The sequence below is a fragment of the Bubalus kerabau genome, chromosome 13 (assembly GCF_029407905.1).
Source record: "Bubalus kerabau isolate K-KA32 ecotype Philippines breed swamp buffalo chromosome 13, PCC_UOA_SB_1v2, whole genome shotgun sequence".
In the NCBI taxonomy this organism is placed as follows: Eukaryota; Metazoa; Chordata; class Mammalia; order Artiodactyla; family Bovidae; genus Bubalus; species Bubalus kerabau.
In genome coordinates, this window is record NC_073636.1 from 73,118,036 (window position 1) to 73,243,062 (window position 125,027).

The following is a 125,027-nucleotide window of genomic DNA, read 5'->3' on the forward strand; positions in this document are numbered from 1 at the left end:
ATTTAAACTGCCATGAGGGTGCAACTCTGCAACTGAGTCTACCTGTGTGTCTATCCACACATACAGTGCTCTTTTTTTCCTTCTAATAAATACTTCACTTGTTTCACCATCTCCCCCCTCCACTCTCCACACCCCGCCCCCTCCCCACTGTAGAGCCCGAGGCAAGGCCGGGGCTCAGACCACAGGGTCTCCCCGCTTCAGCCCCCTCTGAAACAGTTCCTCCCATGTCAGCCTTGCTTCTCTTCCCATATCCTGTTCATACCTATTACAAGGTCCTGGGCTCGTTTTCTGGCAAACAGAAGCCCTTTCCAACTGGAAAACGAGGGAGAGGAGCCTCCACTTGCTCCCTGGGCATGCTGTCCCACTGCCAAGTGGAGAACTAAGAATAGGGTAACAGCTCATATTGATGAAGCGACCTTGAAGGAAGTAATCTGCTCGCTTTCAGAGGAGGGGCCGTATGGCCAAGAAGCATTAATGAGGGAGAAGTTTCACCTCTAGAGACAGTCTTTTGGACAAAAGAAAAATGAGCTACCTGAATTTCAGCATACATTCAAGTTTTGTGTTTTACAGTTTGAAATTGTGTTTATTTTGAGCTACACATTTGAGGGTGCACCACAGAACTTTTTCAGGCTTGAGGCCGCCAAAAGTCATCATCTGGGCCTTCATCTCTCCCAGCACAGTCAGATCCTTTGTTGGTTCATCAGAAATTATGAAAAATTTCATCTTGCCACAAATCCCTCATCTGGATCCCACAGCTCCCAGGCCCACCACCCCACCCCCCCCATCTTTTTTCTGCCCTGGAAGAGTCCTGCCAAGACTCCAAGGCAGTGGTAGTAATCACAGGCCCTGGTTAACATCCACGAGGTGGTTTTAAATTCCTCTATGGCACAAGACGCCTTCAAAGGACCTTGGACCTGGCAGCGGAGGACAAACTTCTAGAGGTGTCAGTGGCCAAGGCTGAAAGGGGACCAGCCAGGCTGCGTGCTGCGCTTCAGCCCCCGGGGGGGCGCCGGACTCCAACCGACCTTACCTGACTCCGACGTTCCAGCCGGCTCTGGAATAAGCTTTTCCCCCCCAAACCATTCAAGGGGATTCGAAGGCTGTCATCTGCCTGCCCCCTCACCTCACACTCCCACTTTACACACACACACATACACACAGGGCCAGTCTGCAAATCCCCCCAACTGGGCTGGCTGCCCACTCCCCCCTTCTCTTGGTGCACTTTATTCAAACCTCTGCAAAGTACAACTCCTCCCTCCTCACCCCCATCCCCTCCATCGCCCCTGCGGTCCTTCCAAGCCCATCCTTCTTCTTTGGGACCCCTGGATTATTCCAGGGTTTTGCCAACCTCTTTACCACTCATGAGCTACCTCATCAGATGCTCACAACCATGATACCTGTAAAGAAGGCAATGGGGCAGGGATGACGGTCTCCTTGGCAAAAGAGGAAACTGAGGCCTACAAAGAGGGGGTGTCTGGCATGCAGTAAGTCAGTGATGACGCTGAGCAGACAGCCAGGACTCCTGAGCACCAAAGAACTCTGGAACCTGCCTGAACTCAAGCCTACTGGTGAGGGACCCTCCCCTCCAACTATCTCATGGGGGCTGTTGGCTTGACTTAGCCACTAAAAAAAGTCAAGATAATTGCTTTCCCACCCCTGGCTTGTTGTGTGACCTTGGGCAAGTCTCTTCTCCCGTCCAAGCCTCTGGAAGCTATGATGATGGCCTCTAGATTCTTCCTTTGACTGAGACGCTCTGTGACTTTCTGACAGGAGCCCGAATCATCTTCACCCACTCGAGGTTTCTGGGGCTTCAATTAAAATGCAAGCGGCTTGTGAGAGGGCTAATGACTGTACTTCAGGTCAACAGCAATAATGACCCCAAAATGGGAAGTCTGCACTTACTGCTCTCAATTGCTGGGCTTTATATGAGCTTTAACATTTAAAGTTGTCCTCATTACAACCCCAGGAGGTAGTAGTATTTTCTCTGTTTTATAGATGAGAAATTGAGGCTCGGAGAAGTGAAATAAGTATCCTAAGCAGGACTAGAGCCCAGGGAAGCCAATCTCAAAAGGCTGGCTCTTTTGGGACTTCCCTGGAGGTCCAGTGGTTAAGACTCTCAAAGCAGGGGGCACAGGTTCCATCCCTGACTGGGGAACTAAGATCCTGCGGGGTGGGTGGCCAAAGATTTTTTTCCAAAAGGCAGGCTCTTTCTTTTGCTATATGCTGCTCAGGGAATCTTTTAGAAGTTGGCTTTACAAACCCAAGGTCTTCCCTAGAAGGTCTGTGGCCTTTGGGGAGCCCCTGTCAGGACTGAAGCCTTTCCGCCACCCCTCAGGAGGTATTCCCAGGTGGTGCAATGGTAAAGAATCTGCCTGTCAATGCAGGAGCTGCAGGAGACTTGGGTTCGATCCCTGGGTTGCGAAGATCCCCTGGAGGAGGAAATGGCAAACCACTCCAGTATTCCTGCCGAGCTGATCCCATGGACAGAGGAGGTTGGTGGGCTACAGTCCACGGGGTTGCAGAGAGTCAGACACGACTGAGCAGGTGCACACACAGGAGGTATTATGGAAACTGTAAGAGAGGCAGGGCCTGACCCAGCATGACCCAGGGTCCTCAGCTTCCCTCCTCCTCCTCAGACCAGTCCCCCATCCTGAGGCCACAAGCAGACCCCGCAGCCCAGGCACAGCCTGTGAGCAGATGCAAGTTTATTATTGCATAGACAGCAGCTTCCTGAACCTTCACCCCAAATACCAACCCCCAAACAAGACCCCACCCAGGAGCCCTGGTAGCCAGAGGCTTATCCCCAACCCTGAGCCAGACCAAAAACCCCAGACAGTGACCTCAGAGCCCAGGCCTGGAGCCTGTCTCCCCTAAGAAGCATGCCCGGCCCACCCTCCTCTTGCCCTACTTGTCCAGAAAAGCCCACACACGATGGCGGAGGCCCTGGAGGACGGCAGAACCCACAGGCTCCCCAGCAGTGCTTGAAACAGTAAGTGTGGAGTTGGAAGGAAGGTTCCCAAGTATTGAGGGAGGAAGGGAAAGCTGACGCCATCAGAAACAAACTTTAGGTCAAAGAGCAAGCCGGGGGGGGAGGCCAGACTACCCCCGCCCCAGCCCCCAAGGAGCAGAGAAACAAAGACAGAAAAGCAGCTGCTCCCCTCCAACTCAGTTTAAATGTCCTGGTCACGTCCTTCCCCCTGCTCAAAGGGGCCTGGACCACTGGCCCTCCATCCTTCCCAGTGCCGAGGCCACAGCCCTCAGCCCCCACCCACCCCCAGCCAGCACCAGGGACAGGAGAAACCAGCATGGTACACAGCACATCGGAAAGGGGCTACATGCAAAGACTGGCTCCTGCCAAGCAAGCCGAGGAGCTTATCACAGACGGCAGGAACCCCATACCTGCTCCCCTCTCCCTGGGACACGCTGGCTGACAAGCAGCCTTCTTCAGCATCGGCCTGAGAGTCTGCCCCAGCGAAAGCTGCCTGGGCTTCCATGCTCAGCACCCCCCACCAATCAAGCCTGTGGTGGCCCCTGGGAGCGGAAGCGGACAAACCAGTTCATGGGCATCCCTGAGGCTTTATCTCACCAGCCCCACGGCTCCTGCAGGGTGACCTCTCCTCACCCTCAGCATCCTCGAAGCCCCCATGTGTAATGCCAGCCCCAGGCTCAGGCGCCCTCAGAAACAGGGCCATCCTAACTGCCCCTCAGCCCTTCTCCCCACACACCCTCCCCCACCCCCTGGCCACCTGGTCAGCGGCTTCCCAGCCAAAGGTCCCAAACCCTCACGTCGTCTCCCCCTCGCCTGCTGGTCCAGAGGGAAGCTAACTGGACCGGTGGGAGGATACAGAAGCCCTGTATTCTGGGATATTCAAACAGCAGATGTCCACTTCCTCTATTGTCATCCTGAGCATCTGGAAGCAACGGACAGAGTGTGGGAGGGGTCGGGACTGAGACAAGAAGGGCTGGTGGGCTGAGAGCATCACCCGCCATGGCCCACCACAGGGATCTCGTTACTTCCTCCGCTTGCCTGGGAGGCCTCAGAAGTTTAAAATAAAGCCAGGGAGGGTAGGAAGGAGGGGGCTGGGATTTAACATCCTGGTTTGGTGACTTCTCCCAAAACACAAAAAGCCTGGGGAGGGAGTGACCTAGGGTAGGGGTGGAGGCGAGGGAGTGGATGGGGATGGGGGATGGAGCAGATTGGGAAGTTCAAGACCAGGGCTCTTCTTTCAGGGCTTTCCCTGCCACTGGGCAGAGAGCTCCCGGACAGTGCCCAGCACTTTTCTCTTCCTCTGGGCACTGCCTGCGTCTGGGCACAGATGCCACAGGAAGCCTCCTTAAATGTTTGTGGTGTGGATGCGAGTGGACCCCCAGCAAGCAGGTCCAGTCCTCCTCAGCCGCCCTGCCTGGCTCTGCAAAAGATGGGTCCATGCATCCTCAGCAGGAACTCCTGGCTCTGCAAAGAGAAGAAAAGAGGTCCAGGTGCGGGAAGGATGGAGGAGGGATGAAAGCAGGGGTGGGGGGTAGGGCGAGGCTGAGCCAGGCTCTGGGCAGGGTTCAAGGAGTAGGTCTGATCCTCTCTGGGGCAAGATCTCTATCACCAGCACCATCCCCGCCTCTGCAAGCCCTCAAGCCTTGGCCTTGGGCTCTGACTCAGTGGGACCAGAGACAAGCCCCAGAGGCCCCTCCTTGGCCCATGCAAGGCCCTGCTGGAGGCTGCCTCTGCCTGCTCCCTTTGCCTGGTACATGCTGCCCTCCTCTCCTCCCCTCCCTCACTGCCATCTGGCTCGCCCCTCACCATCCTTCAGGTCAGGAAGTCGGCAGTCCCCCGCTGCAACCACTCCCAGATTCCCTAGGAAACACGGACCCCGCTGGGGCCAGCATCCACTCCCAGGGCAGCACCTACCAGGTTAATATTGTCACTGGCTATTTACCCTTCTCCTTCTCCGCTGGGACTGAGTAGGAACCTCCAGCCCATACTAAGCTAGAGTCGAGGGAGGGGATCTTTGAGGGGAGCAAGGCAAGAGGCAGCAACTCTTGTTAGCAGCACCAAACACAGGATTTACAGTGTAACGGCTGGTCCTAGTATGAGAAAGATTTGATTTGCCTTGTGGCTACTTTGGGCTTCCCAGGTGGTGATGGTGGTAAAGAACCCACCTGCCAATGCAGGAGACCTAAGAGACTATGGGTTGGATCCCTGGGTCGGGAAGATCCCCTGGAGGAGGGCATGGTAACCCACTCCAGTATTCTTGCCTGGAGAATCCCATGGACAGAGGAGGCTGGCAGGCTTTGGTCCACAGGATCACAAAGAGTCGGACACAACTGAAGTGACTTAGCACGCATGCATGTGGCTACTTCATCCTGAGACCAGCGAGGGCCATTTTCCTTCACCCCAGCCCTGTCCACTTCTTTTTCACCGGACCTTACCCAGCTCCTGAGCTCCATCACTGGGAGAAAACCAACTGATGGAACCAACTGACTGACAGCAGGGTTCAGGAAGAGGACTGAGGGAGGTGGGTGGAGAGTGCAAGCAAGGGAGAACCGGAGGACAGGGAGAGAGGATTCGGCCATCCCCGCAACCTCAGTCTAGACTTTCGGAGCTCTGTGGGGAGGAGGTCAGGAACTATTCTGCTTAATGTTTAAACTGCAAGACTTTTACATAATGAGCCATAAGTTAAAGGTTTACTCTCACATTCGCCTCATTTCTTAGGGCAGGAATGTGTCCCTGCTCTGTCCCTATTCCCAGCAGAGCAGGCGCTCAGTAAAGAGTGGTTAAATGGGCTTCCCTGGTGGTTCAGGGGTAAAGAATCCACCTGCCAATGCAGGAGACACGGGTTCGATCCCTGGGTGGGGAAGAACCCCTGGAGAAGGAAATGGCAACCCACTTCAGTATTCTTGCCTGGAAAATCCCATGGACAGAGGAGCTTGGAGGGCTACAGTCTGTGGTGTTGCAAAAGAGTTGGACACAACTTAGGAACTAAACAACAACCACAACAAATGAATGGTGAGTTCGTGAATGAATGAATGAAGCCCCCAGTGTTCACCTGACAGACAGCCAGTGTTCTGTGCATGTTGGGCCAACGAGGGTGTGTGTGTGTGTGTTTGTGTGTGTGCGCGCGCGCGCATTGGGGAGAGATGATCTCTCAAATCCACACTCTAGGTCCCTGCCCCTGCTGGGGGATGGGCCTCAATTAACCACAAGACAGTGGCCCAGCAGGCCCTTCCTCTCCTCCCCAGAGACTGCCATGCTCTCCTCCAGGCCTCACCTGGGGGACGAGGTCAGGTCAGCAGGTGAACGAACAGGATGGCCAGGCCGATGTTCAGCAGGATCACCATGCAGATGAGGACGGTGTTGGGGACCTGGGAACAGCAGAGACAGGCTGCCTGAGTCCCCAGGAGAGCACACTCCCCCACCCTGACCCTCCTCAGTGTCCAGCAGCTGGACAGACCATCCGAGCTGGAAGGATTCTTGGAAGAAATAATCAACCAAACTGCTCAGGGTCCAGAGAGGGTCGAGAACATATCCCAGGACACACAGCGGGCAGAGCTGGGACTGGAATCCAAGTACATGGCCGTACCCACTGCTAATTCCTCTGGGGCTGCATCTCTCAGGCCCTTTGAGCCCAGCTTCAGTCTTTGGCACCATAGCTTCCTGCTCCCCTAACAAGGCCAGAGGGCCAGGACCCACCCCCCTAATGAACCCCTCCTCCATCCCCCCAAAGCCCTCCCTGCTACACCTTGTAGTAGAGGCTATTGGAGCCCAGCCTAGATCCTTCATAAACATGAGCAGCCCACAGCCTAGCTGCTTGGGACTCCTAGTCGCCTCCTCCAAAGAAGCGCCCAGACAACTGTACACAGGCCAGCCCCTGCCCAAGGTGGGGGCACTCTGCCTGTAACCCTGGGTCAGGCTGCACCTAACTAAGCCCACATCCCGGCAGGGGTTCCCCCCCTGCCCTGTCCTGTGCCATCACCCTGGTCCCCCGGTCATCTGCCCCCCGAATCCCACTTCCAGCTCCCCGCTCCCCCCACTTCCAGTTCCCCGCCCCTCCCCCCCTTCCACCAGCAGCCTCACCTCCTCCACCTCGACCTCTGCCGCCGCCGCGGCCTCCTTCCGAGCCTTCTTCTTGGCCCCAGCCTTGGTCAGCCCTCGGGCCTCCGTCTTGCGGGCCTTGACCTTGGGTTCGGCTTTGGGCACGATGGGCTTGGGTTCCAGCTTGGCGGGGCTCTCGGGCGCCGGCGCGGGGCTTCGGGGCGGGGACGCCGTCCCGGGCGCGGCGGCGGCGGCCGGGGAGGGGGGCACGGAGTCGGCGGCGGGGGCCTCGGGCTCGTCCTCGAAGGGCGGCGGCGCGGGCGGCGCGGTGCGCACGGCGTAGCTGTGGTAGCCCTGGTACAGCGCCACCTCCGGCTCCTCCGACCGCGCGGGCGGCGCCTGCAGCGCCTCGATGGCCATGCGTTCGCTGGCCGGCCGGGCGGGGCTGCGGCGACCCGCGCCGTCGGACGGCGTGACCGGCCGGCTGCCCTCGCCGCCGCCGCCGCCGCCGCCGGGTTCACCGTTCCAGGCGCCCGGGCTCAGCAGGCCGTCTTTGGACGCCGCGGCCGGACGGGGCCGCTTGGGCTGCGGGGGCGTCCCGGCCGGCGACGGGGGGCCACCCTCGGGCGCCGGGGTCTCCCGCTCGTGCAGCTCCGGGCTCTCGCGGAGCCGCTCCGGGAGGCCCGCGGCGCCGGGGCCCCGGTCAGGGGAATCCAGCAGGCTCTCCGAGTTCTCCAGGATCTCCTGGAGCAGCCGGCGCTTTTGATACTCCGGACCTGCGAGGGGACCACAAGGGGAGGTGGGATTCGAAGCCGGGTCCCCGCACCGGCTGACCTTGGGCAAGCCGCTCCAACCCCGCTGAGTCTCGTCAACTTACTCAGCCAGCACTGACCTGCAGCCACCAGGTGCCAAGAACACTGTTTTTAAGCCATTCCCCAATACTAAACTCATTTACTCCTTTGACTAACCCTATGCTGCTGCGTTGCTTCAGTCGTGTCCGACTCTGTGCAGCCCCATAGACGGCAGCTCACCAGGCTCCCCCGTCCCTGAGATTCTCCAGGCAAGAACACTGGAATGGGTTGCCATTTCCTTCTCCAATGCATGAAAGTGAAAAGTGAAAGTGAAGTCTCTCAGTCGTGTCCGACTCTTAGCTACCCCAAGGACTGCAGCCTACCAGGCTCCTCCGTCCACGGGATTTTCCAGGCAAGAGTACTGGAGTGGGGTGCCATTGCCTTCTGCGGAATAACCCTATGAGGTGGATGCTATTATTTAGCCTCCACTGCACATAAGAACTCAGAGAAGGCAATGGCAACCCACTCCAATGTTCTTGCCTGGAGAATCCCAGGGACGGGGGAGCCTGGTGGGCTGTCATCTATGGGGTCGCACAGAGTCGGACATGACTGAAGCGACTTAGCAGCACATAAGAAGAAAAGGAGGCTCATAAAGGTAAAATGCCTTGCCCAAAGTCACCCAGTTGACCAAGAGCGGAGCCGGGGCTGGCACACAGGCTAAGTCTGGCTCCAGAGTTTATGCTCTTTATGGTCACACCGGCCTCTTTCCATTCTCTTATCTGAAAAACAGGCCTAATGATATCTATTTCATAAATACTAACTGTAAGATTAATCGAGTGGGAAAAAAAAAAATGCCTGTGAAATGCTGAGCGCAGAACCTGGCGCGTAGTGACAGCTGTTGCTATGACTACCCAAGCAGAGGCTGCCAGCCAGCGTCGCTCTTTCTGGGACCAGCAGGGGGCGCACTGTGATGGGACGCTAGACTCCTCCTGCCGGGCTGAGATCTGCACTCAGGTCTTGCATCTAGCCTCCCTTGCTGCTGCTGCTGCTAAGTCGCTTCAGTCGTGTCCGACTCTGTGCGACCCCATAGACGGCAACCCACCAGGCTCCCCCGTCCCTGGGATTCTCCAGGCAAGAATAGTGGAGTGGGTTGCCATTTCCTTCTCCAATGCATGAAAATGAAAAGTGAAAGGGAAGTCGCTCAGTCCTCTCCGACTCTTCGTGACCCCATGGACTGCAGCCTACCAGGCTCCTCCGTCCATGAGATTTTCCAGGCAAAAATACTGGAATGGATTGCCATTTCCTTCTGCCTTGCTGCTGCTGCTGCTAAGTCACTTCAGTTGTGCCCAACTCTGTGTGACCCCATAGACGGCAGCCCACTAGGCTCCCCTGTCCCTGGGATTCTCCAGGCAAGAACACTGGAGTGGGTTGCCATTTCCTTCTCCAATGCATTGAAAAGTAAAAGTGAAGTCACTCAGTCGTGCCCAACTCTTAGCGACCCCAAAACCCTTCAACATGGAGAGCACCAGTCGCCCATCCTGATGGACTCCCACCACTGTATTGAAGGGCAAAGTCTGCATCAGAGCCAGGAGGTCTTCCTCACTCTGCAGCCTCATTTACCAGAGAGAGGAGACAGGCTCCAGTTGGGGAAACCTCTGTTATTACCACCCCAATCTCAGCCTGAGTCCCCTTGACTCATCCCATCCCATGCCTGCACCACGCCCCACAGATGCTCACAGGCATGTGTGACCCAGTGGAGCATCTCAGCTTTCCACCAAGCAAAGAAAAAGGTGTCCACCTCCCCATCCCCACCCCACAGACTTCCCCCACCCCATCCCGGCCAGTCCCCTCCCTGGCTGGCCCTACCTGGCTGGTAGAAGTCTGGAGCCAGCTCCCTGGCCAAAGTGCGGGCAATGTTGGACTCTTGGTTAGCAGCCAGGGCAGCCTGTTCTGCTGCCTCAGCTTTGGCCTTGGCGTGGCTTGTCCTAAGGAGACGACACGGTGGAGTCTCAGGATCCCTCAGGAGAACCAACACTCTCTGCCCTTCCTCCCCCCACCCACAAAGAGACACCCTAGACAACACTTTTGTTCACTTGGGCTGTCAATGAATATTTATTAAGCCCTGTGGTCCAGGCTGTTGTGCATTCCCCAGACCATTTCCTCTTCTCTCAGAGCACACAGACGGACTTCATTTTCCAGCCTCCCTGGGGTTAGGTGTGGTCAGGTGACTGGCTAAAGCATTGTGGGAAGACAGGATGATGCCATTTCCAGGCATGGTCCACAAAAACCTGTCCTGTAATCCACAGTGCCCTCTCTCTTCTCCGCTGTTGCTGGTAAAATGCAGGAGCCAAGCCCCCAGAACAAGGGACTTAACCTCATTTGTGTCACAGCTCTTTTCAACCTGGTGACACCTCTGGACCCTTTCTCGGTGTACTGTTTTAAAATGCATAAACTACACAGGATTACAAAGACATGCAATTACACTGACACATTGTTACCAGAATATTTAAAGGGACAAATCTGTAATATAATAATGTATATTCTTCTTTATTAACACATGAGACAAAATATTCGGCAGGCCTATTGACCACCATAATTTAAAAGTATAGATTGGCATAAAGGATATTTTAAGGATACATGCAACAACAGGAATGTGGCATGAAAATATATGTGATTTCTATGAGTGACAAAGTCAGAGATACTGCTAATACTACTGTGATTTATTGCCGACTTCTGTAATTGAAGAAAATACTAAATTTCAGTTACACGTCAGTAAAAATAGAGATGTGCGTGGTTTTCCTCGTCCGGATCCCTTCACTGGGCAAATGCACCCGCCCTTGGCTGCTAAACTGATGGCTGATGACTCACTGCTGTCTCAGAACTGGAACCAATAAGAAGCCACCTTGTTCCAAAGGTCCATACCCCTCCCCAACCCAAGGAGCCTATAACCAATGACTGCTGACACCAGCCAGCCCCTTTTTGCCCCAAGAGGAACCAACTCTTGAGGTACTGCTCAGGCTCCAGAGCCCCACCGTGGGATGAGGTTGAAGGACTCCAGAACACATTCCTGCTTAGCTACTTCTATGTCCCAGCCTGCCTCTCTCACTTCCCCTTGCTTCTGAGAGCACTTGCTCCATTAATTGCCCATGCAAGAATCCTCATCTCAGACTCAGCTTCTAGGGAATCTAACCTAAGGCAGCATCCAGATTCACAGACTCGCTGAATTCTATCCACAGAATCCCCTGTGGCCCCCAGGGTCAAGAAACACAGTGGAAGGAACTTGGGTCCACAAATGATTATTGCATAGAACAAAGCCCACCTCCCCAACAGTTTCATATTAAACATGCAACATTTGAGCATTAAATTTAAACATTAAACTCAGCAAGCCTTAAATGTCTACTGCATTAAGCGCCTAAGATTTGGGGGATGTTTATTTCAGCTGTTAATCTAACCTAACTAGGAAAAGCACCTACAAAAATATTAACAGCCCTACTAACCAATGGACTTCAAGGTAAAGAAATTAAAGATTATCTCATGTAATCATCATGATGCCTTAGGAAGCTGGTGCTCTTATTATTGTCCCTATTTTACAGAAAAGGAAACTGAGGCACAGGCAGGGTAAGTAACTTGCCCAAGGTCACAGAGTCCCTAAGTGCAGGAACTGGGATTTTGAACCCAGGCAAGATGATTCCAGACCCTGTGCTGCTCTGAAGAGTGTGCTGTGGTTGGTCAGGAGCCAAGATTCCAGGGGCAAGACAAGCGCCTTTCAAAAGAAGGAGATGGGCTGGATGCAAGCAACCAAAATTATTTAGTATAATGTAATCAAATAAAAGGGATTCCCTGGTAGTTCAGCTGGTAAAGAATCTGCATGCAATGCAAGAGATCCCTGTTCACTTCCTGGGTCATGAAGTTCCCCTGGAGAAAGGATGGGCCACCCACGGCAGTATTCTTGGACTTCTGTAGTGGCTCAGACAGTAAAGAATCTGCCTGCAATGCTAGAGACCTAGGTTTGATCCCTGGGTTGGAAAGATGCCCTGAAAGAGGGCATGGCAACCCATTCCAATATTCTTGCCTAGAGAATCCCACCGACAGAGGAGCCTGCAGGGCTACAGTCCGTGGGGTCGCAAAGTCGGACATGACTGAGCGATTAAGCACAGCACAATTAAGTGCCATTGTGAGAAGTGCCGTAAAGGAAGCATATAGAATGTGATGAAAATGTCCAACAGGAAGGCTTGAAGTAGATGGGTGGTGGAGGGGGGATCAGGCAAGGTTTCCTCGAGGATGTGACAGTTGAGACCTGAAACTGACACATCCACTGATTGGCTCATCAGCACTGAGGCAGGAACAGTGAGCCAGGCAGAGGGAAGGGCATGTGCAAAGGTCCTGAAAGGGTCTACAAGCGTCATGTCTTTGGGGAACTGAAAGGTCCAATCAGTGTCCCCATGAGCAGACGAGTCACTTCCTTGGGGATTTGATCTGCGTGTATCTCCAGCACGAATTGAGCCCCATCTAGAGATGAAGTTTACTAAGCTCCCTCCAGGTGCCAAGCCTTTTGCCTACATTACACCTTACAATCCTCAAAACTGCCTGGGAGGTAGGTTTTACTGACTCTACTCCACAGGTGGGGAAACTGAGTCTCAGAGCAATACCTTGCTCAAGGATGCCAAGTAACAACTGACATTTACCAAGCATTTACAACATGCCAAGAGCTTTACAGAAATTAATCCATTTCATTTCCCCAGGTACTCTTTGTGGCCCATGTTATCACCATCATCCCTCTTTCCAGAGGAGAAATCCAAGGCACAAGAAGGTTTAAGGAGCCCACCTACAACTTATCCAACCAGCAAGTGAAAGCAAGGTTTCAAACAAAGACTTTCTTGGGCCTAGAGTCTGTGCCTTTTGTCACAGGTTTGTCCATCCACTCAACAGTAAGTAGTGGGGGACTTCCCTGGTGGTCCAGTGATTAAGAATCTGCCTTCCAATGCAGGGGACATGGGTTCTATCCCTGGTCAGGGAACTAAGATTCCAGTGCTGCTGGGCAACTAAGCCCACACACAGGAACTACTGAGCCCTGCAGGCTCCAGAGCCTGTGGTCTACAAGAGAAGCCCCACTCACCTCAAGGTGAAGCCCGGACACCACAGCTAGAGGCCCAGCACAGACAAAGTAATAATAAGTAGTGGAGCTCAAACCCGGAACTGTCTGGTTTCTAAGCCCCTCCACTGCCACAGAAATGTTTACTGAAGAAAATAAGATTATACTGAATGAAAGAATCCGTAAAAGAATGCACGCATACATACATGTACATCTGCATGGGCAAGGGGGCAGCATAGAGAATAAAGAGCATGCTTTTGGAATCAGCAGCCCTGGATTCTAATTTTGGCTCGGCCATGGCTGGGGCTAGGGTACAAATGAAGCATTCACCTCAGGCTCAAAATTTAGGGGGCTGACCAAAAAAAATAAAAAACCTCAGTAATCCAGAAAAACAGTACTTGAATGCAGTATTTTTTAACGTCAAAATTAATGCAGCAATAATCCTTGATGAACAAGTTATGAAAAAAACGTCAATAAAGTCCAGATCCAGACCCTGCACTTGTATGACTCACCTCACTCACCTCCCCCTAGTCCCAACCCTACAAGGACTCTAGGACCTTGGGTGAATGGCTTTGCCTCTCCATGCCTCAGTTTCTATGTCTGTAGGGTGATAATTCTCCCCTCTTGGAGTTGATGTGAATGGCTGAGAAGCAACATAGGAAGGTGTTTAGCCCAGGATGGGGCTGAGGGATGGTGATGGTGGTGGTGATGGTGTTGATGAGGGTGTTGGCAGCGGTAGAGAAGGAGGAGGAGGAGAAAGATAACATTTGTTACACCGAAACCAACTGTGGAACCAACAAGGGCCTACTGTATAGCACAGGAAACTATAGTCAATATTATGTAATAACCTATAAGGGGAAAGAATCTGAAAGAGTATACACACACACATATGTATAATCAAATCACTGGGCTGCACGTCTGAAACTTGCATGATATTGCAAATCAACTATACAATTAAAAACTAAGAAAAAGAAAAAATGTAGTGCATGCACAACCCCAGACACACATTTGCCTGTACATGGGTATGTGTGATTCAAAGATCTAAATTTTCAGAGACACTTCCCTGGAAACCTGAAACCCCAGGTTGGGTGGGGGAGGAGGGGAAAGACTGGGCAAACCTTCAAACTGAGAAAATGTCCTTTTTTGGTGGTGTGAGCTGGATGAGGCTTGTTTCCTGGGAAGCTGTGTTGCAGAACGGACTCCTCAGGCCAGAATGGCAGTCTTCACACTGAGCCCTGGAAGGTTCTAGAGAATCAACAATGGACCCTCCAGGGCAACCAGAACAGGGGTCAGAGGGGAATGGCCACACAGCCCAAGGTAATAAAGGCTGCTGGGTTTGAAGGAGGCACTCTTGACTGATTGAATACCTTACCAGCCCCTGCTCCAATGCCTCTGATCTCAGGAACGGCCCCTCAGCTCCCTAGCCCTCAAGCCAGGAATCCCAGTGTCTCCCACACCCTCCTTCCTCATCTTTCAATATTCACAAACAAGCACCACCAACTCCTGTCTCTCCTGCTCCCCCCGAGGCTCTTGATCTGCCTATTCTCCATCTTTCCATGGCTCCTCCTGCCAGGATTCCCCCTGCCCTCTGTAACCTCCCTGCTTCCAGACTCACTCCCTACAACCGACCACACGCAGCTTGCTTGCCTCACCTCTTGCTGACAGTCTCTGCAAGGCTTCCTATCTTGCAGAAAGTAAAGTCCAAAGTGCTTAGCACGGCCTTCAAGGCTACCCAGATTCTCAGCCTGAAGCGGCCCTGATAGGGGGTATCTGGCAGCTTACCAGGTAAACGGCAGGCTGAAGTGCTGCGGTCCAGAGGCTATCTTCTAGTCCAATGGCACTCACAGTGTGGTCCATGCAGACCCCAGCCCCTCATCATCTGGGCACTTGTTGCAAATGCAGATTGGGGGGGCTCCACCCCAGATCCACTGAATCAGAATTTCTCAGGAGGAGCCCAGGAATCTGTGTTTTATAAGCCTTCCAGCTGCTTCCACTGCTCATTAAAATTTGAGAAGCCTGTGCTGGACAGATAGAAACATCCAGCTCTCTCTTGGGCAGTTCCCAGCCTGCTCCACCATCCAGGAGCCTTGAGGGTCTCCCTTCAAGCACCAGGCTCCCTCCCTGAATCCAGGGCCTGCTAGGGAAATGCAGGCACCATTTCTTTTCCTATGACCACTTGGGGAAGGGCTTTTGGGGCGGGTCTCCCAGGAGGGCTCTGCCCCTTCTGTAGAGAAGGGAAGGAGCAGTAACTGGGGCAGGGGGTGGGGCAAGGATCAGTCACCCTTCTTGATTTCATCAGATTTTCTTTCGTCAGCAGGTTAAAAATAAGGCTGGTGGTGGCTCAGGGATGGGGCAGGGCCATAACCCGGTCGGAGCACTCCCAGAGTGTCGACCCTCACTCCTGTCTCCCTTCCCCACCCTGGACCCCTCACCACCCCGGAATAGCTGGCCTCGTTGCCCAGGTGTCTCCATCAAGCTCTGATGGCTTTACTGGGCCAAAGCAGGGGCACCCACAGGAGGTACCCCTGACTCCTCTGCTCTGGTTGTTCCCCCATCTGGAATGTTCCTTTCCCTCCTTCCACCTCCCAGCCTTAAAGGGCCAGCTTCAGACCCACTTTGACTTCCAGATTTATTCAGTTAATGCAACTTTATGGAATGCCTGCTATATGTTAGCAATTTTCTGGGTGCTGTGGCTACGATAGCAAGCCAAGTATCTAAAAAATCCCTTGTAGGGGGACTTCCCTGGTAGTCCAGGGACTAAAACTCCATGCTCCCAATACAGGGGGCCCGGGTTTGATCCCTGGTCCGGGAACTAAGATCCTGCCTGCCACAACTAAGACCCGGCATAGCCAAAGAACATAAGTAATTAAGTGAAAGTCACTCAGTCGTGTCTGACTCTTTTCGACCCCATGGACTATACAGTCCATGGAATTCTCCAGGCCAGAATACTGGAATGGGTAGCCTTTCCCTTCTCCAGGGGATCTTCCCAACCCAGGGATTGAACCCAGGTCTCCCGCATTGCAGGCGGATTCTTTACCAACTGAGCCATAAGGGAAGTCCAAAGAACATAAATAAAGATTTTTTTTAAATCCCTTGTAGAACTCACATTCTGTTGCAGGGGTCAGCAAATTAGGGCAACAGGCCATATCCAGCCTGTTTCTCTATCACCTGTGAGCTAAGAATGTTTTTTATACTTTTTAAAGCTGTGAAAAAAAAAACCCAAATAGTATTTTATCACACATGAAAACTATACAGAATTTAAATGTGTGTCCATATAAATAAAGTTTTATTGGAACAGAGTCACATGTATTTGTTTACTATTGTCTAGAGCTAAGCGGTTGCCACAGGACTGGAAAAGGTCAGTTTTCATTCAAATCCCAAAGAAAGGCATAATCAAAGAATGTTCAAACTACCACACAATTTCACTCATCTCACATGCTAGTAAAGTAATGCTCAAAATTCTCCAAGCCAGGCTTCAGCAATACGTGAACCGTGAACTTCCAGATGTTCAAGCTGGTTTTAGAAAAGGCAGAGGAACCAGAGATCAAATTGCCAACATCTGCTGGATCATGGAAAAAGCAAGAGAGTTCCAGAAAAACATCTATTTCTGCTTTATTGACTATGCCAAAGCCTTTGACTGTGTGGAGCACAATAAACTGTGGAAAATTCTTCAAGAAATGGGAATACCAGACCACCTGACCTGCCTCTTGAGAAACCTGTATGCAGGTCAGGAAGCAACAGTTAGAACTGGACATGGAACAACAGACTGGTTCCAAATGGGAAAAGGAGTACGTCAAAGCTGTATATTGTCACCCTGCTTATTTAACTTCTATGCAGAGTACATCATGAGAAACACTGGGCCGGAAGAAGCACAAGCTGGAATCAAGATTGCTGGGAGAAATATCAATAACCTCAGATATGCAGATGACACCACCCTTATGGCAGAAAGTGAAGAGGAACTCAAAAGCCTCTTGATGAAAGTGAAAGAGGAGAGTAAAAAGGTTGGCTTAAAGCTCAACATTCAGAAAACGAAGATCATGGCATCTGGTCCCATCACTTCATGGGAAATAGATGGGGAACAGTGGAAACAGTGTCAGACTTTATTTTGGGGGGCTCCAAAATCACTGCAGATGGTGACTGTGGCCATGAAATTAAAAGACGCTTACTCCTTGGAAGGAAAGTTATGACCAACCTAGATAGCATATTCAAAAGCAGAGACATTACTTTGCCAACAAAGGTCCATCTACTCAAGGCTGTGGTTTTTCCAGTGGTCATGTATGGATGTGAGAGTTGGACTGTGAAGAAAGCTGAGAGCCAAAGAATTGATGCTTTTGAACTGTGATGCTGGAGAAGACTCTTGAGAGTCCCTTGGACTGCAAGGAGATCCAACCAGTCCATTCTAAAGGAGATCAGCCCTGGGATTTCTTTGGAAGGAATGATGCTAAAGCTGAAACTCCAATACTTTGGCCACCTCATGCGAAGAGTTGACTCATTGGAAAAGACTCTGCTGCTGGGAGGGATTGGGGGCAGGAGGAGAAGGGGACGACAGAGGATGAGCTGGCTGGATGGCATCACTGACTCGATGGACATGAGTTTGAGTGAACTCCGGGAGTTGATGTTGGACAGGGAGGCCTGGCATGATTCAATTCATGGGGTTGCAAAGACTCGAACATGACTGAGCAACTGAACTGAACTGAACTGAACTGAAACGGTTGCCATAGCAGTCCATGACCTGCAAGGCCAAAAACATTTACCATCTGGTGCTTTACAGGAAAAGTTTGCCCACCTCTGTTCTAATGCATCCACTCAACAATTGTCTCTCCTAATATTCTAATTAATAATATTAGTCTACTATTGGTTGAGCTCTTTGTGCCCAGTTCTGTGCTGTGATCACCTTTACACATGTGACTTCAGAGAGGTGAAGTCACTTTCTCAAGGTCACACAGCTAGAAAGTGTATCTGCCCAAGCTCTTCCCCATTACACTGAGCTGGCGCTTTCCTGGTACTAACTGGACCAGGTCCTCAACATGCTGGTACTAGGGATGGGGATAAATTAGATCCAGCAGGCATCTGAAGAGCTCCCAGCCTAATGCAGCCCCTCCAAGTCAACTGTGCAGCATCTCTGAAAACCAGCGGATGATGGGGCGGGGGCAGACCAAAGTCGGTAAGCCACAGGGCAGTGCAGCTAAAAAGGGACAGCTCTGGTAGGTCTTGGGTCTGCTCCTTATACTCTCAGGCAAGCCTGAGCCCCCTGAGCCCCAGTCTCCTCATCTGTACAATGGGGATAATAACAGCACCTAGCCTGGAGAAATGGTATAAGGAGTATAAATGAATAAACACTCATCAGAAGGGTGAAGGGTACAAGCTTCAGTCCATCACATTCTGACTTTTGCTCGCTGGTCTGTTTCCTCAACTGTGAAATGGGGTTAATAACATTTACCTCACAAAATTACTGGGAGTCTGAAATGAAATCGCACAAGAGTGCTTAGCATAAACTGAGCACTTAACAAATATTAGCTATTATTATTGTTACAGTTTTGGTTATTATTATAACAATGTTTGGGGATCCCCAGGTGGCTCAGTGGTAAAGAATTTGCCTGCCAATGCAGGATACACAGGAGACTCAGGTTTGATCCCTGGATTGGGAAGATCTGCTGGAGGAGGGCATGGCAACCCACTCCAATATTCTCGCCTGGAGAATCCCCATGGACAGAGGAGCCTGGTGGGCTACAGTCCACAAAGAGTGGGACATGACTGAAGTGACTGGGCACATAAGATAGTTTACCAGCAACTCCCTTCCAAAAGTCTAAGGACTGCCAACAAATTGGTATTTAAATAGGTATTTTTGTAGCAGGATATGTCATGTAAACTTTGTTTCAAAGTTTATCCAGTTTGTAGCATAGTATAGTACTTCATCCCTTTCCATTGCCAATAATGGTCCACTGTGTGTGTGGATAAACCAGATTTAGTTTATCTGTTCCTCAGCTGAAGGACATTTGGAATGTTTCCACTGTCTGGTTACTATGTATAATGCTACTATGGATATTCCTGTGCAAGTTTGGGGATGGATGTAGGTTTTCATTTCTCCTGGGTGTACACCTTAAGGCATGGAATTGCTGGGTCATGTTGTAACTCTTTTTAAACTTCTGAGGAACTTCCAGACTGGTTCTGAATTGAGTGCACCATTGTACTTTCTTCTAGTAACATGAGGGTTCCAATATCTTTACACCCTTGTCTACACTTATTATTATCCACTTTTGAATTTTAGTCACATAATGGTTTGTGAGGCTCATTTCATTGTAGTTTTGATCTGCACTTCCCTGGTGGCTAATGATGTTGAGCGTGTTTTTAAATGTTTAATGACCATTTCTGTTATCTTCTTAGGAAAAAAAAATGTTTATTTAGATTCTTTGCCTGTTTTCAATTTTTTTAAGTTGTAAAAGTTCTCAATATATTCTAGATACAAGTACCTTATCAAATACAGGGTTTGCAAATATTTTTCCCATTCTATTGTCTTTTCAATTCCTTGATGGTGTCCTTTGAAGCACAGAAGTTCTTAAGCTTAATGATTTCCAATTTATCTATTTTTCCTTTTGTTGCCTATACTGATGCTGTCACATCTAAGAAGCTTTTGTCTAACTCAAGGTCACAAAAACTTACTACCATATTTTCTTCTCAGAGTTTTATAGTTCAGTTTTTACATTTACATCTAGGAAGACTACTTCTAATAAGGAAAAATGGGAAATAAACTAAGGGTTCATACTGCCCTAGGAGACAGGCACTACAACCATTTTACAGATGAAGAGACTGAGGCACAGTGAGGTTAAGTCACTTGGCCATTATTTTTATTGTGAACATTACGCCAGAAGTGGCCCCTGCTCTGGAAGGATCTAGAGTTTGGTAGGAATGATAAGACAAGGTGAAAAGTTTTGAGAACAAACATACACAGAAGGCTACAGGGCAGGAGGAAGCCCATGTGGTGAGCTACATGTTCATAATCTGCATTTTCTTATTTTCATACCATATATTATAAATATATAAAAGATGTAGTAGAGGACTTCCCTGGTGGTCCAGTAGCTAAAACTCTGTGCTCACAATCCAGGGGGTCTGGGCTTCGATCTCCAGTCAGGGAACTGGATCCCACATGCCCCAATGAAGACCTGGTGCAGCCAAATAAATTTTTAAAAAGATGTAGTATAATATGGCTTCATCAGCACAAAAGAATATGAAAAATAAACAGATTTTTTTTAATATTTTGGTATTTGAGGTGGATAAGAGCAGTTTTTTCACAGTGGGTGACATAAATTCTCTGTACTTTGATTTTTTTTTTCCATCTGTAAAGTGGGGATATGAATAGCCCCTGCCTCACAGAGTTGTAGAATTACTGTACATAAAGTATTTAGAATAGAACCTGGCACATAGAAAGCTCTATGCAAGTGTTTTAACATTTTAAAAAGTTGATTTGTTTTAGTTGAAGTGGAGGGGCATGGGTTTTGAGTCTGGGGGGCTGTGCCACCCCCCCAAGAGCTTAAGCAGAACCTCCCCACCTTGGAAGCCCAGACTGAAATCCCCAGGCCGTGGAGGTGAACACTTCAAGATTATGTTTTACAAAGACCTTTCTCCTCTTCTTGAAAAAGAATCACCAGTCCAGCTGGGAAATCTTCACCATGTGTGAGTGGGTATGGGACACCCCTTCCCATCCTCCAGTCTCTATGCAGGAGGCAGAGTGACAAGCTGCTGTTTACTGAGTGCTAACTATGTGCCAGACACTTGACCTATGTGGTCAGCTGAATAATGGCCCCAGGGATATCCAGGTCCTAAATCCCTGGAACCAGTGAATGTTACCTTATACGGCAAAAGAAGCTTTGCAGATGTGATTAGATTGAAGATCCTGAGATGCAAGAATTATCCTGGGTTAGACAAGCAGGCTCTAGATGTAACCACACATGTCCTTATAAGAGGGAGGCAGGAGCAGATGTGACCACAGGAGAGGAGAAGACGATGTGATGATGGAAACTGAGATGAGAGTGATGCCCTTTGAAGATGCAGGATGGGGCCACAAGCCAAGGAATGGCAGCGGCCACTAAGAAGCTAAAAAATCAAGGAATTGGATTCTCCTCCCAGAACCCTCAAAAGGAACCAGCCCTGTCATCACCTTGGCTTTAGCCCACTGAGACCGATCTCAGACTTCTGACCTCCAGAACAGTAAGAGAGTAAGTCTGTGCTGTTTTAAGCCCCCACGTTGGTGGTAATTTGATACAGAAGCAACAGGAAACTACAGCAACCTGTGTGATCTCGTGCCATCCTCAAGGCAACTCACTGTGCAGAAGAAAGGAAAGCTCAGGAAATTATTTGCCCATGGCTCATTGCCAGGTGACATTCAGTTCAGTTCAGTTCAGTTCAGTCACTCAGTCATGCCCGACCCTTTGTGACCCCATGAATCGCAGCACGCCAGGCCTCCCTGTCCATCACCATCTCCCAGAGTTCACTCAGACTCACATACATCGAGTCAGTGATGCTATCCAGCCATCTCATCCTCTGTCATCCTCTTTTCCTCCTGCCCCCAATCCCTCCCAGCATCAGAGTCTTTCCCAATAAGTCAACTCTTTGCATGAGGTGGCCAAAGTATTGGAGTTTCAGCTTTAGCATCATTCCTTCCAAAGAAATCCCAGGGCTGATCTCCTTCAGAATGGACTGGTTGGATCTCCTTGCAGGCCAAGGGACTCTCAAGAGTCTTCTCCAACACCACAGTTCAAAAGCATCAATTCTTCGGCGCTCAGCTTTCTTCACAGTCCAACTCTCACATCCATACATGACCACTGGAAAAACTATAGCCTTGAGTAGACGGACCTTTCTTGGCAAAGTAATGTCTCTGCTTTTGAATATGCTATCTAGGTTGGTCATAACTTTTCTTCCAAGGAGTAAGCGTCTTTTAATTTCATGGCTGCAATCACCATCTGCAGTGATTTTGGAGCCCCAAAAAATAAAGTCTGACACTGTTTCCACTGTTTCCCCATCTATTTTCCATGAAGTGATGGGACCAGATGCCATGATCTTCGTTTTCTGAATGCTGAGCTTTAAGCCAACTTTTTCACTCTCCACTTTCACTTTCATCAAGAGGCTTTTTAATTCCTCTTCACTTTCTGCCATAAGGGTGGTGTCATCTGCATATCTGAAGTTATTGATATTTCTCCCGGCAATCTTGATTCCAGCTTGTGCTACTTCCAGCCCAGCATTTTGCATGATATACTCTGCATAGAAGTTAAATAAGCAGGGTGACAATATACAGCCTTGACTTACTCCTTTTCCTATTTGGAACCAGTCTGTTGTTCCATGTCCAGTTCTAACTGTTGCTTCCTGACCTGCATACAGGTTTCTCAAGAGGCAGGTCAGGTGGTCCGGTATTCCCATCTCTTGAAGAATTTTCCACAGTTTATTGTGATCCACACAGTTAAAGGCTTTGGCATAGTCAATAAAGCAGAAATAGATGATTTCCTGGAATTCTCTTGCTTTTTCAATGATTCAGTGGATGTTGGTGATTTGATCTCTGGTTTCTCTGCCTTTTCTAAAACCAGCTTGAACATCTGGAAGTTCACGGTTCACATATTGCTGAAGCCTGGCTTGGAGAATTTTGAGCATTACTTTACTAGCGTGTGAGATGAGTGCAATTGTGCGGTAGTTTGAACATTCTTTGACATTGCCTTTCTTTGGGATTGGAATGAAAACTGGCCTTTTCCAGTCCTGTGGCCACTGCTGAGTTTTCCAAATTTGCTGGCATATTGAGTGCAGCACATATTGAGGTGGCACTAGTGGTGAAGAACTGGCCTGCCAATGCAGATGTAAGAGACGTGGGTTTGATCCTTGGGTCAGGAAGATCCCCTGGAAGAGGGCATGGCAACCCACTCCAGTATTCTTGCCTGGAGAATCCCATGGACAGAGGAGCCTAGTGGGCTACAGTCCACAGGGTCCATAAGAGTCAGACATGACTGAAGCAACCTAGCACAACCACTCACACATAGCTGTGAGATCCGGAGCTGGGTGGAACACGACTCCAGGTCTGTCTGGCACCAGACCCTTTGCTGTCCCATGCATCTGCTACACACTGCAGTTAAGCCAGAAGAGCCCAGCAGCTGGAACTGGCCACAACTATGCTGCTTCCCCCAGGGGCCTGGGCATCCCTAGCATGCATCCTGCCTGCCTGAGAGTCCAGAACTAGTGGTTACCAGCAGGGACACCGTCAACTTCCCCAGTGAAAGGCTAGTCCATTGGAAACTGGGATCGCCTGGTTGACTACATATGACTGAGGTCTGGCTATACTATGGCAGCCAGTGAACGGACAGAGAGGGGACATGAGGCCTTGCTCCCCCTCCCAACATGGGACTGGGCTCTACAGTCCAATCTGAAGCCCAGCTCTCAGCAGTGAGGCCTTTTCTGCATGAGTTGGCTGTACAGAGAAGCTTCCTTTTCAAAAAATCTGTGCCAGGGACTTCCCTGGTGGTTCAGTGGCTAAGACCCTGCACTCCCAATGCAGGGGGCCCAGGTTAAATCCCTGGTCAGGGAACTAGACCCCACATGCCGCAACTAAGTTCACACGCCACAACAAAGATCGAAAATCCCACGGGCCACGACTACGATCGTGGGCAGCCAAATAAATAAACAAATATTTTTAAAAATGAAAAGCCTATGCCAGATTTTAAAATCACATTTTGTGAATTATGAGAACAGTAATATCGAAGCAACACCACTGTGAACCCACTGTGCTAAAACAACGGCTATGTTAGCTTTTGAGCCTTCTTTTGAGCCTTTTATGAACAACTGTTAATTGTAAAGCCCACAGTTTTAGAGCATGGAATCTGAAATCACACTACCCAAGTCTGAATCCCTGAGTTAGATATTAGCTGTGTGGCCTGAGCAAATCACTTAACCTCTCTGTGCATCCATTTCTTCTTCTGAAAAGTGAGCATGGCAAGATTTTTCAGATGGCTCCTGGTATTCACATCTTTATGGGATTCAGCCCCCACCCCCGCCACCACGGAGTAGGGGCTGAACTCAGTGATGGGCTTCTAACTAAAAGACCATGACAACGGTGATATCACTTCCATGACTAGTTTACAAAAGACGGCAACTTTGCTTTTGATAACAGACTCTTGCTGGCCTTGATGAAGCAAGCTGCCATGCTGGGGAAGCTTTCATAACAAGGAACTGAAGACAGCCTCCCACCAACATCAGTGAGAAGCCAAGGGCCTCAGTTCAAACACCCACAAGAAACTGCATCCTCCTACAAACAAGTGCATGAGGGTGGAGTGGATCCATCCCCAGTGGGGCCTTCAGATGGGACTACAGCCCCGACCAACAGCAGCCTCGTGGGAGACCCTGAGCCAAAGGGCCCAGCTGAGCTGTGTCCTGATACCAAATGGACAGAAACTGTGAGATAAGAAATGTGTGCTGTTTCATGCTGCTATGTTTGAGCATAAGTTATTATCCAGTGATAGACAACTAATACAAATGGGATCATAATACCTACTTTATAGGGTTGTTATGAAAATTAAAGGAATTAATATACAGAAAGGGCTTAGAACAGTGCCTTGCATGCAGTGTATATATAGTAGTGTTATCCTATAGTAGTATGAAAGCGTTAGCTTTCACTATTATACGTTTCTTACTTACATAATTTTTCGTGTTTCCACATATTCATGTTTATCATTTCAGACCCCTCAACCTTTCTTCTTTTGAAATTTAACATCTACCTATTTTTAAAATATGTATTTACTTATGCATTTGGCTGCACCGGGTCTTACTTGCAGCATGCAGGATCTAGTTGACCAGGTGTTGAACCTGATACCAATCTGCACTGGCAGCACAGAGCCTTAGCCACTGGACCACCAGGGAAGTCCCAGCATCCATGTATTTTTGTGCCAGTGATTCCTCTTCTGGGAATCCGACCAACTGACATACTCAAACTGTGCAAAATGACACCCATACAAGGGTATTTACTACAATCCTGTTTGTAAGAGCAAAACACTGGAAGTGAAGCCAAAGCAAGAAGAGGGGACTAGTTGATCACCTTATGGTATAATCAATACTTGTTGAGTACCTACTATGTCTCTACACTGTGCTTAGACGTTTGCATGTATTATTTCATTGTATCCTCACAATATTCTCTAAAGTAGACATCGCTATCAATCCCCATTTTACAAGAAAACTAAGGCTGACAGGGTTAGGTAACCTGTCCCACTCACACAGTCAATAAAGGAGGAAAGCTGAGAATTCCAATGTGTTTAACACCAAAATAAGACAAAGCATGTGTTAGTGTTGGAGTCAGACAAGCTGGTTTCAAACCCCAGCTCCTTCACATCCAAATTGTATGACTTTTGCCAAGTCATGGAACCTCTCCAAGTCTCAGTTTCGCCATCTGTAACTCAGGTTAATCACTTTGCCGACAAAAGTCTGTATAGTCAAAGCTATGGTTTTCCCAGTAATCATGTACAGATATGAGATGTGGACCATAAAGAAGGCTGAGTGCCAAAGAATTGATGCTTTCGAACTGTGCTGCTAGAGAAGACTCGTGAGAGTCCCTTGGACTGTAAGGAGATAAATCAATCAATCCTAAAGGAAAACAACCCTGAATATTCATCGGAAGGACTGATGCTGAAGCTGAAGTTCCAATACTCTGGCCACCTGATGAGAAGAGCCAACTCACTGGAAAAGACCCCTGGAAAAGACTGAGGGCCAGAGGAGAAGGGGGAGACAGAGGATGAGATGGAAAGATAGCATCGCCAACTCAGTGGACAAGAAGCTGAGCAAACTCTAGGAGATAGTGAAGGACAGGGAGCCCCGTGTGCTGCATGCAGTCCATGGGGTGGCAAAGAGTCAGACACAACTTAACAAGTGAACAACTCAGTAATTGCACTTAGCTGTCACTAGATCTGTACCGTGAGGATCAAGTGAACTGTGCCATGAGAAGTGTACATTCATTTGATCATGATAAGCATTTACTAAGCGCCTACTGTGTGCCATGTCCTGGGCTAGATCTAGGGGCACAACAATGAACAGAAGAAATCTACCTCCTAGAACTTACAGACCAGCCCAGCATGCGCATAGTGGAACCCCATAAATGGTAGCTGCTACTATTAGAGAGTGATTCTTCTTCCCCAGGGTTGGTCTTCCCACCTGGGTCTACTGGTGACCTGCGTCTGGGTGTGTTCTGCTTCCCTCACTTGCTCCCCCCGCCTCGGCTCACCCCCACCACCCCCACCACCACCCCCAGCCCCGGTAAGCCAGCCAGCAATGGCATCCCAGAAGACTCGAGTCAGCAGACATCTCCTGCCTAAATAAGGACAAGGCGTCCAGGAGAGCTCTCTGCCTGCCGGAGGAATGTGACAGCTGAGCCCGCCCGCCCGGCACTCTCCCCCGCCTCCGGCCCCTCCCCAGGTGTGGCATTCCAGCTTTTCCCAGAGCAGCCCCCAAAGTCCCCAACACCCCCTCCCCCAGCCCAGGCCGCTCTGATAACTAACTGCTAAGGAGCCTTCCGGAGGAATTCCAGGCAGCTCCATCTGCTCCTGGGGGCTGGCATCCCGGCTGCCACATGGAGAGGAAGAAACTGCAGGGAGGGGCCAACCCAGCCCCAACCCTGGAAAATTGCATCCCTTGGTTCAAAAAGCATTTCCAGAGATATTCTTTGGCCTCGGGCACTGCGTCAGGTGTGAGGGCCCCAGCAGAGATTCTGACCATGCTGCTGTCTCCCCGTCCCCACACCAGGCCCCAGCACTCACACCTGCTCCTGGTGGGGTGGGGGAAGGCAGACACAGCTAGTCCAGAGCATGGGGCCAGGGAAGACGTCTTCGAGAAGTTCTTGCTGAGGCAAGGGTTGACAGGGGAACTCTGGCACCAGATGACCAGAGTTCCCGTTCTAGCCCTGCTTCTTCCTAGCTGTGTGACCTTGAACGAGTTACCTAACCACTCTGGGCTTTCATTTCCCCATCTGTGAAATGGGAGAATAACAGCACCCACCTCAGAGTTGGGAGGACTAAGTACACTGGTTTTGCAAAGTGCTCAGAGCAGCAAGGAGGAGGTCGTGTCCTCAGGATTTGTTCAGGGTGACGGACCGGAGAGCCTACCATTTAAACCAGGGTGCCTGAGGGTGAAAGTGGGAGCTGTTTATAAGTATACCGTGCATGATCCAAGGCAATCTCGGGCACACGAGGCCGCGTGGTCGTCCCAGACTTGACCACAACTAAGGTGCCAACTGTCACCGACAGCGACTATATGTCATCTTTGTAAGCCAGCCCTGTAAGAGGTGAACAGCACACCCAGCACACTGATCTGACCTTCAGATTTCCCAGGAGGAAGACACGTAAAACTGAAATTCAAGCTAGACTCAAAAAAAAACATAAAGGATTGCAATGCATTAGTTAACAGATATCTATTGAGCTTTTTATGTGGGTCCATGCCTGGGCCCTGGGGTGAAGGGAGAGGAGAAAGAAGCATCAGAAGAAGCAAAATAAAGAAGTAAAGGATTTCATTCCCAGTGACCAGCCATAGTTGGTCAGATAATAAGAGAGGATTTGGGGACAGGATTCAAGACAGAAAAGACACCATCAGGGAGGGGTCAGGTCAAGGGTGGGCCCTTGGGTTGTAATCATGGGAACAGATCAAATGCAGAGCAAAGGCAGAGAGGTGGGCAGGAAGGGGACCTCAGGAACCAGGTTTTGGACCAGAATTGAGGGTCCAAGTTTCATCTCCACCCCTAACGCGCTGGCTGACCCCTGGCAACTCACACAATCTGCGTCGCCTCACTTTCCACAGCAATAAAATGGAGCAAACAATACCTTTGCCCTTCAGGGTTGCCCGAATACCAAATGCGATGATGCCTGTGAAATTCCGTTCAGTTCACAGGCAGGTCGCAAATGGAGAACACGTGCTCTGTAAGGAAGGGGTTTTGTCTGTTTTGTTCACTGATGAATCCCCAGCACCAAAAACAGGACCTGGCCCACAGTGGGTGCTTAATAAAAATTTGTTGAATGAATAAACAGCAGCCATTATAAATATTATTATCATAAGTATTATGCAGTAATAGGCCTGGCTGAGCTGGAGCAGAGGAAAACAAAGGAGCTTTTTTACAGATGAGGAAACAGGCTGAGACAGGTGAAAGGATCTGCCTGAGGTTACACTCCTAGTAAGTCACAGAGCAGGATCTGGGTTCCCGGCCAGCGTCTTCAACCCCAACTCCAATGTCCTCCTGGCCTGCCTATTTTTCGCCTGTCTTCTATAAGCATTCCCTAGGTTCCTACTAAGTGCAGGTATCTGACAACATAACGGGGATAAAAAGAAACTTAAAACCAGAATTCTGGCCTTAAGGATCTTATAGACCTGTAAAGAAAATCTACAGGAAGATAATCTAGTTGAGAAAATTCAGGGTTTTTTTTTTTCTTTAAGTTTTTTTTTACAAATATAGACTGTGTTAAGTCTTTATTGAATTGTTACATTATGGCTTTTGTTTCATGTTTGGTTTTCTGGCTGCCAGGCATGTAGGATCTTTAGCTCCCCAGCCAGGGATGGAACCTGCACTCCCTGTATTGAAAGGCAAAGTCTTAAACACTGGCCCACCAGGGAAGTCCCAAGTTCAGGCTTTTGAAAACAGGGAGCCCAGAAGAGGAAGAGACATGGTAAACTTGCCTGCAGATGAGAGCTCTGAGCTACAGCCTGAAACAGAGAAGAGATGGAGAAATCAAGCCTGGTACTAAGCATGTACTGGAGGTGACCTAGGCAAGCTCTTGACAGGACACTGGTAGCTTGAGATCAGCCATAGCCATCTTTACACCATGGAAACTGGCAAACTCCAGGAAGCAGAGTTCTCCAACTCCGTCCCCAACCCGCCAGCCCCTCCAAGAGCTACTTAATCAGCACACTACTTCTCAAAACAGACATGAACTAGAAAAAAGTTAACAGTCTCAGCAGACTCAAATTATGTCTTACCTCCTACCTAGACAATCCCCCGCCCCCCCCCATCTCTTTGAAAAACACGTTATTAGCTCTCTTGACAAAAAGCACTTAAATTTGCCATCTCCAAGCACAAAATCTCCCCTCCCTATTTATCACAGGACAATTTCTGAGTGGGTTTCAGGCGTCGTTAACGTATAAAACCTGCAATTTGCTCTGTGACTGAGCTGGGGAAGCGAAGGGGATCCCTCCAGGCTGTGTATAGGCATCCTTTCTTCTCCCTGCATGTAGTCCTGGGAAAATGACAAAGTCTTATTTTCAATTCTGAGTCTTATTTCCATGTTCATGTGAGCTGGTCAGATGGAAAAGAAAGAAGGGAAGAAAGGGTGGTCTAAATAGAGGGAAGTGCAGGAGTCAAGGCAAAGAAAGGTGTGTTTAAAACACACACATAGTTTTCATGAAACTGAGAAAAGTAACCTGACAACGTCAAGAGTGACAGCACTTCACCAAACTGCTTTCCTCTGCTTTGTGCACACAAGCCTGGGCTATTTCCCAGCCTCCCTTGCAGGGAAGTGTGGCCACGGACCAGATGCTGGCCAATGGAATGTGAGAAGACATGATGCGCCCTATTTCCCGGCCAATAAGAACCTTCCACTGCCTCTTTCAATGCGTTTTTCCTTTTCATTGGCTTGACGCAGAAGAGCGTGATGATCTTGGAAGCCACATGTGGAAGACAGCAGAGCCACAAGATGGGAGAAGACCGGGTATTTGAATCATTGCATGGAACGGAGCTGCCCACTGATAAGAGAACCCATTTTGGATTTTACAAGAGTGAAAAATAAACTTGTGCTGGATGTGTTCTGTGTCTGTGTGTTTGCTGGTTTCCTACAAACGGAGGGATAGAAGCAGATGAGGAAAGACGACAGAGGGACTCCTGTGCATCTTCTCTCCAGCCTGGGGGAGAGGCGGCTTCTGTTTCAGGGCTCCCGCAGCGAGTCTCAGCCAGGAGGTCAACCGTGCGCCACTGGAGGCCAGAGTGAAAGCAGGACACCTCCTCTTCTTGGACAAGATTCAGAAAGGCACCGTTAGTCTGAATGCCCATCCCTCTTTCAAAAGAGCCCCACAGGCTCATAAATGAGTCGGTCACTGCCGAGCATTTAATGAACATCTACTGTGTATGATGCCTAAGCTTGGGCTCCTCCCATCCACAACTCCAGAGTCCAGTTGCCCTTCTAAAGACTGGCTTTCCCTCCCTTTCAGGCTCTGGAGAGAGGGAGAGGAGAAATCTTTCAGGCCAGTGACTCAAAAGCTTACTACTGACAGGACCAAAAATGATAGGTGGTACCAGGACATTCATCGGATAATACTGGCCCTTTAAAATTCAAAGTCAACCATTCTGATTTCTTCAATAAGAAAGTCTCATTTCATGCTTATATATCTTTTTTATCCCCCTTGGTAAATATTTATTTATTTGGCAGCTCCAGATCTTATTTGCTGAATCTTCGATCTTTAGTTGTAGCATGCAGGATCTTTTTTTTAGTTACAGCATGTGGGATCAAGTTCCCTTACCAGGGATCAAATCCAGGTCCCCTGCATTGGGGGCATGGATTCTTAGCCACTGGACCACCAGGGAAGTCCCTTATATATTCTTAATGAGTCTTATATTCCATTTTTTAACAGTGAGAGACCAGAGCAGCAAGTAGCCTTGATCTGAGCTTTTAGTAGGCAACCCTAGTGGGGACAGTTGAATGATGTTTTGCTTCACTGTATTTTTTTATTTTTCTTGTGTTGTGTGTTCTAGTGTTCTTGTGGTATTATTTGTTTTTGTTTTTTCCCACTAACTCCACTTTATGTAACACTGGATTTCGATCTATGGTAATGATCTAAAGATCCTTTATAAAAATAAGTTTCGGACTTCCCTGGTGGTGCAGTGGATGAGAATCCGCCTGGCCATGCAGGGAGCACAAGTTCAGTGCCTGGTCCGGAAAGATTGCACATGCCACCAAGCAACTGAGCCCGTGCTCTAGAGCCTGCGGGCCCCAACTACTGAGCCACATGATGCAATTACTGAAACCACATGCTCTAGGGTCCACGAGCCACGACTAACAAGCCCCTGCGCCGCAACTACTGAAGCCCATTCACCTAGAGCCTTGCTCCACAGCAAGAGAAGCCACCGAAACGAGAAGCCCACACACGACAGTGAAGAACAGTCCCCAATCGTCACAACTAGAGAAAGCCCACGTGAGGCTGAGAAGATCCGGTGCAACCAAAGATAGATAAATAAAGAAGTGTGTTCATGTCCAAAAAAATTAAAAATAAATAAATTTAGGCTTAGGAAGGTTGTGTGTGTGTTTTTTTTTTTAAATAGTAAAGAAATAGCAACCCAAAGGGTATATATGGCCATGGTTCGGCTTGGGAAGGTACATCAGTGAACGACATTTGGGAAACTCCGGCTTACCCCCCAGGGTCACACCTCTGGGCCTTTGCTCATGCTGGTCCCGCTGCCTGCTCTTCCATGCAGACCTCACTAGGCTCCCATGGCCTTAGTCCGGGCTGAAGTCATCTCCCAAAGAAGCCATGGTAACAATGTGCACGTGGTCGGGCATGGGAAAGGCCAAGACAAACAGGCAAATCTGGGCCGCTGTTTTTCCCCAAAACAAGGAAAGGACAGTTCAGCAACCTAGGACACGGAGACCAGTGGGGAGCAGGGACTTGCCCAGGGTCATTCAGCAGGTTGGGGCAGAGGCCGTCTCACCCTCACACCATATGGATGGGATGACAGAACACTACCACCACTATTGAGACTTTGGCCGGTAACTGTACTTGGCGAAATTTATTCTAGACATATACTGATCCACGGGTGAAATGATGAATGTACAGCTTTATCTCGCAGAGCAAAATTCTGGAAGTTACCTAAACAATCCCTGCAACAACAGGGCCTTGATTCAACAAACGATGATTCAGCTATACAATGAAATACTATGCGGGAGTTCAAGCGGAAAAGTTCTTTATTTAGAAAGATCAGGAAAGCTCTCTGATATATAAACATAGCAAAGAGAAAAAAGCAAGGTTCAGGGCTTCCCTGGTGGCTCAGTGGTAAAGACTCTACCTGCCAATGCAGGAGACACAGGTTTGACTCCCGATCCAGGAAGATCCCACGTGCCACGGAGCACAGGCCTATGACCTGCAACCAACAAGCCTGTGCTCTAGAGCCCTGGGAACTGCAACTACTGAGTTCATGAGCTGCAGCTGCTGAAGCCCCACAGCCTAGAGCCTGTGCTCCGCAACGGAGAAGCCACCTCGATGAGGAGCCTGCACCCTGCAACCAGAGAGTAGCCTCCACTTGCCACAACTAGAGAAAAACCCGAGCGACATCGAGGACCGAACATAACCAAAAATAAATAAATGAATAAGTAAATAAAATTAAACAGAAAAAAAGGTTCAGACAAGTATGTATAATATGCTGCCTTTGGGGGCAGAGAGAGCAAAACAGAAACCTACAGGTTTGCTTGTATTAGATGGCACGACAGGACACTGCCATTTTGCAGGTCAAATGAAGTTCCACCTTAACAGAGTAACTCTGGAAGGAAAAGAAAAAACGGCAAATAACAGTTGACCAGGGAGTGTGGAGCAAGCAACCAGAGGACAACAAGGGAAGAAGAGAGACTTTACATTTTTGTCTAAAAGTGGGGTTTTGAACCACATGAATGTACAACCAATTAAAAATATAAAAGAATGAATAATTAGGGGCCAACTTTTCTGGCACGGAGTGCTTGTGTCTATAACCACGCCAGTTGGGGTGCTCAGGGAAGAACTATGTACATCTGACACCCGGTGGGGGTGGGGGCTGTCCCAGGGGGGCCTCTGACAAATTCCCACCTACAGGACTTGCTCGGTGACATTTCTGAGCCTACCTGCTGGAGCCTACTTGCTGGGTCAGAGCTCAGGGGCCCCCAGCCTTGGCCAGGCTTCTGGCAAGGCTGCCGCCAGTCCTGTGGGGTCACGGGGTTGGCAGCAGGTTTCTGTGACCTTGGGGTGATACCCCTTCCCAGATAGGGTTGCATGGAGTGGGGACTGATGGGAAAAGCGCTGGGGCAGTCATGCAATCGCCCTTACCAGGGATGCAGCTTGGCCAAAGGTGGCTTTAGAGAGATGGATCCCCAACGCAGCCCCTCCCCAGATTGTGGTCCCACTCCACACCCCTCCTGGAGACGGAAGGAGAACGGCTGTCCCCAGTCTGGGCTGCTCTCTGGTTCCTCATTCAACAACACCCAAAGGAATCACTGAAGAAAAGCATGGTTATAATAATAATGACAAATGCCGCTACTGAGTGACACCTGTGTGCCAGGCGCTGGGGCTAGGCTGCATGCATGCTCAGTCGCTTCAGTCGGGTCCAGCTCTTTGCGACCCCATGGACTGTAGCCCGCCAGGCTCCTCCTCTGTCCATGGGGATTCCCCAGGTAAGAATACTGGAGTGGGTTGCCGTGCCCTCCTCCAGGGGACCTTCCCGATTCAGGGATCCAACCTGCATCTCTTATGTCTCCTGCACTGGCAGGCAGGTTCTTTACCACTATCACCATTTGGGAAACCTGTGGCTAGTACTTGACATAAACCATCTCATTTTAGCCTCACAACTCCCTCATTGGGAAGTTGCCACCATACTACAAGGCCGGAGAAACTGAAGCTCAAGAAGAGTGACCTGTTGAATGAAGCAGTGTCATCTGACCCCAAAATCCATGCTCCTGATCACTAAAGGATGTCTTGTGCCTCTGTTTCTCCACCTGGGAAAGTGGAAAAAGCAACAAGGCTTATAAACAGGGGCTGAGGAAAGGGGCTGGAGATGTTTAGACCAGAGAAGACTCTCGAAGGTGTTAAGATCACAATCTTTGCATCTCCCCAGGGACGTCCGGGGCAGGCACTGTTAATGGCTCACCAAATATCCATTCTTCCCTTTCTTGCCTCCTAACAGAAGTGTAACCTTGCTCAGGGAAGCAATGTGTCCGCCTAAAAATATTCACCTTCCCAGATCCCTTGCATGCAGGGAAGGCCACGTGACCCACTCTGCAGAAGAAGAATTGAGTCCCCGGTGGGCTTCTTTCTCTATCAAGAGACGCCGGTGCATTCTGCCCCCAGATATAAAGGTGGAGCTAGGGGTGCCGTGGCCACCTCTGAGTACAAGGCCAGAAACCACCTTCTAAGGAGAGCAGAAAGGAAAGACAGAGGGAGGTAGGCCCCCAGGGCATCTTGGAGCTGCCACGTCAGCCTTGCACTGTCTTTCTGGTCTGGGAGAAGATAAGTCGAGTGCTTAAAACAAGTACTGCTACCCGCAGCTGAACACGTTTCTAACCCACACAGTCCCCAAGGGCAGGTCTGGGACCAATGAACTGAAGTGACAGAGAAGCAGAGCATTCTCCTGGTCTGAGCCAATCTTAAAGCCAAGGCTGTCCAAAGTTGGTCTGGACCGGCTCAAGAGGAGTGAGTTTCCTCCACCTGGAGACACAGAGGCAGTGACCGAAGGGCCGTTTGGCAAGGATGATGGGCAAGGCATTCTGACATTGCCTGGGGCTGGACCAAATGGCCTTGCATGCTTTAATCATGCCCACTTTGAGAGGTGAGGAAAGGACCCCAGGATGTGTGCCCAGCTATGTGTGGGCCAGGTTGCTTCCCTGCGATGACCTGAAAGGCCCCACCCAGGCTGTGTCTACACTTTCAACAATAAGGGCAACAGTCTACATCTGTGCTGTCCTACCCGATAGCCAGGGGGCCCTTGACATGTGGCTACTGAGACTGAAGAATGGCACTTTCATTTCAATGTATTGCCATTTGAATTGCCACACGTGCAAGAACAGAGACACAGACATAGAGAACGGGCTTGTGGACACAGCAGGGGGAGGAGGCGGAGGACAAACTGGGAGAGCAGCAGTGACATATGCACACTGCCATGCTGGGTCGCGTCTGACTCTCTGCGACCACGGTCTGCAGCCCGCCAGGCTCCTCTGTCCATGGGGTTCTCCAAGCAGGAATACTGGAGTGGGTTGCCATTTCTTTCTCCAGGGGATCTTCCCAATCCAGGGACCGAACCCAGGTCTCCTGCATTGCAGTCAGATTCTTTACCCTCTGAGCCACCAGGGAAGCCCATATACTGCTGCCGCTGCTGCTGCTAAGTCGCTTCAGTCGTGTCTGACTCTGTGTGACCCCATAGACAGCAGCCCACCAGGCTCCCCCGTTTCTGGGATTCTCCAGGCAAGAACACTGGAGTGGGTTGCCATTTCCTTCTCCAATGCATGAAACTGAAAAGTGAAAGTGAAGTCGCTCAGTCCTGTCTGACTTTTAGTGACCCCATGGACTGCAGCCTACCAGGCTCCTCCATCCATGGGATTTTCCAGGCAAGAGTACTGGAGTGGGGTGCCATCGCCTTCTCCGATAGCATGTGTAAAATAGAGAGCTAGTGGGAAGTTGCTGTATAACACAAGGAGCTCAGCTTCGTGCTCTGTGATGACTTAGAGGGATGGGATGGGGGTGGTGGTGGAAGAGAGGCTCAAGAGGGAGCAGATGTGTATGTGTGTTGTATGAGGGAGGGCACACATGTATACATGATCAGCATGCATGTATAGCTGATCCCTGGTAGCTCAGCTGGTAAAGAATCCGCCTGCATTGCAGGAGACCCTGGTTCAATTCCTGGGTTGGGAAGATTCCCCTGGTGAAGGGATAGGCTACCCACTCCAGTATTCTTGGGCTTCCCTGGTGGCTCAGAGAGTAAAGAATTTGCCTGCAATGCGGGAGACCTGGGTTGGATCCCTGGTTTGGGAAGATCTCCTGAAGGACAGCATGACAATCCACTCCAGTATTCTTGCCTGGAGAATCCCCGTGGACAGAGGAGCCTGGCGGGCTGCAGTCCATGGGGTCACAAAGAGTCAGACAGGACTGAGCGACTAAGCACAGCACTGCATAGCTGATCCAAGGCTTCCCAGATGGGGCAAGTGGTAAAGAACCTGCCTGCCAATACAGGAGACATAAGAAACATGGGTTCGATCCCTGGGTCAAGAGGATCCCCTGGAGAAGGGCATGTCTACGCACTCCAGTATTCTTGCCTGGAGAATCCCATGGACAGAGGAGACTGGTGGGTCCATAGGGTCACAGAGTCAGACACAACTGATGTGACTTAACGCACAGCTGATTCATGCTGTTGCACAGCAGAAACTAACACAACACTGTAAAGCAATTATCCTTAAGTTAAAAATAAATGAATAAATTGCCACATGTGGCTAGCGGCCCCCACACTGGCAGAGTGACCTGTCCCCACCTCACCCCTGCACTCTCCCCAGCCTCTTATACTATGGTTTTCTCTCACTCCACATCAGTCGTGCTGGTCTCCTTGCTGCTTTTAGAACATTCCAGGCACGTCCTAGCTCTGTCCTCTGCTGGGATGCTCTCCCCACAGGTACTCCATTGGCTAATTGGTTCAACTCCTTCACGTCACATATTTAGAAAGGCAACTTGCCCCCTCCCACACGCTCTAAAATTTATTTATTGTCTGCTGTTCTGTCTCCCCAGCTAGAATGCAACTCCATGCAGGCCAGGATCTTGAGGTTTTCCTCCCTAAGTATCTACATCACTCCCTAGCACACAGTAGGTTGTTGTTGTTCAGTCACTAAGTCATATCCGACTCTTTGAGACCCCATGAACTGCAGCACTCCAGGCTTCCCTGTCCTTCACCAACTCCCTGAGTTTGCTCAAACTCATATCCATTGAGTCAGTGATGCCATCCAACCATCTCATCCTCTGTCACCCCTCAGTCTTTCCTAGCATCACGGTCTCTTCCAATGAGTCAGATCTTTGCATCAGGTGGCCAAAGTACTGGAGCTTCAGCTTCAGCATCAGTCCTTCCAATGAATATTCAGAACTGATTTCCTTTAGGATGGACTGGCTTGATCTCCTTGAAGTCCAAGGGACTCTCAAGAGTCTTCCCCAGCACCACAGTTCAAAAGCATCCATTCTTCAGTGCTCAGTCTTTTTTAAGGTCCTACTCTCACATCTGTACATGACTACTTGAAAAACCATATATAGCTTTGACTATACAGACCTTTGTTCGCAAAATGATGTCTCTGCTTTTCAATACATATTCAATTTGATTGAAAGCTTAACTGAGTCAAATGGAGGGTGCCTTCCCTTACGAGCTGTTGGAGACCTACCTATCAGTCAGTCAAAAAGGCTTCCTGAGCCTCACTAAGTGCTGGGTGTTGTGCCGTTTGCTGGGACCTGGCAGTGAACACAGCCAATGAGGGTCCCCGTGCTCTGGAAATGGACAAAGCAGCAGGGAAGACAGAATGAGTCAGGACAATGGTGGGGGTGGCAGCTGAGGCCGGGGCACACAGGAAACATGTAACAGGGAACCCAGACTAGGAAAGAGCTCAGGGCTCCCCTGAGGAAGAAACAATTGAGCTGGGTGAGGTCTGATACATGAGAAGGTGTTAGCAAGACCAAGAGTAAGGGAAAAGCATTTTAGGTACATGGAACAGAATGTACAAAGGACCAAGGGCAGGAAAGAGCATGGCCCTTTGGAGGAACTGAGGCTGGAGGTGAGTAATGGGGAGAGTGGTGTGAGATGGGGCTGGTGGGGGTGAGTTTGAGCCAGACAGGAAGGGTCTTGGGGGCCAAAGCAAGGAGTCTGAAATTTCTCCAAAGGGCAGACACCCATGATGCCCACATCACACCCCCCCAGTCTAACTCCCAGTTTCATCCATAGCTTTTCGGGACAGCTCCATGCACAGGAAGATGCCTCCGGCATGGCCAGGGTCCCATCCAGGCTTTCTGCCCAGAGCCTGCTTTTGATGCTGCAGGAGGGAGGCCCATTCAACCCACCCCAAATGCAAGCGCACCCGAAAGGACAGGGGATTTATGCCCCCAGAGAAATCTGCCGCGAGTGGAGACTGGAGCCAGAGGATATGGCTTTGCCCACTTACCCTCCCCGCCATTCTCCAGGGGCACAGTCTCAGGAGTGTTCTGTACTGAAGTCCCCATCCAATCCAGTTCCTATGGCTGCCACCATGCCTCCATGGCACACATTTATATTTGCTTTTCCTTCTTCTCTGTCTCTCTCTACCCACACCCACTTCCTCTCACCTCTTCCTTCCTAGCATCACTTCCCAAATCCACTTCCTGCACCCAGATCCTCGTTTCAGGCTCTGCTTTCAGGGGAAACCAAACTGAAGACTCCACGAAAGTTTTGCTCATGAGAGTGATACTTATGGTCAGGCTTACATTTTATTTATTTTTTTAATTTTTGGCTGCACCACAGTGCATACCAGATCTTAGTTCCCCAAACAGGGATCGAACCTGTATCCCTTGCAGTAGCAGCCTGGAGTTTTTAACCACTGGACCACCAGGGAAGTCCCCAGGTCTACATTTTAAAATATCACTCCAGCTACTGAGCAGAGTCTAGGGCAGGAAGAAAACTGAAGAGCTGATGAGGGGCCCTTACAGTGGCGCAGTGAGAGGCGCTGGTGGCCAGTTTGAGGCTGTAGAATCCAAGGGGCCCTTGGCTGCCCCTCAGGCCGAGAAGCTCAGCAGCAAGGCAGGGTGATGGACACTTGGCCCCAGCCTGCCTGTCTGTGAGAACCAGGCTCGCCAATTTCCATCCTGCAAGCCCGCCCTGGCTCTGGAGACCTGTGGCAAAAAGATGCTATTTTTAGAAAGCTGGGTGTTTACTTGACGGATTTGAAGACTGGGCTTTATTTTTAACTGCTCTCCCAATGGCAGGGACCCACTGGTGTGGACTTAGGAAGTCAAGTGGAAGTTGGACTGGGCTTTGGAAACCCAGGGGAGTGAAACAGCCTGCGCTTGGGGAAGGATGAAGCTTGGAGGAAATGCCAGCCTGCCTCTCTGAGTTCCACGTGCCTGACTCTCTGGTTAAGAAGAATGATGATAAAGCTGGCCAGGGCCTCTCCTTACCGAACACCGAGACTGCATAAAATCCTCTACACACATCATCTCATTTAGTCCTCATCACAACGTGGGAGGCCAGGCTGTTAACTGTTCGCATTCTGCAGATGAGGAAAGTTAGGCTCAGGAAGGACAAAGGACATAATGTCTGCAAGAAACAGAGTGGGGGACTTCCCTGGTGGTCCAGTGGTTAAGAATCTGCCTCGCAATGCAGGGGACGCTGGTTCGATCCTTGGTGGGGGAACTAAGATCCCACATCGGGGAATTAAGAACCCACATGCTGCGGGGCAACTAAACCCTTGTGCCACAGTGAAGACCCAGCACAGCCAAAAAAAAGAGAGAGAGAGAGAAAGAAACAGAGCGGGATTTGAACCTCAATTTCTTCACCTCCCCAGGCTTTCAACTGCTCTGCCATACAAAAGGATGGCTGGCCAGGCACCAAGGTCAAGGCACGGAATATCAGACTGGCAGGATAGTAACCTGAAATGTTAGCACTCAAAGACTTTTTCTTCCAACAGTGCTTAGGAGGGTAGAGTCTGGATCAGAAAATCTAAGCCTTGTTATATCAGTTACCTGGGGACTTTGGGCTAGTTTCCTCACCTGTGAAATGGGTTACTATAATAAATAGCACTTCCCTCATGAGGATGTGGCTCCATCCCGGTGGCTCAGACAGTAAAGAATCTGCCTGCAATGCAGGAGACCCAGGTTCAATCCCTGGGTCGGGAAGATCTCCGGAGGAAGGAAATGGCAACCTACTTCAGTTATTCTTGCCTAGAGAATTCCATGGGCAGAGGAGCCTGGGGGGGCTACAGTCCATGGGGCCACAAAGAGTCAGACACAACTGAGTGACTAACACTTTCATGAGGATTAAATGAAATGATGCGTATAAAAGGGAATTAGCACAGAGTCTGGTACCCAGTGGTCAGAACGTGGCCCTGACCTGTGCCTGGCCCCATCCTAAGGGCTCGATCCTCTCATATGCCCAAGGCTGGTCCTCTCATGAGCCCCATCTTAGAGATGAGGAAATGGAGGGACAGAGGGACTTCCCTGGTGGTCCAGTGGCTAAAACTCCACACTCCCAATGCAGGGGGCCTGGGCTCAATCCTTGGTCAGGGAACTAGATCCCACGTGCTGCAACTAAGATCTGCTGTGGCCAAATGAATAAAATAAACTATAATGGTAAAAATTAAAAAAAAAAAAAACAGAAATGGAGAGACAAACTTTAGAGGGACGTTACTTGCCCGTAAGGCCATCTAGTGTCCAGGACTAGAACCCAGGCAGCCTGGCCCTGAGGCTGAGCCCTCAAGCACTTGGTCATATGGCCACCACTATTATTCTCATCGTTACTGTTATCCCAACACCCTGTGTCCAGGCCCTTCCAGTGATGCCCCCGAGTCCCTGGAGCTGCTGCACTGAGGCCCAGCTCAGGTGCCACGGTCAGGGCCAAGCACTGGCTTCGCAGGGTTGGACCTTCTACTGGGACATGGGGAAACCCTGGCATTGGAACAAAAAGGTGATCTTTCTCCCCAAAGTGCAGGCTGTTGGCCTGTCTGTTCTCTGACTGCTATTTAGGCTGAAATATCAAGCTGGAAAGGTTCCAGAGCCAGAATGAACCACAGTTTATAGGGCCAGGCCGGGGGGAGATAAAATGCTCTTTTCCACCTCCCAGAAACCAAGTGAGGTTTTGCAAGAGCCCCCCCCCAACTCTGTCCTCTGGCCATGCTCCTCTCTCTGGGTCACTGCCCCTTTTGAGGCCTCAGTTTCTCCATCTGCTAAATGAACACGTTGGGTGGCATCCTCTGACTAGCTTTGTCTGAGGACTGATAGGAGTGATGCTGAGTGTTTTCTCTGCACCTCCACTCTCAGAGCTCCGAAGGCCTGGCTCCCCCAAACACTCTGCCCTACAGTCTGAACATCGCCATGCTGCCAGGGACCCAGGCAATCTCTTCTCTCTCCCTAGACCACTGGGCTCAGAGGCCTTAGAGTCACAGCTGCCTCGTGTATATCATGAGAAGCCAGCTCTGACAACTCAGGAAATTCCATTCATCCTGGGCTTCGGTCTCTGGGAGCAAGGGGATTTTGTCCATCTGGCACTTCTCAGAAGAGGGATAGGATGGGGGGGGCAGGAATCCGGGGTTTGGGGCCCTTCCAACATGTTGAGGCCACCCCCTGGGCGTTTAATCCTCCCTGATGGAACCCCATATCCAGGAATCTCTGGAGGTCAGCTGGAAATAGAACAAGGGAGAATTTCTGCTTCTGTGGGCCTGGGCAAGTTAACAGGGACCACTGGGTTCATGGAACACCCGACTGTCCTCAAACAATTTGGCAAAGATGCAAAAGACTGATAATCATGGTGTTGATGATGGTGTGAGGAAAATACCCTCTTATACATTGTTGGGGTGGGTTATAAATTTGGTGCAACCATTTTTGGAGATGAACTGGGATTCTGATAATAATTAAAACACACATTCTTTTTGACTCAGCAATTCCACTTCTAGGAATTTAACCCATAAAAGTACATCTGTGCAAGCAAGGATGACAGGCAGACAGAGACATGGGAGCATCCCAGCAGGCTAACAACTTAGCATGCCTTGCAATGATTACTCTTAAATATCTATTGAACATATATGGGGAGGGAGCAGTGGGACCTTAGATAGGGGTGTTTGTTTGTGTTAATCCACTCAAGGGTACCATAAATCTTTTCAGGGGAGAGACCACTGAACTTACATTTTTACCATGAATGTCAAGAGTCAATCTCTTGCAAAGACCTGGGCTAATGGCCTTATATTTCCAATGCATTCAAATGATGCCTGAGTAGCCCTCAGAGGATAGGGTACCTGGCTGAGCCATCCCTTTAACCAGATCCATGAGCAAGAACATGGGTCCAAGGATGTTCAATGCAGCCTTGTTTGTAACTGTGACAACATGAAATGCTTTCAATCTCCATCAAGAGAGATCTGGTTAAATAAACCATGCTGCATCCAAACTGTGGAATATTATGCAATTGTTAAAAAGACAAAGGCAGTATGTACTAAGATGAAGAGATCTCAAAACATATTAAGTTTAAAAGCAAAATGAAGAACATTATGCAGATAGTCCAGTTGTGGAAAATAAAAACAAAAAATCACAAACCAGAATAGGTAAACGGAATGATGCTATGAGTGAAGTGTTAACAGTAGCTACTTTAAAGGTACGATCAAAATGGAAGTAGAAAAGATGTTTTATTAGTTTTTATCTTCTATCATTCTGAATTTCCTTACATTTCAGCAAGTATGCTTTTCTGAACAATGTAAAAAAAAAAAAGAAAAGAAAAAGAGCAAAGAGAGAAATTACCTATCTGAAGTGGCAGAAACTGTCCCAGGTAAGATCACAGACTCTGGGGCCAGAATTATAGATCTATCACTTAGTCTACCTATGTGACCAGGAGTATGTTCTAACAGTCTCTACGTACCACAGTTAGAATTAGATGAGTGGATTTAGCTAAGCATTTAGAACAGTGCCTGCTGCATAGTAAGTTCCAAACTCCTTAACCCGGCATTCAAAGCCATCCTCACCTGGCCCTCAGCTGCCTTCCCAGCCTCATCTCTAATCGCTTTCCCCACCCATGGCACCCCTGCCAATGACTCATGGCTCCCAAAATAAACCACACACATTCCTACCTCCGTAGCTTTACCTGGAATAACCTTTCTCTCCCACTTCTCCACCTGGCAAACTCCTAAGCAGACTTAACCACAACCTGCAGGGAATCTCCCAGACCACCTCTGGGGCAAGTAGTTACTCTTTGTTCCTCTAACACACCACTGATCATGTCAGATTCCAGCCTGTCTTGTCCACTAGGCTGTGAGTCCCCAGAGGATGCTAGCCATGCTGATCCTTTGGGTGCCCAGTGTCCCAGTACAAGCTTGGCCCAGAGTAAGTGCTAATCAACAGTTCTGAAAGAAAACCAGCTAAAGGTTAGGTCATGGTTAAGGGCATTCTAGAACCAGATCTCTTGGCTCTGGGGTCTCAACTCCCAGCTCTGCCATTACTCAGAGGAATGACCTTGTTTGAGATACTCAATCTGTCTGTGCCTCAGTTTCCTCATCCATAAAATGGGGATAATAGTACCTTCTTCATAGGGTTGTTCTGAGGATTGAGTTAATATAACTAAGATACTTAGAATCCTTCTGGCTCCTAAAAATAAGAACTACATAGATCCTTGTTAAATAAAAATTAAATAATCAGGCACAAACATGGGAAAACTTGCCCTAGTCCAAGGCCAGCCCCTCTTCCCACGGTGGTCTGCAAAACCGGGAGGTGCTGGAAATGGGTGCTGGCAGATGTGAAATCACAGCCTGAAACAGCACCAGGACTTCCCTGGGGGTCCAGTGGTTAGGAACCCACCGGCCAAAGCAGGGAACATGGATTTGATCCCTGGTCTGGGAAGACCCTACATGCCACCAAACAAGTAGGCCCGTTAGCTACAACTACCAAGCCCACACCCTGCAACAAGAGAAACCACCACATCAAGCCCACTCACTGCAACTAGAGAAAGCCTGTGAGCAGCAACGATGACCCAGTGCAGCCAAAACTAAATCAATAAATAAAAACTCTTCATAAAAAAAAAAGGGAAGAAATAGCACCAGACCCATTCTTTTTGTTAGTCAAGGACCAACCCTGGTCATGTGCCTACAGGTCTCTCACATCTGTCAATCCCTAGCCAATGTCTCTTATCAGCAAAAAGGGACCAGACTTCAGCCTTAAGGTTGACCTCAGGTTGACTTCAGACTTGAATAGCATTCTGTTTTCAGAACCTCCCGTGATATGGGTCTCTCATTTTTAACAGTGTTCCAAAGTCTTCCTTTTCAGTAAATGTACATATTTTAAGTGAAGTTGTGAAGTTGCTCAGTCGTGTCCGACCCTTTGCGAACCCATGGAGTGTAGCCTACCAGGCTTCTCTGTCCATGGGATTTTCCAGGCAAGAGTACTGGAGTGGGTTGCCATTTCCTTCTCCAGGGGATCTTCCCAACCCAGGGATCGAACCCAGGTCTCCCACGTTGCAGGCAGACGCTTTACCCTCTGAGCCACCAGGGAAGCCTCTACATATTTTAAAGTAAGTTGATTTAAAGATAGAGATTAAATTGGAAAGGTCCATACAGTCACAGCATGGTTTTTCCAATAGTCATGTATGGATATGAGAGTTGGACCATAAAGAAAGCTGAGAGTCGAAGAATTGATGCTTTTGAACTGTGGTGTTGGAGGAAACTCTTGAGAGTCCCTCGGGCTGTAAGGAGATCAAACCAGTCAATCCTAAAGGAAATCAATTCTGAATATTCATTGGAAGGACTGACGCTGACACAGAAGCTCAATACCTTGACCACCTGATACGAAGAACTGACTCATTAGAAAAGACCCTGATGCTGGGAAAGATTAAAGACGGGAGGAGAAGGGGACGACAGAGGGTGAGATGGGTTGGATGGCATCACCGACTCGATGGACATGGGTTTGAGTGGACTCCAGGAGTTGGTGATGGACAGGGAGGCCTGGCATGCTGCGGTTCATGGGGTCGCAAAGAGTCAGACACGACTGAGTGACTGAAATGACTGAGATTGGAAAACAGAGGTGATATGTGGATATATTAAAAATTGGGACTGTGGCCTGCAGAAGATAAAAGCCTGGGAAATTGTTTTTGGGACTGTGAGAGATGACAGGCGTCCCTCCATCTGATATTAATATCATTCTCAAGGGAGACTCAGATCAGTACAGAATGACTCATTATAAGACAATTCATTGTTAACAGTGTCCACCTCCTTGCACGCCTTCAAAGCAAAGGCCCTTTACATGGGCTATCTCTTTTATCCTCTGCAACAATACTTTGAAAGAGAATTAATGTGATTCCCAGTTGACTGAAATGGAAAGTGAGGCATAGAGAAGTGAGGTAACTTGCTTAAGGTCGCACGGTTTGTAAGAAGCTGAACGCAGATTCAAACCTGGATCTGTCCAATGTCATAGCCAAGCTCTTGGCTCTAAGCTTGCCAAGCTCTTAGCTTCTGCTCATCTGAGAAATTCACCTCTCAGCAACTCACAACGCCAACTCTAACCCTGCATTCAACCTGGGAACTTCCAGGGTCAGTCAGGGAGTGGGTGAGAATCGGGGTGGGGACGTGGAGGAGCAGAGAACACATGTGTTCAGGGGACCCTATCTTCAGGGTCACACCGATGCCACCATGGTCCAGAACCTGAGATGTTGCGAACGTTACACCCCGGGGAGGCTGAGAACTCCCGCAGGCCAGCCGCTGCCTCTGCTGCCGTGGCACAATGACAACAATAACAACAAGAATCCTGCACAACAACAACAGCAGCTAATATTTATTGAGTGCTTCCCACTTCTGGCCCTTGTCCTGAATGCTGCGTATATAGTATCTGGTTTAACTTTTGTGAAAACGTTTCCAGGTAAACATTCATTTCCTTTTAGACATAAGAGAATTGCAATCTGGAGAGAAGACAAGATATGGCCAGCAGCAGCAGAGGGCAAGCTCCACTCAGAACCTCTCCCTGTGCTCCTTCCAGAAGGGAGCCATTTATCAGGGTGTCGGCATGACAACCAGAAGGGTTTAGATGCCTCCTCAAACATCCCAGCTTCCCTCCATGGCCCAGCATCCATGACCTTAAAAGGCATTACAAAAAGCGAGAGTAGCCACAAAATCAGAAACCCTGAAGCTAATTCCCCCTTGATCACCTAGTGGCTATGAGCCTTTCTTTGTCCCTTTCTGTACCTCAGTTTCCTTATCTGGTCAGTGAAGGAGCTGGACCATCTCCTTAGGGCCCTGAATGGGTCTAGGAGCAACACTGCCCAAGAAAAGTATAACATGAGACACACGTGCAATTTTTTTTTTTTTTTTACTTTTCTAGTTGCCACATTCAAAAATGTTAAAAGAAACAAGTGAAATTTATTACAATAATATGTTTTCTCTAACGCATTATATCTAACATATAATCATTTCAGGACTTCGGCAGTCCAGAGGTTAAGACATCGCCTTCTAACACAGGTGATTGCAGGTTCAACCCCTGGTTGGGGAGTTAAGATCCCACATGCCTCATAGCGAAAAAAAACCCAGAACATAAACAACAGAAGCAATACTGTAGTGGATTCAACAAAGCCTTTAAAAATGGTCCACATCGCACGCCCCCCCCGCCGCAAAAAATATAAACATTTCAACCTGTAATCAATACAAAAATTTATTACTAGGTTCCTTTACATATTTTTCTTATGAAGTCTTTGAAAGCCAGGGTCTGCTTCACACTTATAGTGCATCTCAATTTGTATCAGCCACACTTTAAGACCTCGACAGACGCACAAGGCCAGGGGCTACCATATTGGACAGCACAGAGCTAGAGTCGCCTTCAATCTAGAGCACATTTTAGGGAATGAGACATCTCAGCTCTCTCCCTTCCCCCTGGGAAAGCGGTCCTGGTCCTAGACTTTGAGCTGAGAAGTTCCTTTCAAGCCCAGAGCAGACAATCTGAGGCCACAATGGAGAAAAAACCCCAGGCTGCCTGGGCCAAGGAGGTTGGGAGGAAGGCTCTCTGTTCTCTGCAGCCTGATTACTCAACAAAGCCCCCGGGAGCGAGGCTCCTCCTAACCCAAAGATTCCCTTAATTGGAAATTCAATCTGAGCTTAAAACCGAGTCAAGCAGCTCCCCACGCTCCCCACCCCCACCCCAGTGCCACCAGCTCTGTGGGCATCCAGGATAAGGAATCCTAACCTCCCGTCCCGGTGGCACCACATGGAGGAAGCTGGCACCACCTTCTCACTCCTGAGACTCAGTGCCCAGCCGTGGGTCTGGCAGCCTTCTTGGAGGGAGCTCAGTGTCTTCATGTTCAAGGGCACAGCCTTGGCAGAAAGGACAGGGAGGGTAGGGAAAGCAAGGGGGCGGAGAGGGGCAAGCTTTTGTCCCCAGCCGGGGAAGACCTTGGGGAAATCCCTCCTTCTCTGCAAGCTCCCATTTCATCACCTTTAAAACTGAACATGTTAAATGAGGGTAAAGACTGCTTTGCTGTTGGCTGCTCTGTGCCAGGCATTTTTCAGGCATTATCTCATCTACTCCCCCAAACAAACCCAGGAAAGAAAGAAGAGCCAGGGTTCAGAGTGGTGAGGCGACTTGGGCAAGGTCACACAGCAATTCAATACAAGAGCCAGAATTCCAACTCATGGACTTCCAAATCAAGAGTTTAAGCTCTTACCTCATTTAAGCTCTTTGGAGCCCCAGGCTGGCACAGGACAGCCTTGGCTTATGCCTGTCGTAACTATATACACTTGGCATAATAACTTTAAATGTTCCTTTGGAAAGAAGAGACAAATCTTCCATACAGAAGAATTTCTAGTTACGTATATGGATACTTTCCCCTCCAAAAGGCAGAGGTTTAATTCCAGACCCTTCTGAGTGTGGACTGAACTGAGTGTCTGGGATCCAAAGATTAAATTAGGGGAAGGATAAAATGGTAATTTGACAGCAGAGAAACCCAGCAGACACCACCTGAAAGTCTGAAGTTCAGTTAACAGTAAGGTATGAATGTTGGCTTTGATGAATGTGTCGCTGTAACGAAAGAAGTTGACATTAGAGGAATCTGGGTTAAGAGTATATGGGAACTCTCTGTACTACCTTTGCAGCTCTTCAGTAATCCTACAATGATTCCAACATCAAAGTACTATTTTTAAAAAGTGACCCCTTGGGACATCACTGGTGATCCACTGGGTAAGACTCAGAGCTCCCAAGGCAAGGGGCCTGGGTTCAATTCCCAGTGAGGGAACTACATCCCACATGCTGTAAAGATTGAAGATCCCGTGTGCTGCAAACTAAGACTCTGTGCAGCCAAATAAATATTATAAAGTGCTCCTAAAAGCATCCAATAAATCATATGACTATCTGGCTCTGCCCCTGACCAAGAAATCTTAAGAAAATCACCCATACCTTCTTTCTGCCTTAATGACAGTAACTATTCACACATTCCTAGCAACTGAAAGTTTACAATGTTTAGAGTGGGCAAATGTGCTGGTTAAAGCTTTGGAACCAGAAATCCAGGAGCTGAAGCCCTGGTTCTCTCATTTGCTTGCCGGGTGGCCTGAAGCGCACTGTCTTCCTTCTCTGGGTCTCAGCTTCCACATCTGTAAAACAGATTCACAGAAGGACACGATGCATCTGTGGAGCCCTTGGCTAGGTGTCCAGCACAGCGGTGGGTACTCTGATGTGGCACCCAGTTTCCCCTTCAGAACCTCCTGCCCTCAAGCTGCTCAGAGTGCAGCCTACTGTCAGTCCTGTCCAGGGATGGCCACTAGCTAGAGAGAGCTGACCAGCCCCAGGTCATGTGCCTTCTGGAGGTCAGCTTGGATTCAATGCAGAGGCTCCAAAGATCCAGCTCCCTCACTTCAACTTGGGAGAACTTTGAAGGTCCTCTCCACTGCAGGGCGCCCCTTGGGGTCTGCCAAGGCATCATGGAGACTGCATTGCAGCCCAGCATGACCCTCTGCCCAATCCTGCCTCCTTCCCTTCCCCAGATATTGGTCCTCAGAATGTGCCTGTAAACTCCTGCATATTCATCTCCATCTCAAAGTTGGCTTCTGAGAGAACTCGTCCCATGACAGAACTGTGAACCACTGGACGTGGACTATGTTTCTTAACCCTCAGAGCCACCCCATTTTTATAGATGAGACAACTGAGGTTGATTTAGCCAAGAACATACAACTAAGAAACAGTGGCATCGCAGACCGGGAACAGAAGTTCAGATGGGCAAACTGAGTTGCCCAGGTCTGAGCTGAAAGATGAAAGAGCTAAGATTTGGCCCTTTGCCTGCTTAACACTGAAGGCTACAGTGTGAAAGCCTCCATCCCAGGCCATGTCCAGCCACCAGCAGGAGGGTTCTCGGCACGAGGACAGGCTGGTACCTCTCACCCCTGTCTTGCCACACCCTCTGTTGCCCCTGCAGTTCGTCAACACCTGAAAAATGGGATTAACAGCAGTGCCTACCTCCTCATGACCTTGTAAAAATTAAATGAGTTACTATACATCCCTGGAAGGAAAGTTATGACCAACCTAGATAGCATATTCAAAAGAAGAGACACTACTTCGCCAACAAAGGTTCGTCTAGTCAAGGCTATGGTTTTTCTTGTGGTCATGTATGGATGTGAGAGTTGGACTGTGAAGAAGGCTGAGTGCCGAAGAATTGATGCTTTTGAACTGTGGTGTTGGAGAAGACTCATGAGAGTCCCTTGGCTTGCAAGGAGATCCAACCAGTCCATTCTGAAGGAGATCAGCCCTGGGATTTCTTTGGAAGGAATGATGCTAAAGCTGAAACTCCAGTACTTTGGCCACCTCATGTGAAGAGTTGACTCATTGGAAAAGACTCTGATGCTGGGAGGGATTGGGGGCAGGAGGAGAAGGGGACGACAGATGATGAGATGGCTGGATGGCATCACTGACTCGATGGACGTGAGTCTGAGTGAACTCCAGGAGTTGGTGATGGACAGGGAGGCCTGGCGTGCTGCAATTCATGGGGTCGCAAAGAGTCGGACATGACTGAGCGACTGATCTGATCTGATCTGATCTGATCCATCCCTGATGGCTTCCCTGGTGGCTCAGATGGTAAACAATCTGCCTGCAGCAGGAGACCTGGGTCTGATCCCTGGGTCGGGAAGATCTCTTGGAGAAGGGACTGGCAACCCACTCCAGTATTCTTGCCTGGAGAATCCCATGGACAGAGGAGCCTGGAGAGCTACAGTCCATTGGGTCACAAAGAGTCAGACACGACTCAGCAACTACCACACATACGTGAAGACATCAGAATGGTGACTGGCTCACAGGAAGCCCATTATAAGAGTTAGAATATAAACAAATCATATAAGCAGCATAAAGTTGCAACTGTGAATGTTGTAAGAAGACATCTATTCAGCTGAGTGAGAGTCAAGCTGTGACAGGGGGTAAGGCTTCATCAGCTCTATATGGGGGGTCAGACTTGACCCAATCTCTGAAGGAGGAATAGAAATTAAGGGGCAGCAAGAGGAAGGAAGAATAGTCCAGGCAGAGGAATCAGCAGGAACAAAAGCCTTCAGATAGGAAGAACTAGAGAAGGATGATGAAAGGCCAGTATGACTAGTACAGAGCCAAAAATCCACATCCTAGGACACGATGGTAGAAAATGAGGCTGGATAGGAGGGTAGGAACCACTTACTACCTGGCCACTCACTACCTGGGTGATTTGCAACTTTATCTTTCAGAGCCTCATTTATATCATCTGTAAAATGGGGATAAAAATAGTACAAAGTCATTAAGGAGACTGAATGAGTAGATATTTGTAAACCACTTAAAATAATGCCATGCACACAGCAGGTATTATAAACATTTGAAGGTAATATTGGAACTTTTTCTGAAGTACAGTGAGAAGACATAGAGGGGCTTGAATATGGATGAAAGCGTAGGTACTAAATGGATGGAGAGTGGATGGACGAAGGGCTGGGGGATGGGTCAGTGGAGGTGGCTGAGAGAATGGACGGGCGGATGGGTTGCTGGGTCTGTTTGGGTGATGAAGGTGGTTGGATGGATGGATAATGAGTGGATGGCTGGATGACTGGGCAGGTGGTAGAAGTGGATGTTGTTTCAGTAGACAGAAGCATGATTGGGTAAAGGGGTGACTGAATAAATGGAGGAAATGAGATGAATGAAGGTGGTGGGGTAAATGGATGCATGGTTGGATGTTAGGATGGCTGGTGGTTCAGCAGACGGGAGAAGTTGAGTGAATGTGGGTGCTGGGGATGAACGGATGGATGGGTGGTTGAACGGGTGTCTGGGTGGTTGGAAGAATGGTTGTGGATGGATGAGGGGGGTGAGTGCTTGGTTGAGTGGGTGTAAAGGTGGAAAGCTGAATGGATAGATGAAGAAATGGTTGGGTGGATAAGGTGGATGTTATACAGGGGCTGAGTGGATGGATGGATAGAGGAGTTGGGTGAATGGAGGGATTGCTAGGATGAGTAGTAGAGAAGTTAGGTGAGCGAAGTGGGTGGACGAATGGATGAATGACAGGGTGGTTGGATGGGCGACTAGGTGGTTGAATAGGTTGTTGGGTGGTTGGATGGGTAACTGGGTGGTAGAACGAGCAAACAGAAAATTAAGTGGCTGGCTGGGTGGGAAGGACAGTTGGGTAGAGAGATGGTTGTTTAGGTCAATATTATAAAAGTTGGGTGAACGTAAGGTTTAAGTGAAGGGAGGGATTGGTGAAGTGTGTGAAGCTGTGGGTGGGAAGAATCAAGTGTATAAATGGATGGATGATGGATGGACAATGAATGGATGGGTGAACAGGTGACATGAGATCCCGAAGCACCGCCAATAAACCCGCTATATAAAGTCTTGGGGGGAAACCACTGATGGTGAAAGAAGCAGGAACAGGGCCTCTGAGGTTGCGCTGGCCCGGGACACTTCCCGGAGTGGGACGCTGCCCATCCGCGCCCCGCCCGAGGGTCCTACCTGGAGGCGGCGATCTCGGCCTTCTGCCGCGCGATGGCGGCGGCGCGCTGGGCGCCCTCCACGCTGTGGTCCACCTTCTGGCGGACCTTGCTGCTCTTGAGCGGCAGCACGCGGCGCTTGGTGCCCTTGACCAGCACGTTGTGGCGGTACTTGCCCTCCTCGCGGCGGCCGTCGGGCAGCGTGGTGCAGCCGTAGCCGTGGCGCAGGTTGTCCAGCCACTCGCCCTCGTAGCGGAGGCCGCTGGAGCGCTCGCTCACGCCGAAGCCCGAGCGCTTGTCGTTCTTCCACTCGCCCATGTAGGTCTCTGTGGTGGTGGCGTCGATGTCGGCCTCGAAGGGCGCGGCCTCGTCGGCGCCCTCGCCCAGGCTGCCGGTGGACGCGGCGTCGCTGGCGCCCGAGCTCAGGTCGCTCTTGAGGAAGCTGACGCGGCTGCGCTGGCTGCCCAGGGACGTGCGCGACTCGGCGCGGCGCAGCTTCCCCAGCAGCGCGCCCCGCTGGAACAGGCCGCCGCCCTTGGCCGCCCGCGCCACTGCCTCGGCGTTGGCCAGGAGGCTGAGCGCGAAGCCGCCGCGCGGGATGGCCGGCCCGGGCAGCGCGGGGCCGTCGGCGGCCGGCGAGGCGGGCGAGTCCGGGGCCAGCGTGCCGTTGCTGTGCTCGCTGCGCAGGGACGAGAGCGACGTGCGCAGCGGCGAGCGCACCACCACGGCCATCCCGTAGGGCACGCTCTGGCGCACGCCGTAGCCGTGGCGCATGCCGTTGGTGAACTGGCCTTGGTACGTCCCTGCGGGCGAGGAGAGGACTGTCAGTGGGGCCCCCAGGGCTGCCAGGGAGCCCGGCCGTGCAACGGCCAGGCCGTCGAGGGGCAGGGGATGTGGAGTGACCGGAGCCAGCGGGCCTCCGAGGGTTGAGATTGCCTAAGTGTATGAGAACACATGCCTGAAAGCCAGGCGTTGATGCAGTGGTGTGAGTAGTCCCATTGGTGGGAACGTGTCAAGGTCACGAGCATGCCAGATGGAGTGAGGTGGAATGGCGCAGGGCATCAGTGTGTGAAGCTGTGCCAGCAGGCGAGGTCCCTCGAGTGCATGGAGTTACATGAGTATGCCAGGACATGAGCAGACAGTGTGTATATTTCTGCTGGTGGGAACACACTAGGGTCTTTAGTGTGCCAAACAGAGTGAGGTTGAGAGAGCCTTTTTAAGTGAAGAGTGAGCAGGTGAGGCTCTGTGAGTGTGAAGTTAACTGAGCGTGCATAGAAATGGAATCACTCAAGAGAAATGAAAAGTGCCAGAGCAAGAGTGGGTAAGACAGTGAGTTTGTGAGGTAGTGTGAAAATTGCATTTGTGTGAGTGTGCAAGGTAGGGGAGCATGTGGAAGCATGAGTGTGCAAGGCAGTGTGTGCACAGAGGGTGACCGAGCACACCAACAGGTCATCATGAGATGTATGTAAGGTTATGAGAACATTTGCGGTCTTCAGTGTGCAAGGACAGGTAAAGTTGAGTGAAGGTGCAAGACTGTTAGAGGATCAAAAAGTGCAAACTTGTGAGCAGGCAGGGCTCTGTATGTGAGGTTAAATGTTTGTGCATGGTTATCCTGGTGTTCAAGGTGAAGTGAAGGTCCAAGGTCATGAATGGCTAAGGCGGTGTTTTCATGGTGGTATGAATGTTGGAGGGCATGGACAAGTGTGTACTTGTGCATAGGCCATGTGTAGAGAAGACGGTTGGGGGCATGAATATCAGTGTCTTTTGACTGTATAGGCTCATGTGTGTCTGATGCCGTGTGTACACATGGCGTGAGTGCCTAGCGGAGGTGACATTACGGGTATGCATGAGGTCTGAGTACGCAAGGCCATCTGAGTGCTGAAGTGCAACGTAATCTGAGATTGAGACACCCGATGCTGATGTGAGGTTGGGCGCATTAATGAAACTGAGACCATGTGACACTACATGTATGCAGGATAGTGGCGTGTACAAGGAGCTATTAGCAAGAAGGCCTTGCGTGTCCATGAGTGTGAACACGTGAGCTCCTGGGAACTAGAATCTGTGCATGTGACTGTGACGTGCATAGAGGGGCAGAAGAGAGTAGTGGTTAGAAGCACAGACTCCGGAGCCAGACTGCTGGGTCTGAATCCTGCCTTGGCCCTTGCTAGCTGTGTAACCTTGGGCAAGTGACTTAACCTCTCTGTGTCTCAGCTGTCTCATCCATTAGAACAGATTAACAGTTGCCTCTTATCTCATAGGGTTGTTGAAGGTTTAAATGAGTTGATATTGCTGATGAAGTATGAAGGAAAAGATGTGTGTGATTTTGTGATTCTGCAAAGTTGTGCTAGTGTGTGTGGTCACCTAGCTGCATGAACAAGCTGATACAAAGCTACAAAATAGCTTCATGTGAATTCCACCCCCATCCTAACAGGCTGTGCTTCCTGGGGCTTCATCCAAGACCTTCCCTCCTCCCCTGTCCTCCCTGGGGGATTGCATCATCTGGTGCTTTTGTAACTGCCACCTATCTCCTGCTGGTTATCCTGACTATATCCCCAACCTCTTCCCCTCTGCAGCTCCACCCTTAAGGCAGGTGCCCCCAGATGTGACACAGCATCTCCAACTCGTCACCTCCCCTCCCAGCTCCCCAAGACCTGTTCTGCCTTCTTGATCTTCCTCCCCGCAGCAGCATCCCTGAAAGCCATTTCTCTGCCTCCATCTTTGTGCCTGTCGTATACAGAACAGTGCCTAACACATCATGTTAGCTGAAGTGAGGGGGCAATTCAGAGCCTTTGTTTTAAACACAAGCTGATATGCAGCCCCGGTTAACCAACCAACCAAATGGCTTCCCAACAAATACCCAGGATGGCTGCTAAGGGACCCCTAAGGTCAACCCAACAGGCATGCTCCCATTCAGACCTTTGCACTGGCTGTTCCCTCTGCTTGGAACTCTTTTCCCTCCCAATGTCCTTGAAGTCTTTGCTCACTGAGGCTTACCTGACCACCCTATTTAAAATTACAATCTGCCTGGGACTTCTCTGGTGATCCAGTGGTTAACAATCCACCTTGCAATGCAGGGGACACAGGTTCGAGTCCTGGTCGGGGAACTAAAATCCCACATGCCACAGAGCAACAAAGCCTGCCACAACTAGAGAGTCCCTGTGCCAAAACAAAAGATCCTGTGTGATGCAACAAAGATCCATGTGCTGCAATCAAGACCCAATGCAACTAACTAACTAAATAATGTTTGTAAAAATAAGTAAAATGCTAACACCCACCCAAATTTCTTTCCCCTTCCTTCTTTGCTTTTTGTTCCTTCACAACATATCTAATATTACATATATTTTGCTTTTTCTTTTGTTTTTTGACTATCTTCCCTGGGTTTCCTTGGTGGCTCAGTGGTAAAGATCCACCTACTGACACAGGAGATGCGAGTTTGATTCCTGAGTCGGGAATATTCCCTGGAGAAGGAAATGGCAACCCACTCCAGTATTCTTGCCTGAAAAATCCCATGGACAGGAGTCTGGCAGGCTACATGGGGTTGCAGAGAGTTGGACATGACTGAGCACACACATACATGGCACATCTCCCTGGTAGAATGAATGTAAGTTCCATAAATGCAGGATTTCCATTCTTTTTTGTTCACTGTTGTATCCTTAGTACCTAAAATAATAACATTATTCAATAAATATTGTTGAATAACAATATTCAATAGATATTTGTTGAAGGAATGAGTGAGTGAATAGCATGCATTTTATAACTATTTTCTCTTCTTTCTGCTCTAGCCAGCTGAAAATGGATCTGCAAAAATGACCAGAGAGATGTTTAATGGCTCCTATAAGACTCACCCAACATGACACAGTTAATAAATGCAGAGTGTCACAACTCACATCCATATCTGACTGTGCTCCTTCCAAAAGTCTCAGAAGAAAAAAGAAAAAAAATGAGACAGAGAAGTGGACAAGAGACAGGACATTGTGGACAGACAATGAGACAAGAACAGGACAGAGAAGATAGTAAACCGGAGGAAAGAAAAAAGCTAATATCTGGATTGAATAGCTTGTGAAATCAAATCAACCAATCTACCTTTAGCTTAAATTTGGCATGAGATGGGCTGACGTGGCCCTTTTAAGCCTAAGAAAAACTGAGATTGCAACAGGAGAGTGTCTCTTGGCCTCCAGTTGGGGAGGAAACGGCCAGGCTATATTAGGAAACTTACAAGCAAGTGACAAGAAGCGCAGACACCCAGGGGAGGTTGGGAGTGACTGGGCCCTGGGAAGGGGAAGAGCCAAGTGCTGGGGTCATTCCCTGCCTGACTCTCTCTAAGACAGGACAGTTCTCTTTGGGGACAGGAAGAATGCATCCAAAGAGGGAGAGGGGAACCCACCCATAGCCATCTGGCTGAGAAGGGCCCTCTGTGTAAGGAAGTGCTTCCTCATACCCTTTGGGATGGCCCCTCACTTGAACTTGTAGACATTACAGGGCTTGCCTGCAGGGTAAGGATCAAGATTCTCAGCAGCCTGCAAGGCCTGATGTGGGCTGCCCCTGCCCACCTCTCCGGATTCATCCTGAATGGCTCTCCAGGAATACTTGCCTTCCTACCTCAGGGCCTTGGCACATGCCTCCCCTCTTTTTCTTGGTGTGCTCGTCTCCTCTTTCCTCCCCTAGTCAACTTCTAGTGGCATTTCAAGCTTCAGCTTAAATTTGACTTCACCTAGGATGATTTCTTGAGCCCTCCCCCACCCCCCACCAGATGCTGCCATGTGATGTCAGTCCTTCTGGGCATTGTCTGCAGTCACAGCCAACAATGTTTATGATCATTTATTCACCTTAAGCCTTTCCTACCAGACTGTGGCTTCCAAGAAAGATGGGATCCTATCTAGCTTATTTGCCATGATCTCAGCATCTACCCTGGAGAAGGCAATGGCACCCCACTCCAGTACTCTTGCCTGGAAAATCCCATGGACGGAGGAGCCTGGTAGGCTGCAGTCCATGGGGTTGCTAAGAGTTGGACATGACTGAGCAACTTTACTTTCACTTTTCACTTTCATGCATTGGAGAAGGAAATGGCAACCCACTCCAGTGTTCTTGCCTGGAGAATCCCAGGGATGGGGGAGCCTGGTGGGCTGCCGTCTATGGGGTCACACAGAGTCAGACACGACTGAAGCGACTTAGCAGCAGCAGCAGCATCTACACAATACCCAGGCAAAAGGAAGCCCTGAGTGAACACCTGGGGAACCTGGGAGCATCTCCTGAATGAACCTTACTCTTCTTTCATGGTCAGGAACTGTATCTTGTCTTTTCCCTCACAACTCAGCGCATAGTAAGTGCTCAGTTGGGACCGGCAGTGGCTGCCGAGAATAGTCACGACTAACTCTGGGAGTTACTGGGATATTTGTAAAAAACTGATGAAGGCTGTAACCACAGTAAATGCCATCCTAATATACAGACCAGACTCCTCAGTTTAATAAAACCGAAATAGTGCCTTTTCCTTGCAATTCTTGTTCAGGCTTAGTATAGAATAACCTGGGTTGGGAAAGACTCTGCCTACCAGTGCAGGAGACACGGGTTCGATCCCTGATCAAGGAAGATCCCACAGGCCATGGGGCAACTAAGCCCATGTGCCACAACTATTGAGCCTGTGCTCTAGAGCCTGCTCACCACAACTACTGAAGCCCACGTGACCCAGAGCCCGTGCTCCGCAACAAGAGAAGCCACTGCAACGAGAAGCCTGAGAACTGCAGCTAGAGAGTAGCCCCTACTCTCTAAAACTAGAGAAAAGCCTGCACAGCAACGAAGACCCAGCCCAGCCAAAACTAAATAAATACATAAAATTATAGTAAAAAGAATAACCTAAGTTTTAATCATAACTCTTGACACTGGGTAGTTCTAAAACATGCATAAGTTATTGAAGCCAGTTAAGTCTCAGTTATGTCTATAACTATAACACGGAGGTCATGACACCTCCTCCCTGTGGCTTTTCACTCATTCCTTTGAATCAAGTGTTGGCAACGAACTGGCCTAGGTGCTGGGGATGCAGTGCAAATAAGTAGATGTGGTCTCTGCCCTCAAGGGGCTTGGAGTCTACTGCCAGTGATAGACTGGATTTAATGGCACCCCACTCCAGTACTCTTGCCTGGAAAGTCTCATGGACGGAGGAGCCTGGTAGGCTGCAGTTCATGGGGTCGCTAAGAGTCAAACACGACTGAGCGACTTCACTTTCACTTTTCACTTTTATGCATTGGAGAAGGAAATGGCAACCCACTCCAGTGTTCTTGCCTGGAGAATCCCAGGGACGGGGGAGCCTGGTGGGCTGCCATCTATGGGGTCGCACAGAGTCGCACGACTGAAGCGACTTAGCAGCAGCAGCAGCAGCACAGGAATAAATGTTAGGCTGCCCCAGCAGTGTGATCCAGAGAGATGACCATCCAGTTCTTGGTTGGCAGTGGAATGGGGAGGGTTGGTTGACCAAAGATTAAGTGAACTCTATGTGAGGCAGCTAGCACACAGCAAGTGCTCAATAAAGGCTAGCTTTTTGGCAGGTCAAAGTCTTTGCTCAGAAAAGCTGGCCCAGAAAGGATTAACTGGGAAGATGAAGAGGAGCCAGGAAGGGCAGAGAGAACTTAGAGGGAGAGAATGAGACCAGCTCTGGTTTTCTCCCTAGGTCTGCGTGCTTGTAAGAAAGCGGGCTGGGATGCCCAGTTTTTGCTGGTTTGGGGACACTCCTGAATCAGGGAGGCCTCAGAGCTTCTGTCCTTGGGAGGAAGAACATTTGGGGGATCTGTTCATCAGTGAGACTTGGCCCCCTACACACAGAATGGAGGAATTTCTGGAAACCACATCTATAATATAAGATCCACCCCCCACCCCACCGGGGCCAGAGTTTATGGCTTAATTGACCTGGATACTAGAAAGCATATCAGATGATTGTAATATGCATTCTGTCAACATTCTCCACTGACCTCCAATCAGCCAGCATGCTCTGTCCCTCTGTTGTAAAGCCTGCTAACTGAGGCCCTTAGCACCTTGATGCACCCATTTGGCAGCCTGTGCTCTAGCAGATCCATGCCCCTGTTCCCACATGTGGAGTTGTCTGTCTATTTAACTGTTTCTAAATCTATTCACTTCTATTGTACACATTATTTATTTGTTTGCTTTAATTATCTTTGGCTACGCTGGGTCTTTGTTGTTGTGTACAGGCTTTCTCTAGCTGTGGTGAGCAAGGGCTACTCTTTAGCTGTAGAGGGTGGGCTTCTCACTGAGGTGGCTTCTTTTATTGCAGAACACAGGCTCTGGGTGTGCAGGCTTCAGTAGTTGCGGTCCCCGGGCTTAGCTGCCCCAAGGCATGTGGAATCGTCCCAGTGCAGGGATCGAAACCACATCCCCTGCATTGCAAAGTAGCTTCTTAACCACCAAAAGGGAAGCCCCGGACTCATTATTGAAATATTGTTACTTGTTAACATTTGTTCTCTAAACCAGTGTACTATGAGTGTACAGAGAGAGAGTCTAACTTCTCCAAAAACAAGATGAATGTTTTTGGATGTTCATAGAGAGAGTTCCTTAAAAATCGCTCTCAAACTTGCCATGAATGGGCTAACTATAAAAGACTGGGAAAAAATATATAAATTTTTAATTTATAAATTAAATTTAATTTCTTGCTCCATTTTAAAGAAACCGACAGAAACCGGAAATTGTAAATGATATATTACAGGAACAGAAGGCAGACAATGAGAAACTCCACTGAATATCTACACGTTGTACATAACGTGACAGGGCACCCCGGTAGCTCAGCTGGTGCAGAATCTGCCTACAGTGCAGGAGACCCTGGTTCAAGTCCTGGGTCAGGAAGATCCCTGCAGAAGGAATAGGCTACCTACTCCAGGATTCTCGGGCTTCCCTCGTGGCTCAGATGGTGAAGAATCTGCCTGCAATGTGGGAGACCTGGGTTGGATCCCTGGGTTGTCAAGATCCCCTGCAGAGGGATCACAGTCCATGGGGTCACAGAATCGACACAGCACATAACTAAATGTGATATAAATTAAATATCACAAGAGACTTCCCCTGGCAGTGCAATTGTTAAGACTTTGAGCTTCCAATGTAGGGTATATGGGTTCGATCCCTGGTCGGAGAACTAAAATCCGATGGCCACACAGTGCAGTGAGAAAATAAATAAAAAATGAATATCTTAAGGTTTATGCTGCTAAGTCACTTCAGTCGTGTCCGACTCTGTGCGACCCCATAGACAGCAGCCCACCAGGCTCCCCCGTCCCTGGGATTCTCCAGGCAAGAACACTGGAGTGGGTTGCCATTTCCTTCTCCAATGTATGCAAGTGAAAAGTGAAAGTGAAGTCGCTCAGTCGTATCCGACTCTTAGCAACCCCATGGACTGCAGCCTACCAGGCTCCTCCGTCCATGGGATTTTACAGGCAAGAGTACTGGAGTGGGGTGCCATTGCCTTCTCCACTTAAGGTTTATAAATCATTTAAAAATCTTTCTCTGCTCTCACTAACATTCAGTTAACCAAGTTGCATTTGGCATCAATGGCATCAGATTAGAGGGCTTCTACTTCGATTTTAAACATCAGTGTGAATACATCTGCTGTGACCAAGAGATGGGTCCATCTCAGGAAAGAAGATAGCAGATGGGTAATTGAAACTAAGACAAGGAGAATAAAAGCCTGTGTATGCCAGTACCCTGATGTGTGACTTTCCCATAGGGTGTGAATCCAAGGTTTGGATGAGTTTATTTAGGGCAACACTGCACTTTTGTTTTTCTTTCTCAAGTAAAGGATGCTTCTGACCTGAGTCACTGGGGACTCGGTCTTCTACCTGGTCCATTGGAATTTTCCCAATGTGGTAGGTGCAGGTCATTCTGTTCAGACCACAAGAGGCCAAACTAGAGATATAGCCTAGAAGATTCTCCCAACTATACAACCTAATGATCTATTAAGGCAGGCTCTCAAAAAATGTGTTTCTCAAAACTGGTGTTAATAGTTTATCATGAAAAAAAATTCTGAAGTCAAGAAAATTTGAGGAGGTTAAATGAAATGAGTTTTTCTGACTGTGAGACTATGCCAGAAGAATTATTTTCTATATTATTTTATATATTTTATATAAACTATTTTATATATTTATAAAATATATTTTATATATATGTATATGGCAGTGCTTGGGTCTCTGGGTCTTAACTGGGACATGTGGGATCTAGTGCCCTGACCAGGGATCAAACTGGGCCCCCTGCATTGGGAACGCAGAGTCTTAGCAACTGGACCACCAGGGAAGTCCCCAGAAGAATTATTCTTCAAGAATTTTTCTTAATTCTTCACTATTTCTCCCATGTGACTCTGAGAAAGATTCTCAATTCAGGGGTAAATCCTGATTTACACTTCAAGTGCTCCTGGGGACCATGAGTCTCCAAGTGGTATTGCTATTTATTCAGAAGGCCATCCTGAAGAATATCTATCAGGATTCGTGTTCCATGGAACCCACTTTGGGAAATGACATTACAATTGCTGACGCAACAGCAATTGTCCACTTTGCTTGACAGAGCCTCAATTTTTACCCAAGTGTCCAGTACTCCTCCCATGTGACTCTGAGAAAGATTCTCAATCCAGGGGCAAATCCTGATTGCTCTAAGTCAAGCATTAAAGTCTATCCAGCTTGCCAGTGATTGGATTAGACGTGAGCATGTGATGAAATCTGACCTTGAGACTTGAGGATAAGTTGGCTAGTGGGGTGGGGCAAGGGAGACAAGAGAGGTTTCATAGCTCTTATAAAGAGATACATGTGGAGAAACACACCCTCTTTTTCTGCTGGATGTTGTTGAATGTGGACATGACTCCTGGAGCAGTGGCAGCCATATTGGGACCATGAGGGTAACTAGCTGAGAGCAAAACCCACACTCTGGCAGAGCAAAAAGATAGCAGGAGTCTGGGTTCTTGCTGGTGCTGTTGTACCTTCAAATTAACTGATCCTGAGACTTCCCTACCTCTGGAGTGTTGTTATGTGCAATTAGAAATATTCTTATTAAAAAAGATCTATGCTGCCCAATAATGGTAGCTACTAGCTGCATGTGGTTATTGAGCACTGGATTGAAAATATTTAGTACAGAAAAAAATGTAAAATATCTCACTAATAACTATATATTGATTACATGTAGAAATGATACTTTTTGGGATAACAAGTTAAACAGAAGATGTGACATTGTAAAGCAATTTTCCACCAATTTTTTAAAAATATGTGATTAAAATTGATTTCATATTTTAAAATGTGGCTACTAGAAAATTTTAAATTACATTTGGAGCCCACATTATATTTCGATTGGGAAGTGTTAGTTTTAGGTCATTTGGAAGCTAGAGCTTCCTGTTACTTACAGACAGAAAAAAAATATCCTAAGAGATACAGGTCTAATCATTCTAATTTTACAGCTGGGAAAATTGAAATAAAAAATGTAAATGACTTGCTCATGATCATACCAGTGTGGCAGTTGTTGGAGATCACAGCTGAGTAACCAGACCAGTGACTCCTCAGCACCCCTAAGAACCTGAGAACACCCTTTACAAGTTAAAGGTTCAGAAGCCTTCACCCAAATCTCAGCCCTAAAGAAGTGCAACTATTCAGAAACCCACAGGGATGTAAAGCAATTATCCTTCAATAAAAAATAAAAAATTTTTAAGTATATAAAGGAAATAAAAGTGTGATTTAAAAAAAGAGAGAGAGAGAAACCCTCAGGGAGTCTAGAAGACACAGAGTCCACTTTGAGACAGAGAAGAGATATGTGGATCAGACCATGAATTCTGCCTCCAAATAGACTGCTGCTGCTGCTAAGTCGCTTCAGTCGTGTCCGACTCTGTGCGACCCCATAGACGGCAGCCCACCAGGTTCCCCCATCCCTGGGATTCTCCAGGCAAGAATACTGGAGTGGGTTGCCATTTCCTTCTCCAATGCAGGAAAGTGAAAAGTGAAAGTGAAGTCGCTCAGTTGTGTCCGACTCCTAGCGACCCCATGGACTGCAGCCCACCAAGCTCCTCTGTCCATGGGATTTTCCAGGCAAGAGTACTGGAGTGGGGTGCCATTGCCTTCTCTGCCAAATACAGACTAGACACTGAGAAAACCATTCCCTCTGGCCAGTGACACCTGCCTATTTCTAGGAAACTGTCTGAGATCCAAATGTCAGTGTCCCTAACGGACTGACGAGAGATGGAGAGGAAGGAATCAGGACAGGCTCCTCTCCGGGGGTCCCCACTGTCCATGGAAGTCCTCAACTGACAGTCCAGTGTCTGCATGACCTGGTCCCAGCTCACTTTCTCAGTTTTGTCTTCTCAAATCCACTAAAGCCCACTTTCAAAGCCACCTGCTTCAGAAAACTACCCAGGCCACCTCCTTCCTCCAAACACTCATCACTTCATACCACTAAGAGCTGCTATCTTGTCAATATCTTGTCTAAACAGACAACAAGGCTGTCCAACAGCCTTCCCTGATCCTTTTCCCCAGGTCCTCTATTTATGAATTAGCTCAAGATCTTTGGGCAGGACGGTGGAAGCCTCATCAACAGATTCAGATGGATCAGACACAACTGAAGCAACTTGGCACACACACACCAAGTTCTTCTCAAGGCCCAAAGGAAGACAACTCTAGGGGCTTCCCAGGCGGCGTGAGTGGTAAAGAACCTGCCTGCCAACGCAGGAGACATAAGAGATGTGGGTTCAATCCCTGGGTCATGAAGATCCCCTGGAGTAAGAAATGGCAACCCACTCCAGTATTTTTGCCTGGGAAATCCCATGGACAGAGGAGCCTGGGGGTCTACAGCCCCTAGGGTTGCAAAGAGTTGGACACGACTAAAGCAACTTGGCATGCATGTACATGACAGGTAGGGGAGTGAGGACCAGGGAGTCCAATGGTCATAGCTCTTGTCTAAACACCCCCAAATCACACCAGGCAAACCAGGTATGCACATTATGGTGAACACACATGCCCACACCATGGACACCCACATAGATGCTCTTGAGTAGAGGGGACCCATCCCAGCTTAGCTCTAACCCACCTTGGTAATGACCATGGACCCTGTGTCCCAGCGAGAGCAAGTCAATCAAGCCTGAGGCATCTCTAGGGGCAGCAAAGAATAATGGAAATTGCTTGGGCTTCAGAAACAAACCTGACTCTGAATCTCTCTTTAATACCCCAAAACACCCTTCTCTTCATCTCCACCCCATCCACCTAGTCCAACTGCACCAGTTCTCCAGGAGAGACAATAGCATCTTCCCTAGTCTCTGCCTCCCGGGATACCCACTTCAATCCACCCTTCGCTGCCGCCAGAGTCCTCTCCCTTCTAAGATGCAGATCTGATAACATAAAACCTGTTTTTTGATGGCTTCCCAGTGCCTTGAGGAAGGATTGTCCCCTCGGAAACAGATTCTGAGGCTGAGACTGCATGTGGGTGATTTTGGCGGGAGGGGGACTCTCAGGACAAACACCTGTAAGGGAGGAAGCAGGTTTCCATAAGTGGAAGAAGCTGAACAGATCCCATGGGGTCACTGGAGCTGGAATGACCTTCAGAGTGGTTTGAAATTGAAACAAGGAGGCTTTGTACTCGAGCATCAACTCATTAACTATGGGTTACCCCCAGAGGGCGTCACCTCCTTTTGACAGAAGGCAGTGCCCAGCTATGAGCCATCAGCAGCCCACACTCCCGGCAAATAGAGGAATGAAGACCCTGGTTCCTGAGGGATGTCTGATGGTGTCCCACAGCCTCCCCTGTAAGAATGAAATTCAAACTCCTCGTTGTGACCCAGGAAACCCTCATGACCTGGGTCCTGCCAACCCTTGTCTCATATATGCCATTCTTCCTCTGAGTCTCTGTGCTCCCACTTTGCTCGAACACAAATGCTCTGCTCCCACCTCCAAGACTTTACACTCAATATTCCTCTTATTATAAAAACAGTATTTACTTTTGGCTGAGCTGGGTCTTTGCTGTTGTGTGGCCTTTCTCTAGTTGTGACCATGGCCGCTACTCTCTAGTTGCGGTGCACAGGCTTCTCATTGCAGTCGCTTCTCTTGTGGTGGAGCAGGGGCTCTAGGCACATGGGCTTTAGCAGTTGTAGCATGCAGGCTCTAGAGTGTGGGCCCTGGTAGTTTTGGCTCTTGGGCTTAGCTGTCCCAGGGCATGTGGAATCTTCTCAGACCAGGAGTCAAACCCGTGTCCCCTGCATTGCCAGGAGGATTCTTAACCGCTGGACCACCAGGGAAGTCCTCAATATTCCTTTTGCCTGGCACAGAAGTGTGGTCCTCCAGTCACCCATCCTTCAGATCTTAGCATCAAGGCTGATATCACTTCCTCCAGGAAGCCTTCTCTGATTACCCAACCAGATTAGGTTCACTCATCATCAGCTCATAAACCCTTCTACTTACCCTTCAAATTATAAATACCATGTTCCAATTAAATAACTGTCTGATGCTGATCTCTGCTGTTAGAATGTATGCTCTGAGGGCAGGGACCAAGACTGCCTTGCTCATCACAGCATCTCCAACCCTCAGTGTGATGACTGGCCCATAGAAGGCATTCAGCTGCTGCTGCTGCTGCTAAGTCATGTCAGTTGTGTCGGACTCTGTGTGACCCCATAGACGGCAGCCCACCAGGCTCCCCTGTCCCTGGGATTCTCCAGGCAAGAATACTGGAGTGGGTTGCCATTTCCTTCTCCAATGCATCAAAGTGAAAAGTGAAAGTGAAATCGCTCAGTCGTGTCCGACTCCTAGCGACCCCATGGACTGCAGCACACCAGGCTCCTCCGTCCATGGGATTTTCCAAGCAAGAGTACTGGGGTGGGGTGCCATTGCCTTCTCCCCTAGGCACTCAGCAGATACTGTCAATTGAGTGCATGAGTACTTGGCCTTGGACAAGTTCTCTTTGAATGTATCTCCACCCAGCAAGGGCAGAGCCAGCTTCTTTTCAGGGTTGCTGTGAGTAAAGTATGAGTTATCTAGCAGAGACCTCAGACTCTCAACAAATGTTGGCTCCCTTCACTTCTTAGGAAAAGATTGCAGGGTGACCAGTCTTCCCCATTTGCCCGAGATTGAGGAGTTTCCCAAGAAACTTTATTACTTTCAGTACTAAAGCCAGGACAGGACAGTTCCCAGGCAGATCAGGAGGGTTGGTCACCTAAATCTGGGTGAGAAGGAGACAAGGGCATTTCATATTAATTAGTGCAGTGTTCATGGCATGCTGGTAAAACAGCTCCTTGGAAAAACAACTTGGATTCATGTGTGTGCAGGCATGCTAAGTCACCTTAGTCATGTCCAACTCTTTGCAACCCTATGGACTGTAGCCCACCAGGCTCCATCTTCCCAACCCAGGGATCGAACCTGCATCTTTTACATCTCCTGCACAGGCAGGCAGTTTCTTTACCGCTAACGCCACCTGGGAAGCCCTACCCTCATTCACAGTGTTAACCAATTTCTATCATCTAAATATTCCTCCCATGGCCAATCAAGCTACCAACAGTTGAACAGCCAGTTTGCAACATTCCTGAAAACTTAACAATGGGCTGTCATGCATCAGTAGGAGCCAGTGGCAGCCCTGTAGCCAATACTAACTGTCGTATTCCTGCTATCAGCACATGCACAATGAGGTCATAGATGACCTCAGTGCAGGGGTAAGTGATGTTATTTCAGTTCCAAGAAGGGCACAGCTTGAGTGGACCTTGAAGAGCATCTAGTCCAAGGCAACAAGTCACCTATCATGTGGGCTACCTATTTCCCATCCATCCTGTGTCCACAGCAGACACTGCTAATCGATCATGACGCTGACTCCTAACATGGCCATGCTGTCTCCCTTCACCGCGTCTCTGAGCAGCCACAGTCAAGTAGCTGATGTTGCACATAAGAGAAATTGACTTACCTCTAGGAGTAAGTGTGGTTCAGCCCCTCATTATGCAGGAGAGGAAATTCAGGCACAGAGAGGTAGAGGGACCTGCCCAAGGTCACACAGCCAGGCAGTGGCTCAGCTGGGACTAAAGAACAGATCACCTGCCTGGCTTGCCCTTTCACTCCTGCTTTGCCTTGAAGAGCAGCCTACCCCAGAGTGGGGTGGAACAAAGGGAAACTATCTAGGATCTGAGCCTAGATTCTGGGGGGCTCTGCTTAGAGCTCCCAAAGTCTTTTCATACCTGAAGGCTTCTTAGCATAAGTGTTGTTCATCTGTTGAAGGGAAGGCACTTCTGAAAATATCACAAAGTTGCATAGGTTCACTGCATAAAATTCAAACAATCGAGGAGTATTTAAACTAAAAAATCTTGTACTGGGACTTTCCCGGTGGTCCAGTGGCTAAGACTCTGCACTCCCAATGTAGAGGGCCCAGGTTCGATCCCTGGTCAGGGAACTAGATCTCAAATGCTGCAACTAAGACTTGGCACAGCCAAATAGATAAATATATATTCTTTAATTATTAAAAAAAATCTCTGTACTGTCTCCCCAGGAGTAATCACTGTTAACAATTTTGGTCCTTCCAGGATTTCTTCTGCTTATTTACAAGCCTATGCATAGCACAAGTGGACTAAAAGATTAGCTGTTCCCCACGCTACCACTCTCCCTCTCAATGAGAACACTGCCCCCCACACAGTAGGCACTCAATAAATATTCGTCCAGTTGCTCGTTTGATTAAAATGCTTTAGATTCCTTTCTGTATGAATATAGGTGAATCTGTCTCTTTTTTCCTCCCCTCTCTCTCTTAAAAAAAAAAAGTTTTTATTGAAGTATAGTTTCACTTCTATTTTTTTCAGAGGGTTATACCACTTGGCATGCGGGATTATGTTCCCTGGACCAGGGATCCAACCCCCACCCCTTGCAGTGGAAGCATGGAGTCTTAACCACTGGAACTCTGTCTTTTTAATGGTTTTAGTCCTTCCTGGCATGGTCTCATGGATTCACTGAACAGTCCCTTTGGGTGACTGTATAGACAACATTCCGTTTTTGCTGTAACCATCCCAAGGCCTTGCTCTCTGGCTCGCCTGCAAGGTGGCACCAACGTCTCTTCCCATGGCCCCCAAATGCTCCCTCCCATCAAAGCTCCGCTGTCTTCCACTTTCCAAGATTACCACCAGGGGACCCAAAGTGGAGGGGCTGACAGCATGGGCGACCAGCTCCTGGGATCAGGATTGGTTTGCAGTGGGTGTATAACAGGTCCCGGTAGCCTGCAGGGTTCCACCACCCCCACACATAGAGGCTGCTCTCCTAGCTTGCACAGGAGGCAGGGGATTAATCGAGTGACACTGCCTGGATGCTGACAGTCCTGGAGCCTGGAGGAAAGCAACTTTGCCAGGTCTTGGGTCAGTTCGGCCATGCTGAAGGCCTAGGAAGCCAGGAATAATTGAGGGTGGGGGAAGCAAAGGGATCAAGGGGAGAGGGTCTGGGTTCAGACGCCCCACTGGTCACTCCAAGGCACCTGTCTGTATGCAGGCCTGTGCACAACCCTTACGTCCACATGGCTTGTGTAACAGGCATCCCTCACCCTCAGTATCCAACACTGAGCTCCTGACCTTACCTCTTTGAATCCTCATCCCATCTCAGCTCAGGGCAACGCCATCCTTTGCAGCTCAGGCCTTGAAACCTTCCCTGACTCCCCTTTCTCTCCACACGCCCTCCCTGCAACTCATGAGGCCAATCTATTGGCTCCACCTTCAAAATGGACACAGAGTTCAACCACTTTTCCCCACCTCTGCTGCCCCAGGAGGCTGGCCCAAAGCATCGTGGCATCTGAGCTGTATCATTGCAATAAATGATTCTAATCGATCTCCATTCTTCTACCTTTCTGTGCCATCTCCTCCCCCAGTCTCCCAACACAAAGCAACCCCTTAAAACAAAATCAGAGCGAGTCATTTTTTTTTTTTTTTTTGTCATGAGGCATGCAGGAATCTTAGTTCCCTGATCAGAGATGGAACCAGTGCCCCCTGCAGTGGAATCGCAGAGTCCTAACCTTTAGACCACCAGGAAATTCCCTCATATTACTTAAAAAAAATTTTTTAACTTTTTATATTATATTGGAGTATAGCCAATTAACCATGTTCTGATAGTTTTCGGTGGACAGCAGAAGGACTTGGTCATACATGTACATGTGTCCCTTCTACCCCAAACTCTTCTCCCATCCAGGCTGCCATATAACATTAAGCAGAGTTCTCTCTGCTATACAGTAAGACCTTACTGGTTATCCATTTTAAATATAGCAGTGTGTACCTGTCCATCCCAAACCATGTCACTTTTATAGCCACCATTGTTCTCAGGATCAAAGCCAGATTCTTACCACAGCCTCCTAGGCTCTGCATGAACAGCCCTCTCTCTGCACTTGTCCCACAGGAATATTACACAGGAGAAGTGACAGCCTTCTCTGTACATCCCACCAAGTGCCCCTGTTGCCAGGCTGTCCTGTCATCGGCAATGTGAAATTTGATCACTTTGTTAAGATGATATACATAAAGGATTCAAGTTGTATTATAAATAAGAGGAAGAGAAACATGGTGCATGAAACCCAGAGCTCTGGGCCACCTTCAGGCCTTGGGGTGTGGCCCCCATTCTGCACAGTTCAAACAGTGGTCAGCAGGACATCACATGCTTGAATGCTTCCAGGCGCGAGGTGCTCGCTCCTTGCCAAGGGGGAGGGGCTTCTGGAGTTCCTACTGTCCCTGGGTCGCCCTATGGATTCTGCCAGGCAGGTCTGGGCCATTCAACTCCCAGCTATGCAGGAGTAAGTAGGGGAATCAGTCGTGACCAGACCTAACACCCACCTACTCTGTGGCTCCAGCTTGGGAAGGGATAGGAGAGAACTAGGTCTAGGGCAGAAAGCAAGCCTGTCTCCCTCACCCCACACTCTGCCCTCAACCAGGGCCCTTAGAAAATGAGACTGGACATTCCTCACAAAGGTGTGGCAGCCAGGGCTGGTCCAGGGAACAGCTGCTGGGGACACAGAATTAGCAGGCGCTGGAAACATGCCAGCTCGATGAATGCCAAGGGCCTGGCCTTGGACAGGGGCACGTCTGGGGAGATTTGGCCAGCTGGACACATGCACCCCAGAGAACAAAGCTGCAGAGAGGAGGACTAATGACGTCCACTTCCCTGTGTTACTCAGGATCTGCTCTGCTCCCCTGGGGGCCCAGATAAATGCCAAGAAGCTGCCAGCACAGCAGCCCAGCTGCCTGTCACGCTGACCCCTGGCTGTGAACTGGGATGTGCGATTTTCAAGATGAGGTTCAATTATGCTGATTCTACATCCGCAGTGGAATCCACCTGACGCGGCTTCCACCTGCACTGGCAGGGCCCAACGCAGAGCTAAGCAAGTCAAAGGCTTGGCTGCTTAAGCGCTCCAAAATCAAAAGCTAGGTTTCGATATTTTCCCCAGAGGCAGCTGTGGTTCAGACCATCCTGAATTAGTTTGCCCTTTGGTCTGCGAAAGAAACACGGAAAAGAAGGTGTACGTTTCAGCCGTTCCTCTGAGTCAGGCATCACGCTAAGCCCTTTTCATGGATTATCTCGTTTCATTGTTTCAGTCATATTCTGAGGGAGATTTTGACAGCCTTAGTGGAAAAAAAGGAAATAGAAGATAAAAGAGGCCACATGATATGCCCATGTGTGTAAAATGAAGAGGTGGCTCCACCTGGACTTGGACTCAGATCTGGCCACTTGAAGCCCCAAGTGCTTAAGTAACACATGCCTTTAGTCCCATCGGATTCTCTTAGGCCTTCTACACTTAAGCTTTAATAGCGATCAAGAATTTTTAAACTAAAAGACGTTCCTTTTAAATCTGAAGGAAAAAAAACCCCAAAAAATCCCACCAAAACTAAGAAATTAATTTGGTAATGTAAAAGGACTGAAGGCTAATGTACAAAAATAATTGTATGTCTATAACCTAGCATGAACAATAGGAAAATGGAAATTTTAAATGCCATTTATAATATCGTAAGAAATAAAATACTTGTTAATTTTACTTTTTAAAAAAGTGCAAGACACTGAAAACACTAAAACATTGCTGAGTGAAATTAAAGAAGACATAAGTAAGAAAGGATATATACCATGTCCATGGATTGGAAGGCTCACTGCTGTTTAGATGTCCATTCCCTCAAAATTGATGTAAAAATCAAATGCATTTTTCTTTAACTATTTTACTCATAATCACTCTTGAGAGTCCCTTGGACTGCAAGTAGATCCAACCAGTCCATCCTAAAAGAGATCAGTCCTGGGTGTTCATTGGAAGGACTGATGTTGAAGCTGAAACTCCAATACTTTGGCCACCTGATGCGAAGAGCTGACTCATTGGAAAAGTCCCTGATGCTGGGAAAGATTGAAGGTGGGAGGAGAAGGGGACGACAGAGGATGAGATGGTTGGATGGCATCACTGACTCAATGGACATGAGTTTGAGTAAACTCCAGGAGTTGGTGATGGACAAGGAGGCCTGGTGTGCTGCAGTCCATGGGGTTGCAAAGACTCAGACATGACTGAGGGAATAAACTGAACTGAACTGACAGAATAAAAGGAATGTAATGAATGCATCAGTACGAACAATGCATCCAATTGTTAGAAAACTAACTAGGATCCAAAAAATAGAAAAAAAGAATTTAAAAGCAACAAAAGACTTCCCTGGTGATCCAGTGGTTATGAGTCTGCCTGCCAATGCAGGGAACACAGGTTTGATCCCTGGTCCAGGAAGATCCCAGCTGCCTTGGCGTAACTAAGCCCGGGTGCCACAACGACTGAGCCAATGCTTTAGAGCTCACGAGCTGCAACTACTGAAGCCCGCACGTCTAGAGCCCGTGCTTCGCAATGAGAGAAGCCACCACAATGAGAAGCCCTGAGAATCCAGGCACTGCAACAAAGAGTGGCCCCCACTCGCCACAACTCGAGAAAGCCTATGCACAGCAACGAAGACCCAGCATAGCCAAAAATAATAATTAAATAATTTTTTAAAAAAAGCAACAAGATCAACAGTTTGCCCAGATCTGTATGGATGAGTCTCTCAAATTCTCTAGTGAAGAGTTAACATAATCACTTCTTTCCAAATTGCCTTTGGTTCTTGTGAAGTTGTGCTGAATATACTTCCTCATGACCCATCAAATGTGTTTTTAATCAAATTTCCATCAGGCCTTTTTGGTAGAAATTGACAAGCTGATTTTATAATGTATGCAGAAATGGAAATAATCTAGAATAACCCGAAAAGTCTTGAACAAGAGAAGTTGGAGGATTTACTCTGATTGAAAAACTTATTTTATGGGAGATGGGGATTGACACATACACACTACTGTATATAAAACAGATAACTACGAGAGACCTACTGCATCGCACAGGGAACTCTGCTCAATACTCTGTAATGCCTGTGTGGGAAAAGAATCTAGAAGAGAGTGGGTGTATAACAGATTCACTTTGCTGTACGCCTGAAACTAACACAACTTTGTAAATCAACTATACCCCAATAAAAATTTACAACAAAAATAAATAAAAACTTATTTTAAAGTTCCAGTAACCATGACATCATGATATCGGCACAAAGACAGACACCTAGATCAACGGAAATGATATTCCTTTGGGGAGCGAATATAGAAAGAAATATGAAGGTTAAGTTTCTTCAAGGAACACACGTCACAGACCCAGATCATGTGACAGCAGATATTACTCAGGGCTCTGTGCTGTGCTTAGTCACTCGGCCATGTCTGACTCTTTGCGACCCCATGGACTGTAACCCACCAGGCTCCTCTGTCCATGGGGATTCTCCAGGCAGGAATACTGGAGTGGGTTACCATGCCCTCCTCCAGGGGATCTTCTCCACCCAGGGATCGAAGCCAGGTCTCCCGCATTGCAGGCGGATTCTTTACCAGCTGAGCTACTTAGGACTCTAGCTTGGCAAATTCATTTAGCTCCCATGTTCAGAGACAGTTAGGCTAAAATGAGCTGAAGCCATCAGCTTTGGGAAGGACAAAGAAATCTGTACCCAGAGCATAGAAGATTCCATTTCTGACCCAGTTGTCATACTTAAACATAAAAGTATCATCATTTCAGCATGTAATAATAATAATAATAATCAAAGCACTAACCACAGGCCTAATTCTAAGTATTTAATGTATAACAATGCATCATTTAATTCTCTCAAAAAGAGAAAATAACAATTCTATCAATTGAAAGTCACCCAGTCGTGTCGCCGCTTTGTGATCTCATGGACTATACAGTCCATGGAATTCTCTAGGCCAGAATACTGAAGTGGGTACCCTTTCCCTTCTCCAGGGAATCTTCCCAACCCAGAGATCGAATGCAGGTCACCCGCACTGCAGGCAGATTCTTTACCAGCTGAGCCACCAGAGAAGCCCAATTCTATCAACGAGATCACATAAAAGAAAACAGCAAGTATAGCATACAGGGAGAGAAATATTACTTCATGATGACTTGTTTCAGTTTTACGTTTTTATATGTATGCATAGAATTATAATAGAAAATACATATGTTAAAGTGAGTTATAATTATAAAAATTTGAAAGCCACCAGTATAGTAGAAGAGAGAATTAAGAAGCCTCAATAATATAACACATGTATGATTCTTAGCACAGAGCCTGATAAAGACTAGTGAAGACTCCATAAATGGTAGAGATGGTTATTACTACTGTCACGGAGTCTGGTAAAAACTAATAGACATTCGGGACTTCCCTGGTTGTCCAGGTTACGAATCCACCTCCCAATGCAGGAGACACAGGTTCTATCCCTGGCTGGGGAACTAAGAACCCACAAGCCTTGGGGCAACTAAGCCCGAGTGCCACAACTAAGACCCAATGGAGCCAAAAAATAAAAACTGGTAAAGATTCAACAAATGGTGGAGAAGACAGTTGTTGCTACTTGGTCTTGATAAAGCCAACTTCATGGGCATTCAACCTGTACAGTCACACAAGACTCTGAGCTCAGAAGGGCCCTGACCTTGGTTTAAGGCTCTGATGTCACCATCTTGAAATTCTTAATTTTGAAAAAGAGGCCCCACATTTTTGTTGTGCACCGTGTCCCTAAAGTATGTAGCCAGTCTTGATTATTTTGTGTAGTTGTTTATCATTTGTTAAAATGCTGATATACAGTATAAAATATTTAATTGTCACTTAGGATGATCAAATTCCATCTGGGCCTCTTATCAATTAGAGGACTGTCGATCTCAGTGTCCTCGTCTATAAAATAGGGGTAATAATAGTACTTCCCTGTAAAGGTTATAGTGAAGTTTAAGTAACACAATGCTTGCCATGTGCCCAGATCAGGACCAAGCACATCGTTCATATTCCAAAAATGTTAACTATTATTAGCTTCAGGGGAAAAAAAGGTCAAACTTGGGCTTGGTTTTTCCTGCTGCACATTTTGGGGAGGGGATTATTGAATTAGATTCATGGTCCTGGAATTTATTTGAGCACCAGATTACTTGTAGAATCTGATGGCTGTTGCAGGAAATATCTCCCAGAAAAACACAGAGAGTCCACGCACAGAGTCCTGCAGTTTCAGGCCATTCGTGGGCCTTGGAATCCTAAGCTCAGGCCCAGGTCAAGATCGGAGGAAAACCAAGATCACTAGTGGCCCTTCAAGTCCTGGAGTCTGTGGGTCTCGGGTGGGAACCGCCAGGCAGCCATGCAGCTGTGGATTACTACTTAAGGGCTGGGTGTGCTGGCTTTGGGCTTTAAGTCAACAGCTATTTTTAGCTTTGCTATATATGGCCAGGGGAGGAATGTGGGGCTATAGATGGGGGAGGGGTGCCAGGAGGCTTAGGGCAGGGTTTGGAAGACTCCTCTGCCTGGACTACCTTCCCCTTCGACCAGAGAATTGGAACTTCCAGCCAAAGCAACAAGCAGAGGGGGAGAGGGAAGGTCTGTGCCTTCAGGAATGACTGGGGCAGCCATGAAGATGTCAGGTCAAGTCACTTTACAAAAGTAATATTCCTATTTTTTGACCATGATCTGCAACAAAAAATACATTTGAATCATGATATACACATAAACAGATGTTTCGATACACAAAATATAGATATATAATCTCCAACTGAACAAACATTTCAGGAATCAATACTTTAATCTCATTCTCTATGAAACACTCTGATATTTTCTATTCTGTTCTGTTCTATTCTTTCCTTTCTTTTAAAATGCAGGTCATGACCCACTAAGTTGATTTGGCCAGTGGGTGGACAGCTCCAGTTTGGAAAGCTACTCTTTGGTTTGGAGCAGGCAGACACCTGTAACACCAGACTGCAAGGTAAGCCAGGGAATGGAGGAAAGCAGACGTGTTATCGCTTGGATCAATGCTTCTCAAAACTGAGAATGAGACGCAAATCTCAGCTTGATCTCTGATGGACAGCAAGCTTTGGACTTCGGTCTTTGTACAGTGTTCTCACCACCCGGAGCAAGAGGCCTTCACCGTTGTCACCTGGCTCACTTTGTACTTCAGAGCCCCACTTGTCACTTCCTCCAGAAAGCCCCCCTGATTGCCTCAGTCTCCTTAGCCACCCGCTTCTTGCTCGCTTAGCCCCCAGCATGTCCCTGCTTGGCACCCAACACAATTTTTTGTTACATTCCCTGGAAGGCGGGGTGACCTCTCCCATCCTGTTCAGTTCTACACTCTCCCCATCCCCCCCACTGCCCACCCAGTGCTGGCTTCCTAATAATCACTCAATAAACATTTACTGGATGAATTAGTGATAGTTAATAGTAATAATGGCAACTGCACATTCATCCCATGAGAAAGCTTAGGAGAGGTTAGTATAAATCCATCTTAGGGATGAGGAAACTGAAGCTCCAAGAGACAAGAGAATACGATAGGGGCAGGGTGGTGATCCAAGGCTGCCCGGCTCCCAGCCGTCCCTAATCCCAGGATCTTATTTGTCCACATTCCCCTCAGTGCTACCCAGGATGGGGCAAAGGGCAGGTCCTTAACAACCCCTGGGAAAACTGATGACAGGTTGATTAAAGAGATTTTCCGAAGCAGCGGCCACATCTAATTTTGGAGGGTTGCGCTTGGGGGAGAGGATCTCTGAGGTTTCCAGACCCCCTGGATGTGGGGCTGTCTCATCCGACAGGAGAATCTGGGCTTCTGACAAACCAGAGGGGCAGACCTCCCGATGACCTGGCCTGGAGGGCTCCTGGACACACCTAGGCTAAAACCCAGGGCCCTGCAAACCTTCGTGCCCTGGCCCGCCCACATCTCCAGCAGCAGCCCCGGCAGCCCAGCCTGTGCCCCTCATTCACGCCTCTCCCACCGCCCCGGCATTCTTGCTGTTCCTCGTACGTGCCAAGCCCAGTCCCGCCTCAGAGCCTCTTCAATCCCATTCCCTCTGCCTGGGGTTTTCCTTCCTTCTCCCGTCCTCCCTACCTTAGTACTCAGACACCCGACCTCCAAAAAAGAAAATCATCCTCTTCCCTCTCTGCTAGTTTTTCCGTAACACAGGTAACTTTTGGAAATTGCATCTGTGTTTGTTTTCCTGTTTATTTCTGTTTTCTTCACTAGACAGGGATCTTCCTGAGGACTTTGCTTGCTCACTGCCTCGGACCCTGGGACTTGCTGCGGGAGGGCGCCTGACACATCATTGGTACTCTATGAAGGAATGAATGGGTTTTCCCCATTTTAGACATATTGGGACATCAGCCTGTAGTTTCCCAGAAATATTGCTTGCCCCTGTGACTCACATCCATGCTCCCAACACACACACACACACACACACACACAGTGTGGGGAGGAGGAATAGGGTAGGGAAGGGAAGGAACTTTCTGCACATGCGTATTTGCACCACTTTGCCTGGTTCACTGATGTCCAGCAAGCCTGCGGGGACTATCTCCACTTGGTAACTGGAACATGTGAGGTTTGCTCTCTGCTCATCCCCAGTGCTCTGTGCAGTGACCAGTATAAACACCTGAATTGCACTGAATTGCAGAGGTTCTGCAAACAGCTCAAGGTCACCAAATTAGGAAATGTGGAGCCAGATTTAGTCCAATTCCAGCCAGCCATTGTGCCACGAAAACTCTGTTAACAACCTGTTAACATCCAGGTGCATTGGAGGTTGAGCCCTCACCAGATAGCCAGCAGCAGGTAACCCAGTCAGGAGCCTGTCCTATACCTGAGACCACTGTCTACAAGCCTCACAAACACAATCTTCCCATCAAGATGCAGTTCCGATGTCACCTCCTCTAAAGCCTCCAATGACCTCCTCAGACCTAACTTCCCTTTACTGCCACAGCACACTGAGTACTTGCAAGCATATCTTTGAACCCATGGACTCTACCCTACTTCTCTCTACCTCTAACCCTTTTTACAATGCCTGGTGAATGTGGTACTACAGAAATATTCACTGAACAAGAGTATGCTTGGGTGGATAGATGGATGGATGGATGAGTGGATGGATGGATAGATGGATGAATGGATGAGTGGATGGATGGATGGATGAGTGGATGGATGGCTGAGTGGGTGGATGGATGGATGGGTAAACTGATGAGTGGGTGCAGGGGTGGATTGATGAATGAATGAATGAACACTTCATGATCTGCTGGCTGAAAATAATTTTCATGGCAAAATTGACATTAGACACCAGTTCTTCTGGAGCATATTCCAGAGCTCTTTGTACACCTAGCCTGCCACAGTTGCAGCGGTGTCTTATTGAATGTGTCTTGAATGTGTGTTTCTATGGCAGGCCTTGTACCAAGCATGTCTGCCAATTCTCTCGACAGCTCCGTTATTGGCCTCACTTTTCCTGTCAATGAAATGGATGCAGAGAGAGGTGGAGCTGCTTGCCCGATGCCACACAGCAAATCATATCCTGGCCCCTCCTGCCCCACCCTCCGCCACCTTCCTCACCCCTCCTGGCCCCTCCCCAGGTCTGCAGGCTGCAGACCGGGCTCACCTCCATCCGCGTAGGTCTCCGTGCCATAGCCGTCCTGCAGGCCGTTGTTCCAAGTGCCCTCATACTTGGCACCGCTGCTGCTGCTCTGCCGGGTCCCGTAGCGGCCCTTGAAGCCATGTGTCCACTCGCCCTTGTAGAGCCAGCGTCCCTTGGTCTCTATGCCCAGCCCGTGCCGTTTGCCCTGGCTCCAGTATCCCTCGAAGGTGTTTCCGCTGGGCCAGGTGTAGACACCCGCCACTTCAAAGCCAAAGTTCCAGGAGCCCGAGTATTCCCCCTGGCCCTTGGGGCCGGTGCACAGGCCGTGCCCATGGGCCTTGCCCCCCTCCCAGCCCCCGCAGTATGCCCCGCCATCATCAAAGTCAAAGCGACCCCCGCTCATCTCATCGTAGCCCCCGACCTCCTCACCGTTCTCCAGCTTTGGGGGAGAAGGTGATGGGGAGAGGGGGTGCCAGCAACTCTCTCCAAGCAGCTCAGGGCTGGGCGCCCCCCTGACTCACCGCGCCCCGCGAGGAGGGAAGCGAGATGCCACCCGAGGCTGCAGGAACCCAGGAGCCAAGTCAGCACTGGGTCGGGCGGTCAGTGCCATGCCTGGGAGGCCCCCACTCAGTCGGCCAGAGGAAGGCTGCCAGCCGAGGAGGAAGTGGGAAGGAAAGGTTTGAAGTCTCCACGGAGTGTCCCCAACCTGGCTTCCATGGAGTCAAAGGAAAAAGTGCTGTGATCCCTTTAAGAAGTGCAATGGGAAGGGTGGGGTGGAGGGGTCCCCAGTCTGTCTTCAAAAAGGAGAACTTTTCTTCTATGACAGCCCCCAGCCCAGAGGCTGAATTCCCGGCAGCCGGCTGGCCCCCTTCTCCTCCACCCCCCTGGGTGTGCCGGGCTGTGATTCCGCGCCCTGCCCCACCCCCCTCCAATCCTACCCTCCTCCTGGGATGGAAAGGTCAGTGTTGCCCTAACAAGGCCATTGGATCTCAGAGGCTGCTCCCAAAATAACCCCCCGGCCGGCCCAGCCTCCTTCAAAGCGGGAGGGGTGTTTCAAACTGGGCTGGCGCTTCAGACTCGGGGAGTGGCTGGAGGGATGAGGAAGGGAAGCTGAAAGCAAGTGTGGGTAGCGGGGCAGGCGGATCGGGCGGCTTTTCTTCTCTTGGGTAAAGAAGAGCTCCCTTCCACCTTCCCGGTCCCTTGAGTGTCCGGCAGGGAGGGGAGAGGAAGTCTCAGTCCTGAAACACATTCAAATCCCCCTGAGTGTAGAAGCTGGGGAACCTCAGCCCCAGCGCCACTCACATGCCCCGACAGGACCCGGGGCTATCAGAGCATCGCTGCCAACCCCATAAAGGAATCTGGTGACCTAAAGAGAAAGGAACGGGCATGGGGTCACATATGCTTTTGAAAGCGGAGGAGGGAACTCGGGAAGAAAGGTGAAGTTCTGGAAACTGAGTGGGGTTAGATAAAGTGAATCTAAGTCTGACACAACCCAATTCCCGCCCTGCCCCCGCACCCTGGGAAAAACCCCGGGAAGAGCCCCGTTCAAGAAGCGTCATCTGGATCACTCCGTTTCTCTCTTCTCAAGGGCGAGGAGCCCACCCTCTGCTCTCTAGTTCCAAGACACAGCAGGACTGGTTGTATCGCCAGGAGATCGTCCTAGAAATACTCAACGATCATGTTTTTGTTTTTTTTTTTAATTCTCTTTCCAAGCTCTCTTTTGCTGTGCTCTCCTAAGAGCCTGGGAGGCCAGATTTCAGAAAGCTCCTAGGGCAAGGTCAACAGCAAAGGGACTGACCAGCCCTCAGGTTCCCACCGAACTCCAGGAAAAGGGACAAATAAATCTCCATGATGAGAGACGGTGGCCAAGACCTAGGGACGGAAATTTCAGACTTCCCTGGTGGTCCAGTGGTTAAGAATCCGCCTGCCAGTGCAGGAGACACAGGTTTGATCCCTGGTTCTGGAAGATCCCACATGCCCTGGAGCAACTAAGCCCATGCACCACAGCTACTGGGCCTGAGCGCCTAGAGCCAGTGCCCCACAATGAGAAAAGCCACCGCAATGAGAAGCCCGCTCACCGCAACTAGGGAAAAGCCCTCGAGTGCCGACAAAGACCCAGTGCAGCCAAAACTAATAAATAAATAACAGATTTAGGGTTTTATTTTTAAAGAAATCCCAGCTGAACCCAAGGTTAATAGGAGCACAGTAATTCTGTGAAAGTGAGGAGCCAGCAAGCACAGGAAGCTGTGCGTATGTGTGTCTGTGTGTGTGAGAGATGCGGGGGTGGGGGTGGCAGTGAGGAGGATAGAAATCACCAAAAAAAAAAAGCCCAGAAGGCATTTGAGAACATTCAACTATTATTATCTGACTCCAAACTTATCTGTCATACTCTGAAACCCACGATGACTTAGGCCACTTCAGATCAGATCAGATCAGTCGCTCAGTAGTGTCCGACTCTTTGTGACCCCATGAATCGCAGCACGCCAGGCCTCCCTGTCCATCACCAAATCCTGGAGTTCACTCAGACTCACGTCCATTGAGTCAGTGATGCCATCCAGCCATCTCATCCTCTGTCGTCCCCTTCTCCTCTTGCCCCCAATCCCTCCCAGCATCAGAGTCTTTTCCAATGAGTCAACTCTTCACATGAGGTGGCCAAAATACTGGAGTTTCAGCTTTAGCATCATTCCTTCCAAAGAAATCCCAGGGCTGATCTCCTTCAGAATGGACTGGTTGGATGTCCTTGCAGGCCAAGGGACTCTCAAGAGTCTTCTCCAACACCACAGTTCAAAAGCATCAATACTTCGGCGCTCAGCCTTCTTCACAGTCCAACTCTCACATCCATACATGACCACTGGAAAAACCATAGCCTTGACTAGACGAACCTTTGTTGGCAAAATAATGTCTCTGCTTTTGAATATGCTATCTAGGTTGGTCATAACTTTCCTTCCAAGGAGTAAGCGTCTCTTAATTTCATGGCTGAAGTCACCATCTGCAGTGATTTTGGAGCCCCCCAAAATAAAGTCTGACACTGTTTCCACCGTTTCCCCATCTATTTCCCATGAAGTGATGGGACCAGATGCCATGATCTTAGTTTTCTGAATGTTGAGCTTTAAGCCAACTTTTTGACTCTCCTCTTTCACTTTCATCAAGAGGCTTTTGAGTTCCTCTTCACTTTCCGCCATAAGGGTGGTGTCATCTGCATATCTGAGGTTATTGATATTTCTCCCGGCAATCTTGATTCCAGCTTGTGTTTCTTCCAGTCCAGCGTTTCTCATGATGTACTCTGCATAGAAGTTAAATAAGCAGGGTGACAATATACAGCCTTGACGTACTCCTTTTCCTATTTGGAACCAGTCTGTTGTTCCATGTCCAGTTCTAACTGTTGCTTCCTGACCTGCATACAAATTTCTCAAGAGGCAGTTCAGGTGGTCTGGTATTCCCATCTCTTTCAGAATTTTCCACAGTTTCTTGTGACCCACACAGTCAAAGGCTTTGGCATAGTCAATAAAGCAGAAATAGATGTTTTTCTGGAACTCTCTTGCTTTTTCCATGATCCAGCGGATGTTGGCAATTTGATCTCTGGTTCCTCTGCCTTTTCTAAAACCAGCTTGAACATCTGAAGTTTGTGGTTCACGTATTGCTAAAGCCTGGGTTTGGAGAATTTTGAGCATTACTTTACTAGCATGTGAGATGAGTGCAATTGTGCGGTAGTTTGAGCATTCTTTGGCATTGCCTTTCTTTGGGATTGGAATGAAAACTGACCTTTTCCAGTCCTGTGGCCACTGCTGAGTTTTCCAAATTTGCTGGCATATTGAGTGCAGCACTTTCACAGCATCATCTTTCAGGATTTGGAATAGCTCAACTGGAATTCCATCACCTCCACTAGCTTTGTTCGTAGTGATGCTTTCCAAGGCCCACTTGACTTCACATTCCAGGATGTCTGGCTCTAGGTCAGTGATCACACCATAGTGATTATCTGGGTCGTGAAGACCAAGTCACCACCAAAGATGTGTCCTTGTTTAAGAAATGGATAGACAAGCCTCTCTCCCTTCACCCTTAGCTGATCCTGGTTCTTATTACCACTTGGTTCCTTCCTTCTTCACAGTCCTCTGCCTTAAAGAACCCTTCTTGGCCCACATTTTGCCCCCAGATAGAAACACCCAGCCTCGGAACTCTTTGCCAAGCAGACATGCAGCAAAAAGCCGCAGATAAAGACTGTCTCGTGTGGGTTTTGACTCACTCCAGCCCCCTGCCCCGCAGGTTGCCTGACAGCCTGGTCACCCAGTTCACTGCTGAGACCATCTCAATGCTGCCCCTGTAGAACTCTGCTGTTGCCACTTCTGACCAACCCTGGAAAACGGCACGTTTCTTTCCACCTCTGCTCTCCAGGGGAGAGGAAAGAGTATCTCCAACTGGAAGCCAGAGGACTCTGAGTTCAAAACCCTTTGTAGTTTAAATGCCCAGCAAATCAGCATAATCCTGTTCTAAGGCTGGGCGGCTGGCTGCTGTGTCCTAGCGAGCTGTTCCAAGTGTAGCAACTGTTCATCCATATGCCTCCCTACAGTGGTTCCTCCCAAGGGCTGGTATAAGTAAAAATCACCTGTAGAACGTAAAAATGGGAACAGATTCCGGAATCCCACCCCCTCCCCAACCTACCAGATTGTCCTGGGAGGAGGCTCCAGCACGTGCATTCTTTTTAAAATCTCCTCAGACAAATCTGACTCTCATTCCCAGTAAAGAACCACTGTAGGTTTTCTAATTAAGAAGCAGTTTCTTAATAATGTACAGATCCAGGCCTTCACTGTGTAGGGTAGATAGTTATGGAATTAGATTTGTGTTCAGATCCTAGGTCTGGCCCTCACAAGCTGTGTGGCTTTGGACTAACTGTTAATTTCTCTAAGTCACAAATTCTTTGTCTGTAAAAGCACCTATCTCAAAGGATTCTCAGGGTTTTCTTCTAATTTATTTATTTTTTAATTGAAGGATAATTGATTTACAGAATTTTGTTGTTTTCTGCCAAATATCAACATGGATCAGCCATAGGTATACATATGTCCCCTCCCTCTTGAATATCCCTCCCAAGGGTTCTCAGTTTCAAGGATAATAGTATCTACCTTATATGGCTGGATGAAGATTAAGTGAGTTAATGGTGTAAAAAGACTTGTGCATGCATGCTAAGTCACTTCAGTCATGTCTGACTCTTTGTGATCCTATGGACCATAGCCCACCAGGCTCCTCTGTCCATGGGATTCTCCAGCCAAGAACACTGGAGCGGGTTGCCGTGTCCACCTCCAGGGGATCTTCCCAACCCAGGGAAGTCTGCACTGGGTCTGTTACCTCTACGTGCATTGGCAAGCAGGTTCTTAACCACTAGCGCCACCTGGGGAAGCCTGTAAAATAGCTCAGAAGACACTAAATACCTAACAAATGTTTACTGTTATTAATATTATCCTCACAAGATAGGTTGCTTTTCACAACCTAAATGTCCATCGACAAATGAATGGATAAAGAAGATGTGGTACATATGCACAAGGGAATACTACTCAGCCATAAAAAGAATGAAATAATGTCATTTGAGGCAACATTGATGAAGCTAGAAATTATCACTCCGTAAGTGGCATCTGGTCCCATCACTTCATAGGAAATAGATGGGGAAACAGTAGAAACAGTGTCAGACTTTATTTTGGGGGGCTCTAAAATCACTGCAGATGGTGATTGCAGCCAGGAAATTAAAAGACGCTTACTTCTTGGAAGAAAAGTTATGACCAACCTAGATAGCATATTCAAAAGCAGAGACATTACTTCGCCAACAAAGGCCCGTCTAGTCAAGGCTATGGTTTTTCCAGTGGTCATGTATGGATGTGAGAGTTGGACTGTGAAGAAAGCTGAGCGCCAAAGAATTGATGCTTTTGAACTGTGGTGTTGGAGAAGACTCTTGAGAGTCCCTTGGACTGCAAGGACATCCAACCAGTCCATTCTAAAGGAGATCAGCCCTGGGTGTTCTTTGGAAGGATTGATGCTAAAGCTGAAACTCCAGTATTTTGGCCACCTCATGTGAAGAGTTGACTCATTGGAAAAGACTCTGATGCTGGGAGGGATTGGGGGCAAGAGGAGAAGGGGACGACAGAGGATGAGATGGCTGGATGGCATCACTGACTCAATGGACGTGAGTCTGAGTGAACTCCAGGATTTGGTGATGGACAGGGAGGCCTGGCGTGCTGCGATTCATGGGGCCGCAAAGAGTCGGACACGACTGAGAGACTGAACTGAACTGAACTGAAGTAAGTCAGAAAGACAAATACTATACGATATCACTTATGTGTGGAATCTAAAATATGACAAAAAATAAAGTTATCCATGAAACAGAAACAGACTCACAGACATAGAGAAAAAACTCACGGTTGTCAAGGCAGCAGGCAGGGTGAGGGAGGGATGTGGGGGGAGTTTGCGATTAGCAGATGCAAACTATTATATATAGAGTGGATAAACAACAAGGTCCTACTGTGGCACAGGGAACTATATTCAATATGCTGTGATGGACCATAATGGGAAAGAATATGAAAAAGAATGCATGTGTACATATAACTGAATCACTGTGCTGTATGGCAGAAATTAACACACTGTTGTAAATCAACTGTACTTGAATAAAATAAAATAAATTTTTAAAAAATAAGTTGCTTTTCACACTATCATGCTTAATAAAATTATTACCAAAGGGAAGAAAGTGAAAGTGAAGTCACTCAGTCATGTCCAACTCTTTGTGACCCCATGGACTGTAGCCCACCAGGCTCCTCCCTCAATGGGATTCTCCAAGCAAGAGTACTGGAGTGGGTTGCCATTTCCTTCTCCAGGGGATCTTCCCGACCCAGGGATCGAACCTGGGTCTCTAGCATTCCAGGCAGATGCGTTAACCTCTGAGCCACCAGGGAAGCTTAAGGTAAGAATCACCCCTTAAATATTAAGTACCTTAACACTGAAGCACTCCTTACTCTTCCCAATGTGTATTTACTCAACATTACCCTGTGTGGTTTTCCCCTTTTCAAACTGATAAATTATATTATTGGCAAGGGGACACTGATTTCTTGACCATTTAAGTGAGGAGTTCTCTGGCGGTCCAGTAGTTAAGGTGCCGCGCTTTCAACGCAGGGGGCACGGGATCAATCCCTGGTGGGGAAACTAAGATCCCATAGGCCGTGCAGCACAGCCAGAAGTTTCGGTCAATTTTTTTCGGTCAATTTGGTACTGGCCTTACCTGACCAGCCATCACTTCTTTGCCTCTCCCTTTAAACCAGTGAGTTTCAGGGAAAGGGAGACTCCTTGTGGCCACATGTGCATTACAACAGATTTTTCTTAGAAAAACCAAGTTCTACATTTGAAACGTATATACTAAACTTAGAATGAATTTTAAATTGCTTTAAAAGGTAGCTATCCCATTCTCTCTTTTTCGCAGGTTTTTCTCACTCCACAGTGTTGTTCTTGGGTCAGAAGGTGCAGTCACTTGCTTCCCTTGTCTCCTCAATTTCTCTAGCGTGACTGCTTCCTAGGGAGGGAGGGGAGGAAGGGACTGAAAATCTAGAACAGAGAGGAATGCACACAGAAATCTACTCGGGTCTCACGTTCCTTCTCAGCACCGAAGACTTAGTTAAAGAAGCCTCACCTCCCCAGACAAGTTATCTGGCTGAGTTACATGCCTTCTGACACGCTGACTCCTTCCCCCACCTATGAGCTGTCTGAAGCAAAGATTATCTTCATTCCAAAAAAAAAAAAAAAGAAGAAGAAGCCTGAATACCTCCTAAGTGCCTGCCTGGCACTCCAACTCATCTTTTTGTGCCCAGCACCCTCACAAACTACGTGCCCTCATCTTTCCTTCTTATTTGGCAGCTGACAACCCCCTTCTTGAGATGCTTTTTCACTCTATTCCTAGGGCTTGTCTCTCGGTTCTGTCCTGCCTCATTGGCTGCTCCCACACAAGTCTTCTGCAGGTTCCTCCTCATTGCCCTGAGCTCTAGACTTTGGAAATGACCCAGAGCTTGGTCCTCTTACCGAGAATCTACATTTACTCTCTAGGTGATCTCCTTTGGCAGCAGAGTTTTCAGTAACACCCACACCCTGATGGCTCCTAACTTTGGATCTCCGGCCTGTCCCGCCCCTGATCTTCAGTTGCATATCCAACCACCGACTCAGCATCTCTACATGATATCAAAACCAAACTCCCAAAGTCTCCTCCCAAATCTGCTCCTCCAGCCAACTCCCACTGTATTAAACCTTGGGAATCATCCGTAATTTCAATCCTTCTCTCATACCTTATGTGCACACATGCTAAATTGCTTCAGTCATGTCTGACTCTTTGAGACCCTATGGACTGAAGTCTGCCAGGCGCTTCTGTCCATGGGATTTTTCAGACAAGAATACTGGAATGGGTTGCCATGCCCTCCTCCAGGGGATCTTCTTGACTTAGGGATCAAACCCATGTCTCTTTTGTCTCCTGCATTGGCAGGTGGATTGTTTACCACTGAACTTCCCTGGTGGCTCAGATGGTAAAGGATCCGCCTGCAATGCGGGAGACCTGAGTTCGATTCTGGGTTGGGAAGACCCACTCCAGTATTCTTGCCTGGAGAACCCCCATGGACAGAGGAGCCTGGCGGGCTACAGACAAGGGGGTCGCAAAGAGTCGGACATGACTGAGCGACTTTCACTCACTCTTTACCACGAGCACCCTGAGAAGCCCATATCCATCATTTATATCCATCAGCAAATCCCTTTAGCTCGACCTTCAAAATAATTCCAGAATAGGTCTTCTCTCCTGCACTGCCAAGGTCTGAGCCACTTGAAATCATTGTCTGATTCACTGCAGTAGCCTCCTGACTGCCTCCTTCCTTTCCTTTTCCTAGCTCCCCTCTTAGTCTACGGAGCAGCCAGTGGTCTTTATAAAAGACAAGTCTGATGTCTCTCCTGTCCTCCAGACCCTCTCAAAGGCTCCCTGTCTCCTCCCAAACCAAAGCCTTTAAAACGACCCAGGAGGGTCTCCATGATCTGCCCATGACCCATGCTTCTGTGACCTCGCCTGCTTCAAGGAATGCTGCCAGGAATGCTCTTCCCCCAAATATCCACATGGCTCACTCTTGTTATCTTCAGGTCTCAGCTCAGATGTCACCTCCTCACAGAAGCTTCTCTGACCACCCCAAATGAAACAGCAACTCCTCCCACTGCCCTAGCCCTTGCTCTCTCCTAATCCTCCTCTCCGTAGCATTTTCTCCACCAAGGATATGATGATGTCCTATTCCCAGCACCTGGTATAGCACGACTGTGTTGACAGCACTCAGTGAAGATATGTTCAATGAAGTTACACTTCAGGATGCTCCTTTCCAAAACATCCGAGTAAAAATCCCTCAAACCACAATTTGAATCTGTTTTCCAGGATGCATCTGACAAACAATCATCGGTCCCATAAGTCTGACTCAGAAATGGTCAACTGTTCCAATTAGGGACACATATTAAAGCTGGCCCAACTGGGTTTGAGTGATCTTGGACTTCCAAGATTCACGTTTAAAGGAAGATTCTGACTGAGATGTAAATCTTACACCTCATTCCTGCAAATCTGGAGTTCCTAAGCTTTTGTCCAAGTGTGGATTTCTCCAACAGGTTACTCAGCCATTGGAACTTGGTCCTTTTCAGTTATGACTCTCCTCCTAACAACTCTGAATAAAAAACGGGCCTCACTCACCCTTCTCCTGTGACTGTTCTGTTAATATACAGAATTAATAATTGGACTGCTGCTTTGAAAAGCAAACTAAAACCTTAAAAGACTTAACAGACTTAGTAACTATTTTAATTCAAGTAACATGTTCAGCTCAATTTGCTCCACTTCTAGTAAAAAAAAGTAAAGCAAAACACTAGCTGTGTTGGAGAGTGGGTGGGGGGAGGGGCCATAGGTGCCTTTATAACCAGAAGCGCTAATGGCCTAGATTCAGTTCAGTCGCTCAGTCGTGTCCAACTCTTTGCGACCCCGTGGACTGCAGCACACCAGGCTTCCCTGTCCCATCACCAACTCCTGGAGCTTGCTCAAACTCATGTCCATCGAGTCGGTGATGCCATCCGATCATCTCAACCTCTGTTGTCCCATTCTTTCCTCCTGCCTTTGATTCTTCCCAGCATCAGGGTCTTTCCCAATAAGTCAGTTTTTTGTTATCAGGTGGCCAAAGTATTGGAGTTTCAGCTTCAGCATCAGTCCTTCCAATGAACACTGGAGTATATTCATTGGATATATTCAATTAGAGAAGGCAATGGCAAACCAGTACCCTTGCCTTATATTGGCAGCATGTCACTTTGGAACCACCCGGAAAAGAGAGGGTTCTTCCTCCAGTGGAAACTGTGGAGACTTTTGTTCAAAACTTTGGAGGGAGCTGTGGCCTGGTCGGCCTTTAATTACAGGACACGGCATGGATAAAATTCTCTTTGGGGACTGCTGGGGTAGGAGGGCAGTACAAAGAGATACTATCCATCCAGAACATTTGAAACTGAGGTATGAGAGCTATACTGCAAGTGACTGAAACATGCCATATATACCAGAATGCGAGACAGAGCAGATACACGGCAGTGTCCAACATTACACCCCTCTCCCGCAACGAAGCAGCCCACTCCAAGCTGCTTCTCACGTAAGAAACCTTATGTGACATGTCTCAGGGCGAAGAGCACCAGCAGGGGTTTGCTTGGTGATGGTTAATGATTCTCTCAAACAATATAGGGCAGGCCAGCCAGTTTATTTATATTGAATCTAAACCTTAGATCTCTGGCTTAACAATAACATAGGAAACCTTTAAAGACACAATAAATCTTACGTAAATCAGAGATGGTTTAAACCTGTCATGTAACTTCTAATACCGCTGGGCTGGTAATTACAGCATGACAAATGTTCAGTCCAGTTACAAAACCACATTTCATTTTCCTTGGCACCCAAATCTTCACACACATCTGAAAAATGCACTGTTTTTTCAAAGGCTTTCACCATAAACATGCTGCTACCAGTCAAGCAATGACCGTTTGTTCACCCCCAGGGACATTTCTAAATGATCTGCTCACCTTGGTGGGTATGTAAGAACTCAGAAAGTTACGTTTAAAGAACGAAGATTAACTGACTGAGATGCCAAGAAAAGTTTTTATTGCAAGCACAGTGAGCAGAAGGAGATGTCTTCTCACACAAAGTAGCTGCAAGGTCTGCTGTTAACTAACTCTCTGACAACCCTTCATTGGTTAAAGCATAGTAAGGAGCTTCTTGCTCTCAGGTGTACATCATTTCTGCCATGTGGGACATTTTCTTGGGGATATACAAGTAATATTCCATGTAGCCCGAGAGGTCCTCAATGGTTACGTCATCCACGTAGACACGAGCCTGCTCAGAACAGGAACGGGGAGAGCCAGACAGAGTTCTCGTGTGAAGCGACTGAGAGTAGTCCTCAAGTGTGGATCTTCGTTCTGGGGCCAAGGGAGGGACATTCTGCAGGCCTGAAAAGGAATACACCTCCATGTCATGCCACCTCTTACACTGGCACTCCTTGCCTATGCATACACATGGCTTGCCCAGGTTTAGCTTGGAAACCGATTGAAAGTCAGAGAGATCATTGGCCTGGAGACTTGCTTGGGAGACTTGGGGAGCATCAGAGGAATCTTCCTCCTTACTCTCTGATGGGAGCCTTGGAACCGAAGTTCTCAAAGGCTCAGCAACCGCCCCTGTGTGATTAGTATCGAGAGAAGATGAGCATTCTCCTGCATTGAACTCTTTAGGGGTTGAAATTCCCAGCCCACTGCTGCCATCAGGGGAGTCAGTCTGGCTTTTGTGCTTGAGCTGGCTGCTGGAAGAAGCTATTGTACTGCAATGTATGAACTTTGGAGGATGAAGGACAGGAGACTTGGAACGGCGGCGACGCTGGGTTCTCACTGCTCCTCGTGAAGACTTCCTTGTAGACCTAAGAGGAAAAAACACACAAGAGGATGTTGGGATACAGAGTTCTTCTAAAGAGATCTTTTAAGATGGTTGGGAAAAATTGCCACCTCTCTGGTGAATGAGTGGAAATAAGTTCTCCCCAAAGACGTGTGCCCACCTCCATTGTCAAGCTGCCTGAGCCTGTGCATCTCGAAAACTCCAACACCCTCTTACTATAGGAGAGGTGAAGGGTAGTTTTAAGTCACGTTTCTCAGACCAAACATTTGGTGCAGAAGACCTGTCTGCCCTGTCCCAACCCTTGGCTTAGGAACCTCTGACCAGTGGTTTGGGGAAGCACCCTGCACAGACAACTTAGAAAAACCTCAATGCTGGGCTCCATCCTCTGAACAAGGCAGTTTCAGTACCACCAAGGCCGGGGGTGGGGGGAGGGGGGGGTAATGCTATAAATAATCACTCATTCAACAGAATGACAGATTTAGAATTCATTTCTATCACTGGAAACAGCTGAAAAACAGACTTAGACACTCTCAAGTTTTTAGATATTGGGAATTATCAGGCACATTATGTAATTTTTATAAAAAATATTTAATAAGAATTGTGCAAAGAGAAAAAGGTTCAAAATTGCCAAGCAAACTTGAAAGAGATAATGGCCGAGCAATTTTCTGAATTGATGCAAGAGAATACAAACACAAGAAGCACAGGCAGGACAACTAATTGGAGAAAACCAAAAACAACAGGAACATCTTAAAACCAGCTACAGACTAGATGGATTATTGCCAAAAAAAGAAAAATTAAGTCTGAAAGTAGGCTTTTCAACAACAACATGGAAGCCAGAAGACAATACCTTCAAGTGCTAAGAGAAAACAACTGCCACCTAGGACCACGATTTCAGGGTCACTAAAGCAGGGATAACTTTCAAGAAAAAGGATGAAATAAAGACATTTTCAGAGAAACATTCTATATAGACAACTAACACAGAGCAACACCCCCCCCACCCCACCTTTTTAACTAAATAACAGACTTCTTTAGGAAGAAAGTGATCCTATATGGAAGGTCTGATGCCACAATGGTGAGAGTAAAGGAAGTGTCCATGAGACGAATCTAAACAAACACTCTCTAATCTAAATAAAATGAAGTAGGGTAAATAAAACTGAACCGGTGAGACAAAAAATAATTGACAGAACTCAAGTACCAGGCCATCCATGTGGGAGGGGACTGGAGCAAAACAGTTCTGAGGAGGACAGCTAAGAGAAACACAGTATGTAATTTCCAAACCAATGAAAGGAAAACTGGTATGGAGAAAAACAAACACATTTCAAACAATTTTTTAAATGGGGAGGAGAGGGAAGGTGGGAACAAAAGAAATAAAAAAGAAAAAGCAGGACAAACAGCATAAAACAGCAGAACAAATCCAAATATATCAATAATCAAAATAAATGTTAAGTTTAACTCCAGACAAAACAGACTTTAAGACAAAAGCCATTATGGGGGATTAAGAAGGTCACTAAATACAGTAAAAGTCTCAATTCATTCAGTTTAGAAGAAAACATTCTAAACTGGCATGAACCTAGGCTATAAACAAAATAGCTTCAAAACGATAAAGCAAAAATACAGAACTTACAGGGAAAATAAACGAATGTACTCCACTGGGGGAGACCTCAACAAGCCCCTCAATTATTAACAGGCGAAGCTAACACCACCAACAGAATTATTTGAAAAAAGATCCTACAAATAAGACATTTAAAAGCTTACTTTAATGGACATTTATAAAACCTAAGAATGATTAGAGGAGAGCCATTCTTCTCAAACACACATAGAACATTTATAAAAACTGACTACGAACCAGGCCAGACAGCAAGTCTCAGCAAATTCACAATGAGAAGAAAGGCTCTTCTTTAATTGGTGCATCTTGGGTTCTGTATCGTAAGACGTTCTCTTTTGAATTCTCAGCAAAGAAAATCCAGTACCACGTTAAGGTGCTGGGATAAAAACCATGTGCAGTGAGAAGCTCTTACCCATGCCAACTGTCTTTAGATGCACATGCGGACTTAGGCTTGGCATCCTCTACTGCTGCTCTGACCGACGCTCTGACACTTGCGCCTTCTCCAACAGACAGAGACGCTATGGACCTGAAGACAAGAACAGAGTTTACTGCTTAGAAAACCGTGCAAGAAGAACACACTGCTCTCACCAACCCAAATGCAACTTGTGTTAATACCTTTATTACCTTTTCAGTTTGCTTTTCTCAAGAATTGCTCAGCTTTTACTGTAAACTGTCCTTCAAAACCAAATTTGGAGGATCCCTAAGAGCTCATAGTTGCAAAACTGTAAGCCAAAGAATGATTCTTAAGTATAACCAGCAGTGGGATATAAATAGACTGTTTATCTGGGGCAGATCAGGCCTTATGTCCAGGGAGAATGCTAATGACACTGACCACTTATTTTATGTGGGCAAACCAGGGCTGTGGAAACTCAGTTCAGGAGGATAAACTTCAGGAGACTCAATCTAACTCTGGGAGACTCAATCTAAATGAATCCTTTTTCAAATAGTATACAACTTATACAAAAATATTCTGATTTTTACAACCAATAAACCTGAAATATTATTCAGTTAAATCTCTACAGTTTAAAACTACACAAGTAACGTGGGTTCTCAGTAAAGAAGATGAAAAAATTTAAAAGAGAAAAGAATCAACTCTAATTTCATAATCCAGAGATCAACATTAACATTTAACATCAAATTCTTCTGGACCTTTTCAATACACACACACACACACACACACACACACACACAGGGCCCCTACGACACATGCTGCAGCACTGTAGTATCCTATAGAAAGAGACAGTCTACTAAGTAACAAGATGCTCACTCACTGAAACATAATTTAAAAGCTGGCAATAACTAAATGTCAAATAACAGAAAATACCATACTATATAAAATTAGTGGTGTCTGGTACACAATGGGATATTAGGAATTTATTAAAAATTAAGTGTACAAAGAACTTTTAATGACATGGGAGAATGCTTATAATATTAAAGGAAAACAGCATGGATGAATACCTGTACATATATTATGATTTCAACTGTGTAAAAACAGTGATATTACAGATGATTTAGATACTAACAGTGGTAATGGTAAGTCGTGATTTTTACTTTATCCATTTTATGACTTATAAATAAGCATGTATTATGCTAAATATATATATATAGAGAGAGAGAGAGTCTGAAAAAAAGAACTATATTGTTTTGCAATTAAATATATAGTCTATCCTGATAAGACAAATACCATTAGGAACCAAAACCCGTTCAACAGGATCATGCTGAATTCCTTGGCAAAGCTTGGTTAGCTTATGAGTCAGTACCTCACATGTTCCATTTGTAAATCAGCAACAATTCGAAACAACCAACTAGAACTGCATGACACACTATACAAGTCTTATTCTGCTTAGTCACAGTAATGACTCACCCCTTGTACTCTTACTTGGTTTTCTGAAATGTTCTCCACTGCTCCTTCTCTTTATAATTTTACACACAGTAGATTGCAGGCTACAAACACATAGTATCGGACCATCAACTGTACAGAGTATTTTAAAAGATTTTATGTTCCAAGTAATTTTTAGGGGCACAGAAATAGCTTATTTTATGTTCCAATGAAAATACCAGGAAAGAAGTCTGTGTATCAAGAGTTAAGTAAATTCATATACTAAGGGATTTACATTTACCTGTGCATTTGTAAGTATTTTCCTGATTAAAAAATTGCATAGATTTGCATCGTCTATACCAGAAATCACAGAGAATTACACTATGACTCGAGTCTGGAACTATGTGTTTCCCTGCTTTGTTTCTGCTTCCCAAAATAGCAAGTACTAATCAATTCTAATGGCAAGATGATCATATTGGCAAAATCACTAGAAGATACTTACTTGCTGTATCATGGAAACAATGTCAGCACCTGTAACAGCTGCTGTGCAAATCTATGAGTGTAAATGTTCTCATTTGGTAGGCCAAAAACAGGGTTAGCAATAGGCGGGCAGCTGTAACAACTAACATGTATTTAATTTTACTATGCGCCAGGCACTGAATGTGTTTCTTCATGTTGTCTTCATAAAAATGGTTAAAAGCAGAGGTTCTGGAGAAAAATCATCTGGGTTCAAATTCTGGCTCTACCACGTCTTACCAATGTGACCTTTTATAAGACAATTCATCTGTAGCTCCTCTGTAAACTATACAGTATACTCTGTACTGTCTATCTTCTAAGTTGGTAGAGAGGATTAGATGATATGTACAGAGTACTTCAGTATTGAGGGCATAGTAAAATGAGTAATAAATTTTAACAGTCATTATTGCTCCTTGCTGAGTTGGGTTTCCGTTCATGAAATGAAATATTGTTATAGCCATTAAAATTTAAGATATCTTCTGGCCTGGGGCAAAGAAGGGGGATGAAAAGAGTCCTGCATAGAACATTTTGCAAAGGGTGAAAATATTAACATTCAGACAGCAGCTGGTCTGCAGGTGCTCTAATTAGTTTGACCAAAGGGTCCAAGACTATTGATCTCAGTGACAGAACCCTAATGAATAGAGGTTTCCATAGTGATAGGCTCAGCGATCAGAGCCCATGAAATTGACAATGTCTGCAGAGATTCCTATTGAACCAACTCACTTTCAGTGAAAAATACTGTGATTCCCTAGAGATGTAGGAGGAACTCTCTGATGGGACACTGACTGCTAATGTGTGATTAAAAAGAGGCAGGGGGCAGGGAAAGCGGTACTCTACCAAAGTTAAGGATAATTCCCAACCTTGGAATACAAATGAGCAGCTACTTCTCAAAATTTAACAGAAGAGTTTCTTTTATAACAATGTTATACAGAATTTGGTAAAATATCACACTATTAGCATTTATACTTCCTACAAATAAAAAGAAACTTTAGAAGAGAAAGAGCTCCCCTGAGGAAATGTCTATTTAAATCTAGTAAACAATTCCCCAATAATATACTTCATATTTAATTACCCTGATGCATCCACTCTTAGTTTCTTGAAAGCAGTTTGTAGACTCTCCTCCTCTCCATCCTTGGCTTCCGATTTCATTGTGAAAGTTTTTACACTATTATGGATGTTCCCGTTAATACTAAAAAAAAAAAAAAGGAAGGAAAAATTAAATGAGCAAAGTGAAAACAGGTTAAAATCTGTATTCCTGATACTACCATTGCTTCTTAGTGGGATAAAGTGCAAATTTCTATTTCTAAAAGGAAGTTTCAATGATTAGGAAACTGCAGGTTTTATTTCTTAAGAGGAGACAAATGAAATGATACAGAAAACATGTGTTTATTATGATGGTATTTAAACTGTCCAAATACTTGAAGACAACATCTTGTTTCACAGTTTTGGAAATTAGATCACATTACCTAAAATCTGTGTTTCTGTATACTTTTTAACAGGAAGGGAAATCCTTCCACTTGTAGAAGTCTAGAAACCTACAGAAAAGATGATCATTGCATTGGAAATAAAAGGGAAAAGCTTAGTCTACAAGACTCTGATCTTTAAAATGCTACTCTTAAAAAGTGTATATATGTATATGCAAACCTTCACTTTCCTGTGTATTTGAAACTAATACAATATTATAAAATCAACTATATATACTTCAACAAAAATTTTTGAACAACAAAAAAATCCCCTACTGAGTATTTGTCTCATCTAACGCGAAACATTTCAGGTAAGAATAACTACATGACACATGACAGCATTTCTCTAAAGCAATCCTGACGCAGATATCAGTATTTATACTCATCCTAATAATCATACAGATAGGTATCAAGTTGTTACCACTGTCAAGGCAGGATTATAAACTTGTTTCAATGATACTGACTACTCCACACACTATCTACAAGGTTGATACCTTTGCTTTCTTTAGCTTCTAATACTCTCTCACAAAAATAGATGAACTACACTTGTAACTCAAAATCTTAAAGGGAGCTGAAGAGATAGCAAGTAAAGGAAAACACTAAAATTGTTCTACAGATACGCCTTTAAATGATCTCTACCTAATCAACTAGCTTGATTAACCAAAGTTCTCCATTTCCCCCACCCTGATTTTTATATTTAAACCAAAAAGGTGGGGGGGGGGGGGGCAGACCAACCAAAACAACAAGAGATACAATAGAGAAGTTAATCAATTCATTGACTCTAATCTCTCCATTTTTTTTACTTTTAGGGTAAAAAATTTCCTGATACCAAATCCAGAATGAAGATGGTTTCTATAAACATATTACTGGAAATCAGAAAGAAAAAAGTAAAACAAAAAAATAAGAAAATGAGGAATTTTTTAAGCATTCACTTCACCTTCTCTATTTCTAACCTGCTACCCCATCCCCCCACCCCCACCCCGCCCTGGGCACTCTCCCAGTGCCTGGATCCTTGGAGCCTCTTTGATTTTATATCTGCTCATTTCTCAGGGGTGGGTTTGATGTTATTGTGAGACCTCTAATATTCTAAAGGTCAAAGTGTCATAATATGTTTGTTAATGTAACCACGCAGTACCAGAGACAGAATTAGGAAGCAAGGAATCAAGACTCTTTATTTATGTGTAGAAGGTATTTTAGGCAGACTTCTCTGAGAACACTGAAAACAGTCTCAAAAGAATTTATCTAGTTTTCACCTCAACGTCTTAAAATATTGAAATACACTCCCCACAGATATTTTTGCTGGTTTATTTAACCAGTACGTCACTGTGAAGAAACAGTATCAATTCCGTATTTCACTGGCTACTAATTCAGTTCTAGATTTAGAGGAGGATCCTCTCCCAGATACACAATAACATCTTCTATACATATATATTTATACCTGGGGAGAGGGATGGCCAAAGATCAGATATTCTCTTATTTTTGAAGCTCCACAGCATCTAAAACGGTGCTGTCTGTAGGCTGTAAACAAATTCCTCCTGCTGGCAGAACTAAAATAAAGTTTTTATTAGTTTTCCTCAATTACTTTATGACCAGTCAAACGCTGGCCCTCACAGAGGAACATCATATGAGCCAGTCTCCCCACTCCTCTGAACCCCACACAATCCCGCTCCGGGCCTCTCTAGAAATCAGCACACATCACATCTACATATGCATTGCTGTATTCTACAGGCAGAAATCCATTCCTTACGCAAACATTGACAGAATCCCTACGCTGTGCTTTTAGCACTAGTCTGGATGCTCAGACATGTAGGTGTGGACTCAGGACTATGAACCCCACTCCTGCCCTAACACTGTGCTAAGATGTTGTGCACTCAGATATGAAACTTTTAATTATACAATAGGGCTAATTTATATACTGTAAGTGACCTCCAGACGTTAATACAAACTCCACTAACATTCTTACTGACACACTAAAAGATCCATCATTTACAAACCAAAACAGGCCAGAATAAGACTGGCTACCGACTAAAACTCTAGGAATGAAGTTCCATCTAAACTATTTTCAGACTTCGAGCATTTTGATTACTCATCTTTTCCCTCAGTTAAATTAACCCAGAGCAAAGGTGAATCTCAGGTATGACCTTAACAGCTAAACAGTAGCGTGTCTGTAATTTTAAAAGGCTTTACCATGCTCCTCCCTCTTCCCATGCACTCAAATCAAGAGCTGCACAACCAACTCCGGGGATCTTACACTTGATTTATCTTCATTAAGTTTATGGGAGGCGTTCTTGCCGATTTTTACTGCACTATCTTCTTGAAATTGAACAATCCCCGCAAAGGTCAAACTTTTAAAGTTACTTTAAGTCAAATCACACGGGGATTCGGAGTTTCCCTTAACCTTTCAAAACAAAACAAAACAAAAACACAAAATTCTTCTAAGTTCCTCCATCAAAAGGGCAAATTCCTGACTTTTCTCTGACTTTAAACGAAGAGTAAGTCTCACAATATTATTTATATCTTGCAATTTTAACCAAGCCCACCTAACAACCACAAGCCTAGGTCCAAATTTCCCGGACCCTGAAAAGACCTGAGAACGATCAATAAAGGATCCGCGCATAAGCGTGTCATCACAATGTTAAATAAAGCTTTTAGAAAATTTCCCAGCCCAGCAGGAAGCATGGAGTCCGGGAAAAGAAAATCCTGTCCAGCAACTCTGGAAGACTCGAACAAGACGAAGTTGCAACAATCGGCCCCGGAGACAAAACACGTTCACGTCTCTCTCTACCCACTCAACTTCTACACCCTCGGTGCTAGAGCACAAAGTTAATTCTTTTCACCCAGAAACTGGGTCGGTCGAGGTTAAACAAGATGGGATGGGGAAAGGTCAGGGCCTGGGAGGGTTCGGAAAGTGGGGATCTGTCTGGCGCCCGAACCCGCCCGGGCTCTCCGGCTGCAAAGTTTCCCCTTGAGGATACTCCCCCAGCCAAGATGAGAGGCCTGCGTCGGGCCAAAGGGGTGAGGGATCCAGAAGGAGGCGGGAACAGAGCCGAAGAGGCAGCCAACGAGACTGGGGCTCGGGAACCAGCGGGAAAGGGCGGGAAGGGGCAAAGGGCGGCCGAGGAGGGCGAAAAGGGGAAGCTGTGGACCGGCGGGAGAGGGCGGAGGCACGGCGCGGGGGCCGTGGAGGCGGGAAGGGGCGAGAGAGAAGAGCCTCTGGCAGGGCCAGGCCGCAGTGGCCGAGGGGGCGCAGAGAGGCACAGGCCCGGCCCGGACGGCCCGGCCCAGGCGGCCAGCATCGGCGGGCGACGCAGCTCGACGTGAGGCGGGAGGGCCAGAGGAAGCCGCCGGTGGTCAGGCCGGGCCGGGAGGCCCAGACGCGGTGACGCGGCGCGTCCGCGTCACGTCAGGGTACTCACCTTCTCGCAGCAGGGGCGCTCCGGTAAGCCAGTCCGGTCAGTTTAGAACGTCTTTCCCCGATCGCGGCGCCTAACTGACCCGGATCCAAATCCGCGGGGGGAAGACCAGGGCCTCCGAAGTCGCACTGCGCCTGCGTCACCCAGGCACGCGCCCCGCCCCCTTCTCATTCTCCTCCCATCTCAGGGACTCGGCGACGGGGGAGGGCAGCGGCTGCGCAGGCGCGAGGCCGTGGCCGCGCGTCTCAAAAGCCTGGCGCCAGCCCCCTCGTGAAACACGTGCGCCTGACGTCATTTCCTGTTATTCTCTTCACTGGCTCCTCCCTCCGCGAAGGGTTCGCTGGGGATGGGATTTTTGGGGCTTGCCCGCTTCTTCCGCTTGGTCAGGTGAGCGAGTGGGCGTGCTTCACCAGCCAGCCGCCTCCACTTCTGCGGGTCTCCTGGTGTTTGGTGGTGTACCTGGAATTGACAAGGCTGCGGGATTCCTCGGGGTGAGGCCATGATGGGGGAATCTTCACGACAATAGACTCCGTCTGAGCGATTGGCGAGAGCCCCCTCTACGCCCGAATTGGACTTGCTGCGACATCTCCAGAGCTGCGACGAGAGCCCTCGCCTCCCAAGGATCTTCCAGGGCTGCAGAGAAATCAAGGAGGTATTCGACACGGTCAGAACCATGAACGTGACACCGGAATCGGAACTGAAATGCCTTTAGTATACCCCTGTTGTTTGACTTGAGGCAACTCGCTTTTTTATCTCTGGGCCTCAGTTTCTCCATTCGGACTATTTCAGCGAATCTCGGTTTTGGGGTTTTTTTTTTTCCAGGCATGGACTCCTTTGAGAATCTGGGGAGAACTGTAGACCATCCCGACAGAGAGACGCACATGCATACTAAATTTTGCGAAAAGGTTTGGGCAGGTCACCTAAGTAGGTGATTTTTAAGTATCTTGTCTATTTGTATGACTCATGACAGGCTGAGAAGGGGTGGGCGTCCCTTCAGCTGCCACTCCCTCCATCAGGAGGAGTGGTTCTGCGGAGTTCCCTGTACATCTCACCGCACCCAAGCTCCCGTCTGCAGCTCTCGGAGCACCTGTCAGCGCTGTATGGGAAAAGATGGCTTTCCTCAATAGAATGGGCTAAAGTTGGTCCTGGCCCAACCTTTATGTGAAGTTGTCACCAGAACCAAAACAGGACCCTCCCACTCCCCAATACCTTAGCTATAATCACTTAGCTAGATAGGCTGCTGAAAATGTATATTTAACCTACCTACAGCTAGATCTTGGAAGGCCTGACCCATGTACAGGTCACTGGATAAGGTTGTTAAAGCATGCCATGGGCGCTGGGTAAAACATTCTAAATCTCCTTGTTAGTGGGAGAGGCTCAGTAACTGACAACGGATGAAGAAAACCTGTTAATTGCGAACTTCCAACATCAAGCCTAATAATGCTAATAATGGCTGTCCTCCACTATGCAACAGCCATGCACATGTTTGCACATTTAATATTCCTGTGGTTTTTACACATTTTACAGATGAGGATAACTGGGACTCATAACTTGTTCTGTCGCCCATTTTCCTGTGTCATACAGTGCTAGAAAGTGACAAAATAAGGATCGAAACAGTCTCAAAAGCCTGGCCATCCACTGCTGCCCATCTCTCAACATCTCTTAGAAAAGATTAAGAAACAGGAAAGTATCCCTGGTGGTCTAGTGATTAGGACTTGGCACTTTCACTGCTATGGCTAGGGTTTAGTCCTTGGTCAGGAAACTGTAATCCCTCTAGTTGCCTCACATGGCCAAAATTATTTTAAAAAAAAGGAAAATATGATGCATTTTTTTCCCCTCAGTGAATTTCCCAAGTGAATTTCATCATGACCAAAGATGTGTTCTTAAGCTATTTGAAAATATTGCTTCAGATAAAACCACACATTCTTGAGGGCAAGGACTGTATCTAGATGAGTTGAATTCCCAAAGCTTAAGACAGATCCTGGAAGTTAGTAGGTGCTCCATACAGTTTTGATGAATTCTTCATTTTACCTTATTTATACCCATATGGCATTAAAATACTAAAAAATGGTTTTAAATGCTTCATTTTAGGTAAGCATGTTTCCATCATAAAGTTGGATACTTTCTGAGGATGTGGCTCACTTCTCCGGGAGCATTTGGAAGGTGAGAGCCTCTAGGAAATAAAGTCTGTTAACTCATACCTCAGTGATGTGGCCTGAAATTTCAGGTCATTAGATACAGGCCTGACTCACTGTGTGGTACCTCCTGACTTAGAATGACGGAGAAGCCACAGACCACGTGACCTGAGGGGACCAGAATCCCAGCCTGCCGCTTACATCAGCAACACAGGATCTTTCTAGCCATAGAAAAGGCCCTGAACTTATGTTGAGACTTTCTGTTCAGGAAATTGACTTGGTGTTAACGCACATAGTAATGCCATCTAATCAGAATCTATGAAATGAAAGTTATTTGCTCAGTCATGTCCCACTCTGCAACCCCGTGGACTGTGTAGCACGCCTGGCTCCTCTGTCCATGGAATTCTCCAGGCAAGAGTGCTGGGGTGGGTAGCCATTCCCTTCTCCAGGGCATCTTCTCAACCCAGGGATTGAACCCATGTCTCCTGCATTGTGGGCAGATTGTTCACTGTTTAAGCCACTAGGGAAGCCCATCAGAAGCTAAGGTAGCTGTAAGATTTCATCAACAGTGTATTTCCTTCTTGTTACATGAATCTTATAAGTGATTGAATGCGTGCTCAGTTGCTCAGTGTGTCCAGCTCTTTGCAACCACATGGACTTTAGCCAGCCAGGCTCCTCTGTCCATGGGATTATCCTGGCACGTATACTAGAGTGGGTTGCCATTTCCTTCTCCAGGAAGGTGATTGGATAGAGGAGACTTAACTCCATCAAATTATACTGCAGAAATAATCTATATAGGAAGATGACTTTTGATTGAAAATAAATTTATTTTAAAATCAAAGCTTTTGATTGTCAAAAAATAAGAAGTTGCATGTGAATAGTAGGGGCAGGGAGAGGAAGTCAACAATAACAATTTGCTTTCTAGTTTGAGCAACTGAGTGGGTATTGTTGCCTATTTCTCTCTCTCTTTTTTCTTTTTTTTGGCCACACCACACAGCACAGAATGTGGGATCTTAGTTCCTTGACCAGGGATCAAGTCCACATCCCCTCATCTCTGCACTGGAAGTGTGATGTCTTAACCACTGTACTGCCTGGGAAGTTTCTGTTGCCGGTTTCTAATGTCACTGTCGAATCCAGTTGACAAAGGACAGACGAAGAACCACAATTAAGTGCAACATCACAACAAAAGCTAATACTTATTTAGATTTTCCTATGCTTTTCCTTTAGCTTTTCAGAAGACTCATTTTAATTCTCACAATGGGCCCATGTGATTATCCTTCAGATCAGATCAGTCACTCAATCGTGTCCGACTCTTTGCGACCCCATGAATCGCAGCACGCCAGGCCTCCCTATCCATCACCAACTCCCGGAGTTCACTGAGACTCACATCCGTTGAGTCGGTGATGCCATCCAGCCATCTCATCCTCTGTCGTCCCCTTCTCCTCCTGCCCCCAATCCCTCCCAGTATTAGAATCTTTTCCAATGAGTCAACTCTTCGCATGAGGTGGCCAAAGGACTGGAGTTCCAGCTTTAGCATCAGTCCTTCTAATGAACACCCAGGACTGATCTCCTTTAGAATAGACTGGTTGGATCTCCTTGCAGTCCAAGGGACTCTCAAGAGTCTTCTCCAACACCACAGTTCAAAAGCATCAACTCCTCAGTGCTCAGCCTTCTTCACAGTCCAACTCTCACATCCATAGATGACCACAGGAAAAACCATAGCCTTGACTAGATGAACCTTTGTTGGCAAAGTAATGTCTCTGCTTTTGAATATGCTATCTAGGTTGGTCATAACTTTCTTTCCAAGGAGCAAGCATCTTTTAATTTCATGGCTGCAGTCACCATCTGCAGTGATTTTGGAGCTCAGAAAAACAAAGTCTGACACTGTTTCCACCGTTTCCCCATCTATTTCCCATGAAGTGATGGGACCGGATGCCATGATCTTCGTTTTCTGAATGTTGAGCTTTAAGCCAACTTTTTCCCTCTCCACTTTCACTTTCATCAAGAGGCTTTTGAGTTCCTCTTCACTTTCTGCCATAAGGGTGGTGTCGTCTGCATATCTGAGGTTATTGATATTTCTCCCGGCAATCTTGATTCCAGCTTGTGTTTCTTCCACTCCAGCGTTTCTCATGATGTACTCTGCATAGAAGTTAAATAAACAGCGTGACAATATACAGCCTTGACGTACTCCTTTTCCTATTTGGAATCAGTCTGTTGTTCCATGTCCAGTTCTAACTGTTGCTTCCTGACCTGCATACAGATTTCTCAAGAGGCAGGTCAGGTGGTCTGGTATTCCCATCTCTTTCAGAATTTTCCACAGTTTATTGTGATCCACACAGTCAAAGGCTTTGGCATAGTCAATAAAGCAGAAATAGATGTTTTTCTGGAACTCTCTTGCTTTTTCCATGATCCAGCGGATGTTGGCAATTTGATCTCTGGTTCCTCTGCCTTTTCTAACACTAGCTTGCACATCAGGAAGTTCATGGTTCACATATTGATGAAGCCTGGCTTGGAGAATTTTGAGCATTACTTTACTAGCGTGTGAGATGAGTGCAATTGTGCGGTAGTTTGAGCATTCTTTGGCATTGCCTTTCTTTGGGATTGGAATGAAAACTGCCCTTTTCCAGTCCTGCGGCCACTGCTGAGTTTTCCAAATCTGCTGGCATATTGAGTGCAGCACTTTCACAGCATCATCTTTCAGGATTTGGAATAGCTCAACTGGAATTCTATCACCTCCACTAGCTTTGTTCGTAGTGATGCTTTCTAAGGCCCACTTGACTTCACATTCCAGGATGTCTGGCTCTAGGTCAGTGATCACACCATCATGATTATCTGGGTCGTGAAGCTCTTTTTTGTACAGTTCTTCTGTGTATTCTTGCCATCTCTTCTTAATATCTTCTGCTTCTGTTAGGTCCATACCATTTCTGTCCTTTATCGAGCCCATCTTTGCGTGAAATGTTCCTTTGGTATCTCTGATTTTCTTGAAGAGATCTCTAGTCTTTCCCATTCTGTTGTTTTCCTCTATTTCTTTGCATTGATCATTGAAAAAGGCTTTATTATCTCTTCTTGCTATTCTTTGGAATGCTGTGTTCAGATGCTTATATCTTTCCTTTTCTCCTTTGCTTTTCGCTTCTCTTCTTTTCACAGCTATTTGTAAGGCCTCCCCAGACAGCCATTTTGCTTTTTTGCATTTCTTTTCCATGGGAATGGTCTTGATCCCTGTCTCCTGTACAATGTCACGAACCTCATTCCATAGTTCATCAGGCACTCTATCTATCAGATCTAGTCCCTTAAATCTATTTCTCACTTCCACTGTATAATCATAAGGGATTTGATTTAGGTCATACCTGAATGGTCTAGTGGTTTTCCCTGCTTTCTTCCATTTAAGTCTGAATTTGGCAATAAGGATCATCTTCATTTTCCAGATGAGGAAACTGAAGCCAAGAGAAGCTAAGTAACTTGTGTGCCTAAGGTCACACAGCTGCTGAGTGGTGGATTTGGAATTTGAACAGAGGCGCTCAGGCTAGAGTCTGCTCTCACATGGGCTGTACCTTCCTGTGATAGAATACTTCTAAATGATGAGCTCAGTTTAGACACATTGACCTTGAGAGATTCTGGGGGCAGCCACATGGAGGTGTCCAAGGATCAGGAAGAGACATGGGTCTGAAGTTCAAGTGAGAGATTTGGACTGGAAAGAGATTGTAGAGTCAACACGCAGGTGGCCAATGAAGCCATAGGGAGGGTAAGGCCCTCCCCACCTCCACTGGAGAGGTGGGAACTATCAGGAGGAAAGAAACAAGTGGGGCAGGGGGTTACTTCCTTGGAGTTCAGTAGCTAAGACTTCATGGTGGTGGTGGTTTAGACACTAAGTTGTGTCCTACTCTTGTGACCCATGGACTGCAGCCCACCAGGCTCCCCTGTCCACGGGATTCTCCAGGCAAGAACACTGGAGTGGGTTGCCATTCATATTTTGCCAAATATTTTTTTTAAAAGGTGAGGGGAACCCTGGGAGGCAAGCAGTAAGCATTCCAGTTGTGGGGAAGGTACCTTTCCTTTGTTCATGAATAAACTGGCATCAGATCTCTAGGTCACCAGCCAATATTCATTGAGTCCATGTCCTTGAATTTGTTCAGATCTGGGGCCCCTGACACGGCAGAGTTCTTGGACCCGCAGCCCTAAGGACATATCCTGGGTGGTGATGACCCTCCCAGCTCTTTCCTCCCTGAGATCCCACTTAGTGGCCTGATGGCTTCCTAGACATCTTTTTTTTTTTTTTTTGATTCTTCACAGCAACTAAAGGGCTTCCAGCTCTTCTGTCTACCCCCTCTCAGCTTTGTCAGCCCAGGGCCCCTCTCCATCTCCAGGGCTCCAAAATGAGGTGCCTGGAGTCCCAAGTGACATTTCTCAACTCCAGGCACCACCTCAAGTTAGTTTTTTTTAGCCTTTTATTCATACATTTCTTGTGTCTCTAACTAGATTCTAAGCTTCCAGAGAGCAAGAAGCATATTTCCTCCAGCTTTCCCCCATTCCCGCCCCACCCCAACCTCTATTTCCCCTGCAGGGTTGAATGTCCCTATACCTGGTGCTCCCCTGGCCCTCACGTTTCCCCATCGTCGGTGGCACTGCATCATGTGACCGGGGTACCTGGCACAGAGTATGCTACAGAATCTACTGAGTGAGTGAGAGCCCACCAATTGATCAGTCCATCATCTTGCTCAGTAAATAATTATTTGCCTGCAGGCTTTTGAGCCCCGTAACTTGTGCTGTTGGCTCCTTTGACAAGTTAATATTAGTCAGCAGGGCCCTTCACAACAGTCCCTTGTTTGGTGAAGAATAGGCAAGAGGTCACCCTGCTTATTTAACTTATATGCAGAGTACATCATGAGAAATGCTGGGCTGGAAGAAGCACAAGCTGGAATCAAGATTGCTGGGAGAAATATCAATAACCTCAGATATGCAGATGACACCACCCTTATGGCAGAAAGTGAAGAGGAACTCAAAAGCCTCTTGATGAAAGTGAAAGAGGAGAGTGAAAAAGTTGGCTTAAAGCTCAACATTCAGAAAACTAAGATCATGGCATCCGGTCCCATCACTTCATGGCAGATAGATAGGGAAACAGTGTCAGACTTTATTTTGGGGGGCTCCAAAATCACTGCAGATGGTGACTGCAGCCATGAAATTAAAAGACGCTTGCTCCTTGAAAGTTATGACCAACCTAGATAACATATTCAAAAGCAGAGACATTACTTTGCCAACAAAGGTTCGTCTAGTCAAGGCTATGGTTTTTCCTGTGGTCACGTATGGATATGAGAGTTGGACTGTGAAGAAGGCTGAGCGCCAAAGAACTGATGCTTTTGAACTGTGGTGTTGGAGAAGACTCTTGCGAGTCCCTTGGACTGCAAGGAGATCCAACCAGTCCGTTCTAAAGGAGATTGGTCCTGGGATTTCATTGGAAGGACTGATGTTGAAGCTGAAACTCCAATACTTTGGCCACCTGATGCAAAGAGCTGACTCATTGAAAAAGACCCTGATGCTGGGAAAGGTTGAGGGCAGGAGGAGAAGGGGGCGACAGAGGATGAGATGGTTGGATGGCATTATCAACTCAATGGACATGGGTTTGAGTGGACTCTGGGAGTTGGTGATGGACAGGGAGGCCTGGCGTGCTATGATTCATGGGGTCGCAAAGAGTCGGACACGACAGCAACTGAACTGAACTGAGGCAAGAGGTGGGGAAGCAAAGATTAACTGCACTTTCCTATCATTCTGTTCTTAGCCCCAAAGCTGTTATGGTCCATTAGTTGATCGTTGCCTTCCTCAGATGTTGACTGAGGAAATGGGAAAGGAAAGGGGACTTCTGGTTGCCTTGCTAAGTGACCTCACTGTATCCCTCTGCTGACTTAAAAAATGCAAAACAGGAGAGCTGTGAGCTAAGTTTTATTTGGAGCAAAATGAAGACCACAGCCCAGGAGACAGCATTTCAGACAGCTCTGAGAAAGGGCTCAAAGAGGCAGGGGGAAGGCTAATAAGTATGTGGTTTTGGTGTGCGTGCAGTCGAGTCATACTTTTTGCAGAGTTTCTGCTAATCATGAGGAGTAGTTGTCACCATGAAGGATTTTAGTGCTTTTCTAGATTTGAAGAGATACAGGAATTGGGCTCATAAAGTGGGCTCCTCAAAGTGTCCAACTATCTGAAGACCTGTTCTGCCCGTTTTTCCCAGAGCAGAGTGGCTCATTTCTGCTCTCCACCCTGAACTCCTTTCAGGGGGTGTTGAAAATCAGCAGCAGCAACAGCAGATGATTTAATCCTTGTAGAGGTAAGTGGCAATTTGTACTTGACACCCCTGTGCACTGGTTCACAGAAAGTCTACAGCGACTCGAGTCCCAAACTGCATCCTCAAGAGCCTGGAGAGGAGATGGGAGGCTTTTCCTGGTAACTACTGGTCACCAGCTGGATCATGGAAAAAGCAAGAGAGTTCCAGAAAAACATCTATTTCTGCTTTATTGACTATCCCAAAGCCTGTGACTGTGTGGATCACAATAAACTGTGGAAAATTCTGAAAGAGATGGGAATACCAGACCACCTGACCTGCCTCTTGAGAAACCTATATGCAGGTCAGGAAGCAACAGTTAGAATTGGACATGGAACAACAGACTGGTTCCACATAGGAAAAGGAGTACGTCAAGGCTGTATATTGTCACCCTGCTTATTTAACTTATATGCCGAATAGATCATGAGAAACGCTGGGCTGGAAGAAGCACAAGCTGGAATCAAGATTGCCGGGAGAAATATCAATAACCTCAGATATGCAGATGACACCACTCTTATGGCAGAAAGTGAAGAACTAAAAAGCCTCTTGATGAAAGTGAAAGAAGAGAGTGAAAAAGTTGGCTTAAAGCTCAACATTCAGAAAACGAAGATCATGACATCTGGTCCCATCACTTCTTGGGAAATAGATGGGGAAACAATGGAAACAGTGTCAAACTTTATTTTTGGGGGCTTTAAAATCACTGCAGATGGTGATTGCAGCCATGAAATTAAATATTTTAAATGAAATTTTAAATTTTAAATGAAATTTTAAAAATAAAATTACTCCTTGAAAAGGAAGTTATGAGCAACCTAGATAGCATATTAAAAAGCAGAGATATTACTTTGCCAACAAAGGTCCATCTAGTCAAGGCTATGCTTTTTCCAGTGGTCATGTATGGATGTGAGAGTTGGACTGTGAATAAAGCTGAGCACCAAAGAACTGATGCTTTTAAACTGTGGTGCTGGAGAAGACTCTTGAGAGTCCCTTGGACTGCAAGGAGATCCAACCAGTCCATTCTAAAGGAGACCAGTCCTGGGTGTTCATTGGAAGGACTGATGCTGAGGCTGAAACTCCAATACTTTGGCTACCTCATGTGAAGAGTTGACTCACTGGAAAAGACCCTGATGCTGGCAGGGATTGGGGCAAGAGGAGAAGGGGACGACAGAGGATGAGATGGCTGGATGGCATCACCAACTTGATGCACATGAGTTTGGGTGACAGGGAGGCCTGGCCTGCTGTGATTCATGGGGTCTCAAAGAGTCAGACACGACTGAGCGAATGAACCGAACTGAACTGAACTGGTCACCAGCAGGGGGAGCCATAAGATTGTCCCTTCTGTAATAAAACCCTTTTACAGAGAAGAGTGAGTTTTCAAAACTGTTGAAGACTGAGAGCTGTGAATCACTTGCCTTCTTGCTCAAGTTTCATTCAGCTTTGTCATGGAAACTGAATGATGACATCAGGAAGGTATTAAGGTCAAGAAATAGAATCAAGCAATGAAACTACAGAAGAAAAGAGTCTGTAAATGGTGAGGACCAGAGGGATTATTTATTGAGAAGGATTACTTCCTGGTGTGCTGGTAATTCTGTTTCTTGATTTCATGTCGATTATAGGAGTGTGGTCAGTTTGTGAAGATTCATCAAGCTGTGACATAGTATAAATACATTTTTCTGTATATGTATTAAATTTCAATAAATGTTTTTAAAACTTAAAAAAAGTCCTCTTAATGTATAACACAAGATATGTATTGGATTAGAGTGACTATTCTTTTTATCCCTTAGTTCTTAACCTTATCTGAGTCACAAGACCCTCTGGAAAAAAACCCTGGTTAAGAACTTCTGCAGCAGCAAAACAGAGAAAAGGAGCCAAGGATGTAAACAGATAGTTCACAGAAAAAGAAATTCAAATGACAAACATGAAAAGATGCTCAGTTTTAATTTGCAAAAGATGAATGCTTATTAAAAGTGCACAGAGACACCAATTTTAACCTCTGGTTGGCAGCAATCCCAAAGTTTGCACATCGGGTGGGGTTGGAGGTAGGCCATGGGGGCAAGAAGCAACAGGCTCTCTCAGATATTGCTGGAGGGATTGCATGATTACAGTATTAAAGTGACAAGTCTAGTAACCCCACCCTGCAGATGACATCTGTACGTCTATGCGATGACTTGTGTAAAGGTTAGCTATTGCAGCATTGGTTGTAAGAGCAAAAGTATGGAAACAACCCACGTGTCCATCTGTACAGACTAGACACCCAAACTGTGGTGCAGCCGCCTGCAGGAGTGTAGGTAGCTGGAAATGGGAAGCTCTCCATGGACTTAGGAGAGCCCTCTGAGATACAGGCAGTAAAAAGAAAAAGGGAAAGGAAGGAAGGAAAGGAAAAAAAGAAATGGAGAAAGAGGGAGGAAGGAAGGGAAAAAGATGCAAGCTAAGAATATTTATTTGTGTTACTCATGTCTGAATAAAGAATGAAAATACGTGCAGGACAGCAAGAAAAGCAGGTCAGAGAAGGGTGGGGTGGGGGCAGCCAGACTTCTTTGCCTGGACCTTGTGTTCTGATTTTTGAATCCTGTCCCTGTCTTACCTACGCAAAACAAGAGCAGCAGATTTAAAAAGTCCTGCTCTGAAGCTGTTGAGCTAAAGCCTCGAGGCTCTCATACTTAGCTACCAACTTCACAATGGCGGGTTTTGTTTTTGTTTTTGTTTTTTAATTTGAATGAAGCTGTGTCTCGATAGTCTTCAGCTTACTCTTGTTGATACATTTGAGCTGCTGTGTCAAGGTTTCCTGGCTCAGCCTTGACTCCTGAGAATTCTTTCCTTGCCCTGCCTGTGCTCTAACCCAGTCTGCCCTCTCAAGTGTTGACATTCACGTATAATTCATGAGCATCTTATTCTGCTTGAGGGAAAAGGAAAAGGTTTCACACAAAAACAAGTGCACCTTTTTTTTTGGTGTGTCCTCAGACGCCACTGGAGATCTTGTCCTTCATCCTTTCATCTTTGCCTGTCTCTGCAGCCATTCTCTTCCCCTTCCTCCTCTTCAGAGGGTCTTCCCTCCGAGACCAGCCCCCAGCATAGTGTCACACTGGTGCATGTCTCTCATACCTTCTCGGGAAACTCACACTATTTTTTCTGTACGTGTAAACACACCATGTGTCTTCTCCCATATTGAAAAAAAATGAAAACAAAAAACCCACAAAACCCAAACCCACAGAGCCCCCTTCTACCTGGATTTCCCTTAAACACCTGTCTTTATCTCCCCTTTAGAACCACAGTCAATGTCTCTTCCTCTTTGATTCTCATTCATCAACCAGACTTCCATCCACACTGAAGTGCTTGTGGCCAAGGGCAGGAGAGGCTTCCTTGCTGCTGAATCCAGCAGCCCCTTTCTCAGTTCTTAACATTGCTCGAGTTCTGTGCACCTTCCGACACTGGACGTGGCCTCCTTAACTCAGTCCCCTCCCAGTTTCTGTGGTCCCTGCATCCAGGGCCATCCTCGCTGCTTCTCCTGTTCTGTCTCCTCCCCAGGCTCCTATTCTGCCCTTCTGCCGTGCCGGGGCCTCCCCGCACCATGCTTCTTACCACCCCGCACCATGCTTCTTACCTCCCCTTCACTCCCTTGGATGAACCTGTGTCAGAGCATACAGGAATCCACTCTGATTTGCTTGAGTGGAAAAGGAATTGACTGCAAGGCGGTCAGCTCACTCAACAGAAGAAAATGCTGAATCGGCCAGACATCATCGGCCTGGGGACAGAGCCTTTCCCAGGTGCCAGGAATTTGCAGGCAGCCTCTCTGGGGCACGGTCATCAGATGCCACGCATTTGCGACACCCTCCCCCCGTGCCCCTCTGCACAGGATTCAGGTTCTGAGGAGAGAAGCCCTGGGAGGCTCTGTGGCCGTCAGCAGACTTTCTCCCCCAGTGCCGGCACCCGGGGATGAACCCCGTCTGCATTTTGTCGCAGTGTTGTGATGTGCCTAAGAGCCAGGCTGGCCCTGTTAGAAGTCTGACTTCACCACATCTACCCCTCTGTGTGGCCTTGGCATGCTGCCCAAGCCTGGTACCTCCATTTACTGCTCTGAAAAATGGGGCTAATGATAGCGGCTCCACCTCAGAGGGCTTGAAGAGAACTGAGTGAGTGATGAAATAGGACACTGCCTGGTTCCTGGTGCGTGTCCAACAAATGTCAACTGCTGTTATTATAATTATTATTAGTGTATCTATTTTAATTGCCAATAAACTTATATACAGTTTTATATTCTGCTTTTTTTCCTGTTAACTATTGGAAGCATCTTACAAGGCACAAAATAATCCCCAAAAACGTAATTTTAATGACTGAATTCTAGTCCATTACGTAAATATAATTTCTTCTGTAGTTAACCATTGCTTCATTTTTTGGACAGTTGTGTGTGTGTGTGTGTGTTGTATGTGTGTGAGTTTTCATAATAAAGAACTCTGAAAAAGAGCATGTACCATTTATATTCCATTTATATAAAATGCAAAAAATAGAACTAATTGATGCTCTTAAAAGTCAGAAAAAAAAAGTCAGGGTCAAGGTTACATGGTGGGGGTGGGGGGCAGAAGTGATTTGAAGAGTGGAGCAGAGGGGCTGTCTGGGATGCTCATAACATACAGTTTCTCGATCTGGGTGCTGGGTCCATGGGCCTTCCTAGTTATGAAAATTCATCAAACTGTACTCTTAGGACACGTGCATTTTTTTGTATGTATATTATACTTCGATAAAAACAACTATAAAAATGAGAAGAACTCTGAGCTGAAAAACCCTTGTTTGTGTGCATATACACATAAAAGGGGGCTTCCCTGGTGACTCAGATGGTAAAGAGTCTGTCTGAAATGCAGGAGACCCAGGTTCAATCCCTGTTTTGGGAAGATCCCCTGGAGAAGGAAATGGCAACCCTCTCCAGTATTCTTGCCTGGAGAATTCCATGGATGGAGGAGCCTGGCGTGCTATAGTCCATGCGGTTGCAAAGAGTCGGATACAACTGAGCTACTAACATACACACACACACACACACACACATCAAAGGGCTTCCCAGATGGCACTGCAAGAGACGTAAGAGTCATGGGTTCAGTCCCTGTGTCGGGAAGATCCCCTGGATGAGGGCATGAGAATCCTATGGACAGAGGAGCCCGGTGGGCTTGGGATGGGGCTGTAGCCCTTTTTTCACGACTGAAGAAACTTGGCACACACACATGCATACGCATAAAAACGTGTGTGTGTATGTATGTAAGAATGATTATTTGTTTAGAGTAGAATTTTATACCTGGAACACTTGAGTGAGAAGGTATGAACTGTTTAAAGTCTCCAGTAACACACTGATAAGTTGCCTGAATGAAAGATTATCACCCATTTACACACTCAGGCCCACCTCCCTGCACCTTCTCCATCAGTGAGATGAGTGTGTTTAAGTCTGCCTGTTGTGGCTGCCCTTCCTTTTATAAGGTCACTTTTATTTAACACATTTCTCTGAGTGGTGGGAGATGGTTTCCTGCCCAAGGTGCTTCCGCATACATTACCTTTTATAACGGTAATAAATTAACTGAGGTGTCCCACAAACCCTAGATAGGGTTTGTATGTCTGTGTTAACTTGCTTCCTGCCTGGTCCATTTTCCCATGGGTACAATTTTCTCAAATAAAAATATGATCAATTAGATAAAGCTGGCTAAAACAAATGAGAAATTGAAAATAGAGTTTAGAACAGGTCCAGTGCCTATTGGTTAGTTTTTCTTATTCAAAAAGAATAGATGCTCAGAACAGAAAAGCTGCCAGTATTTCAGGTTCAAGTCCCCCATCCTCTGCCTTCAGAATTTCTTGATTGCTCTTCCAAAGCACCTTCTCCCAGCAGACACCCAGGCCCAGGAGCCGCCTCCGAGAATCATTTTAGCCCAGAGACATGCCTCACCACAGACCAGGGCTCCAGGACAAAATGTATCCCCAGGCTGACCTTAGGGTCCCTGGAACACCTCCCATGCACTCATCTGCCCAGAAGCCAGGAAAAAAAAAAAATCCTCAGGCTCCTTTCTCAGCTGTGAAACCTGAGATCCACTCACCCACATATCTCCCAGGCAGCATGGTCAGCCTTTACTGGGCTTCTGTAGAGCCTGGGGCTGCTGGCATGGGCTCTGGAGCAGCAGGGACACTCTCACGTTCCCTCCACTGTCATTTTCCAGTTGCTAGGTAATATCCGACTATTTGTGATCCCATGGACTGCAGCATACTAGGTTTCCCTTTCCTTCACTAACTCCCAGAGTTTGCTCAAACTCATGTCCATTGAATCAGTGATGCTATCTAACCATCTCATCCTCTGTCACCCCCTTTTCCTTTTGCCTTCAATCTTTCCCAGCATCAGGGTCTTTTCCAGTAAGTTAGCTCTTCACATCAGGTATTGGACCTTCTGCTTCAGCATCAGTCCTTCCAATGAATATTCAGGGTTGATCTCCTTTAGGATTGACTGATTTGATCTCCTTATGGTCCTACTCTCACATCCATACATGACTACTGGAAAAACCATAGCTTTGATTAGCTTTGACCTCCACTGAGCCTTATCCAAATGAAAAAAGGGCTACAGCCCCATCCCAAGCCCAACCCAAGCCCAACCCAAAATGCCAAGGAAGAAGAGCCCCATTCCTTTTACTTGGCTCAGAGCAAGCCACAGCCAGCCTAGAGGAAGTGCCTGTGGAGGACTTGTCAGTATTACCTGGATCCTCCCAGGTAATATCCCAGGTGGCAGAAATACATAGGCCTGCCTTCAGCCTTTGCAGAGCTCCCAAAGCAGACTTTAAACGTGGGCAGACAGGTGGTCCAGTGGTTAGGAATCTGGCTTCCCATGCAGGGGCACCAGTTCCATCCCTGGTCTGGGAACTGAGATCCTGCATGCTGTGCACAGTGGCCAAAATAAACACATTTTAAAAAAGCTTTATGAAGTGGGCAGACAGCTCCTGTCCTGGGGCTGGATGGGTGGGCAGGACTTCCGTCAGCAGTTCGGTGCATTTGCTCTGCAGCCTGCTGTGGTTTTACAGGAAGTAAGGGCAGATGAGTGCTTCCCCGGTCGCTCAGCTGATAAAGAGCCTGCCTGCAATGCAGGAAACCGGGTTCAATTTCTGGGTATTGTACCCATTACAGTATTCTTGCCTAGAGAATCCCCATGGACAGAGGAGCCTGGCGGGCTACAGTCCATGGGGTCACAAAGAGTCGGACATGACTGAGGGACTAAGCACAGCACAGCACAGCAAAGGGCAGATGAAAGAGGCTGCCTGGGCTAAGGACTCTGTCTGGTCTCTGGAATCCACACAGACCCCACACAGCAGAATGGCCAGCCTGTGAAGCCATGGATGATGGATGTCTGAAACACTCCTGAATTGTGACTTAATGAAAGAGAGAGGGAGGAAGACAAGAAGAGAGAGAGGGCGCTGTTGGAGGCTCCCAGAGGGCAGGGAAAGGAGCGTGGTGAGGGAAGGAGTGCCCATCAGCAAGTCAGGGCCTGCGTTCTGCCCCTGACCGGCTGCTTCTCTGGGACACAGAAAGCCCTTTACTTCTTTGGCTATCAGCTTCCTTGCTCATTGGTTATTGGTAACATTAACTTTTTTTTTCCAATGTGAAATTTTCACATATAAAAACATTGTCAATTAGATCAGTTCAGTTCAGTCACTCAGTCATGTCTGACTCTTTGGGACCCCATGGACTGCACCATGCCAGGCTTCCCCCTGCCTTCAATCTTTCCCAGCATCAGGGTCTTTTCAAATGAGTCAGTTCTTCGCATCAGGTGGCCAAAGTATTGGAGTTTCACCTTCCAATGAATATTCAGGACTGATTTCCTTTAGGATGGGCTGGCTGGATCTCCTTGCAGTCCAAGGGACTCTCAAGAGTCTTCTCCAACACCACAGTTCAAAAGCATCAGTTGTTTGGTGCTCAGCTTTCTTCACAGTCCAACTCTCACATCCATACATTACCACTGGAAAAAGCATAGCTTTGACTAGATGGACCTTTGTTGGCAAAGTAATGTCTCTGCTTTTTAATATGCTATCTAGGTTGGTCATAGCTTTTCTCCCAAGGAGCAAGCGTCTTTTAATTTCATGGCTGAAGTACCATCTGCAGTGATTTTGGAGTCCAAAAAATAAAGTCTGTCACTGTTTCCACTATTTCCCCATCTATTTGCATGAAGTGATGGAACCAGATGCCATGATCTTAATTTTCTGAATGTTGAGTTTTAAGCCAACTTTTTAACTCTCCTCTTTCACTTTCATCAAGAGGCTCTTTAGTTCTCGTTCGCTTCCTGCCATAAGAGTGGTGTTACCTGCATATCTGACGTTATTGATCTTCCTCCCAGCAATCTTGATTTCAGCTTGTGCTTCATCCAGTTCAGCATTTCTCATGATGTACCCTGCATATAAGTTAAATAAGCAAGGTGACAATATACAGTCAATTAGATAAAGCTGGCTAAAATAAATGAGAGGTTAAAAATCAATTTAGAACGGGTCCAGCTCCTGTTGGCTAGTTTTTCTTACTCAAAAGTAATAGATGCTCAGAACAGAAAAAGTCAGAAGATAGAGCCAAGCAAAAACTAGCATGTAGAGAATTCCTGGAGAACACTCATACTACCCTACATCCAGAGACCATGCTGTTGACGTCTTGTTGGGATCCTTCCAGCTACGAAGTTTTTAATGTATATTGGTGAATAGGCTTTGGGGGAAGAGAGTTCAGGAATAATTTTTTTTAATATTTATTTATTTAACTGTGCTGGGTCTTAGTTTCAGCATGTGGGATCTTCAATCTTCTCTGTAGCATGCCAGATATTTACTTCCGGTATGGGAGATCTAGTTCTCTGACCAGGGATCAAACCCAAGCCCCCCTGCATTAGCAGTGCGGAGTTTTAACCCTGGGACCGATAAGGAAGTTCCCTCCCCAACCCCTGTCCCCCACCAATGATTTAGCAAACTCCCTCTCATGAGCCATTTAGGATATTTCAGTTGTTTTACCATTACAGTGAATACCATGTAGAGAGAGGCTAGATGAAAAAAAATTAGAACTTAATGAGAAAACAAGGAAAACTCAATCTGAACACCTGACAAAAAACACTTTAAAGGACACAAAAGGAGTGCACAAAAATTACCATTCACAGACAGAAAAGATTAAACCTATTTTCAGCCATTTTAACATTTTCACTTTTCACTTTCAGCCACTTACATTTACATCAACAAACATTTTCTAGGCAGATGCTCTCACATGCCAGACTCTATGTCAGGTGCTGTGGACCCCACCAGCAGCCCAGCCCCTGTCCTCACTGAGCTTTCAAACTAGTGGAGACGCACAGCGAAATTATTTCATGCACCAAAAATAGTTTGTATTTAGCCAAACGGCCTTCATGATTGACGGGCACAGTGGAACCCTGAATTATCTTGGTCCTCTCACTTCCTGACCGAGCCTCCCTGCCTTCCGGGGAGGGAAGGCTATATGTTTCAGCCTCAAGCAGGGGTCTCCCCCAAGCTCACATCCAATCCAGAGGTTGCATCCAGGTGCCTCTGAACGATGGCCATTCAACTTCCAGGAACAAGAGGCTCCCTCTGCTTGACTCAGTCCCTTCCTGCTCGTTTGAAACTTTTCCTTCTATTGAACTGCAACCTCCATCCCTATGACTTCCTCTGATTGGCCCCAGAACCTCACAAAACAAGTCTGCCTTCTCCAACCTGCAGATCTAAAGAGATCGTCTTCCTCTTTCTAAAAAATATTTATTTAATTAATTTACACGCACTAGGTCTTAGTTTCAGCACTCAGGATATTTAGCCGTGGCATATGAACTCTTAGTTTCGGCATGTGGGGTCTAGTTCCCTGACCAGGGATTGAACTTCAGGCTTCCTGCATTGGAAATGTGGACTCTTAGCCCCTGGACGACCAGGGGAGTTCATAAAGAGATCTTCCTGTGAAGCAACCACGATCTGGTCCTCAAGTCAATGTCTCACATCTGTGATGTCCTGCCCTGGGAGGAGGGATCTGCAAGCCCCCTGTTGAGTCATCAACCAGTGGGCATGCCCAGACCTTCTAACAAAGTGTCCAAGAGCATCTGCCCATGGAATGGGGGCAGCAAGGCCCAGACCTTTGAGAATAGTCTACCTTTTGAGGAGAGACTATGCTGGTGACACTAGAAAAGGTTCTGCAGCCTCAAAAGGGGGTGAGTGGAGATGAGAGAGAAGCTGGACCGGCCCTGACTGAAGGACTAAACTGCTGTCCTCCCGGCAAAAACTTGTGAGCCTGAGACCAGTGCCTCTCCCATTCATGTATGTGCTCATCTCCTCAGGGTCTTGTTGAATTGTGGGTTTAATTTAGCAGGTTGAGGGGAGGGCCTGAGAGTCTGCTTACAAGCTCCCAGTGATGCACTAATACTTCAGCTAGGACTTTGAGTAGCAAAGCCCTAGGGCAGTGGAATCATAGTCTCCACTTTAAAAATACGGAAAGTTTGGCTCACTCCAAATCTACTGAATCAGAATCTTATGGTCCATTTATTCAGTAGGTCTCAACATTGTATATTAGAATCATTTGAAGAGTTTTTTTTTTAAATGCTGATTCTGGGACTTCCCTAGTGGTCCAGTGGTTAAGACTCCATGTTTCCACCTCAGAGGGCATGGGTTCGATCCCCTGTGGTGTGGCCAAAAGTTGTGTTTTTTTTTAATGCTGATTCTGAAGATTGAGAATCACGTGATATCCCTCCCTTTCTTCCTCCCTCATTCCTTCCCTTCCTTCTTTCCTCTCTCTTGCTGCTTTAGTTTGTAAATCTCCCCCAGCCCCATTAGACTGGGGACCAGAGGCCGTGTTTCTGAGTGTTGGCTGCACATCAGAGTCACCTGAGAGCTTGACAACAGATCCACATCAAGGACCCTCCCTATGGACCAACTGAATGAGAGTTTCTAGGGGTTAGAACCCAGAGATTAGCATTTAACAAAGTTGCCCAGACAATTCCAGGGTGCATCCTGGGATTCTCAGTGAAAGTACAAGTTACCACATTCTCCCCCAAGACATTCAGTTCAGGGTCTGGGATGAGGGCTAGGAATCTGTATATTAACAATCTGTATATGCTCACGAGATGGCAAGTTTGGGAAAGGTTAAGATAGAAAAATGATCCCTCGATTGGAAAGACAGTGCTCCTGGCTATGTGACTTCTCATGGGTCGATTTGTCTCTATGGGATTTGGATCTCCACTGATAAACCATAGATGATAATAACTGCCTGAGGCAGGGATGGATAAGATCTGTGAATGAGTCTGCAGAATAGAGTTGTTGGAAAGTGGCTGCCACAGGCCAGGGACTTACATACCCAGCTCTAATCTGTGTTCAAGTGAGGTGGCCACAGCATTCTGTCCAACAGTAGGTGGTCAGAGTAAGGAGTGCTCATCTGGTCTTCAGTTTTCTCTCTTCACCATCTGCCCGTTAGTGATCAATGCCCATTGGATGTCAATGCCTGGGTGATCTCTGAAGCCACAGAGGCAGATTGACTGCACTCCCTGCCTCTCTCCTCACCTGCTGCTAACTGGACCAATATGAGTGAAAAAATAAACTTCAACTGCGTCAAGCCACTATGACTTGGCAGTTTAGCTGTTACGGTGGCTAGTGCTACATTAACTAACACACTGCCTCCAGGATTGTGGCAAAAATTAAATTATCAAAAGCAGAGGCTTCAAACTAACTGTACGAGAGTTTAACTCTGACTCACAAGTCGTTTTGTTATGCTTGTCCTGTGGCTTTTTTTTTAATCTACAAAAAAAATTTTAATTGAACAATTTCCCACAAACCTCTGCATTTCCAGGTTCTTGAAAACCCAGAATAACTGGCAACTGGGTTTGCTTTCCCGTAAGGCAATATAGGAAGCATCTGGCCCCACAGGGTGGGACTTGTGGTCTATGACTTGCCATAGCTTCCACCCCACCCTGTGGGTTCATACTTGGTTAACCTCATATTTACGGCATTTATGGCATTTCCCTGATCCCTGTAGCTTCCCGAGTCAGGGGCTCCTGGTGTAATAAATGTAGCCATTAGGTGCATTTGCTGTTAGGATTTTCCCCAGTGAATTCCTTCAGGTGACTTCTATTAATAACTTTCAGGAGAACCATTCATCCTGCCCAGAACTTGGAAGGAAAATCTCCTGACTGATGCTTACTGGCCGAAGGATGTCGGCCACCTCCACGCCACCCATGTCTGTGACCATTTCAGCACCTGCTCCATGCAGACAGTGGTAGGAGGAGAAGAGAACTCAGGTGTATCTGGGGATCCGGTAGACCTGGAGCCCAGCATGAGCTCGGCTGGTCCCTACATAGTGATGTGAGATTAGGCATTTCATATTTGCTGAGCCTGTTTTCCCATCTGTCAAGTGTGGACATTAGTACTCTTCTTGTGGGATTTCTGTAAAGGGTCTGGCTACAGGACACAGAGCAGCTTCTAGATGCCTCAGTGGTAAAGACTCCGACTGCCAATGCAGGAGATGCGGGTTTGATCCCTGGGTGGGGAGGATCCTCTGGAGTATGAAATGGCAACTCACTCCAGTATTTTTGCCAGAAAAATCACATGGACAGAGGAGCCTGGCAGGCTACAGTCCATAGGGTTGCAGAGAGTCAGACACAGACCACGCTAATTCCTCCCTCTTTGAAGCCTGTAGTGTGGGAACCAAAACCAGCTTTGCTTCCAGGAGTAAAGGGAAATCCAGCAGTATCTTTTTTTTTTTTTAATCAACTTTTAATTCTTTTGAAAATATTTAAATTATGCATTTCTGTTGTAGGTGTATTAATCTTGTTCTGGCTGCCTTAACAAAGCATCACAAATTGGTGGCTTAAAAAACAGAAATGTACTTTCTCACAGTTCTGGGAGCTGAAAGTCCAAGATCAAAGTCCTGCCAGGGTTGGTTTCTGGGGAGATCTCTCTTGTGGCTTGTCGAAGGTCACCTCCTCACTATGTCCCCAGATGGCCTTTCTGTGGTGCTCGAAAGAGAAGAGAGAGAGAGATCTGGTGTTTCTTCCTCTTAAAAGACACCAGTCCTATTAGGTATCTTGATTATTTCCATAAACACCCCACCTCCAAATACAGTCACACTAGGGCTTAGGGCTTCAACATATGAATTTTGTGGGGATGCAAAATTCAGACAATAATTGTAGGAAAACCAGCAAATCCAATTAAGAAGGAAAAAAAAAACTCATCATTTCCTCTTGCCTCTGTCTTCACCCACCCCAGTCTAACCACAGAACCACTTTTACTGACTATCCTTCCATGATTCATATATTTTTAAAATTTAAATTGAATTCCACTTACTTTTTTGGTAACCTGCTTTTTCTTTTCTTTTTACATTTATGGTAATCTAAGCTACATAGAAAATTTATAGTAACTTATATCATTGTAACTCATTTTTAACTGTAACCTTCCTCCTATAATGAATATAAATTGTCCCCTTGTAAGGATTTACTCATATATTTAACCCTCAATTGCCTAGACAATCATAATTCCATTTTCTATGGACTTGGGTGTTTGTTAGCTTCTGGCTTTGACCTAATAATGACTCCATCCACCTGAGCAGCAATTTCCTCATCTGTGTTATCAGAATGATAAAAATGTCACCTCAACTGAGATAATGACTGTACAGAGCTTAGCACAGTGTCTGGCACTGGGAAACCCTCAGAGCTGTTAGTACAAAACATATATTATACATTAAAATCTGCCAGTAGTGGGGCCAAGTGAAATGTTTCCCTAAGACTCTCCATCTCACTGTGCCCTGAGCTCACATTCAAGCCCAGTCCATCCCTACTTGTCATGGAAGAAGGACAGGAGTCCCATCACTAGTGAGGAAGGAACATCTAGCATCCAGTGTGAATTAGTCCATTGGCATGACAGTATGCACATTTTTAGCTTCTCCACGTTTCTGGTACCTAAACTGATGTTACTTCCCTGCTTACAACTCTCCAGGTGGGCTTCCCTGGTGGTCCAGTGGTTAAGAATCCGCCTGCCAATGCAGGGGACATGGGTTCAATCCCTGGTCTGGGAGAATCCCACATGCCATGAGGCAACTAAGCCCGTGCGCGGCAACTACTGAGCTGGGCTCTGGAGCCCACGTGCCGCAACTACGGAAGGCCTGCAGGCCCGAGCCTATGCTCTGCCAACAAGTGAAGTCACTGCAGGGAGAAGCCTGTGAACCGCAACTAGAGAGCAGCCCTGCTCTCTCCAACTAGAGGAAGCCTATGTGCAGCAACAAAAACCCAGAGCAGCAAAAAATAAATTTAAAAACCAACTCTCCAGTGACTCCCCAGTGCCTATGGCATGACATGACAAGTCCTAAAAGTGGCTGAACAGGTCTGACATGGCCTCACCTCTCACCTCTGCCCTCAGCCACATGAAAGTCCATTGGTCCCTCAGGCTCACCTAACTCTCACCTCTGGGCTCTGGCACCTGCTGCTCTCTCTGCCTGGAGCATACATCCCATTCCCCATCTTCTCTTCAACAGGCTCATGTCTCTGCATCCTTTAAGTCTCTGCTTAGAGGTCCCTGCAGATGCCGGTGGTGCCCTAATGTCTTCACTTTTACCATTTCGGTGCATGCTGGCTGACCCCAGCTAGCAGCACCCACATTTGTTGCCTAAGGGCTTTTGTGGTCACTAGAACCCACTCTGCCAACTTCAAGGCAGGCCTGATATGCTGGGAAATTAACACTCCCCCAAGGACAAACGTTTAAGCAATGACAAACTGGACTTGGTGTACAATTACAAGAGTTCTCTTCCTTTAGCAGATAATGCCAAGGTACTTTACAATGGTCTTAGAATTTGCCCATGGAAACTAAGCTCTAGACATTCACAGTGCTAAGTTACTTGATAACGCGCCTTTTTTGGCTGCTTTTCCTGTCTCATTTCCTGCCCTTGCCTCCAGGATTTCCTTCATTTCCCAAATCAATTGCTTCTCCTTCAATTCTTGTCTCAAGGTCTGCTTTGGAGGAACCCATACCAGGAGCCTCCATCTCTGGAGAGCCTTCCCTGGCATGTCCAGCATCTAGGTGGGGCAGACCCATGGTCCCTTCCCAGCTGTATTGGAACCCCATGTTCCTATCTTGGTCATAGCCCTCATCACGCTGTGCCATAACTGCCCAGGTCCCCATGGAAACACAGGTAATTCACTGGGAGAGAAATCTAAATGGCTTTTAAACATTTGAGAGGATGGTCAACTCCAGTCATAATTAATGAAATTCAAATGAAGAATGCCAGCTGAGAAATGCTACTGAAAGGACAAAATTAGAAAATCATGGTTCAACCTCCAATTATTGACTCAGTCAAGGACCATCCATGGATGAGAAACTGGATATTCCAGGTTCTGATGGAAGAAGAAAAATAGACATTTGGGGAGAGACATGATCACCACCTTACCCTTGAATCAGACTTGGCATCATTAATAATGGGACAGCAAGACATCATGGACCTCCTGGTGTGAGACAGGATAAAGCAAACAGCAACACCCATGACGTGTTGATTAAATTCTTGACGTCAAAAAGTTTAACCTGAATCTAATCTATCCTTTAGATGTAAGTACTAGTTTAAAGAAATACAGGGGGCAGGGCAAGTGGGGGCACACCAAAAGTTAAAGAATCCTGCGGTCAGGCAAATCCCAAAGTGGGACATTGTACAAGACAACCAGTCCAGTCTCTTCATGAGTCAATGTTGGAGGAGAGTGGTGAGAACCATTCTAGATTCAGAGACTTAAGAGATCTAACAGAATTAGAACAGAACTTGTTTTGCATGATCCTTGATTGAAAGCAGCTATAAAGACATGTAAGAGTTGGACTATGAAGAAAGCTGAGTGCTGAAGAATTGATGCTTTTGAACTGTGGTGCTGGAGAAGACTCTTGAGAGTCCCTTGGACTGCAAGGAGATCCAACCAGTCCATTCTGAAGGAGATCAGCTCTGGGATTTCTTTGGAAGGAATGATGCTGAGGCTGAAACTCCAGTACTTTGGCCACCTCATGCGAAGAGTTGACTCATTGGAAAAGACTCTGATGCTGGGAGGGATTGGGGGCAGGAGGAGAAGGGGACAACAGAGGATGAGATGGCTGGATGGCATCACTGACTCAATGGACATGAGTCTGAGTGAACTCTGGGAGTTGGTGATGGACAGAGAGGCCTGGCGTGCTGCGATTCATGGGGTCGCAAAGAGTCGGACATGACTGAGCAACTGAACTGAACTGAATAAAGACATCCTGGTACAGCTGGAGAAATTCAAATACAGTGAGTCCCCTACATACGAACTTTCAAGCTGTGGACTTTCAAAGTTTATTCGAACATGTATTCACATGTCCAATCATGCTAGCTAGTTCATATGTCTGGTGTACACTGTCACACGCATAAATCTTCTACAAGTGGTTGTGCTTTTGCGTGCTCTACTGTACAGTATTGTAGAGTACAGTAGTACAGTATCTTTATTTCAAACTACATTTGCAAGAGGACAGCTGCACTGAACCCCTTGCCGTGCACCAGGAGGAACTTACCAATGAAGACCTGATGGAATTGGAGGCCCAAAGAAAGGACACAGAGAGACAAGAGGAAGAAGTCACTGAAGAGTCAAAGAGATCCACAATTCAGGAAATGGCAAGAGGATTTTCTTTATTCAAGGAGGCATTGTTAGTTTTTGAGGTATAGGACCTGAATGTAGAATGGGACGTGAAGGTTGCAACCGCTGTTCACAACGCAATCCGGTGCTACTGTGTCATCTCTGATGACAAAAAGAGAGCTCCGACCCAGACATCACTGGCTCCTTTTTACAAAAAGGTAGGTAGAATTGAACCCAGCGAAGAACCAGAACCTGTGTCATTGACCTCAGGCCTGAGTGAAACTGCAGCTTGCCCTCCGTCTCCTATTGTTTTGATCCCTCAGTTCTACCATCTCCCACCTGCTTTCTTTCCTCTGGTCAGTAACGCTTCTTGACCACACACTTGACGCCAGCCCCAAATCCCAGATGCTGTACTGTACCACTGTACTACAGTCCGGTACTGTACTATGACTTTTCAAGGCACTGTACTATAAGATTAAAAATGTTTTCTTCATTTTCTGTTTGTTTATGTGTTATTTATATGTGAAAGATACTATAAACCTGTTACAGTGTAGTAGTATATAGCCGATTGTGTTAATAGAGTACCTAGGCTAACTTTGTTAGACTTACAAACTGGATTTATGAACATGCTCTTGGAATGGAACTCATTCATATGTAAGGGACTTACTGTCTAAGCTAGATATTAGGATGTTATTTTTAACTTTATAAATGTGAAAATGATGTTTAAAAATGACCTAGGTTAGATACAAAGTAATGCTGAAATATTTAATGAATGAAATATTATACAATTTATTTCAACATATAATTTATTTCAAAATATCATACAATTTATTTCAAAATACTTCAAGTCCTCACTGCACCCACCCCTCCTCCAATTAAACAAATGTTGTAAAATTTTAACAATGATTCTGTCTTGGTGATTGATTCATGGGTGTTCATTGAGCTATTTTCTTTGTTGTTTCATATGTTGGAATTTTTTATAATAAAAGTCAAAAAAGAAAAGCAAATAAAATCTACAAGATATCGTTTTCACCCATAGAAAATGAAAAAAAAGTTTAAAAGTATGCTTTGTTGTCAAGGGTGTAGAGAAATGGGCAGTTTCATAGATCATTAGTAGGGGAATGTAAATTGGTATGGGCTTCCCTAGTGGCTCAAACAATAAAGAATCTGCCTGCAATGCAATAGACAAGGGTTCCATTCCTGGGTTGGGAAGATCCCCTGGAGAGGGGAATGGCAGCCCACTCCAGTATTCTTGCCTGGAGAATCCCATGGACAGAGGAGCCTGGTGGGCTACAGTTCATGAGGTTGCAAAGAGACTGAAGCAGACACGCATGCATAAACTGGTACAGCCTCTTCAGAGGGAACTTTGGCAAAGACATACTTTTGATCCAGCAATTCCAATTCTAAAATTTATCATATAGATTATCTTCAAACATGTGCATAAGTTTATATGAATAAGGATAGTTACTGCGGCATTGTTTTATAACAAAAGACTGGAGACAGCACATATATTCATCAATTTATGTTGCATCCACACAGCGTGACCTGTTATAAAGTATGGGTTATGCCTGTGCTGCTAGGAAACTCTTTCCAAGATGTACTTAAGTGAAAAATGCAAACAGCAAACCAGCGTCTGTCTTATTACTTTGCCTCAAAAAGTGTTTTGCACATAGTGAGTACACAATTAATATTAATGTTTGTTGAGATAAATAATACATATATCAATGTGGCTGCTCTGAGTCAGGCTCTCTGTATGCATTCAGGTCAAAGATACAGATAGGGGCCGAGATTTTCCACACTGATCAAATTTCTAAGGTCTTACTCTCCTGTATTCATAGATTTTTGAATTTTCCAAGACACATCATGTCCTTTGCAAAATTAAACTGTGAACAAGACATTTTGAGGAAGAAATAAAACTTTCATAAAAAGAGAATTTGCTAAACTTCTCTGGTTAGCCAGTGGTTAAGGATCCACCTGCCAAAGAAGAGGACATGTGTTTGATGCCTGGTCCAGGAAGATTTCACATGCCTACTTGGGGTAACTAAGCCTGCGTGCTACAATGACGGAAGCCTGTACACTCTAGAGTCCATCTTCTGCAACAAGAGAAGCCACCACAATGAAAAGTCCTAGCATCACAATTAGAGGGTAGCC

General features: G+C 47.2%; 2 protein-coding genes and 2 non-coding genes across 5 annotated transcripts; 2 read left to right on the top strand and 2 right to left on the bottom strand.

The window, feature by feature from the left end:
- Nucleotides 1-209: 209 nt before the first annotated feature.
- On the bottom strand, nt 210-78,008 carry JPH2 (junctophilin 2). Its single transcript, XM_055545070.1, has 6 exons — nt 77,134-78,008; nt 51,287-52,067; nt 9,685-9,803; nt 7,070-7,803; nt 6,264-6,357; nt 210-4,453 (listed from the first exon to the last, which is right to left on the bottom strand). The coding sequence occupies exons 1-5, from the start codon at nt 77,510-77,512 to the stop codon at nt 6,277-6,279; spliced, it is 2,094 nt and encodes a 697-aa protein (XP_055401045.1). The 5' UTR covers nt 77,513-78,008; the 3' UTR covers nt 210-4,453; nt 6,264-6,276.
- TRNAG-CCC (transfer RNA glycine (anticodon CCC)) lies at nt 23,399-23,471 on the top strand. The gene has a single exon. It is a non-coding gene; the product is annotated as a tRNA-Gly (tRNA).
- Nucleotides 66,561-66,633, top strand: TRNAG-CCC (transfer RNA glycine (anticodon CCC)). Its single transcript has one exon. It is a non-coding gene; the product is annotated as a tRNA-Gly (tRNA).
- A 9,842-nt stretch (nt 78,009-87,850) lies between the features above and the next one.
- Nucleotides 87,851-98,038, bottom strand: OSER1 (oxidative stress responsive serine rich 1). 2 transcript variants are annotated; one of them, XM_055545072.1, is made up of 5 exons: nt 97,868-98,038; nt 95,890-95,998; nt 94,061-94,177; nt 91,066-91,179; nt 87,851-89,072 (listed from the first exon to the last, which is right to left on the bottom strand). In XM_055545072.1, the coding sequence occupies exons 3-5, from the start codon at nt 94,135-94,137 to the stop codon at nt 88,388-88,390; spliced, it is 876 nt and encodes a 291-aa protein (XP_055401047.1). In that variant the 5' UTR covers nt 94,138-94,177; nt 95,890-95,998; nt 97,868-98,038; the 3' UTR covers nt 87,851-88,387. The 2 variants fall into 2 exon arrangements, with proteins under 2 accessions (XP_055401047.1, XP_055401046.1); XM_055545071.1 differs by lacking the exon at nt 95,890-95,998 and having other exon boundaries at nt 97,868-98,037.
- Nucleotides 98,039-125,027: the final 26,989 nt, after the last annotated feature.

Excerpts from the sequence above, each read along its gene's own strand:
- JPH2 (XM_055545070.1), bottom strand. The coding sequence starts at position 77,512 with ATGAGCGGGGGTCGCTTTGACTTTGATGATGGCGGGGCATACTGCGGG. Across the intron at positions 9,804-51,286 it reads GCCGAGATCGCCGCCTCCAG|GACAAGCCACGCCAAGGCCA; the intron begins GTAGGACCCTCG and ends TCGTCTCCTTAG. Across the intron at positions 7,804-9,684 it reads TCCAGACTTCTACCAGCCAG|GTCCGGAGTATCAAAAGCGC; the intron begins GTAGGGCCAGCC and ends GTCCCCTCGCAG.
- OSER1 (XM_055545072.1), bottom strand. The coding sequence starts at position 94,137 with ATGAAATCGGAAGCCAAGGATGGAGAGGAGGAGAGTCTACAAACTGCT. Across the intron at positions 91,180-94,060 it reads CTAAGAGTGGATGCATCAGG|GTCCATAGCGTCTCTGTCTG; the intron begins GTAATTAAATAT and ends TCTTGTCTTCAG. Across the intron at positions 89,073-91,065 it reads TCTAAAGACAGTTGGCATGG|GTCTACAAGGAAGTCTTCAC; the intron begins GTAAGAGCTTCT and ends TTTTCCTCTTAG.